Source organism: Oncorhynchus gorbuscha, linkage group LG12 (genome assembly GCF_021184085.1).
Source record: "Oncorhynchus gorbuscha isolate QuinsamMale2020 ecotype Even-year linkage group LG12, OgorEven_v1.0, whole genome shotgun sequence".
NCBI lineage: Eukaryota > Metazoa > Chordata > Actinopteri > Salmoniformes > Salmonidae > Oncorhynchus > Oncorhynchus gorbuscha.
The window spans coordinates 38,552,422-38,696,204 of NC_060184.1; the positions used below are offsets into that span (position 1 = coordinate 38,552,422).

Here is a 143,783-nt window from a genome sequence, read left to right on the forward strand (position 1 = left end):
ATCAACACTTTTTTGACACACTATGATGCACTTGAACATTTGCAGTCTCGCTCCTAATGCACACACTTAGATCTATCTACAGCACTGTGATCACATCTCACATGTTGTGTGGAGCACCACTGCGTGAGCATCTCAATTGAATGTGTGAGAGAAGGCTAGTCAATGCACGTGCACACACACTTTCTGATGGGCGATAACCACAGCGTGACTTCCTCTCTGAAGTCATGGGCAGCACATTTCCTTGCTGACACGCGACACACACACATTACATTCATTACACTATCACTCCCTCTCTCTCTCGCATACAACACACAGCCTAGATTCATTTGAATAATGGACTGTAAACATACACATTAGGCACCGTCATGGACAGCCACAGGCATTTCTAACAGGGGTTCCACACACACACATATATACAGCAAGGTCCATAAACACACAATAATATTTATTTCACAAGAAAATGGGTTGCAGGGGGAATGTTCCGGTTTGCCATATTTGATCAATATTCCTGGTTGCTAGAGTGGATGTTTCTCCCGGTCAACGTGGAGCTCCTCTCAACACCTCAGGAGGGTCATTTTGTGCCACATTAGATGATATAGCTACACTCCATTCAGAGCAGTTTCATCATTCTCCTTCGTCCTACCTTATATTATAGTGTCATATGGAAGGAATGGATATACAGTGGGGCAAAAAGTATTTAGTCAGCCACCAATTGTGCAAGTTCTCCCACTTAAAAAGATGAGAGAGGCCTGTAATTTTCATCATAGGTACACTTCAACTATGACAGACAAAATGAGAAAAAAATCCAGAAAATCACATTGTAGGATTTTTAATGAATTTATTTGCAAATTATGGTGGAAAATAAGTATTTGGTCACCGACAAACAAGCAAGATGTTTGGCTCTCACAGACCTGTAACTTCTTTTTTAAGAGGCTCCTCTGTTCCCCACTTGTTACCTGTATTAATGGCACCTGTTTCCACTTGTTATCAGTATAAAAGACACCTGTCCACAACCTCAAACAGTCACACTCCAAACTCCACTATGGCCAAGACCAAAGAGCTGTCAAAGGACACCAGAAACAAAATTGTAGACCTGCACCAGGCTGGGAAGACTGAATCTGCAATGGGTAAGCAGCTTGGTTTGAAGAAATCAACTGTGGGAGCAATTATTAGGAAATGGAAGACATACAAGACCACTGATAATCTCCCTCGATCTGGGGCTCCACGCAAGATCTCACCCCGTGGGGTCAAAATGATCACAAGAACGGTGAGCAAAATCCCCGAACCACACGGGGGGGACCTAGTGAATGACCTGCAGAGAGCTGGGACTAAAGTAACAAAGCCTGCCATCAGTAACACACTACGCCGCCAGGGACTCAAATCCTGCAGTGCCAGACGTGTTCCCCTGCTTAAGCCAGTACATGTCCAGGCCCATCTGAAGTTTGATAGAGAGCATTTGGATAATCCAGAAAAAGATTGGGAGAATGTCATATGGTCAGATGAAACCAAAATATAACTTTTTGGTAAAATCTCAACTCGTCGTGTTTGGAGGACAAAGAATGCTGAGTTGCATCCAAAGAACACCATACCTACTGTGAAGCATGGGGGTGGAAACATCATGCTTTGGGGCTGTTTTTCTGCAAAAGGACCAGGACGACTGATCCGTGTAAAGGAAAGAATGAATGGGGCCATGTATCGTGAGATTTTTGAGTGAAAACCTCCTTCCATCAGCAAGGGCATTGAAGATGGAAACGTGGCTGGGTCTTTCAGCATGACAATGATCCCAAACCCACCGCCCGGGCAACGAAGGAGTTGCTTCGTAAGAAGCATTTCAAGGTCCTGGAGTGGCCTAGCCAGTCTCCAGATCTCAACCCCATAGAAAATCTTGGAGGGAATTGAAAGTCCGTGTTGCCCAGCAACAGCCCCAAAACATCACTGCTCTAGAGGAGATCTGCATGGAGGAATGGGCCAAAATACCAGCAACAGTGTATGAAAACATTGTGAAGACTTACAGAAAACGTTTGACCTCTGTCATTGCCAACAAAGGGTATATAACAAAGTATTGAGATAAACTTTTGTTTTTGAACAAATACTTATTTTCCACCATAATTTGCAAATAAATTAATTAAAAATCCTACAATGTGATTTTCTGGATTTTTTAAAACTAATTTTGTCTGTCATAGTTGAAGTGTACCTATGATGAAAATTACAGGCCTCTCTCATCTTTTTAAGTGGAAGAACTTGCACAATTGGTGGCTGACTAAATACTTTTTTGCCCCACTGTAATAGACAATGTATGCATATAATAGACAATTATATGGATTGTCCCAGAAGTAGATGTATCATCCTTCAATTGTACATACATAATTTGCTGTTTGGCATTCTATATTCATCATCATCATCGTCGTTGTCATCGTGATCATCAGCATCATTGTCATCTCCATCATCATTATCGTCATCTAATATTTCTTAAATGCGCTGATGATGTTGATATACTTGCTCAGTAAGGTCATTAGCTAACAAAACCACTAAAAAAGTATAGTTACCTCCCATTCTCCTCCTTCCCCCTCAGTCACACACCTCCTTCCCCACTCCCCCAAACATTTCCCGTGTCATCACCAACCACATGCAACAGGACCCAAAAGGGGGGAGAGAGATACTCCCCGCGGCAATGCCGTCATCATGAGCCACCAGCCCTTACTATATGCATTAATTCAGTACGCTCCTCCTCTCAGAGGAATTGTCTTGTCATTATAATCCGAATTTGCGTTGGCTCAATACAGTGTCAAGTTACTTTTCAATGAGTTCCCCAAAATCCGACTTTGTCATCCACACAAGTAGCACACGCACACAGTTCAAACAACGTTATAGCTGTGCGCAGTCAAAAGATAACCATCCCAGCTAACTTGGTTAGAACTAAGTATATAATTTATTAGGTGGCTCTGAAAAGAGCCTTTGGGTGTGTGGAGTGAAAATGCGAATGGCGGTGAGTGTGGTGGCGTGTACGACTGTGTGCGTATTGCTAGAACAGCAGAGGGACCATCTCTCAGACTCTCAAGGGAGAAAGAGGTCATTGCCCTCATCCGTGAGATGCACGCAAATCCATACAGTACTGCCCAGGGACACAGTGCTTTATGGCGGATTGTGGCATACGCCTGTCACAGAGAAATGCAAGCTAGCCCGTGTGGAACTGACCATTTACTTATGCCAATTCAAATGCACGCAGTACTTAGCACACTATCAAGACTTAAGATGTATATTCTGTTCCATATCTGTGAGCACTCCCAGGCCCACCTGTTTTAATATTTATAAATTAAGACATGTGCTCTTTTACTGGAGTTGCTTGAAGTTTTGTATTCAAGGATTTAACTGTTCTGCCTGTGATTATTATTATTTGACCATGCTGGTCATTTATGAACATTTGAACATCTTGGCCATTCTCTGTTATAATCTCCACCCGGCACAGCCAGAAGAGGACTGGCCACCCCTAAGAGCCTGGTTCCTGTCTAGGTTTCTTCCTAGGTTTTGGCCTTTCTAGGGAGTTTTTCCTAGCCACCGTGCTTCTACACCTGCATTGCTTGCTGTTTGGGGATTTAGGCTGAGTTTCTGTACAGCACTTTGAGATATCAGCTGATGTACGAAGGGCTATATAAATAAATAAATAAATAAATACATTTGAAAAAAATCTATTTGATGAAGAGCACCTATCCAATTTCCGATATGTAAATATGTCTATAGTTTTTCTTAAGAATATTGTACATTTCTGATGATTATTTTAAGGGTGTTTCTCAGCAGTTGGTTATTTGTTGCAGTGTTTGTATCCATTACTCTTGATGATCCACTGCGTCATGCAGGCTTCTCTGTTCAATCCCAGTGCTGCCACACCGGCTTCTACAACTCAGCTGTTCACCGAGACCATGAATAGTAGAATCCGGTGTGGTAGAACTGGTTTGGTTGTAAATGTTATATTTAGTGATAACTCACATTTGTTTACAGGTTATGTCGTACTAGGCCTTTCTTCAGTAGACTATAAGGTACATTTTCATGTAAATAGTTCATGCGTACACGTTTGTGTGTATTTTCCAGGAGCTCGATTGTCTTGAGAGATCAGGGAAAACATTTCCAGTTTCCTCTATATTGACTTAAAATGGGTTTCTGGTTTTTCATTTCTCCTCTGGAAAAAAAAATCAGCTGTTAATATTAAATAAATACTAACTACATTATTTCAATGGCCATTTATCAAGTTTACTTTTGCTGTAAAATAATATTGCATAATCACCGTCCGGCGTAAAAACCATGGATATTTAAAACTAAAAACAGTTAAGTGAGAATAGAAAGGGCATTCACATGAGCACCACAATGCCTATTCCACCCATGCTCTACCAAGGTTTTCCAGTACACAGCTTTGACCTACTACAGTAGCTATGTTGGTATTGTTCTTCAAAGTATGTGTAGGCAGATTGTTTAGGATTCAAACTTTCTCGAACAGCCTAATTCTATAAGGGCACAAGGCAAGACCCAGATGCAGATAGTTTGAGTCTTGATATTTATTAAACAATCCAAAAGGGGTCGGCAAGAGAATGGTCGTGGACAGGCAAAAGGTCAAAACCAGTTCAGAGTCCAGGAGGTACAGAGTGGCAGGCAGGTTCAAGGTCAGGAAGGCAGGTATGGAGTCCAGAAAACAGGCAAGGGTCAAAAACCAGGAGGACTAGCAAAAGAGAATAGAAGCAGGCGTACGGGGAAAACCGCTGGTTGACTTGAAAATAATACAAGACACCTGGGATAATAAGCGACACCTGGGGGGGTGGAGACAATCACAAGACAGGTGAAACCAATCAGGGTGTGACAAATTCATACTTTTCAGAGGGATAATGGACTTTACAGTGTCCTGCTATTCAAATGTTATATATATATATATATATATATATATATATATATATATAGATAGATAGATAGATAGATAGATAGATAGATAGATAGATAGATAGATAGATAGATAGATAGATAGATAGATAGATAGATAGATAGATAGATAGATTGATTGATTGATTGATTGATTGATTGTACAAAACATTAAGGACACCTGCTCTTTCCATGACATAGACTGACTGAGTTAAACCAGGTGAAAGCTATGATCCCTTATTGATGTCACTTGTTAAATTCACTTCAATCAGTGCAGATGAAGGGGAGGAGACAGGGCAAAGAAGGATATGTTAGCCATGAAACAACAGACATGGAGAGGGCAAGAGGGTATATTTAAGAGCCTTTGAACGGGGTATGGTTGTAGGTGCCAGGCACACTGGTTTTTAAATTTTTAATTTTACCTTTATTTAAGCAGGCAAGTCAGTTAATAACACATTCTTATTTTCAATGACGGCCTGGGAACAGTGGGTTAACTGCCTGTTCAGGGGCAGAACGACAGATTCGTACCTTGTCAGCTCGGGGGTTTGAACTCACAACCTTCCGGTTACTAGTCCAACGCTCTAACCTGCCGCCCCCGGTTTGTGTCAAGAACTGCAATGCTGGTGGGTTTTTCACGTTAAACAGTTTCCAGTGTGTACCAAGAATGGTCCACCACCCAAAGGATATCCAGTCAACTTGACACTGTGGGAAGCATTGGCGTCAACACAGGCCAGCATCCCTGTGGAACGCTTTCAACACCTTGTTACTTAATATTAAGGTGGTGTCCTTAACGTAATTTGGCAGTATGTATTTTTTAGATATTAGGTCTACTGTAAATGTGTATTATTGTTGCGTCAAAATCTTTATTGCAAAAAAATAAATACAAGTACAAACATTACTTTAAGCTACACATTATTTTGACAGAGGTAATGAACTGTCCATTGATCCGCACAGCAATTGATCAAACAGGACCATGTTTGAAACACAAAAGGTTCTGAGTTGAATTCAATATCACACGGGGAAGCTAACAGTTCCAGCAATCAGTAATGCAGACATGCTCTATCTGAGCGACTGTGTGCAACACACCACCACCCGTTATGTTTGGCACCTACTGACGTGCTAAACTAAAGGCTGCAGTAAATACAGGCATGCACCACATTACTACAAGACAAAACAGCTCAGGCCTGATGTTCTCGTAAGTAGAAAAACAAAGCTTGCTTTCATTTAATAATAAAAAAGCTTGAGAAGGTAGCGTAATGGCATTATGTCTTACTGTGGTGCGTGAAGAATCCAATACTTTACCTTGTATGTGCAACAAATCACATTATCGTGGAAGCACCTCCTCCAAGAGTATAAACAAGGCTGTTTGAAAAGTATTTGAATCCTAAGCAACCTAACTACACACAGTGTGAAGTACCATACCAACATAGCTTCTGTAGTCGGTCAAAGCTGTGTGATGGAAACATTGGTAGAGCATGGGTGGAATAGGCATTGTGGTGCTCATGTGAATGTTCATTTTTGGGGGGCTTCAGACCAATGCTTATTCTTGCATGAAACACTTTTATTTTATTTTATACATATATATAAATAAATATCTGTCTACTGAGTGAAGAGCCACATGCATCACTGCTTTCTTGTCATCTCTGGTCTCTAGACATCTCATCGCCACAGAGAGGGCCCATGGAGGACATCCTGGGTGGGCATGGGATGAGGTTAGGATGACCCTTGCCATTACATGATAGTGGCGCATGAGGGACACGACATCACAGTAGGCTAGCTCGGCCTACTCATTGTCCATAACAAGTGCTCTGTAGGATCGACACACTGCACATGGCTGATCAAAGGTGTCGTTCAAATCACTTGTCATTGCTGCTTATTGTGTGGTTGCTGTTGTCTTTTTGTATTATTGTTGTTGAGTTTATTTCTTCACTTGACACTCTTCTCCTGGGTCCCACTAGCCTGTTGGTTCCAGGATGATGACGTCACAGTGTGTTGTTGTTGGTTAAACTAGTGGAGGCATCGGAGTTGTAGTGGGTCAGAGTAAGTCCTCTCCTCCCTCCCCGCGCGGCAAAACATGCCCGTTGAAACACAAACACACTCCCACAAACCCATTCTCTCGCAGATAATATACCTGATTGTATCTAGGTTAAAAACATGACGCAAGTGCAAACCATGGGAATAGACAAACACAAAAACACACAACACAATAAAAGACAGAACATACACACTCACGTTAGCCACATCTCACATGGTGACTACGAACTGTAAATTAGAGTCTAAATAGTTACAACGTCATGATATTGAATACAAATCACAAGTGCTATCCTCACGCAAATACATTGGGTCAACACTAGCACAGGGGCGATTGGTACATTGGGCAATTGTTTCTACATTCAGCATCACTCTGTCAATGGAAATATAGCATTCTTTCTAACACGGTATGTACATATATTTCAGGTTGCTGTGGAAATAATCAGAATTCATATGAACGTTACAGATTTGAAAGCGTAGCTTGTACAAAAAAAAGTGGTCTCTTGGCACAACTTACCCTGGGTATGGGCTACGTTGAGCCGCGGGACAGGGTAAGTTATGCCACCTACAAATGTCTGTAGTCGATTAAATATTACCACTACCCTTAAAACCATGTCTATCTTTATTTCCCAAACACAATTCAACACAATCACATTCACTTTTTTTTGTCTTTTAATCATTTTCATGGTAGACTCAGCAAAACAACGTTGCCACGAGCAACACCGCAGATATTGCGACAAGTGAGATGCATGACTTTGTCTCTCACACAGGTCACACACAGTATCGGCGCATGTGCACAGGTTCACTTTACGCTGTTCACAGCGTGGTAGCCAAGGCACCAAAACAGCAGAGAAGTTGGGCCTCACGCTTCAACACTCTTAGTTGTTGCGAAAGTTGACCCACTATGCTGTTTACTTTCTGTACGTACGTCATATCGCGGAGTCTACCTTCAAGCATCTTTTAACACAGGCTTAACACCTAACAAACACTTTGTACTTTTTTTTAACACTGTCAACATAGGCCAGGCCCTGTTGTTACCACATATCCCAGAGATAATGCCTTGCATTACACCTGGGAAGAAAACATTTGCATGGCTCGATTGGCTCAACTTACCAAATGGCCATTTGCTCAAGGCAAACATTTTTACTATCAGCCCACACAGCAACAAGGATAAACATATTAGGACCTCATACAGAGACCCCAACTGATGCATAGAACCATCTTAAAATTATCTACTTTGTTTTAGATGCAAGCATCATGAAACCACTAACAAACACCTTGGTGAACTTGTTACCACTTCCTCCATGTGGTTTCTTCCTTCACAAGGTCCATGAAATGATGACCTCTTCCTAAATATTTGTCAACTATCCATTCTGCTCAACTTACCCCACTCTCCCCCACAGTATCTAATGTCAAACATTGGCAGTATATGCTATTGTTGTACTTATGTGCTCAAGAATCTTCTCTCCAGTTCAATACAATAGACCAGTGAATTGTCTCCTTATTTAAAACTAATGACAATGCTCAAAGCTAGAGTTGTTGTGGGGTCATGTTGACAGGCGGTGCTGTGTGTCCTTTGTTGTGCGGGTGGTGTGGGGTGTATTTGTGTCAGTGTATCTCCATTGTGGCGTGTGTAATCCACATGCTCCCTAATCCACGAGCAGGTGGCCAGACTGGTCAGGTGGCCTTGACTGATGAAAGCTATAGTGTTCTGGTAGAGTGTTAAAACACTTAGAATCATTGATGCGAGCTGAGAGATGGTCTACAGGTCATCATTGTGACCAGTTAGGTTTGGAATGAGATGTCCCTTTGTGGACTCAGGGTGAGATGGTCCCAGTTGTCCAGTACAGAGTGGGATGCTATGTAAGGTTGATTGGACCATATCTAGTGGATGGGGGGCATTACAGTACTGAGGTGGATGAGCCTCCAATTCCCTGCGCTGTCTGATTCAGTCTTACAGTAGTTAGCTAGGACGCCAGGAGACTGGTGGTAGCTGACAGCTGGGGTGGCCACCTGACCACTAACCTTCACTCTGGAGAATGATTAAAACAGAGTTTTTGGCCATTAGAAACTGATCTAAATGGCATCTGTGGTCCTTCTGTAGCTCAGTTGGTAGAGCATGGCGTTTGTAACGCCAGGGTAGTGGGTTCGATTCCCGGGACCACCCATACGTAGAATGTATGCACACATGACTGTAAGTCGCTTTGGATAAAAGTGTCTGCTAAATGGCATATTATTTCATATTTGTTATTTATTATATTATTACACAGTAACGGAAAACTATAATTATCAACAGTAAAATACTCTGAAACATTTTACTGCGGCATACTGTAAATGATGGTGCGTTGTGGAAAATTGTTGTGGGCGGGGAAAAATGAACCGATCTACAAGACTTCAAAGAGGACCAGCCCACATTGTGATACAGAATGAAATGATGTGTAATGAACCTATTAACCATAATAAAGCACAATTGACTCCCGAGTTGTGCAGTGGTCTAAGACACTGCATCTCAGTGCTAGAGGCGTCACTACAGGCCCTGGTTCCATCCCGGGCTGTATCACAACCGGCTGTGATCGCGAGTCCCATAGGGTGGCACCCAATTGGCCCAGCGTCGTCCGGGTTAGGGGAGGGTTTAGCCGGGGTTGCATTTATATCGACAATATGGCCATAGTCTATAACCAGAATGAATGTTGACTGAATCATTTGTTTTCTGCTATTTAATGAAAGATAGGACTCGTTCCTATAGAAGAAGCCTATTTCAATTCTTAATTTCTTAACTAACTCATCAACATGCTTTATGAAAGATAGCTTTTCGTCAAGCCCGATGCCCAGATATTTATAGGCGGGGACACGATCAATGAGGGCACCATCCATAGCATGTATGCATAAATCATCAGATTCATATTTATGTGATTTGGAAAATAACATGTACTTGGTTTTACCTGCAGTATTAAGTACAAATTCAAGTTCAACAAAGGCTTTCTGCTGGGCAATAAAGGCAGATTGAAGCTCTGACAGAGCCTGGTCAGCTGTGGGACAATAGCATATACCAAAGTGTCATCTGCATAGAGGTAAAAGTATATATTTTTGTACAGATAAATCAATATTGTTCATGTAAATATTGAAAAAAAATGACCAAGAATCGATCCCTGTGGGACACCCATTGTTATGTCCAGAAAACCCGATTTAACACCATCAGTAAATGCACACTGTGTTCTGTCCTTTAAATAATTGTCTAACCAGCTACACGCAACCTGGTCCAGGCAAAATGATGAAAGCCTCTTCATAAGAAATTAGTGATCCACAGTGTCGAATGCTTTAGACAGGTCAAAAAAAAGGTCCGGACTGTGTTTCTTCTTATCCAAACAATTAAGAACATAATTTAAAACCAAAGAAGTAGCCAAAATGGTGCTATGACATGCTCTGAAACCTGACTGCTGTTATGTATTAAAGGATTCTGTTAAGGCCTCTAGAAGTACAAGTGATTTAAAACACCAAATATTCATTAATATGCTCTACTGTGGAAATACTTTACTTAGCAGCCAACCTGCTTGCACCAATCCCTTGTAATTACGGTAAAATACTGTGAAATACAAACCCCTCTCCTACATTAATTTAATTCAGATTATGGTAGCGTTTACTTTTTTTAAAAGAGTATAATACAGTCAGTTTTACGGTATTGTACTTTTTGTCATTACACAGTACTTGCCTTGATACAGTATTTATATTACACTAGGTATACTGTAATATGAAATACAAAATTTCACTTGCCACTGAGGCAGTAAGTTACTGTACAATTCTTTGCAACCCTTTTACAGTGTACCCATAATGATACAAACACTAGTCAGAGTCAAGGGCCTCCTGACTTCTGTCTTCTCTCTGTCTCTTAGTACTCATTGTAGTTGTGTGAACAAAGAAACTGCTGTGTGAACAAATAAACTGTTTGCGACTCGCTCAATTATTCCATCTCTTGCTGTCTCTTTCTCTCTGATTTGCGTCCCAAATGGCAACCTCTTCCTGATATAGTGAGCTACTTTTAACCAGGGCCCTAAAGAGAATATGATGCCATTTGAGACACAGCCCACTCTCAACTGAGTCAGGTGACATCCTGTTGTATTATAAGTGACATCGTCACACTCAAACACCTGACCGGTGGGCCAAAGAGGTTCCATCACATGTCCCAGTCACCATAGAGAGATGTTCCACCCTTCTAGGGACATTGTGCCTGACAACACACCACCAGTCTACCAGCCATTTCAAATTCCATTCCAAATGCTTTTAGCCTCACAAAAAGCTTATGAAGGCTTGCAAATTTTGCCATTAGATGCATGTAATCTGTTATTAATGCATCTCCATGTTGCTCTTAAGGAGATTTGAGATTTTTTTTTAATACTAATGGTGCGTTGGTATAAATACTGGGGTGTTTTGTTGGCTGGCTGTACTGCAGTCTGTCTGTATAATCCCCGTTGAAAGGTCTCCAAGCTAAATGGACGCTGCATTTGAAAATATAACTAGGCATTAACATGCAGAAAGCCCTGATACTCAAATGTCTTTAAACATTTATTTATTTTTTATTTTTACATATGTCAGAATATTAAAAACCTGTTAATCAGCTTTCAGCTTTGTGAGGTTTTTTCTCTCTGGAATAAAGAAGACAATGTTGATATATTTGGCTGACTTTAGTAACCCCATCAATATGGTTAAAAAAGCCATGCAAACCTAATTCTAAACAACTAAATCTAATTCAAACAACTAAAAAGTCAATTCAATTTACAGTCATAGTTATCTACACTTACACACTATTTACTTATATAAAGTTAATTGTTATTGGGGAGATTTATGTACAGATTACCATAAAGTTTTCTAAGAATTGAGAGAAAGGCATGCCATTCTTGAGTATATTTTATTATATTTCCAATAAAATCTATTCACTAAGGTTATAATATTCCTTCTCTCATGTAAAAAGTGTCACCAAAACCACCACACACAAACACAAAGGTTTATTGAAAAAACAAGCATCAGTTTGACATAAAAGATTGTTTTCATTTGTTATACCTACTTACTTACTAACATAAGTATGACATGTGAATGGTCTGTCTGTCTGTCTGTCTGTCTGTCTGTCTGTCTGTCTGTCTGTCTGTCTGTCTGTCTGTCTGTCTGTCTGTCTGTCTGTCTGTCTGTCTGTCTGTCTGTCTGTCTGTCTGTCTGTCTGTCTGTCTGTCTGTCTGTCTGTCTGTCTGTCTGTCTGTTTCCGCTACAAGACCATGGTGCTTGCCTACGGAGCTGTGAGGGGAACGGCACCTCAGTACCTCCAGGCTCTGATCAGGCCCTACACCCAAACAAGGGCACTGCGTTCATCCACCTCTGGCCTGCTCGCCTCCCTACCACTGAGGAAGTACAGTTCCCGCTCAGCCCAGTCAAAACTGTTCACTGCTCTGGCCCCCTAATGGTGGAACAAACTCCCTCACGACGCCAGGACAGCGGAGTCAATCACCACCTTCCGGAGACACCTGAAACCCCACCTCTTTAAGGAATACCTAGGATAGGATAAGTAATCCTTCTCACCCCCCCTTTAAGATTTAGATGCACTATTGTAAAGTGACTGTTCTACTGGATGTCATAAGGTGAATGCACCAATTTGTAAGTCGCTCTGGATAAGAGCGTCTGCTAAATGACTTACATGTAATGTAAATGTCACACATGCATCCTTGGACAACCCCTGAGTATGGTTGGCTCTAGGTTGCCTGTAATAGCACCAACAGAAGGTACACTGCTATCATTTTGAACTACACTGAGGAAGTGCATTTTGGAACTCTCTGACCCTTACAGAATATGCAGCAATATTCCATTTACAGCACCAAGCCACAGTCAAGGGGAGAAAACGTGACTGGGGAACTCCCCTGTAGTGCCAATCAAACCAAACTATGAGTGGGTTTTGTGTGTATAGCCTATCCTACCTGTTGGTTGAACTTTGTTATGGGGCCATGGAATTGTAGTTTCAGTCATGTCACACTCAAATATGACAATTGATCAGTCTCTTATACTACAGATAATGTATAGTAAGTACCTTGTTATGTCACACATATTATATTTCATCAATGAATGTGTAATGTAAAAGGCATTTCCTTCACCATAAATTACAACCAACCATTCATTTTTCACTGTTTTGTGCAGTCGCTGTTTTTCTACTAATGTTCCCTATTTTGCACTTTGTCTTATTAAAGCATCACGTCACATTCTGTCACATTAAAATAGGCATTGAATCGCATAAGTGTCTGTCTGTCTGTCTGTCTGTCTGTCTGTCTGTCTGTCTGTCTGTCTGTCTGTCTGTCTGTCTGTCTGTCTGTCTGTCTGTCTGTCTGTCTGTCTGTCTGTCTGTCTGTCTGTCTGTCTCTGTGTCTGTGTCTGTGTCTGTGTGTGTGTGTGTGTGTGTGTGTGTGTGTGTGTGTGTGTGTGTGTGTGTGTGTGTGTGTGTGTGTGTGTGTGTGTGTGTGTGTGTGTGTGTGTGTGTGTGTGTGTGTGTGTGTGTGTGTGTGTGTGTGTGTGTGTCATGGTTATTAACCATTTACCATATTCCCCAACCGTCAAATAGTACGTCCCATATACAACACAGAGACACCATTGTTTCATGAAGTCAAATTAGATTCCATGTTTGTTGATGTAGATGAATGATGTATGTTGATGTGATGCTGTCACTGCCTGTATCCCTGGGAATGTAGGACAACATAAACAATAGTCTTTAGTTTAGTTCTCACAAACAACAAGGCTGTTCATGTATTTTTTAAAGAGGTTCTATTCTATATAAAACAACACTTGTATGCATGTTTTAACAGTGATATTGTAGACACCTGCGTTTGCTGCATGAATGGGAACTGGTAGATTTTCTAATTAAAAAGGATGTTATAATATTATGGTTTATGGGGGGGGGGGCTATACAACCTAAATACTGATGATATCATTGATTGATTTAATATTGATAGCTCATATGGGAGAAAACTAGGCTACTACTTTTCCCAATTCCGATATCAGCTGTCAGAATATTCCTAAACCACAGTAGTCTTTTTCACTGCATGGATGAATATCACTGCAGCAGAAAATCGAAAAATATAACACCTTTGAGATTTTTTTTCTCACATTTTTATTGTCAAACCATGAAAAGATGCTCAAATTCACAAAACCCATAAAAGTGTTGACAAAGCTTCCTAACATAGCCTATTTTATTTTATTGCAATGCTTGTAAAATTCCCTGGACGCGCGGCTAAGTGCCTGTCTGCCTGATGTCGCTGAGGGGAAGCCCTATTTTGCTTCTCGAGGGTCGTTAGTCCAGCCAAGAGAGTTGGGCCTCGTTTCCCAGTTGAGGTGTGATTTAAGCATTACGATGATGGTACCAGTTGCAGCGTTATTTACGAGTGTTTCCCAAACAAGCACGAAGAGAGAAGTTAGCTAAGTGCGTCGTTGGTTAGACCATGTGTTGCTACTGACAGCATCTGTCACTCCCTGATCTGTTTCACCTGTCCTTGTGATTGTCTCCACCACCTCCAGGTGTCGCTTATTATCCCCGGTGTATTTATCCCTGTGTTTCCTGTCTCTCTGTGCCAGTTCGTCTTGTCCGTTCAAGTCAACCAGCGTGGTTTTCCCCGTGCGCCTTCTTTTTCCTATTCTCGCCTCTTGCTAATCCTCCCAGTTTTGACCCTTGCCTATTTCTGGACTCTGTACCTGCCTACCTGACCAAACCTCGAGCCAGCCCGCCACACTGTGGTGGCTACTTTGAAGAAACCCAAATATACAATATATATTTTGATTTAACACTTTTTGGTTACTACAGGATTCCATGTGTTAATTAATAGTTTTGATGTCTTCACTATTATTCAACAATGTGAAAATATAGGAAAAACCAAGGAATGAGGTGTCAACTTTTGACTGGTACTGTATGTTTAAATCATATTGTGTTTTATTTTGTCACTAGGCTACTGTCTGTCATTTTTGCTTCAGTATGTTCCCATGAAATAAGGACAGATATACTCCTCACCCTCCCACCACCCCTCAGACGATCCCACAGGGGAAGAAACCAGATGTGGAGGTCTTGGGCTGGCGACGTTGGGAGGCCGTTTATGGTAGAGAAAATGACATCAAATGATCTGGCAACTGCTCTGAAGGACATTCCTGCAGTCAGCATGCCAATTACATGCTCCCTCAAAATGTAAGACATCTGAGGCATTGTGAGACACAACTGCATTTTAGTGGCCTTTTATTGCCCCCAGCACAAGGTGTACCTGTGTAATGATCATGCTGTTTAATCAGCTTCTTGATATGCCACACCTGTCAGGTGGATGGATTATCTTGGCCAAGGAAAAATGCTCAGTAACAGTAATGTAAAAAAATGGGTGGACCAAATTTGAAAAATATTTTTGTGTATGAAATTTCCTGTGATTTTTTTTATTTTAGCTCCTGACACAGGACCAACACTTTACATGTTGAGTTTATATTTTTGTTCAGTGTAACATGTTACGTTTGGTATGGTTACTTAATGCAAAAACTAAAGGAGGATGGGTTGGCGTATAACGTGAACGTCGAGCAACCCAAAAACTGCGAGTTCGAATCTCATCGCTAATTAGCAACATATCAACTACTTAGCATGTTAGCTGACCCTAACCTTATCCCTTTAACCTCACTAGCTAACCTTAGTCACCATGCTTTAATGCATAACATATTTTACGTTTCGCAAATATGTAAAATATAATACAAATTGTAATTTGTAACATATCATACAAAATGGGTGATGGACATTCACAAATTAATACATACCATATGAAACGTATGATATATTATTATGATATCATACTAAATGGAGTGTCTCGGATTTACATAGCCTCCAGAATAATATAAAATGCTCCAAGACCAGGTTGCCCCCACTTCATCTACACTGATTGAAGTGGCTGTAATAAGGGATCATAGTGTCACACCCTGATCTGGTTCACCTGTCCTTGTGATTGTCTCCACCCCCTCCAGGCGTCGCTTATTATCCCAGTGTATATATCCTTGTGGTTTGTGTCTCTCTGTGACAGTTCGTCTTGTTTGCCAAGTCAACCAGTGGTTTTCCTTGCGCCTATTTCTTTCCCCAGTCGCTGTTTGTTTCTAGTCCTCCTGGTTTCGATCCTTGCGTGTCCTGACTCTAAACCCGCCTGCCTGACCACTCTACCTGTTCTGTATACCAGACTGCCTATCCCCTTGTACTGTTTTTGGACTCAGATCTGGTTTCTGACCCCTGCCTGGCCTGACCTTGAGACTGCCTAGTGTCTGGTACTGTTTGGTCTCTGACCTGGTTTATGAACTCTTGCCTGACCTGCATTTTGCCTACTCCCTTTGTTATAATAAATATCGGAATTCTACCATCTGCCTCCTGTGTCTACACTTGGGTCTAGCCTTGTTCCTTATGCATAGCTTTCATCCGGATTCACCTGGTCAGTCTGTCACGGAAAGAGCAGGTGTTCCTAAAGTTTTGTACACTTATAGCCTATTTATCTTTAATGTAGTCATCTCGGTTTTAATCTGAAGCATCGTTTTAACTTACATTTATTTGTAACAATTGCAAATCGCAACTTTGTATTTGTAGTCAACTTCGTTCTGATGTTATCTGCGGTCAGAGACATACCTAGCCTAAACATCTTGATTCTATGTTTAGCAGACATCATTGTGAATAAAGTGACGCGGAAGGGCGAAACATCTAACAATGCAATTTGGCTGTGGATCTCTCAGGTGTGCGCAAGTTTTTAAGATCAACGTGAGTGAAAAGGCTCTGGGGAAACAGATCGGCTACTGAAGCTGCATTGTAATATGGTTCTAAAAATTGTATTAACGGTACGAAGGCTCCGGGAAACGAGGGCCAGGTCCTCACTCCGCAGCAGGGGTCAAGGCAGGGTTTTAAAACTGAGTGCGAGGCTCTTTATTGCCATCCACAAATGCGATGAGGGGATTAATGAAGCGTCTGCCGGACCCATATGTACATTCATGCCGCGTGGAGCTTAATTAAAACCGAAAGCCTAGGAATGGCATGTTGCCGGAATTATAGGTCCCTCGTCCTGGGCTCCTGGCCTGGTCAAAGGAAGTGACTTGCTAGCTTAGCTACACGCTTTTAAAACATCAAATAAATCCGATGTCATTTCTGAGATGTATTGTTTCATTGTTGACATATGTTTTTTAATATTTTTCGGATATAGTAGGCCTAGCCAAATTGATTGCTGCAAAAACATGTGGTGTAGTAACGTGACAAAAAAAAGATGGGTCATTCATTAGAATAGTTCTACAATAATTTGAATTATGAATTATAGCATTGACAATTAGTTTGATCTTTTTTCATTATAATCAAAGCTGTTAATTCTGCTGTCTACTAATCTTGCCAGTAGTCTCACCAAAGTAAGACATTCAGTTGAAATTCTAATTTACCGCACGATGCATTTTTTTCAAATCGTTTGGATAGCCTACATTTCCTGATGATTGACTCAGAAATAGGTGTTAGCCTAACATTTAATAATCTCAGCAGCACCGGACAATATGAATCATTTTGGGATATTTCTCAAATGACCAATTTCCACATACACAATCCACCTGACACCCTGACGCCTTTTACAATGCTAAACTAGTATGGAATTTTCTAGACGCTGTGCAGACAATTTGATCAACAGACTTGGGCCATTGATTAGGCCTACTGCTATTGATTGATGTTGACTGCATTGTCTCTCCTGCTTTCAACAAGTAGCTAATTGGCTTCAACAAATCATGACAGCACAAGCATCCCAATTCTGAAGAATTTCCTAGCTCTTTTTCCAATAATTGGGCAAAAGATCAGAATTGGGCTACCTGTGTAAACGCACAAGCACATATGTCCTGGATGTGCAGCACATCTGATGTTTTAGATTGAATTGAAATGCATTTAAATACGTTTTTCCCGTTTGATAGGAATATACTAATTTTGTAAAATTATACAATATATTGATCTATCATAGCGTGTTCATGCAGAAATAATGCTGTAAAATCGATTCCTTTGTTGGTTTTGTCTTTTTACTGACCAATGCATGCTATGATTATAGACTAATTTGTTTTTTCTTCTGTCGATTTGTGGATTTAGACCAATAACACATTGGTCCCCGTTGTAGTCCTACATTGAGATTTTATAGTTATCCACAAAAATCGTGTAAAAAAGGTGAATTTCCCTTTTCTAAAAAAAATATATATATATATATATATATATAATTGCAGCAGAAAATATGTTCTCATATTTCTCTCAGATATCTTGTTTTTTCTCAAGCCGCTAACGCCACCAATTAGGCCTTTCTAACCTCGTGGAAACGAGAATTGCCCCTGTCGATTGGTGCTAATTCAAGTTCAAACTGACAACAAAACAGTTCAAACCAGCAACAGCATAGAGTGACATTGACATGGGTCATACAACTCCAGAATGTATGGTTTATACTGAGTTTGTTTTCTCCTTCCTTCTGAAAGACCTTAGCCAAGCGGACACTTTCCTTTCGTTTTTATAACCAATAACAAAATGCCCGTCTGAGTTTGATTTTAACAGGACGTGTTTTATATGAAATGTAGGCCTAGAAGCCTGAAGTGTTTTTATACTGCATATTATGATTATTTCTATATCTGGTGAATGTAATAGTTACAATTCTGACAAACACATAAGGCCTATTTTCAGATGAGATTTTTTTTGCTGACATCCAAAGGCGGGATTTTTGCAAAGCTTTTAAAAACGTAGTCCTTTTTTTAGCAGACAATTTAGTGGGACTGTGAATGTTGGTTAGTGATTAGGGGCTTCTTGGAAAGCCGCTTCATGTGAACTGGACAGTGGTTAGCTGCCCTCTGAACCAAACAAGGCCCGTCAGTGAAATGTTGGATCATCCTCCCGGAAAACGGGATTAGCATAGCTTTCCCATACTGCACATTCCTGCTACTGACACTTTAAATTGTGTGTGTGTGTGTGTCTGTGTGCTCCGACAATTTGCTTGGTTTGATTTCAAATAACATTGTTGAAATATGCATCATGTTTTATGTAATATGCATAATTTTCACTGAAACTCGAATGTTGCGTTGACAGAAAAAGTAACAACATCGAGGCTTAAAAAATGTACATGTTTTATGAAGTTAAACAGGCGACACGGGATCAGTTCAAACGTTCTTTATTTGTGTGCTTGGCAGTTTGGCATAACAACTTTGAGCTGTATTTGGTCATTGATGGACACTGATGTTTCAGGCAACGTTGCTGTTCATTGACTCCGCCACTCACACTGTTTGAGAACTCCCTATTTCAACTAATATTTCATCATAATAACTTATCATTTGAAACACTTGGACATTTTTTTTAATCCATTCACAGCTGGGTGATCGCAGATAGGAAACTTGAGAATTGCATACAAGGATGAGAATTGCATACAAGGAAACACAGTCTCAAAAAGCTAACAATGATAGAGAAGATGAAAAACACGTAGTGGGACATTTATGAGCACACGAATACTGGTTGATTGTCTCTTGGAACTAGTGTCTTATAAGCATTTTTTATAAATTAAATAGTGCATCCAGGTTCGCCTCAAAGGCGCGCGCACAGAGATGTGCGGGTACACACACCCACGCACGCACGCACAATGCTTTGATCAAAGGGCCCCTTTAGCTTGCCAACCAAGAGGAGAGGGTCGGGGAGTCGTAAGAAGCTTATGGAAAGCTGACCAATTCCACGCGCTTAACCGAGGTTTGGAACTTCTCTTGATCATTTTCTTCTTGGGTAACAATTTTGTTCCATGTCCTTGATCAAAGTTAAACAGAGTTCACTCTGAATTTTCAATAAATTAACCCAACAGGTGTGACGCAGTCAGACAGACAGACAGACAGAGCGGCAGCTCCCCTCCTCTCCCACTGCTGCTGCTGGGGTAATAGTTTGACAGACACTAAGGCCCAGTCGTTGGAAAACGTTCCCTTTCGGCGACTCATTCACTGCCAACCTGGGCCCACCGGATTGACTGGCCTTTATTTCACCACATTGTGAAAATATAATGTAATTCACTCATTCTTCTCACAACACCTGAAATTTCCACGACGACTGGTCTTTGTAATCCAAACAATCCGCGTTGAAGTTGAGTTTCCAGGCCGCGGCCTGGTCTTTGTAATCCAGGCAGTCTGTGGGACCGCTGAAGCCCAGTCCCGCTGCCCCATAACCCTGCGTGGCGAGGGAAGAAGCCGGGCTCAGGTGGCTGGATACCCCGTTGCTGCCCATGGGGCTCATTGTGGAGCCCGCGGTGGAGAGCTGGTGGTGCATAGGCGCCAAGTAAGACCCGCAGTCCATCCCGCTGAAATACGATGAGGATCCGGTGTAGCCCTGGCTGTATCCGGACGCCTGGGTGTAGGTCATCGGGTACGACCGTTGCATACAAGAGGAGGAGGAGGTAGAGAGTGGGTCAGAGAGAGGAGAGATGGAGGCCGGGCTCCAGATGGACACGGGTGCACTGCTGCTGCTCACGGCCGGGATTGAGGTGCTGGGGGGCGGTGTGAACTGTCCGCTGGCACCGCTCTCTGAGCTGGCTTCTCTGATGGGGGAACTTTTCTTCTTGACCGGTCTGGTCTTGCTCTGCGCGCCGCTCTGTGACTGCTGTGCCTGCTGGCGACACTTCGCCCTTCGGTTTTTAAACCATACCTGAAAGAAGGATAAATATGAAAATAAAGCAATGTGTTATAGCGTTTCCTTCATGTTTTATTGCAATACAGTCATCTATACAGTGGATGCAAAAGAAATCACTGGTAGGACTATTCACTGGGAGATGAACACTCCATCAAAGGAATAGAGTGGAGAAGACACTCACTCTCTGAAGTGGCGTCTGGGTACTTGACTTCTCAAGCCCAAATTAATGAGCTGTGTGAGTGGCCTTCTCTCAGAATCTGGATGGACGCATGTTTTTACGCAAAGGCCCAGGAACTTACCTGAACACGAGACTCAGGTAGGTTGATCTTCAGGGCCACCTCCTCGCGCATGAAGATGTCTGGGTAGCGCGTCTTGGCGAACAAGTTCTCCAGAATGTCCAGCTGAGCACGGGTAAAGGTTGTCCTCTCGCGCCTCTGTTTACGAGGGGTGGCTGTGTGAGGAAGAGTAAACATTCATTATAAGACTACAAATACAAACATGTTATGGCTTTAGATGAAATTTCAGACCCAATTTGCATAAGTTTTACAATAGTTTTACATGACTATTGTTAGTTTAGGAGCATTTACACCCACAAAGACCATCAGAAAATTAGTTATGATCCCCTGATAGTTTAGATCATTCACTATAGGTCTAAGCAAAATTATAATGTTTATAAAGCCAGTCGAAATTATTGATTTAAGGCCAATGATTTTTTTAAATCTAATTATACATTGGTTTATTTTATTTAGCCTGTTTTAGCGTATCGATCATCATTTCGAAATAGACAAGACATTTCACAAAGACAAGCTATGCAATAAGCCATTTTACGTTATTTTACTATTTAATGGTTATTTGTAAGATATGTGAAGTATTCCATGTCCTCACCTGGATAGCCGACAGACGGATGGAGTAGGTCCATCCCGGAGGCAGACAAACTCAGGCCGTTGACTGTATAAGGTGGCTGCTTCAGATAAGACATCATTCTAGCCTCCGATCGAAGGGCAAAATTGGAGAGAATTTTGAAAACAGAAAGTTCTAGAAAAATACCCTTTTCGTTGAGTCCTCAAGTGTTGGATTCTTCTCAATTATTCTGTCCAATACCTGAACAGAGCACGACAGGAAAGAGAGAAGGTTGTTTTGGTTAGACGATAAGTCCTTGGTTTTTCGCTGGAGTCGTTACACACTCTTTACACAACGAGGTGAATTTAAAAAATGAGCGTCGCCCTGTACGCCCAGCGCTCTTAAAGCAGACCGGAGACCCCCAGCTGTCCTTGTGGACTGAGGATGCTCTGTCTGTCTGACAAACGTACTACCCTACTCTCTCTCTCTCTCTCTCTCTCTTTCTCTCTCTCTCACACACACACACACACACACACACACACACACACACACACACACACACACACACACACACACACGCACGCACGCACGCACGCACGCACGCACGCACGCACGCACGCACACACACACACACACACACACACACACACACACACACACACACACACACACACACACACACACACACACACACACACACACACACACACACACACACACACACACACACACACACACACACACACACACACACACACCACTACTACAACCCAAAACATCCAATAATTTCATCATGCCTTCTCGGAGAACAAAACATTCTCGTTAAAATGCGCACACACATTGGGCCAAACAAGGCAAGGCGCCTATTAGCATAGTACCCACATGTTAGCATCAGCCAATTGTCTCCAGAATAGACGGCATGATTGGGGGCCATTTGCAAAGACAAAGCCTGCTGTTGACCAGATAAATAATGCTGATAACAAAATAGCCTTTGGCGACAAACAAAAGAGATAATTCTGTACACCCAGAGCTCTCCATTTTCAGGCAATGAAACTAGCACGGCATCTTTAATTCTATCCATACGGCCTTTTGTCTGCTAAAACTGTTAAATCTCTTGTGGTGAAAATTAAAATGTGAACGGCAATTTAGCAAAATAACTAGAAACTTGGGGGAACTCTTCCATTATTGTAATTCCATCTGACATTATTGACACTCCCTGGGCGATTTCCACGTAATTAATAGCTCCCGATAATTAGATTTAGGTGGTGAGACTATGGAAGAGTGTTGATTAGCAAAAACTACTTCATCTTAATCTAAACATACACCGCAATTAAGAGCCGATCATATTTCTCTCATTCGGTGGAGTCTCCTTTTTAGAGAGCTATTTCTTTTGGCATTAAAACGGTTCTACACGAAATTACATTTTTCTCTACATAAACGCTACTAAATAGAATTCCATACCTAATGTACCCTACAATGTAAGGGTTAATACAGGAATCATTAGGTGAGTTTGTTTGTAATGAATAGGAACCTACCAACAATCTAGCCATTCCAGATAGGAAACAATGCCTTTGCCCGCTGCCCTCCTGAAGTGATGTGGATATATATATATCATAGTCCCTAACGGTGAAAAATATGTATACGTATTGATAGTACTCATAGAACAAGGCCTACATTTCATCTTGGTCTTAAGCACTTTCATTCAAAATTTCAAACAGGCCTACATTTAATTTTTGTTGTTGTAATTTAACAGAGGCTCTTAGCCAGAGCGTCTAAAGGAGCAATTAGGGTTAAGTGCCTTGCTCAAGGGCACATTGATAGATTTTCCACCTAGTCGGCTCGACGGAGCGGTTAATCCCTGAGATACCAGCTACCCCATTGGAATTCTATTTTGACGTTGGCCTATAAAAAACGACAAAATACAAAAATGCAAACACAAGATCACAGGGTGAAGTGCATTACAACGTAATAACTAAGGATACATTTAATGTTTGTTTATGAAACGAATAGGCAATAACAATGTGTGGCAAATCAAAATACTACAGTTATCAAAGATCGTGGAAATGTTCGTTGTAGGCCATGGGCTCCTTCCTACATTACAATCATTCTGCACCTATCTGTAGAATCGAAGTTACAACTTTGAGTTCCCTCCTCTCGTACACGTAGTCAACCCTAGGATACTTCATGTGTATATAACCTATATAACGGCCACCGGGCTCAATCTGTCACTTCTTTTACCCAGACCCCGTCTACAGGTTGCCCCACACCCGTTCAATAATAATTACCCTGTCCAATAATTAATTATTATTGCACACAAGTTTTTAAAGTTTTTTTTAATAAGAATTTAACGAGATAATCCGGACGGCACGCGCTGCCCTGATTAGGACGCTAACTGCGACTCCGCGCGCTCCGCATTCGGGCTGATTAATTTTCTGCGTCACGAAAATAAAACAAAGGCTGGCATTGTGTTTATTAAGCCAGCTGACTGTCAGACAACCTGCTCCAACCCTCACTCACTTTCCCAAACTGATACAGGTCGCATACTAACAATAATAATAACAATAATAATAAAGGCTAAGGTAGGCTATATAGCCTAATGAATAAAGGCTAAATCCTTAGGGCTATAGTCTATTGAAACAGTGAAAAAATGTGTTATCTTTATCATTCATTTCGAAAATTCTGTTCAGACAACTTTTTGTGATGTTTTAACTGCAAATTCAAGACCTTTCTACAGTTCACGTCCGTAGGCAGCAAACTATAAAACCAAGACAGAGTGCACATTATTCACAATCAACATCATATTTCCTCCTCTTGTTGAATATAGGGTTACAGAATGTGTTTGGCTCCGTCCACAGCCAATTATGCTAGTGGCTTTATAGCCTCCAGTGCAGCCGGCATGGCCAGAGAGGTGAGGGGTGGAAAACTGTTTTTTTTCTTCATTTTTTTTTTCAAACACGCCTTCCCAATTATCGCTCCATGCAAAGGTATTTCCATCACAAAGAGCAGTTGATGCTATTGAAAAGGAAATACACGATAGAGATGAGATGCTTGGAAATTACTAGCACTGTTAGCACAACGTTTGCCTTAATTAAAGAATGCAAGAGAGGAAAGGATTACAAAAAATACATAAACCAATGCAGTTCTGTGGATGGATGAAACTGTATAGAATGTTACTCTGGCAAGCAGAATATGAATCTTACACCGAGCAATACTGATCAAAATATTTCTAACCTATTATGCAGACTTGACACTTGCCTGGTATTAATGATTCATCCGTCTCTAAACTTTGAAGGAAATAGTATGAGAGATAGAAATGTAAGTTTAAACCAATTATATGACAACGTCGTGATGTTTTCGTGTTTTCAGAAAACGTGAGCGAGTGTTGCTAATTTTATCCAGGGGAAGATTAGCTAAATAACCTTGACAGCCAATGGAATAAAGCGAGGAAAATGATAGGGAGGTATGTTGAACCTTTCCACGCGACGTAGGCCTATTGAAATGCGAATGGGTTGATTAAATGTGTTTTGGATTTGTTGTGACTTTCGTCACCGCAGCCCATATCATATACGGGATTGTAGTTTATATCAATGCTATCAGTGTCATTAGATCACCTAGGTCTCCCGAAAAGAGCTCGCGTCCTAGATGAGCGATCAATTGACGTGTCCCCCCGGAGCACACCGCTGCGCTGTGATTCGTGGCAAAGGTGACCATGACGCGCGAAGAGCAATCAAACGATTAATTATGCCAATAAGTGTTTCACACACATAAACCATGTCTCCACGGTATATTAGAGTGAAGAGCACTACACGTGGTATCGTCTTCGGTCGTTCGTGCTTTAATCAGTTTAGTTGTTTTTGCTCCATTTTATTTAAACTCAGTTTTACAGGCTCAAATTACAGGCTAGCCGATATTTCACCACCACGAAATATCAAACATGTTTTAATTATTTTGTAAATAATGTTTGCAAAATCATTATGCCTAAACGAGAATAAATGTTTGTTGGTCGACTGTACTGATTTAGAAGTGGTGAAGTTCTAGCTAGGCCTCACCGTGAGGAAGGGGATTGGGAATATAAATTATTGGGGACCTGACTGTCACGGTTTGGTAAATGTAACCCTCTCAGAGAGATTTAAAAACTCTGGCACATGCAGCACCCCTCATCTCTCTCCCCCCCCTCTCTCTCTCTCAAACAACCCCCTTCTCACAAATCTACAGGCTACTCACATCATGCTGCTATTCCCTCAGAAATAATATCCTTCATCCTACTTTATTTTACTGAAAAAAATATCTAGATGTTTCAATTTTCAGCAGAACTATTACTATAGCATTACGTTTTTTTTGGGGGGGGGGCAAGGCTGACAAAATATATTTTTTTATGTCTTACTGTCATTTTGAGCTTTTTGAATTTCGAGAGAAAATAAATATTTTAGGATATTTCAAAATGCTTTTTCAAGAACGAATTCACCCAGCTTGTCTGTGAATACAACCGCTACTTTTTGTTTCCTTCACACACGCCTCCCCCTCCCTCCTCCCTCTCCCATTTCTGTCCTTGGGGACAGGTTGAGTTTTTGGGATTAGCGTCTGAATTTGATTACCCAGCAAGCTAATTGTTACCAGTGCTCTTTTCACTGTCTAGTTGTTATTGCATTGGTAGAAGCCTACTCACTAGTTTAGGTGCTAAATCTTCTGCAAAATAATAGCCGTGTCCTCGTAATTTCTCTCTCCTTTCTTTTTAAGCGCCTATACGGATTCTCTTCAAATGTTGCAATTTGATTGTGGTTTAAAAAAAGGAATCCCCGAAAGGTTCATATTAAAAAGCAATGTTCTTGTGCTTATTGCTTATGACCATCTGCTATAAGAATACATGGGCCAAAGGTCAGGCCCCCGAACCAAGCCAATTTTGCAAGAGTTTGGTCTGTAGAAACTAAAAAGGCCTCAAAATTGATGTTTTCAAACGCTTTCAAATTCAAGTGAAATTTGGAATGCTATTTAAATTAATATCAAATAGCCCACAGTGATAAGTCTTTCGACTTCATAATATTTTCAAGAGAACCCTAAATGATTAAATAAACAACTAATATCTCTAACATTTCGTTTCCCATGTCTCAGAAGCGTGAAGCCCTAATGCTCATGGCTCGTGCTGTCGCCTTTCATCTCGAGCTCTGATACATAATTCATCGGTAAATATCGCATAGCCCCGGGGAGCGCTCGCGCTAAACGGGGCTCTGATTGTAAAAGGTGAACGCGCTTGTTAACGTCAGTGACAATATGCCCTCCCTCTGACTCCCGGCCAATTGAAGGAGTCATGGTTTCTCCTGCTGCTAGGGAGACGAATTGGAGTCTTTAAGAATCGTGGGACCGGAATAGGCTCACAGTAAAGGTCCATACATGCACGATAGGGTCCCTTTTTAAATGTGTAGTCAACTGTGTGTAATGTATTACAACTATAATAATAATACTACTAATAATAATTGTAATAATAATAATAATAACAACAATAATCATAATCATAAGCAAATAATAAAGATAATTGAACTTATAATAATAATAATGTCATTACAGTGTCATTACCCATTACTAAAAATAGAGTGATCAAATTATTGTTGTTTTATAATGTTTTTTTTTAATACACTCAGTATATTGTATGCTAAATCCAAATCAATGATGTCATAGTTCAGTTCAATGGCATTCAGCTGTCCAACCCAAGGTCAGATCAATGTCTTGGCCCACTCACTCACTCACCCCCATCTGTCACACACACACACACACACACACACACACACACACACACACACACACACACACACACACACACACACACACACACACACACACACACACACACACACACACACACACACACACACACACACACACACACACACACACACACACACACACACACACACACACCATACATCTACAGCGTTATGAATTTTTTGATGAGCATGTTGGCGACATATAAGTATTGAAGATGGCATCAATGTTGAGCCATCATTAAAACTAGACAATACAGCAGGTGGTTACATTCAAAAGTAGCAGTTATGAAGCTAAGCCCGTTTCTGGTTGCCTCATTCTACCATTGTCCACTTCACTGCAACTCAGGTAACCTCAGGTGAGAATGTGTTCGTACCTGGTTCCTACCATTGAGACTCTTCTTACATTGTCAAATGACCTGGTAAAAGTAGAAAAGTCGTCCATCTTTCCCCTCCTTGTAGTCTTCAGTACCTAACTACAGGGGCCGAGTCATATGATTGACAGAAGTGCCCAAAGGACTCATTTAAACTACTATTATTAGGGGATCAGTTGGGGGATGGCAATATATGAGATCCTATAGCCACAACTCTCAATATACAGAAACCTACATATACTCATACAATAACTACAGTATGTACTGTACATATACAGGCATCTGAACAAAGGGCATATAGATAAACACGCATACACTGTAAAAAGTCATTTGAAGTAATTAGTTCTGCTAAAAAAAATGGTTTTGTTTAGAAACCTGTTGCCTAGCACCATTTGAGTAACTCAACTCATAGTATTTCAGTGTTCAATACCTAAAGTAATAAAGTGACATCACCATTATTTTATAAGTTGTAAATACTTAAATGTGTTTTGTGTTTTGGGAACTTTTTTACACTAAATTGCATTATGTTTATTGAACTATAATGGCTGAAGTTTCTTGAACATTGATATTTGTTGAAGAAAACATATCAATGTAGGGTCCCTTCAACTTACCTGTGTTACAATTATTCTTCAAGTCTAAGTAGTAAGTTGTTCTGATTAGTCATTTTCAGTGGTCGTGTCTTAATATTTAACATTGTTATACGTGTTTGCAGCCACCTTGTTGAGCACAGTGCTCATTCCTCTAAGCACAGGTATTCCCAAACTGGGGTACGCACGGGATATGCCGTCAGGAGTACACCAAAAAAAATGCGAATCACATTTAAAAACTACATATATTATTTTTTATTTTATTTTTTTGAAACAATTTCAAACAGTATTTTCTAACGGGGCTATACATTAGGTTTTCCCTCGCCAGAGCATCCTTGTTTCACAGCCAGAAATAAAATGAAACCATCTAGTGTTCAGTGAAATAACAACACAATGTCAAATACAGGTAGCCTAGTCAAATAATGAACATCCAATCACATTAACCGTTACTCTTTCGCGGGAATTCCACTAACAGTCCATAGCTGCTGTTCATTCTGTTTGCTCTAAAATGGATAAAGAAAGTAAGGCCCGCATCCATAGAGACACATACCAGCTCTACTGGTAGTACTGCTACTACTAGCAGTACTACACCTGCACATGTTGACGACACAAGTTGTTCTGCTTCCACAAGCACATCCAATGCTAGCATCAGTAATTCTACATTTGTTGTTAGCCCAGCTAGCATGGACACTGACAGTTGTGAATCTGATGCAGCTGAAGAGCTACTCCTCCCGAACAACAGACAGGGATGTTGGACCATCGAAGAGACGCAAATATGATGAGAACTACATTGATTTAGGGTTCACATATATTGGGAGTAGTGCCTTTCCTCAGCCACAGTGTGTTATATGTGCAAAAGTACTATCTTACAACTCAATGAAAGCTTCACTCTTGTGCAGATATTTAGAAACAAAACATGTCAATTTGAAAAATAAGCCACAAGAGTTTTTTGAGTGAGAATTAAGATGACGAATTAAGACGACTTTAGAGTAGTAAGACATGTATAAAAGCAACAGATACCATTAATAAGAAGGGGCTAGAAGCGTCTTATATGGTGAGCTACCGAGTGGCTAGGACAGGCAGCAAGCCCCGTACTATTGTGGAGGACTTAATTCCTCCTGCTGGCGTGGATATGGCTGGGACAATGCTGGGGGAAAGGACAAAGAAAGAAACAATACAGACAATCCCTTCATCAAACAACACTGTTTCATGACGCATCAGTGACATGGCAGGAGATGTTTTGAAACAGACGTGGCGGGCCTGGCACAGCTTCTGGTATATGTCTGTTACGTTTATGAGGGGTCAATTAAGGAAGACATCCTCTTCTGCAAACCACTGGAAACCAGGATAACAGGTGAGGATACATTTTTAAAGTACTGGACAGCTTTGTGACATCAAATTGACTTTGGTGGTCAAGATGTGTTGGTATCTGTACTGACGGCGCAAAAGCCATGACAGGGAGACATAGTGGAGTGGTAACGCGCGTTCAAGCAGTTGTTCCCGAAGGCCACTTGGGGACACTGCAGCATCCACCAAGAGGCTCTTGCTGCCAAAGGAATGCCTGAGAGCTTGAAAGACGTTTTGGACACTACAGTGAAAATGGTTAACTTTGTTAAAGCAAGGCCCCTGAACTCTCGTGTATTTTCTGCACTATGCAATGATATGGGCAGCGACCATGTACCTCTTTTACGCTATACAGGAAGTGCACTGGTTATCAAGGGGCAAAGTATTGACTCGTTTTTGTATTTGAGAGATGAGCTTAAAGTTTTCTTTACTGACCATAATTTTCACTTGTCTGACTGCTTTCATGATGACGAGTTTCTCACACAACTGGCCTATCTGGGTGAAGTTTTTTGTGCCCTGGTCCTATAAGTGCTCTTTGTCACTTCCCTCGAGCCGGGTTGTGACAAAAAACTCACACTCATTCTTGTGTTTAATAAATGTATCATATAGTGTGTGTGTGGCAGGCTTACAATGATGGCAAAAAACAACATTTGAGAGTGTGCTGACCCTGGTGCTAGAGGGGGTACACAGCCAGAAGTTGAATGTTTGAAGTGGTACGGGTCTATAAAAAGTTTTGGAACCACTGCTAGCAGTAACTAGAGGTAGAGCTGTAACCAGTCATCTTTGAGCACTGTGCTCACTCATCTAACAGCAACAGGAGGTAGAGCTGTAACCAGTCATCGTTGAGCACTGTGCTCACTTATCTAACAGCAACTAGAGGTAGAGCTGTAACCAGTCGTCGTTGAGCACTGTGCTCACTCATCTAACAGCAACTAGAGGTAGAGCTGTAACCAGTCATCGTTGAGCACTGTGCTCACTCATCTAGCAGCAACAGGAGGTAGAGCTGTAACCAGTCATCGTTGAGCACTGTGCTCACTCATCTAACAGCAACAGGAGGTAGAGCTGTAACCAGTCGTCGTTGAGCACTGTGCTCACTCATCTAACAGCAACTAGAGGTAGAGCTGTAACCAGTCATCGTTGAGCACTGTGCTCACTCATCTAGCAGCAACAGGAGGTAGAGCTGTAACCAGTCATCGTTGAGCACTGTGCTCACTCATCTAACAGCAACTAGAGGTAGAGCTGTAACCAGTCATCTTTGAGCACTGTGCTCACTCATCTAACAGCAACTAGAGGTAGAGCTGTAACCAGTCATCGTTGAGCACTGTGCTCACTCATCTAGCAGCAACAGGAGGTAGAGCTGTAACCAGTCATCGTTGAGCACTGTGCTCACTCATCTAACAGCAACTAGAGGTAGAGCTGTAACCAGTCATCGTTGAGCACTGTGCTCACTCATCTAACAGCAACTAGAGGTAGAGCTGTAACCAGTCATCATTGAGCACTGTGCTCACTCATCTAGCAGCAACAGGAGGTAGAGCTGTAACCAGTCATCGTTGAACACTGTGCTCACTCATCTAGCAGCAACAGGAGGTAGAGCTGTAACCAGTCATCGTTGAGCACTGTGCTCACTCATCTAGCAGCAACTAGAGGTAGAGCTGTAACCAGTCATCTTTGAGCACTATGCTCACTCATCTAACAGCAACTAGAGGTAGAGCTGTAACCAGTCATCTTTGAGCACTGTGCTCACTCATCTAACAGCAACTAGAGGTAGATCTGTAACCAGTCATCGTTGAGCACTGTGCTCACTCATCTAACAGCAACTAGAGGTAGAGCTGTAACCAGTCATCGTTGAGCACTGTGCTCACTCATCTAACAGCAACTAGAGGTAGAGCTGTAACCAGTCATCGTTGAGCACTGTGCTCACTCATCTAGCAGCAACTAGAGGTAGAGCTGAACACAATACAGGATGCTGCATTAGCCTCTGTCATTAAGAATGGTGCCCATGACCTTGTTGATGGTGAGAATGGCTTGTCTTGTTATTGAACATCAATTTGCCCGACGGCTTTGATATCGTGTTCCTCATGATCAGTTACAACTCATAGCATACCATACTGCTTGATACTATTTTAGAAATATACTTTTCTTTCTTCAAACATGCATACAACAGTGTAGAAGTATCATGAAATCAAAACATTTTGAAGTACATTTTAAGTATTCAAAACTTGTAAAAATCTAATAATTATGTATCAGCACAACACAGATGAATCAAATGTGTTTTACTCAAATATGTGTCTGACTACGACGTTATTGTTTGAAGTAAAGATGTGAAACATATTAGAATCAAGCAAAAATAACTTATTTAATACATGACAGATTTACTTTAAAATATTAAATTAACATAACTTCTAAAAACTAAATTACTTTAGATTAGCAGAACACAAAAAAATCAAGTTATATTTACTCAATAACCTAATGTTTGTTAACAATAGTCAGAAACATTAAGTGCTAAGAAATCTAATTTATACATGAGTTAGTATCACTATTAGGATTTGAGTTCTACCGACCTTTGGAGTAGCGGCTACTCAATTTCTTTAATGAGTTCCTTTTGAAAGTGCACATAACTGAGTGTCTGTGGGAGGTTGGAGTGCCTCGTCCCTGCTGGTACCTTGTTAACCTCCCCAACTAGCTCTCACAGTTTCACTTCAGATTTAGAAGTTCATCCCATGTTTTTCAAACGTCAAATTTCGAAATTGTGGCAAACGTCAAATTTCAAAATTGTGGCAGATGTCAAATTTCAAAGTGTTCAAGGTTAAATTTAGGCATTGACTCCGAAATCTAAAAGTTAGGCATTAACTCTGAATGGTTAAGTTAAGGGTTAATGCTTAAACAAAGGGTTATAGGCTTAAAACAAACATTCTAAAAAAGAAAATCAACTTTCTATTACTGGATTTGAACTTGCAACCTTTGAAATCAGGGGCTGATGATTACACCCGTGCTCCATCCCGTTCCACAATGCCCAAGCAAATCCAAAATCTACTTGAAGGTAACAATGCCTACTGTTGCCCCTAGTGGCCAGTTTCCACATCGTCTCCTGACATCCTCAGAAATGGATGGATGTCGAATACTGACTTGTATCACAGGGTGACCTGGCTGAACCTCCCAGGGCCTGTGGGTAGTGTTATGCCAACGAGAAGCCTCCAACCTGGACAGTACTTTTCAGGCTCTGGTCCCTCGAGGGCCCAGACCCCCATAGTGAGAGGTAGGGAGGGGGAGGGATGTAGGAGGGCCAAACAAAAACACACCCTGTGATCCAAACAGCAAACAGCCCACCTACTAATGCTCAGCATCTGGAGGCAATGACACACACACACACACACACACACACACACACACACACACACACACACACACACACACACACACACACACACACACACACACACACACACACACACACACACACACACACACACACACACACACACACACACACACACACACACACACACACACACACACACACACACACACACACACACACACACCTATTCACATTCTGATGTCACTGACCACCCACACAAACAAACACACACACAGGTTCACTAACGGATATACACACCTATGTACACACATGCCCATTCACACAAACACAGTACTCACATACAGTGTAACTACCAACAGGTTTTTATTGATTAAAACACTAACTTAGAGTTGCATATAGCTCAAGTGTCTGTGAAAATGATATGAGGTTATAGGGATTTAAAATAGTCTATGATGTGTTGACAGGTCATGGAAAAGTATTCCATTTTAGTTTCATTCTATTCAGAAATGGATCAGTGAAATCAATCTCAAACGGCTTGTGAGCGATCAGCTAAAGCATTGAATCCAAAGAAACAGATTTAGAATTTGGCTAATACAGTGTCCTTTGTGTATTTACTTAAGATAGAAAACAGAGGTAAAGAGAAAAAAAGACAAAACAAAAACAGACGAACAAAGTTGGAAAAAGAGCAGGGGAGCAAAACAAAGATGGAGAGGGTTGGAAGAGGAGGAGTGGAAAGTTAATCCAAGCTGAATCGTTGGGTCCGGCTTCAGGAGTGACACTGAAAACAGTTTTTCTTTCTTTTCTTTCTTTTCCGTCCAAATTTGCTCTCCCCTCTCCCTCTCTTTTCTCTTCCTCCTGTGCCTCTCACTATTTTTCAGCCTCCTTATCCTTTTTAATTAGAGGGGCTATTCTGCAGCATTGAAGGCCCTAATCCCCTACTGACCAACAATACAAAAAGGCAGCCTTTGAACAGCCGACCTGCATCCCCTGCACCCCCTGCCCCTGCACCCCCCACCACTCCAAACACTACCCAAGCACTCCAAGGCTCCCACCATTTGGAAAACCAGACATTGCCTCTTTTTCCAACTTTTTCCTACTTTTCGGACAAAGCGCAGAGGGTACCAAGTGAAAACTGAAAGTCTCTGAAAGATGTCAGAGTTCTGCCAAAACGCAAATGTCAGAACTTGGATAACGTTTGGATGAACACTGTTTCAAGAATTTTGACACTATTTTATTGAGTTTCTTCACTGTGAACATGTTTAGCTTTCTGTAACTACCAAGAGAGTACTTGAAAGTCTGCATTACTCTATTGCAGTGGTTCCCAAACCTTTTATAGTCCCGTACCCCTTCAAACTTTCAACCTCCAGCTGTGTACCCCCTCTAGCACCAGTGTCAGCGCACTCTCAAATGTTGTTTTTTGCCATCATTGTAAGCCTGCTACACACACACACACTATACGATACATTTGTTAAACATAAAAATGAGTTTTTTGTCACAACCCGGCCCGTGGGAAGTTAATCAATCATGTTGCTTTTTATTTAACAATCTTACATATAAAACCTTATTTGTTCATCGGAAATTGTGAATAACTCCCCACAGGTTAATGAGAAGGGTGTGCTTGAAAGGATCTACATAACTGCAATGTTGGGTTGTATTGGAGAGAGTCTCAGTCTTAAATTATTTTCCACACACAGTCTGAGCCTGTATTTAGTTTTCATGCTAGTGAGGGCCGAGAATCCACTCTCACATAGGTACGTGGTTGCAAAGGGCATCAGTGTCTTAACAGCGTGATTTGCCAAGGCAGGATACTCTGAGCGCAGCCCAATCCAGAAATCTGGCAGTAGCTTCTGATTAAATTCAATTTTCACAGAACCGCTTGTTGCAATTTCAATGAGGCTGTCTTGTTCAGATATCAATAAGTGGACTGGAGGCAGGGCATGAAAGGGATAACAAATCTAGTTCTTTGTGTCATCCATTTTGGGAAAGTATCTGCGTAATTGCGCACTCAACTCACTCAGGTGCTTCGCTATATCACATTTGACATTGTCCGTAAGCTTGAGTACATTTGCACACAAAAAAATCATACAACGACTGTGTGTTGGCCAGTTGTGTGATAAACTCGTCATCATGCAAGCGGTCAGACAATTGAAAATTCTGGTCAGTAAAGAAAACTTTAAGTTTGTCTCTCAATTTTAAAAAAGTGTAAACACTCTGCCCCTTGATAACCATTACACTTCTGTATGTTGTAAAAGCGTTACATGGTCGCTGCCCATATCATTGTATAGTGACGAAAATACACAAGAGTCCAGGGGCCTTGCATTAACAAAGTTAACCATTTTCACTGTCGTGCCCAAAGCGTCTATGAAGCTGTCAGGCATTCCCTTGGCAGCAAGAGCCTCTCGGTGGATGCTGCAGTGTACCCAAGTGGTGTCGGGAGCAACTGCTTGCACACGCGTTACCACTCCACTGTCTCCCTGTCATGGCTTTTGCGCCATCAGTACAGATACCAACACATCTTGACCACCAAAGTCCATTTGACGTCACAAAGCTGTCCATTACTTTAAAATTATCCTCTTCTGTTGTCCTGGTTTCCAGTGGTTTGCAGAAGAGGATGTCTTAATTGACCCCCCATAAACATAACGGACATGTACCAGGAGCTGTGCCAGGCCCGCCACGTCTGTTGACTCATCCAGCTGTAATGCATAGAATTCCCTGGCTTGTATGCAAAGCAGTAGTTGTTTCAAAACATCTCCTGCCATATCACTGATGCGTCGTGAAACAGTGTTGTTTGATGAAGGCATTGTCTGTATAGTTTCTTTCTTTGTCCTTTCCCCCAGCATTGTCCCAGCCATATCCACGCCAGCAGGAAGAATGAAGTCCTCCACAATAGTACGGGGCTTGCTGCCTGTCCTAGACATTCGGTAGCTCACCATATAAGGCGCTTCTAAACCCTTCTTATTAATGGTATCTGTTGCTTTTATACATGTCTTACTACTCGAAAGTCGTCTTAATTCGTCATCTTAATTCTCACTCAAAAAACTCCTGTGGCTTATTTTTCAAATTAACATGTTATGTTTCTAAATGTCTGCACAAGAGTGAAAGTTTCATCAAGTTGTGGGATAGTACCTTTGCATATATAACAGACCGTGGCTGAGGAAAGGCACTACTCCCAATATAAGTGAACCCTAAATCAATGTAGTTCTCATCATATTTTTGCCCCTTTGAGGGTCCAATGTCCCTGTCTGTTGTTCGGTGCTTTCCCGGGAAACGGAGCAGTAGCTCTTCGGCTGCAACAGATTCACAACTTTCAGTGTCAATGCTAGCTGGGCTAACAACAAATGTAGAATTACTGATGCTAGGATTGGATGTGCTTGTGGAAGCAGAACAACTTCTGTCGTCAACATGTGCAGGTGTAGAACTGCTGGTAGTAGCAGTATTACCCGTAGAGCTGGTATGTGTCTCTATGGACGCGGGCCTTCCTTTTTTAAAACCATTTATCAATTTTCAGGCAAACAGAATGAGCAGCAGCTACATTTGGCCACATACGTACAGTGCCTTGCGAAAGTATTTGGCCCCCTTGAACTTTGTGACCTTTTGCCACATTTCAGGCTTCAAACATAAAGATAATAAAACTGTATTTTTTTTGTGAATAATCAACAACAAGTGGGACACAATCATGAAGTGGAACGACATTTATTGGATATTTCAAACTTTATTAACAAATCAAAAACTGAAACATTGGGCGTGCAAAATTATTCAGCCCCTTTACTTTCAGTGCAGCAAACTCTCTCCAGAAGTTCAGTGAGGATCTCTGAATGATCCAATGTTGACCTAAATGACTAATGATGATAAATACAATCCACCTGTGTGTAATCAAGTCTCCGTATAAATGCACCTGCACTGTGATAGTCTCAGAGGTCTGTTAAAAGCGCAGAGAGCATCATGAAGAACAAGGAACACACCAGGCAGGTCCGAGATACTGTTGTGAAGAAGTTTAAAGCCGGATTTGGATACAAAAAGATTTCCCAAGCTTTAAACATCCCATGGAGCACTGTGCAAGCGATAATATTAAAATGGAAGGAGTATCAGACCACTGCAAATCTACCAAGACCTGGCCGTCCCTCTAAACTTTCAGCTCATATAAGGAGAAGACTGATCAGAGATGCAGCCAAGAGGCCAATGATCACTCTGGACGAACTGCAGAGATCTACAACTGAGGTGGGAGACTCTGTCCATAGGACAACTGTCAGGACCCGGTTACGAACCCGGGTCTCCGGAGTGAGAAACAGTCACTTAACCAACTGAGCCACGAATAGTTGGCAGAACCCAGAAGATGAGGCAGACACAGCAGTACTTGAGACGGTGTATTCAATGAAGTAAAAAGTGAAGTTCTTCAGGAAAACATGTAACTCCACAACCTCAAAAGGAATTCCACAAGAACAAAGGTAATCCTCCAAGACAAAAAAGGTAAATCCACAAGGTGGAAGGTATAGCACAAAAAGCCAAAAAAAAATACTCAAAAACAAACAAACAAGAACAAAAAACAGAATTCCACAAGAGAGTCCACAGGGATCAACAAGAGTTCACAGAGAACTAGGGCTGGGTGCTAACATACAAACACAGAGCAAAGAACTGAGGAAAACAAAGGGTTTAAATACAATCAGGGGAAACGAGGCACAGGTGCAAATAATAATGGGGATCAAGGGAAAACAAAAAGGTCAAAAGGCACAATGGGGGCATCTAGTGACCAAAAACCGGAACAACCCTGGCCAAATCCTGACAACAACAATCAGTCATATATTGCACAAATCTGGCCTTTATGGAAGAGTGGCAAGAAGAAAGCCATTTCTTAAAGATATCCATAAAAAGTGTCGTTTAAAGTTTGCCACAAGGCACCTGGGAGACACACCAAACATGTGGAAGAAGGTGCTCTGGTCAGATGAAACCAAAGTTGAACTTTTTGGCAACAATGCAAAACGTTATGTTTGGCATAAAAGCAACACAGCTCATCACCCTGAACACAGCATCCCCACTGTCAAACATGGTGGTGGCAGCATCATGGTTTGGGCCTGCTTTTCTTCAGCAGGGACAGGGAAGATGGTTCAAATTGATGGGAAGATGGATGGAGCCAAATACAGGACCATTCTGGAAGAAAACCTGATGGAGTCTGCAAAAGACCTGAGACTGGGACGGAGATTTGTCTTCCAACAAGACAATGATCCAAAACATAAAGCAAAATCTACAATGGAATGGTTCAAACATAAACATATCCAGGTGTTAGAATGGCCAAGTCAAAGTCCAGACCTGAATCCAATAGAGAATCTGTGGAAAGAACTGAAAACTGCTGTTCACAAATGCTCTCCATCCAACCTCACTGAGCTCGAGCTGTTTTGCAAGGAGTAATGGGAAAAAATGTCAGTCTCTCGATGTGCAAAACTGATAGAGACATACCCCTCCAGAACGAAGCGACTTTACAGCTGTAATCACAGCAAAAGGTGGCTTACAAAGTATTAACTTAAGGGGGCTGAATAATTTTGCACGCCCAATTTTTAAGTTTTTGATTTGTTAAAAAGTTTGAAATATCCAATAAATGTCGTTCCACTTCATGATTGTGTCCCACTTGTTGTTGATTCTTCACTTACCTCGGGAGCCGACAAAAAATACAGTTTTATATCTTTATGTTTGAAGCCTGAAATGTGGCAAAAGGTCGCAAAGTTCAATAGAATACTTTAGCCAGGGCAAGGCACTGTATCGTTAGCGGAATTCCCGTGAGAGAGTAACAGTTAATGTGATTGGATGTTAATTATTTGACTCGACTACCTGTATTTGACATTGTGTTGTTATTTCGATGAACACTAGATGGTTTAATTAGCTGTGCCCCATTCTCGAGCCCGGCCGGGTAAGACCCGAGTTCATGTGTTGGGTTGGAGAGAGAACACAATCATTTTTGGCAGTGAAACAAGGCTACTCAGGCAAGAAAGAAAAAAAACTCACCCAAATGTATAGCACCATTGGAAAATAAAAATGGACTGTTTGAAAATTTGAAGGAAAAAAAAAAGTGAACAAAAGAAAAATGAGGACCCCAGTTTGGGAAAACCTGCTATACAGGGAACAGTAGTCTGAAAACAATCAAAAATCACCTGTGTTTACAGCAAAGACACGGGGCTAGAAAAAGAAAGGATGTAAACAAAGGAGCTAACCAACTGCATATTCATGCAGAGGGACAGAAAGAAGGAGGAACTGTGAATAGACAACTGCATATTCATGCAGAGGGACAGAAAGAAGGAGGAACTGTGAATAGACAACTGCATATTGATGCAGAGGGACAGAAAGAAGGAGGAACTGTGAATAGACAACTGCATATTCATGCAGAGGGACAGAAAGAAGGAGGAACTGTGAATAGACAACTGCATATTCATGCAGAGGGACAGAAAGAAGGAGGAACTGCAGAGGGACAGAAAAGAAGGAGGAACTGGAATAGACAACTGCATATTCATGCAGAGGGACAGAAAGAAGGAGGAACTGTGAATAGACAACTGCATATTCATGCAGAGGGACAGAAAGAAGGAGGAACTGTGAATAGACAACTGCATATTCATGCAGAGGGACAGAAAGAAGGAGGAACTGTGAATAGATGTAAAAGAAAAACGGACTCAGCAGGCCTTTTGTTGTTTTAATAGGAAAATAGAAAAGGGTTAGATGGCAAGCGATGTAGAGAAATGCTATAGGGTTAAAAAAAATATGGAAATTCTCCCAGTCCAACTCAGGCCTCATTTACATACCATTAACATATTTTATTGGTATCCCAGAAGCCTATTAATGTTGACCCTTGTTGTTAAATGCCTAGTTAGTAGATAATAATGTCCTGTCATTACTTTTTAATGAATGCCAGATTGAGAAAAGGGGTAGGTTAAAAGTCTCCCTACTACACTACTGATAACACGCCTATTAATCCGTATCATAAACTTCTGTTATTAGGCAATCATGACCTCATTTATTCACAATGCTTTCAATAAATAGCCTGGCTTCCTGCTATTTTATCTTAATGCGGAACTGACAATTGCTTGCCCAAAATTTCATATAGATTATTATTCTTACATTTGACAATTTAGTCATTTTAGCAGACTTTCTTATCCAGAGCGACTTACAATGGTGGGTGCATACATTTTCGTACTTAACTCTTTTGTTCTTTACAGTAATTAGAACCAAAAAAGTGCTAATTTTGGATAGAAGCCTCAAGAAGATATTCTGTAAACATTTTACACCCATGCTACAATAAATATACCAAAATCCATGACATAACCAAGTCTTTGTGTAATATTTGATGGTCTATGTTCAATAAGGTTTAACTAATAGGCAGCCAATGTTTGTTTTAATTTGGATAAGAATGTTCAGAATAGGGGTCATTTGTATTCTATCATGCTCAATAACATTGTATACACACACACTTCTGCTAATGGCAAGTAGTTTGAGTAAAATAGTTAGATTAATTGCCAGACTTGCCAGTATAGACTTGCCAGTATGACTACCCTGAATATTACCTTGGATATGAATGATTCAGAAACAACAGTGTCAACCACAGCAACTGTTTGCTCCTCGTTGGTATACTGACTCTGCTGACTCCACACCACCCTGTACAGTCAGCAAGACCCAAACCAGTCCATCCGAACAAAGTCTAGGCACACTGTTAATCACATGCCCAATATTTCCATAGCAAGCAATTACCATCCAGCTTTTATGTGCGAAATGGGCCGTGGCAGAGAACGAGAGAGTTATGAACGACAACGAGAGAGGAAGAGTGAAACGGACGAAGAGAAACAGATGGAGAATAAAAGAGTAATTAAGATGTTGGGTGAGAGGCGAGAGAGGAGGACAGAGACAGGCAGCTAAGTCTGTCGCTGTGTGATTTGAGGCATGCGAACACACTTAGTCCTTCATTGTGAGATAATGCACTTGGCCCGGTTCTCCTGGTTCTACGAGCTGCCCGGGCCGGAACTGACCCACCAAAGGTCAGAGGTCACCATGTGCGGTTTGCCTCGTGTGTTTGTACGGTGTGAGCTGTCCCATTCTCTGCAAAGCAAACTTGGTACAGTTGAGTTGCCATGGTTTTGCATAGGTTTGTATGTAGAATGAGTGGGAGTGAAGTGAGTGTTGAAAACTGATTAAGAATTCCATCCAAAACAGTGAACAAACCAGACCCATAACTAATAAGAATTAGATGGACCGGTGGGCAAGAAAATGGACTGTCGGTTCTGAGAAGCCAGGGCTTGCTTACTTGTAAAGGCCTAGTAGACATCCCCAAACACACACACACACACACACACAAATACAGACTTATACACACACGCACACACCACTCCTACGGCCTATCACTCTCTTCTCCCGCCATCTTTTGAGGAGCAGTAATCTGTGAACCTTGAATCATAAGCCTGGGTAAAGCTATGTAATACGGGTAATTCGATGAAATAGTATTTTCCCGGTGAGAGGCAAAATCCTGTTGACTATTCAGGAATTGAATCGTCCAACAGTAATGCCATTAGGCCAGTGCCACGGATTTCTCCGAAAATGCTGTTTAATTGCCAGTAGTGGACCATTGTCTGGTGACGGGTAAACACTGGCTTGGGGGGGTTCCGTAAGGAAGCGTGTGAAAAAGATGTCCCCCTTGGCTCCAGCCAATCGGCATCGAGGAAATAGATGAAGCCGGAGCCTCCAAAGTGGCAGAGGCACTAGCTTAACTAAAGTCTTCAAGAGAAAGAATAAACTCTTCTCTTTTAATACAGGATTTGTTCAACAATGCGATTCAGGGGGTGTCTATTCAGAGTATGGATTTTTTTGGGGGGGGACTGGCGGGGTCTTTAAGGATCAAGCCGTGTTGCTCACGTTTGTTAGCGAGAGAATCGAAGGATCACGGCATGTTGCTCACGTTCGTTGAGCGGTTTCTGTGTGTTTTTCTACAATATTATTCCTCTGTATCTCCCAACTGTTAGTCCCACTTATTTCCACCTTTTTAAAAGCACCTTGCGTAAACCCATCACTTCATAAAATACCATAAGTAGGCTACCATAAACTGTCTTGCACTGTGCTGAAATATCGATCTTTCAGTGAAGCCAAAGAATTCCTATAGCTCACCGATCAATAATTCAAGCCCACTCAAAAATGCCCCCTGAACCTCGAGCACCCCTAGCCTGCTGCTCCCCACCCCTCCATTGGTCCTGTCCAGGAGGACATTGATAGGATGTGAGAGGTGTGGTGGCCATTGCTGCCCTCCATTGTGAGCTGGTGCCTGCAGTACGAGCAGAGCTGCCAGACCAGACACTGATGCGGGTTGACACTGCATCCAGGAGGCGAGGAGACTCTTTTCTTTTGCTCTTTTTCTCGCCCCCTAAAAAGTTTTTTTTAAAGGCCTTTTAGTAGACAGGCCCCTCCCTTTTCTCATTCGCCGATTCCAGCCCTGAACTGGTCCTTGGTCTTACCCTCCTATCCTTGCCTCTCTCCCTCCTCTCCTCAGAACTGGAACCAAGATGGATATGGAATCCCTAAAGACATTCCCTCTCTTTTCTCTCCCTCTCAATCTCTTTCTTTCCTTTCCTCATTTCAAATCAAATTCAAGTCGTTAGACAAAGAAGCATTTGCGCAAATGAAGCACAAGGCAATGAGAAGAATAAGAAGGCAATAAGACCCTGTAACATATTGAGCCCACTAGCTGCTCCTGAGGCTGACACCCTGCCACATAGTGAGCCCTATTCACCACACCTCAGGCTATGACCACACTCAATATTTAATCTGAGTACCAATCCCTGATCCATTCATAATCCTGAGTCTATTCACCTTATAATACCTATTGTTTACAGGGAGTTGCAGGGAGATGCAACAGACTGTCATGTCATTTATTTATCCTAGTGAGAAAGGGAAACTTTCAAAGTGGGAAAGTGAGGACTGTTTATGTCCTCAGACTATGATGTTTTCTGATGACTTCATACTGTACGTATCAGTGACTATATAACTATTTTTGATGTGTCACCTATGCATGTCTCTCCTTGGCGTTATTGTCACACCTAAAGTGGCACGAAAGAGGAGAGTGACCTGGGAAAACTGAGTGGTGGTCTACACTCTCAGCCCACGTCAGGAAGTACTTGAGCCTAAAGGTTGTTCGTGGGATAAGAACAAGAGGACTCATGCGTGGGTGTGGGAGGAGTATTATTGGAACGTAATGAATCGATTCATCTCCCTCTCCGATCGCCACAGGAGCACACGGACTACCAATCCCCTTTAATGGAACAGCTAATGACGAGCTCCATTAGTTTAATGTCTGCTTTTATCGGCCTCCTCTTTAGATGACTGCAGCGTTTCATGTCTGACTCATATCTCACTTTAGCAACCCAGAGGAAATTGTGAAGGGATTAATTTTGTGATGGACCCCCTGCTCCATCCCTCCCCCATCACCCCGTCCTCCCTCCGTCTTCATCCGCCTCTCTCTCTCCCAGCTCCCAGCCAGAGACCCAGGAGGAATAGTCTCTTTGTCGCCCTGCCGCTTTCAGAGTTGAAGAACAAGAGAAGTTTAATCCTCATTGTCCAGGAGACTGGGGGGGGTTCACCGGCTGTAAAATGATCCAACTGGCCCTGGCTAATTCTCTCCTCAACCCCCAACCCCCCAGGTCTGAACCCCCCCCCCTCCCCCAGGCCCAGCTCTATACTCCAGCCCAAGCATCAACCCAAGCACCAGCCCCAGTCCTAGCCCTAGTCCCATCATACCACCAAATCGCTCAGATGCACACTCACGTGGAGAGCGAGACCTACACATTGAGAATAGGCCTCTAACAGAAATAGGCCTCGCACACAGTCACACAGACACGCGGCACACCCTATTACGTGGGTGTGACGAGGATATGAACGGTTTATCGGTGTATTTTTTCAGTGATTTAAGGTAATCACCTGAGCTAATTCTAAGGCCAACACACCAGGGGTATTTATCCTTAGACCCCACTCTGCATACCAAATGGCACGTATTTCCTACATACGGCACCACTTTTGAACAGAGCCCTGTATATATAGGGAATAGGGTGCCATATGGGACATATCCCATATCTCCCAGGCGAAGTGTGTCTTGTTTACCTGACGGATCTTATGTATCCTCTTTTTGAGATATTCATCTCCCCCCCCCAAGGGAGCCCCGTTTATCTTACAACTAGTTCTACTCCCCTAGGCTGAACGCAACCTGCCAACATCCTGGCACAAAGAAGCGTGTTATGGGGCTTGGATGTGAGTGTTTGTGAGTAGAGAGAGGGTATTATGCTGCGATAAATCCGGGTTAAGGTCAGTGGGTTGGAGCACAGATTATGGCATGTTTACTGAGTGTATCAACACATCTCTTCTGTTGCCTCTGCAGACTGGGAACAGTAGAGTACCAGTTTGGGATAAAGTATAGATCACATATGGATAACGTATAGATAACATATGGATAACGTATAGATAACATATGGATAACGTCTAGATAACATATGGATAACGTCTAGATAACATATGGATAACGTATAGATAACATATGGATCAGAAGATAATGGAGGGGTGAGACAAAGGGAGAAAGAAGACTTCATCTGACTTACTGACATTCAGATCCCTGACAATGAAAACAATCACCATGGTTCTTCCAACTTCCTCATTATAAATAGTACTCCATGTCTGCCTGTTTTCTCACCCCCTCTCTCTCTCGTCGTCTACCTTTTGCTGATTTTCTCACCCATTTTTTCAATCTCTCGATTTCTATCCCCTCCCCTCCCCTCTCTTTCTCTTTCCATCCCTCTTTCTCTCTTTCTTTCTTCCTCTCTCCTCCTTCCTGAGTGACAGCTCAATGGCCGTTTCTCCCAGGCTTATCTGTCCTCAGCAGATGGTTGACTTGGATCACTGTTCATACACCACGATCTGGAGTGCTGATAAAGACTAGCTGGTATAGAGGGAGTTCAACCCTCTCTCTCTCTCTCTCTCTGCCCCTCTCTTTCTCTGTCTTTCAGCATTCCATCTCTCTCACCCATACCTTCCCTTCCTTTTTCAATCTCACCCTTCTTTCCCCTTCCCACTCACCTCCCTTACTCTCTTTCTCTCCCACCTCATCTTTCCATGTTCCTTCTCTCCCTCCATACTTTCTCTCCCCATTATCCCTCCATCCATCCCTCCACCTCTGTGCGTGCGTGGAGTCTGGTGCTGAGTGATTGTCTCTCCTCCCTGCTGTGTTGGCGCCCGTCTAAAGAGCCCCAGGACTGTCTCTCCGTGAGGGGCCCCTACGCTGCCAGGGCTGCCCACTGCACTCCTCTCCTCCAACCTTCTCTTTTTCATCTCCATTATCACCCTTTCTGTCCTCTCCTTTACTTCTCTCTCCTCTACCTTTTTTCTATCTCTGTATATGACACCAATCGCCCTTCCTCTCCTCACCTCTCATTCCCCTCTTTGTCATCCCCATATCATGCCAATCCCTTTCGCTCCTCTTCAATACTCGGTGATATCGCTTCATCCAATCCCTCTCCTTCCTCCTCTCAGTCAAAGCTTGACTCCACACAAGCTTTGTCAAAAGGTCCCACTGTATATCTCTCTCTGTTTCCAGCCGTTGCAGCGTCTTCTTCCCCTGCCTAGTGTTCCTCATTCATGACCGTGGAACACCAGGAAGGAGATGAAGACTGCGACGGATGCTTTGTGTTTCAGAGAATGGGATGTGTTGAGGATATCCTGCAGTCCGTTTAGAGTAAATACGCTGATAAACACAGTCAGTAGTCCTAACCTTACGGAGCCAATCAGTAGTTGAAACTATAACAAAAGAGGATCCCCACTTCTGTTTTGGTAAAAAAAAAAACTGAGGGATGGGGTTGGACAAATGTAACCACTCTCGAATTCATAGACAATGCCACTGATGGACGGACTGACCATCCATGATATCAAAATTATCATTTTAACGAACTATTGTTTAGAAACAAAGGAGTAAAAAAAAACATATATTATGGGTTCTGATGGGGTAGGACAATTGAGCTAAGCTCATGTTATATTCTTCAAGAATCAATGGGCACATACCATTCATTTAAAAGTTTTTTTTTAAATGATGTAGCAATCGCAGATTGACGCTTTAATCATTTGATGTGTGTATCACACCTCTTGCAGAATGGGAAGAAGAATGACTGTCCTTTCGTCTACAGCAGCACTTGGGCATGAAAGGGGCGGTTGGAGGACTGGGGGCGATATAGGAGAACACAGCACCTTGTCGGGCAAGAGAGCAGCAGACAGGAAAGTTGGCTAAAGCTGAAGGGGACTGGCAACCAGGCAAAGACAACACAACTGGCTCATCAGTAACTAATGCAGCATCAGAAGAAAATATAAAACAGCAGGAAACAGGAAAGATACAGTAGATTCCAGCCAACGTGCCTCCGAATTAGCCAGCTCCAATGCCTCTGTGTTATATGTTGTTTATAAAGCTAGTTGTAGAAACATTCTAGTTTCTTTAACATTTCAAGTTTCTAAAAAGAACTCATTTTCATAATAATGTATTCCATCCACTGCAGTCTAAAAAGTAAATCCAAAAACCCATTCTAACATTCCTACATTGGATTGCTGTTACATGTGCGGTGAAATCCTTCCCCAGACAGTGAGTTTCTGGTAGTCTGACAGCTCTCTCCACTCCAGGCGCTGAGAGGCCATTTTAATCTGAACGCTGGAATCTGGCAGCCGCTCCCAAGCACCTGCGTCCGTCCAGTCAGTCTGACCCGCTTTTGTTCGGGTCCGACCCCCTAACTTTTCCCCCTTAATTAACCCAACAGAAACTAATTAAACCCGGCTCTCCTGGACCAGGCGCCAAACAAAGGGAGAGAAGGAAGGAGGGATGGGAGCGGAGTGGAGGGAGAGGGGTGCGAGCCAAACAGACAGTCAGGAGTGGAGAAACAGTAACAGTGGTCCCCATTAAGGCCCTTGTACCCTGGGCCCTGGCCCCTGAGACAGACTGGAGGAGGGAGGGGGAGGGAGGAAAAGAAGGAGAGAGAGAGAGCGACAGAGAGAGAGAGGAGTGAGAGAAAAGGAGAGGAGAGAGAGAGGGAAAGAGAGAGATAGCAATAATGTATTGTTTTCTGGGGAAAGGTGCAGGCTATTACATGATTGGCCCTCGACTGAAATGAGTAATAGAGGGAGAGTAAGGGAGAGTGAGGGGAGAAAAAGTGAGAGAAGGGGAGTGGAAGAGAGGGAGTGACAGAGAGATTGGTTCAGAGTTTGGGAGGAGACATTTTGTTTCCATTGGGGGAGGAGAGGGGAAGAGAGTAAAGAAGAGGGAGGAGAGGAGTTAATGCACTTGGCAGTGGCTGGCGTCTCTAGGCGGAGGAGGCAGGCTCTCTCTGGAGGCTTTGTGTGAAACTCATTGTTTTTTTAGTTACTGTGTTCTGAACACACAGTTGCTCAAGGAGTGGTGTGCGGAGAGGCTAATTTTGGCCAGCCCATTTAGCATGCAGCCGTGCACAATTGGCCTCTTTAGAGCAGATGATTGTTTTATTTGAAAGGGGGAGGCATACTGCATTCAATCCACCAATCTAACCTCTACACTATACGGTCAGAACATCATGCAGCTTTTACTAGAGAGGAAGAGACGGAATGAGCGAGAGAGACAGGACGACATAGTGGGAAAGATGGAGGAGTGACAGGCAAATAGATAGAGACTGTGGTTAGTTGTTCTATCTGTGGCCCTGCTCTTTTAGCCCAATCCCAGTCTGCTAAGTGATAGAGAAGGTAATTAAGGGCAGGCTGTTGAAGTAGATAGGCCTGGAAAGGAGATTTAAAGAGGGGAACTGATTGTGCATGTCTGATTCCAGCTCTTCAGAGAGTTCTCAGCCCTGAGGCTTATAGCTTTCAAAGGGTGGGTTCTCTCTGTCTCCCTCTCTCTCCCTTGCTTTCTGTTTTCTGGTCCAAATCAAACACACTTTATTCATACTCATTACAGTACAAGCATGACACACACACGACCGCATGCACGTGCACACACACACCCTGAAACGTGAGGGTTGGCAAGATAGGAAATATGACCGCGAGCCACAGAGACACTTATAGTCCTCTTTAAAGCAATGGCCTCTTGTAATGAAATCAATTTACAGGGGCAAATATAAATCAAGTGTTGTTGAGAGAAAGATAAGGGGGGGGGGCATTCTTCAGACCGCATCTCCTAGTGACACATCACAGCTTCATCATGTCAACACTTTGAAACAAGTCCATCAGCTCCACAATTTCAGATCTAATCAGTGTTTACCTTCATCAATGGTTGATGGGAGATCTCTTCAACTATGATGAGAAATGTGCTGAGTCTCACAATGAGCAGCAAGGAGAGTTTGTGGTATCACGGCTGTCCGTTGTGCCTGGGGATATGGACATATGCGTTGGTCATCATAGTGCCGTCCATCATCTATCCCCACACACTGAGAGAAACTCTGAGCCTGAGAGCGCTTCAGATAGGACTTGACAAAGTTATAGGGCAACACTGCCACCTGTCTTTAAGAGAGCATTACACAACCCAGTTAGTGCATGCCTGTGTGTGTGTGTGTGTGTGTGTGTGTGTGTGTGTGTGTGTGTGTGTGTGTGTGTGTGTGTGTGTGTGTGTGTGTGTGTGTGTGTGTGTGTGTGTGTGTGTGTGTGTGTGTGCGTGCGTGCGTGCGTGCGTGCGTGCGTGCGTGCGTGCGTGCGTGCGTGCGTGTGTGTGCGTGTGTGTGTGCGCGTGTCAGAGTCGGGATCAACTCTATCTAATTTCCAGTCAATTCTGGAGTTTAATTGCTTTCATGTGGAGAATTCCATGTCCAATTCACCTGACAGGAGTTCAACTGAATTGGGGAGGAACTCTGGGGAGACAGAGTGCGTGTGTGTGTATTTACATCATAATCTGGTGAACCCTTATCCAGCCTCTCCAGTGCATCTAATCTCCTCCACCTGCTCAAACACCCAAACAGTCCTGCCCCCCCCCCCCCCCCCCTCAACTGCACCCCAAACACACACACCCGTCTGGGTGGAGTCTCGCCTCCCAGCTTCCTCCTTATCACCCTCAACGGGGAGAGCTCCACCTCCCTCTTATGCCCAGTTGGGCACTGCCACCCCCTCACCGTGCTCCAGCTGGAGTGTGTACCCCCTGCCCTGTAACCTCCAGCATCGCTGCCCCCCACCCCCTACTCTTTACTACCTACCCTCTGTGCCCCGTCTGCTGCCTAGCATTGCCAAGGGCTTCCCCAGTATAGTATTAGGGGTCAGGCAGTGTGTGCATGCATATACAATCACTATCTGTCCATGTCTCCGTGAAAATAATATTGCAAGCAGTTGTTATACTGGTTGACGTATTTGCAGAGATATGTTTTTTTTTTTTTTTTTTTACCTTTATCAAATCCATGACGTCCCATTGAGGTAAAAATACGTATTTTTCAAGGGAGATCTGGCCAATGAGACCAGTCTCTCCATTACACACACACTTTACATTACTTCATCAATAGCACTGCATAATACTTTGCGAGAAACTAGACAATCGCACCATATTTCAACGCACATAACAGTAGCACCCTCTGCTGGCAAGAGAGTATATGGGCTCTGGAAGTAGGCCTGCCTACGTTCATGAACTTGACTTGAATAAAATACCTCGAAATTATTGGTTATTTATCTGGTCACTATTTCATTTGTTATTTTGTCATTTATTTGGAATAGCCAGTCCCCCTAAGAACTTACAAAGCTTTGCAGAGGTTTGAGTTGTATATTTCTGACGAAAACAGTGGGCTCCAGTTATTCCAGATGCCAATGCATTGATGTAAAATAATGTGCGATCTTTGCTGATGCTTGAGAGAGCCGTGAAAACCTCACATTGATTTTGATCGAAGATTATCTATTAAATTGAGAAGATAGTCAGGTAACCGCCCTAACAACGGAAATACATGTCCTCAAAGATGGAAGGCAAGCGGGAGTAGGCGAGATCAGGTCTACCATTGTAGCCAATGAGAGGGCGGATAATCGTGTGAACAACAGGCACAATTCGTTTTTCTCAAAGTTGCCGGAATGCAACGTGCATCCACTTATGTTTGTACATTTGTAACAGCCTAAACATAAGCATCACGTAATTCGACACTATAATAGGCCTCCATACAAAAAACACTTGGTCTGCTTCTCTCACCCGCCCAGACTTTGGGCGGAATCCTCTCGCTTCACCTCTTCCTCTCCGTTATGAATTGGTCAAGGCAATCGTCCGGACGTCCCAACTATGACATTACCTTCTTCTTCGATGGGGTTTAACGGCGTTTGGCATCCAATGTTAACGGTGCATTACCGCCACTTATGTTAGTACATTTGTAACGGGGTATTGAATAAGAAACAACAAAAACATTGTGGGGGAAAGGACATCATGCAAAATGAAACACTTCAACTAACAAAACCCATCCCACTTCTTCAATCACAGTCCATTACACAATACATCCCTACACAGGCTCAGGGTCCACTAAGATTATTTCTTGCATGGCCTGAAATCTGACAATGATTCCAACACTTCTTCTTCGCTTGTTCTGTACAGTTTACGACCATTGCAATAAATAATACAAAGTCCACCTTTTTAACATGTAGCATTTCACTATCCCTCAGTTGATGAGAAACCTTCACTGGTCGTGGTGGCTCTACTACCATTGTTTCTTCCCCACCACTCATTCCTTCCAATTACATTTACATTTACATTTACATTTAAGTCATTTAGCAGACGCTCTTATCCAGAGCGACTTACAAATTGGTGCATTCACCTTATGACATCCAGTAGAACAGTTACTTTACAATAGTGCATCTAAATCTTAAAGGGGGGGGGTGAGAAGGATTACTTATCCTATCCTAGGTATTCCTTGAAGAGGTGGGGTTTCAGGTATCTCCGGAAGGTGGTGATTGACTCCGCTGTCCTGGCGTCGTGAGGGAGTTTGTTCCACCATTGGGGGGCCAGAGCAGCGAACAGTTTTGACTGGGCTGAGCGGGAACTGTACTTCCTCAGTGGTAGGGAGGCGAGCAGGCCAGAGGTGGGTGAACGCAGTGCCCTTGTTTGGGTGTAGGGCCTGATCAGAGCCTGGAGGTACTGAGGTGCCGTTCCCCTCACCGCCCCCAGACAGGAGACAAGATGGACACCCCTTACTCTCATTCTCCTTCACCCGAACAGGTCACTAACAGATCTGGCATATGATTCCCTTCCCTTCTGCACACACATGACCAAATATTTTACATTTATGACACTGAAGGGGCTTGTGCACAAAAGCTCTTAAAGCATATCTGATGAATTCTAACTTTATATCAAAATGGGCGACTTCATCAAAGAACAGTAGCATGGACAAAGTTCATTTATTTTTTCCATTCACCATACAGGTCAGTCGAGGTGCACCAACCACTCAATCAATGTCTTCAGTTATATCCTCTGCCTTTATTTCTTGCGCCACCCAATAAATAACCCATTTGACAGGCACCCTGCTATGAAAATCCACACGGGAAACATTTATACTCCGATATCTTTTTAAGTCTTATAACACTCTTCTTCTGCTCCGTAGACACACACAAAAACATCATTAAATCACTTTTTGTGACTCTCACCGACTCCACACTGTAATGCGGTCTGTGTGTAGCTGGTGTAGAGGAGTCAGGCGCAGGACAACAGATATGAGTAAATAAACATACTTTTACTCAAAATATACAAATGCGATACAATAAAGAGAGCCCACATTAACGGACCGTACTACATACAAACAATTACTCACAAACAGACATGGGGGAACAGAGGGTTAAATAATGAACAAGTAATTCGGAAATTGAAACCAGGTGTGTCAGACAAAGACAAAACAAATGGAATGTGAAATGTGGATCGCGATGGCTAGAAGGCTGGTGACGTCGAACGCCGCCCGAACAAGGAGAGGGACCGGCTTCGGCGGAAGTCGTAGTAACACACACTTTCTTCCAACTCATTCCAGACTTTCCTCGAGACCTTAAATGGATTTCCCAAGTAGCATTGATCCGAAATAATCACTCCGACTAAAAATGAGTCTAGTGGTTTCCTGTTTTCCGCCACAGCTTTGCTTCTCTTGTTTCCCTTTTTATTCGCCACTGTAACCCACGTATTCTCACTTTCTGTACTATTAGCTTCAAATCAAATCCAATTCTATTTGTCACATGCACCGAATACAACAGGTGTAGACTATACAGTGAATTGCTTACTTACAAGCCCTTAACCAACAATGCAGTTTATTTAGTTACATTTAGTTTTAAATGTAATGTAAAAAAGTGTTAAAAAAATAGATAAGTAAAAATACAAATGAAAAATAATTAAAAAGCAGCAGTAAAATAACAGTAGCGAGGCTATATACAGGCGAGACCTGTACAGAGTCAATGTGCTGGGGCACAGGTTAGTCGAGGTAAATTCAGTAATATGTACATGTAGGTAGAGTTAAAGTGACTATGTCGGCTGCCCGGAGAACAGGGCTCCGGGCAGCCGAGCGGAACTGGAGGAAAACTCGCCTCCCTGCGGACCTGGCATCCTTTCACTCCCTCCTCTCTACATTTTCCTCCTCTGTCTCTGCTGCTAAAGCCACTTTCTACCACGCTAAATTACAAGCATCTGCCTCTAACCCTAGGAAGCTCTTTGCCACCTTCTCCTCCCTCCTGAATCCTCCTCCCCTCCCCCTCCTCCCTCTCTGCAGACGACTTCGTCAACCATTTTGAAAAGAAGGTTGACGACATCCGATCCTCGTTTGCTAAGTCAAACGACACCGCTGGTTCTGCTCACACTGCCCTACCCTGTGCTCTGACCTCTTTCTCCCCTCTCTCTCCAGATGAAATCTCGCGTCTTGTGATGGCCGGCCGCCCAACAACCTGCCCGCTTGACCCTATCCCCTCCCCTCTTCTCCAGACCATTTCCGGAGACCTTCTCCCTTACCTCACCTCGCTCATCAACTCATCACTGACCGCTGGCTACGGCCCTTCCGTCTTCAAGAGAGCGAGAGTTGCACCCCTTCTGAAAAAACCTACACTCGATCCCTCCGATGTCAACAATTACAGACCAGTATCCCTTCTTTCTTTTCTCTCCAAAACTCTTGAACGTGCCGTCCTTGGCCAGCTCTCCCGCTATCTCTCTCTGAATGACCTTCTTGATCCAAATCAGTCAGGTTTCAAGACTAGTCATCCAACTGAGACTGCTCTCCTCTGTATCACGGAGGCGCTCCGCACTGCTAAAGCTAACTCTCTCTCCTCTGCTCTCATCCTTCTAGATCTATCGGCTGCCTTCGATACTGTGAACCATCAGATCCTCCTCTCCACCCTCTCCGAGTTGGGCATCTCCGACGCGATCGGCCCACGCTTGGGATTGCGTCCTACCTGACAGGTCGCTCCTACCAGGTGGCGTGGCGAGAATCTGTCTCCTCACCACGCGCTCTCACCACTGGTGTCCCCCAGGGCTCTGTTCTAGGCCCTCTCCTATTCTCGCTATACACCAAGTCACTTGGCTCTGTCATAACCTCACATGGTCTCTCCTATCATTGCTATGCAGACGACACACAACTAATCTTCTCCTTTCCCCCTTCTGACGACCAGGTGGCGAATCGCATCTCTGCATGTCTGGCAGACATATCAGTGTGGATGACGGAAGGACTGCCTGTTCCATGATCTCGCCATCACGGTTGACAACTCCATTGTGTCCTCCTCCCAGAGCGCTAAGAACCTTGGTGTGATCCTGGACAACACCCTGTCGTTCTCAACCAACATCAAGGCGGTGGCCCGTTCCTGTAGGTTCATGCTCTACAACATCCGCAGAGTACGACCCTGCCTCACGCAGGAAGCGGCGCAGGTCCTAATCCAGGCACTTGTCATCTCCCGTCTGGATTACTGCAACTCGCTGTTGGCTGGGCTCCCTGCCTGTGCCATTAAACCCCTTCAACTCATCCAGAACGCCGCAGCCCGTCTGGTGTTCAACCTTCCCAAGTTCTCTCACGTCACCCCGCTCCTCCGTTCTCTCCACTGGCTTCCAGTTGAAGCTCGCATCCGCTCTGCGCCTGCGATTTGATTCGCTGTTTCCCTGAATACGGGTCACAGACCATGGTGCTTGCCTACGGAGCTGTGAGGGGAACGGCACCTCAGTACCTCCAGGCTCTGATCAGGCCCTACACCCAAACAAGGGCACTGCGTTCATCCACCTCTGGCCTGCTCGCCTCCCTACCACTGAGGAAGTACAGCTCCCGCTCAGCCCAGTCAAAACTGTTCGCTGCTCTGGCCCCCCAATGATGGAACAAACTCCCTCACGACGCCAGGACAGCGGAGTCAATCACCACCTTCCGGAGACACCTGAAACCCCACCTCTTTAAGGAATACCTTGGATAGGATAAGTATTCCCCCCCCTTTAAGATTTAGATGCACTATTGTAAAGTGACTGTTCCACTGGATGACATAAGGTGAATGCATTAATTTGTAAGTCGCTCTGGATAAGAGCGTCTGCTAAATGACTTAAATGTAAATGTAAATAATAACCAGATAGTAGCAGCAGTGTAAAAGAGGGGGTGGGGGGGACAAATGCAAATAGTCTGGGTAGACATTTGATTAGCTCTTCAGGAGTCTTATGGCTTGGGGGTAGAAGCTGTTAAAAACCTTTACGTCCTAGACATGACACTCAGGTACCGCTTGCCGTGTGGTAGCAGAGAGAACAGTCTATGACAAGGGTGGCTGGAGTCTTTGACAATTTTTAGGGCCTTCTGACACCACCTAGTATAGAGGTCCTGGATAGCAGGAAGCTTTGCTCCAGTGATGTACTGGGCCATACGCACTACACTTTTGCCATACCAGGCAGTGATGCAACCGGTCAAGGATGCTCTCGATGGTGCAGCTGTAGAACTTTTTGAGGATCTGAGGACACATGCCAAATATTTTCAGACTTTCTAGCAGTTTCAAACAAAACCTCAGTTTCAACCATCTTCTACCTGAGGCAGCACTGTCTTCTGACGTTACCCCATTAAAGTTGACATTTAATGGTTACGGTTAGAGTTACGTTCAGGGTTTAGGGCATGAACGTCCCAGGGATTCCAGATAGCACTAACAGTCATGATTCCCATGACTGTCGTAAAGTACCACCCTCTTTCAGCTGCAATGGCATTTGCTGCGACAGTACTTTCCGGCAGCGGTGAAACCGAGGAGAAAGCAACGATAGGCGTCGGAAGTAAAACAGAAATTGTTTCTGAAACCCTCGGATTTGCACAATTATCGCATAAGGGAAGTGAGCTTCGTTTATGAACCCTTTCATCTTGTAGATTAAACTTTATTTAGCGTTTTTTTAAACGTGTATCGCCCCCTTGATGAAGTGGGATGGCTGCAGTGCCGACTGGGCCTAGCAGCGCATTGCCAGCATCCCCGGCTGAAATTATTCTCTTCCCCGGGGATGGGAGTTTCGAACCTGGGCAAGGGGAGCAGTCTGGCTGCGGTCGGGAGGGCTCTGTAGCCTCTGGGGCAAGACAGGAGCAGCAGGTCAGCGAGGACAAACGGTCAAGTAAGAAAAAACAGAAAAACATGCTATCCCATGCTAACCCGGCTGCGCTACACCTCAAAACGCAAGCCCTGCAAGAACAGAAAATTAACGGCTTGGTCTGTCCTTCGGAAAATCGACCCAAAAATCTGAGAACGTCCACGGAGTACTGTGACAACAGCAGTTTTGGAGACGACCCGAGCGACAAAAACAATAGCGACCATTGCTGCCAACATGAGGACCACAGTCCGTGTTCGAAAGGCAGCCACCCTCACTTGAACAACAATAGCATGAACGGTATGCTGACTATCATAAGAACTGAGGCTATCCAAAGCCACCCTGTAACGGGAGACGGCCCCTGTGGTAACGTTAGGAAATGGGAATGCGACCCCACGGAAGCCCCTCGTCCACCGAGCCAGCAGTCCCCAGACTGCGAAGGCCCCGGTGAGCCCCGGGCTGGAGTAGAGAGTGAACCCGACGCCCCCAACCAGCCGCCGGTGTCAGAATTAGCGAGGCTGGATCTTAACTGTTCGCCTTGCCGAGGAGAGGAAGAGAGCCAGGGGATTCATTATGTCCGATACGAATCCGAGCTACAGATGCCAGGAATCATGAGGTTGATCACTAAGGACTTATCTGAGCCCTATTCCATTTATACCTATAGGTACTTCATCCACAACTGGCCGCAGCTCTGCTTTCTGGTGAGTATGACATAGTAATTGATTGGATTTATACAGCACTTTTGTAGCAACTGAGGTACTCAAAGCGCATTATGTAGTAAGGGGGAAACTCATCTCATCCACCACCAATGTGCAGCAACCACCTGGGTAATGCACTGTGACCCCTTTTGTGTGCGAACGCTCACCATACATCAGCTATCAGATGGAGAGGTGATAAATTGCAATTAGGAATGCGGCCAGGTTGGGAATTTAAACATGACACAGGGTTTAAGAGCCCTACTCTTAAGATAAGTGCCATGGGAATTCTTATTACCACAGAGAGTCACGACACCTGTTTAACGTCCCAACAGAAAGACCGCACCCTTTGCAGGGCAATGTCCCCTTCACTGCCCGGCGGGCATTGGGATCTCCTTAGACCAGAGGGAAGAGTGCCCCATGCTGGTCCTCCAACACCACTTCCAACAGCATCTTGTCTCCCATCCAGGGACCAACCCTGCTTAGCTTTAGAGGCAAGCCAGCAGTGGTATGCAGGGTGGTATGCTGCTGACATGACATTATTTATAGCCCTCAAACTCAACTCTGGACCGCTGCATTGTTTTCATTGTTCCCTTCTAATCAGGCACTGATTTAGCCCTGCGACACCAGGTGTGTGCAAATCATGATCAGGTTGAATAGAAAACCAGCAGGCTCCGGACCTCGTAGGGTAAGAGTTGAATTCACCTGATCTATAGTAAAACACCTTTATGACTTGACTTAGGTGTGATTGGGCAACATTAGCTAAATAAACAGACCAGTAGTGTCCCATAGCACAGTTCTGATGTAGGCCTATTGTTACTGCGTCTGCTTCTATTGTGTTATTATCCTGTCGGTCTGTAATATAAACCTACTCATTCGACATTCCTAAAGTTCCAGGTAAGTTGTAGGCTTCTCTTTAGTCCTTCTGTAGCTCAGTTGGTAGAGCATGGCGCTTGTAACGCCAGGGTAGTGGGTTCGATTCCCGGGACCACCCATGCGTAGAATGTATGCACACATGACTGTAAGTCGCTTTGGATAAAAGCGTCTGCTAAATGGCATATATTATTATATTATTTAGGTGGATCCAGACAAGTGTCATATAGGCTAACTGAGAAGAGTAGCCCTTCCACCCTCTTTCCTCCTTGTTGTTTTTATCTGTTATCTGTCAGTGAAACTTGAGTTTGTTTTTAGGTTGGACTAAAAGGGCCGGTGGGTTAGGCCTAGGGTTGGTTCGGGTGTGACTTCTAGTGTAAACGTGCACTATATTTAATCACCTCAAGGTGTGTCACACAGCTACAGTTGAACATGATGTGGCATGTATACACACACACACACACACACACACACACACACACACACACACACACACACACACACACACACACACACACACACATCCCATTTGACAGCCATGGGACTCCTTATAAATAGTGTTGGAGCCTCCGATGCTTTCTGACTGTGAAACACTGGTTTCATGTCTCTTTCAAGTCATTCACTTTTTCTCGTCTTGTTTAATGTGTTTTAATTTGGTGTTTTGAGGTGAACTCTTGGCTAATTCGAAAGCATTTTAGGTCGACAAATTCAGAAATGTGTTCTTGATCTGTCTCCCTCTCCATAGAGGAATTAGCCATTGTCATCGTTGTGACCATGCTCGTTTATATTCAGCATGATTTCTCAGTCTACTGCCGTCAGTGAACTCTAGGAAGGAGGAAGTGCCATGTGCCGTCTAATCAAACCTAGAGGTCAGAGTAGATGTGTTCTGGATGCTTATAGGCCAGAAGCATAGGTTTTGTTGGGTCAAAAGGAAGCTTTAAAAACTTTAGGTTAGACACAGCACAAACTTGTTTGTTAATTTCCAGGCCATGGTGGAGCAGGAGTGCGTGGGGGGCATTGTGTGCAAGCTGGACATGCACAAGAAGATGTTTCGTCGTGGCTACATCGCCATGCTGGCTGTGGACTCCAAATACCGGAGGAAAAGCATTGGTGAGAACAGGGGCACTCTTTGTCGTTTTCACATGATGACCTATCACATCATAACAGTCAACTTCGCAATAATATTTGTATTTATCTCAGTGCTTTACCAATTCAATTCTCTCTCTGCAAACTTCTACATGTGCATTCCCACTGAAGTAATTGTCTGTTTTTTCAGGTACTAACCTAGTGAAGAAGGCCATCTATGCCATGGTAGAGGGGGACTGTGATGAGGTAAGAAGATTGGTACAGGCTGTCTGACGGTGATGTGCCAAGGGCCCTGTTGTCCATCTGGGTCCTTCACTCAGTTAGTGGCCCTGACTGCATTGGTACTGATGGATTAAAGGCACAAACTTGGATTCAAACCACCACGAAGTGGTCACCTGTCACTTTTTTCGTGAACAGCTGAGGGATTGCGGAGTTTATCGAAGCTTATTAGGCATTTATAAGTTCTTCTTCAATAATCATTGACTATAGCTATGCATTCATTTTAAAGTCCAAAAATGTATTTAGAAATACTAGATTACCCATTTAACCTGATATTGTATATCCAGACCAGATGGGATGCAAGTATAGGGGGAAAAAATGCTCAACAGCTCTAGTGAATACAATGTATAGAATAAAAAAATAACTTGTGCATCTTATACAATTCTGACCAGCTCTATTTCCTTCTCTCCTCTCTCTCTCAGGTGGTTCTTGAGACTGAGATCACTAACAAGTCAGCTCTGAAGCTGTATGAGAACCTGGGTTTTGTCCGAGACAAGCGGCTCTTCAGATATTATCTGAATGGTGTGGACGCGCTGAGGCTCAAACTCTGGCTCCGCTAGAGAGAGGAGGATGACAGGTGCTGCCCTCTTACTGAACCAACTCCACAGTCTCAGTCACACACATGCACCCTTATGCACATGCACGCATATTCACATACATATGCATACACATAGGCAAACGCACACTACCCCCATCAGACATACACCCCTCCTTTTTTGATCCTCGACATCTTGGATAATGGCTCTTTGGTCAAGGCTGCACTGAAAGGACAGACAAATCCCACCAAATGTTTTTATGAAGAGACCCCTGCTGCCTTAGCTGTATGACCCTGTGAGAGGGGGGGAGGGATGTGTAATGTGGTCTGGTGACCTTTAGCCTCTAAACTTTGAACCCCCCAACGGAGCAGTGTGTGAGGCATGAGGTCAAGTCAGTACCCACAAAACCCCGGAGGGCAACTCATCACGTTGAGTCATCCACCAGAATGCAGGCAAGAAGAATTGGAGAAAAAAAAGAATAAACGGAGGGTGAAAATAAGGAAGTGGGGGGGCAGACTCAAGAAATATTTGTCATGGTTTTTTTTTGCGTTTCTTTTTTAATCTCATGAGTCAACAGGGGGTTGGAAAAGCTATAGTGTGTGTGTTTGTTTTGCCTAGTGGATTTGGAAAAGTGAGTGTTCAGGCTATTTCTTGTATGCACGTGTAAGGGATGTGGTTGGTGTGACTGGGTGTGAGTGTTTGTGAAGTTGTGTAGTGCTTGATGGGAATCCTGAGTTATGCGTGTTGGTGTGCGTTTCTCCCCCCCGTCTGTGTTTTTGCTGCCCCCTACGGTGTGAGATGATCACGCCGATTGCTTTGCTCGCTGTTCACTTTTCACCCCCAGACAAAGAGCTGGAGCCTGTAAAGATATGCATGCATTCATTTTAACAAAAGTGGCGGGATGAGTGTGTGTTAACACTGAGCGTTGCCCAGTTCCAAACAGAACCATAGTCCTAACTCCTAGGCACGTGTAGATCTGAAAGGACTGGACTGGTGTAAGCAGTATGGTGCCAATTCCTCCTGGCTTATCAGAGGGCAAGGTGGGGCTATAACCATTTTAATCATTCCTATTCAATCATTTTAGACATATATGAAGTGCTTAGTGGAGGAGGGGCTATTTAGAGATTGGGCCTTTTTGCAGATCAAAGCAAATTTTCACCAATTGCACTTCCAGCCACTGGAACACTGCTGAATAACCTTTAGAAGGAGATAATTCGGTTTTAATTCAAAATAGTTATTGAGAAAGGAGTCATTGTAGGTTTGGGAGGGGAAACTATTCCATTATTGCAGTTTGTTCATTCAGATTCCTCCTAACTTGTAGACTCGTTCCCAAGTACCACTCTGTCTTTCAATTTATCTTCGTCACAGTTGTCTGTCTGAATGAACCCCATCCAGAGCACTCGAGTCCTGTTTCAGCATGGCAAAGTGTCAGGCTGGAATAGTAATATTAAAAATGCTGGACCCCTGCTGGCTTCGCTGTGTGTTTTGAGTATGCTCATCTTTGGTTCACCTCTGGTAAAAGAGGGCAGAAGTATTGTTATCAGTTTTCCTATCAGCAATTTGCTTTCTGAGTTTGTTTAGATTCCTTACTATACGCTCTTACACTCGCTCACTTTCCGTTTGTGTCCGAGTCTTGTGTGCACTTCCCAGGGACCCTACTCTTATGCAGATCACTCCCCAGTAACATTTTAGATCTCCACTGTCCTCCTGGGAATGACTAACGCACCAGGTGTTTTCTATCCACTCGAATTATGGCGAAGAAAATATGCATTTGTGGCTGCTTTAAAAAATAGAAAAAAATACATCTATACATTTTTTCTTCCCAGAGTAAATGAACAACGGTCAGATGCACTTTGTTTGGCTATTGCTGCAGTGAGCAAGTGTGTGTGTGTGTGTGTGTGTGTGTGTGTGTGTGTGTGTGTGTGTGTGTGTGTGTGTGTGTGTGTGTGTGTGTGTGTGTGTGTGTGTGTGTGTGTGTGTGTGTGTGTGTGTGTGTGTGTGTGTGTGAAAGAGGTACGCGTGTTTTGACAGATTGGTATGGAATCGGATCTGTTCAGACTCCCACTTCGCCCATTCCCATTTAAGTCCTCTACAGTATAGTGAAGACATGGATCCCGGGAGCTATAGTACTGAGCAGCAGTAAGAACTGAAGAGCTGAATCATGTCCTACCAGAGACACTACTGTTCTGTACCGCTGAGCCGTGATTGCTGTCACAAAGGCCAAGAGGGAGCAGCTATCTAGTATCTACCCATGATGTGTTCTATGGTATACATTGACATACACAAGTCATTTTGGGCCAGGTTTACTCAGTGTTTCCATCTGCTATTTTACATCTGGTATAAAAACATGCCAACAGTTAGGAACAGTTACCTGAGGTCTTTGTTCGAAATAGGCCGGTCTGCTATTCAACTGGCTACGATTGCAGAATGGGAAGTAGGAGCAGATGTAAACTGACGGACTAACCACCCACACATCAGCTTGTGTGTGTAAAGTGTGTGTGTTAACAAATACGGATCAGATTTTTTTTTTTTTTCATTTTTCATTGCAGATTTATATACGAGTGTTGGTTCTTCTATTGATTTGACATTTGAGAGCAACTTTTTGTGAATTGTGTTTTTTGAGGGATTGATTGAGTGGGTTTTCTGTTTCTTTTTCTCTGCTCATTTATTTAGACCGATCCAGCGGTGTATATTGAACAGCGATGATGTTATTAGAGATCCAGAAGCACAGATGGGGAGGTTAAATGTTCCCGAGCCAAACTGCTTCAAACTGTTCCCATGGCACTCTGCTCCATTCACTGGGAAGACTTCCATTAGGCTCCCTGTGTAGAATCTAGACTCTTTCTGACATTGCTCTAATCCTGTTTTATTCTAGAGGTGTGAGGCTCTCTCCTGTCCTATTTTCAAATGAAATAGGTCTTTTTAATTTGGTCTGACCCTCGCTCCTCATTTTCATGGATCGGGTCTTTTATTTCCCCCTTACTTTTTTAACATTGTTAACCCCTGGCAGTGCCAGTAGGAATCGTGAGCATTCTAGCATTCCATGATAGACCAGACCGCTCCACTTTGACCATCAACACCAGAGGTCTGTTCAGGAGGGTGCCCTTTTTACAGAAAGCTCATATATAAATGTTTTGTCTAGAACCAATCTGATTCTCGGTCTTGTAGAATTGGGAATTGTGTCGGCTCTATTCACTACATTTCTAGCTGCAATGTTCTGAATGTTGCACCTCATTGAATGAACTCCAGTTGAAGGGCTTCCTCAGCAGTCTGTCATTGGTCATTTCTATAGTCCTTCATTTAATGTATATCTAAAGCTCTGGTCTGTTTCGAACAAAGGATTGGTCTAAAGAAGAAACATCCGCTTCCAGACTAGCTGATAACTTCCAATCCCTTATGGCTTCATATGAAATCAATAAATGGTTTTCACTCCAGAGAAATCAAGTTGATTTCACAAAGGCCCCTTAACCTGTCCTGGAGGACCAGCGTCCCACCGGTTGCCAAGCTACCCTTCATCCCAGTGCTCTCCCACTCCTCTCCCATCTCATTGGATGAGAGTTGTCATGTTTTTTTTATTGGATGTTCCACTGTTTATATCCGCAGCAACTGGCCTGTTGATAAGATGGGCCACGTAGGACTGGAGTTGAGCTGCTTCTCTTGCTAGAATTTCCCTTTAGGCACACCCATCTAGGATCAGCTTACCCTTTCCAAATCCTAACCTTCACCATTCGGGACGGGGGATGCAAACTGACCTTAGCTCAGTGGGTATATTCTAGGCACCCCCACACACTGTGCCCCTGCAGGACCAGCTAAAGGGGGGCAACGTTTGTTGTTTTGGGGTGACCAGCCCAGCCCCCTCCGATCTGTAAGATGTGCTAAGGGAAGTTTTTTTGCATTTGAGTTCTGTTCCGTCTTCCCCTGTCACCTTTTTTTTTTTCTGAAAGTGTCCGACGATATCTTTTTATTTAATGTGGAAAAAGAAAACAAATAAATTATTTGATTTTTTTAATGCTGTAAGGTGGATTGTCATGGTTGACTTTTGGTTCTCTGGTGGTTCTCTTTCTTCCGTAGCATGCAAACAGAACATTTGAAACGTTGTAAAACAATGCAATGTTTTATGTATCATTTCATGATGAGGCATTTTTGTCTTCCAACTGAATTTTCAGCGTTAGTGTTTAGCAATAGAAACAAAATAAGGAGCCCTTCCCAAACAGAGCTTTATTGGTAAATACTTCACATTTGATATCTATAGAAAGAAAGACAAATGTTGACGTAATTTTACAGAACCCATATGATACAGTATTATTGCATATTCACAGGCTTATCTCAAGCAACCTACCAGGAGACGGTCACACAAAATGACACATTTCACAGACTTGAAATGAGTGACTACGATAAATAACAATGCAAGATTACTTAAATACATTGAATTTGATTTTTGAAAACACCTTTATGATATTTAGTGCTTAAAGGCAGACAGTTTAGATCAACCACAGAACTAAATAAAGAGATGAATTTAGATCCCAGTGGCATCAACGCTGTAGGAGAAAGCGTAAGGGGGGCTTGATAGGCTCAGCATCCTCGAGTTTTGGCTTTCACCTGACTTTTTTTACCATCATGAATCTTGTTCTTGAGGCAGCTTTACAGAGTAGTCACTAGCTGGCACATACACAAAGTCCTAAAAATCAGTTTTTTTTTAACCTAACCTTAACCACACTGCTAACCCTAATGCCTAACCTTAAATCTAAAGCTACATTTGGTTTTCATACATTTTTACAATAGCCAATTTTGACTTTGAAGCTGGCCCATCTAGCGGAAATGGCTCCGTTCCACCTCAAGGGCAAGATTCATGACAACCGTCAACCTGCTCTCCTTTCAGGTACCAGTGCAAATGAAGAACATTCTATTGCTACACTGTTTGGAGAAACAGTACAGTACAGGACCGAAGCTGAGTGAAAAAGACAAGTGGTCTCCCTCTAAAAATCTGTCAGCGTGTCTGTAATGACTCCAAATGACTTGGGCTTTCTGGAGAGTAATGGACTATTACATGGGAAATGATATAGAGATGATTAATTAAGTATTAGCCTTGTATATATGGTTATGAAAATGGTTGCTTGCCATGCACAGGAGGAAAAATCTAACATTGTCAGGAGGAGCAACAATAGGAAAAATATCAGGATACTGTACACACACACACAGTAGATACACAGAGCTGGTTCCTGCTGCATGCTTTCAAAGTAGCATGATGACATGCCTTTGGCCTTCAACAATTGACAAGGTTGAATCCAAGAACCGCTGTCAGTATTTTCAATACATATTTACTTAACGCAACTGATGCCGAGAGCTTATGCTTTTTCTTCTTCCAGTGTCTATGATGTGCTATGAACAATATAGTATGTGGCAATATTACTCCAGTAAGTGGATCTCTATAGTCTGAAGTGGCATCCTTCCTGAAATGGCTTCCTAAGATGTAGGAAAGGAGAGGAAGCCACTTTAGACTATTGAAATGTAACCCTGCTAAGCTTTATAAACTGAGAGCCTATTGTATGTGATGTAGGTGTCCCCTCTAGTGTTTTAATTAGAGCCAGTCATTAAAATAAAAAAAGTGGCATCAACACACTGACATCCCTTCATGCAGTGTGTGTTTGAAAGGATCTCAAACTGGTTTGTGATCAACATATTGTGGATCATACAAGAATGTCAATAGCCTGGAGTCTCTTAAAATGTTCTATAATTTTCCCTCTGTGCACCTGTAACTACGTAGGTGTGCAAACATTCTACCATATTTTACATTTCAAAAACCCACCCGTCTGTCAGTAGTACGCCAACTTCTCCCATTGTCTCATAGCCAGGCGGCCCATAGTGATTGGCGATGTGGTAGTCATGGAGATGTGATGCACAGGGTTGTGGGAGGGATCAGAACTCGTCCTCGGAGCTGTCAGCCAATAGCATGGCTTGGTCCTGCCCGTTGCTGCTTGGCTCCCTGGGTTGCTGGAGATGAAACGGACAGATGGCAAAACCCAAAAGTCAGGACATTCATTGCATGGAGGTAAAGGTTGTATACAGCTCAATAAGTCCATAGTCTCTTCCTCTCCATCTCCTTTCCTCATCTGCACTGATGTGAAATAAACTCCAATCAGTGCAGATGAAGGTGAGGAGATGAGGTAAGGAAGCCACTTTAGACTGTTAATGCCAATTTCTGCCGTAAGCTGATTTGTGGATCCTTATTTAATAGTATAGCGCTAGTGTATTCTTATTAACCTCGGTGTGTCTGACCTTCCTCCTGCGCTGGTGTTTGAAGCTGTTCCTCTTACGATGGATCATCCTGATGCTGTAGAGGGCCCCAACGATAAGCAGGGCCCCTGCGATGCCAATGCCCACCGGGGCCAACATCCCAGACACATACCCTGCCTGGAGGGAGAGGGAACATGGTTGGGGCATGGGTGAAAGAGGGGCCACACACACAGGAGAGACAGACTAGACAAAGAGTAGTGTCCTAGAGACAAACTCTTTCAGTAGATGTTTTACATGTTTTTTTGACTAAACTAAATAGCCAAATGGCCTGAAGGACCACAATTTCTAGCCTTTATTTTATAGTGGAGGACAGTATGGTTCCATCAGGGGAATTTAGCTGAATGCGGTGCAACTCCATTAAGAGTCAAGGTTGCTACATCCATGTCAGAGGAACATAGCAGGGGTGAAATGTACTGTACTGTAGGGGCAACTCCATACGATATGATATGTGGCTCTGTTCATGCCAGAGGAATTGAGCAGGAATTAATGAGCACATGATTATTGCGTTTTGGTTTTCGTGTGTTGCACTTGCATTCAGAGGCATCTATGAATCACATGAGGAGGCATAGTATTGATGTCAAATAGAAGAACCAAGGACACGGATGGTTCCTGATGTGAAATTCTCTCTGGTGTTTACAGAACAACTAGTGCTCTGAGATTAGGATATCGGGATTCAAGGAAGTTGTGAGATTAGGATATCAGAACCTGTTTAGACAAAGCACTTGTAACAGTTGAGCAAAGGATTGCAATATATGGGAAAATGAATGGCTTCATTATTGCTGTTATGAGTGAATGATGCATGAAATGCTAAGGCATAAATGTATGAAGCAGACTATTCTTATTTTCAGTGTACAGTATGTACTATAGTTCTGTGCTGTACTTGTCTATAAATGTTATGTATTATGTTGTTTTGTGTGGACCCCAGGAAGAGTAGCTGCTCCTTTAGCATTAGCTAATAGTGATCCTAATTTTAAAAATACCATTAGGGGGCAGTCTTACCTTTTCTCTGATCAGTTCCACCCATCTACGCACTGAAAAAGGAGAGTGGCTTTGAAGCACATTGAATCCACACAAGGGATTTTTACCCACCATTTCAATTATACTTACACAATGGATTTGTACCCACTATTTCAATTACACTTCTTTCCTAATTGAAAATATTTACCTCATATTTGATCGACCACAAAGAGCCAAAGTCAGTTTTACATGTGTATGAATGCATGTGTGTGATTTTTGAGTATCCTCTCACTCAGGCCCTGGTTGCGCTGAACCCAGACAGGGGGTGGGGGGATGAGGCTGTAGGGAGGTCGGGTGGGGGCTGGGATGGGGGTCTCATTCAGGTCCTCTTCACTGTCCTCTTCCTCTGACTCCTCTGTGTTCTCATCCTCCTTCTCATCCTCCTCTGGCTCCTCTACAGGAAGGAAGGAAAACAACCATTGCAACTTCCTGTAAATTTGAACTTTCATCCTTACACTGTGAAAACAATGTGTACATTTGTATATTATGTGTGTGTATTATTGTGACTCCTACCTTCAGACTCCAGTTCCTCCAGACCTGATTTGGCTGCAGGCAGTTTGGTTGTCTTGGTGACCATTGTCATGGTAATCTGCTGGGAGGTGGTGCTTATAGGATTGGTTTCGGATGTTGGCGGGGTTTCCTCTAGGTTCTGTATGGTCTCACCGCCATCTAAATATAACCATCACAGTGGGATTATTATAGTAGATATAGTGAAGTCTAACATCAACACCTATCCTTTTTGTAAAAATAAAACATGTAAAAGAAGAGACGTGATCATGTTTCAATGTAATGAAATTGTGAAATTATTTTTATATTCAAATACAGTCTATTTTTGGGCTTAATTGTGGTCAATTTGCTGTGTCAAATTATTATTCTTTTCTGGCCATTCACTCTAATAAAAATCGTCCCGCGGCTGAATCTAGTGGCCTACCCCTGCTTTAGACACTATTCTAGAAACTTCTAGATCTGAACAGATCGGGTGACTGTAAGCAATTTGGTGAAAATATGAAGCGGACGAATGGAAGTGTGTGGAAGAATGAAGTCTCACCTGTGTCAGACTGGTGTACTAGCTGTTCTGCCTCTGAAGGCGGCGGGTCTATGGGTGAACCAGAGGGGCTGATGGGCTCGGAGATCTCGGCCCCGGATGTCTGCCATGGCGACGTCCAATCTGGTAGCACTGGGGACGGAACACGGGACGGCCCTGTGTCATCTGTATCCGCAGTGACCGTCTGGTCGAGATCCGCCTCTGACAGCAGCATCCCCGTGGTAACCATGGCGACAGACGGCCGTGAGTTGTCAGGCGAGAGAGTGGCCGCTGCTACCCCCGCCCCTTCGGGTGTGACATCAAAGGGCTCGAAGATGAGAGGGAGGTCCTCCGAGGACATCGTGCCCTCTGTGGCCGCGTCCTGCAAGGGAGGGGCACTGGCATCCATGGCTGTTAGTAAAATACACATACACCAAAAGATGTTGGGTCAGGACTCACTGATTGTCCATAGGCAATTATTACTGGTTTAGTGACTGCAAGAGATCAGCTTGTGGCTAGAAACATTGTGGAATGTGTCCTGGTGATAGTAGATCAGTTTCAGGCCCACAACACTGATTCCAGTTCTCAGCTACATTCTAACTGCTCTGACAAATAAAATACAAAATGCATAAATCACATATCATATCCATGGATGGAATCCACCATATGGTGTTCAAGTATCCATGATCAGTGCAGCTTTCTGGGACAGGTTATTCTTACACAGTAACTTTTGATTTACTCACCTACTTTCTATGGAGCTGATGAAGGTTCAATCTAAATGTTTCTTTCTGCATCTCTTTCCGGCATGCACAGTGCATTCGGATTGTATTCAGACCCCATGACTTTTTCCACATTCTGTTACGTTAGCCTTGTTCTAAAATTGATTTTCTTTTCATTAAAAAAATAATCACACACACAATACCCCATAATGACAAAGCAAAAGCTGCTTAAACATAAAACTGACATCACATTTACATAAGTATTCAGATCCTATACTCAGTACTTTGTTGAGGTACCTTTGGCAGGGATGACAGCCTCGAGTCTTCTTGGGTGTGACGCTACAAGCTTGGCACACCTGTATTTGGTTTCCAGATCCTCTCATGCTCTGTCAGGTTGGATGGGGAGCGTCGCTGCACAGCTATTTTCAGGTCTCTAGAGATGTTAGATCGTGTTCAAGTCCGAGCTCTGGCTGGGCCACTCAAGACTTGTCCCGAAGCCACTCCTGCGTTGTCTTGGCTGTTTGCTTAGGGTCGTTGTCCTGTTGGAAGGTGAACCTTCGTCCAAGTCTGAGGTCCTGAGCGCTCTGGAGCAGGTTTTCACCAAGGATCTCTTTGTACTTTGCCCTGTTCATCGTTCCCTCGATCTGGACTAGTCTCCCAGTCCCTGCCGCTGAAAAACATCCCCATATAATGATTCTGCCACCACAATGCTTCACCATAAGGATGGTGCCAGGTTTCCTCCAGACGTAATGCTTAGCATTCAGGCCAAAGAGTTCAATCTTGGTTTCATCAGACCAGAGAATCTTGTTTCTCATGGTCTGAGAGTCCTTTAGGTGCCTTTTGGCAAACTCCACACGTGCTGTCATGTGCCTTAACTAAGGAGTGTCTTCCGTCTGGCCTCATCTACTTTAAAGGCCTGATTGATGGCGTGCTGCAGAGATGGTTGTCCTTCTGGAACTTCTCCCATCTCCATAGAGGAATTCTGGAGCTCTGTCAGAGTGACCATCGGGTTCTTGGTTACCTCCCTGACCAAGGCCCTTCTCCTTGGCTGGGCAGCCAGCTCTGGGAAGAGTCTTGGTGGTTCTAAACTTCTTCCATTTTAGAGTGATGGATGCCATTGTGTTCTTGGGGACCTTCAATACTGCAGAAATGTTTTTGTACTCTTTCCCAGATCTGTGCCTTGACACAATCCTGTCTCGGAGCCTTATGGACAATTCCTTCGACCTCATGTCTTGGTTTTTGCTCTGACATGCACTGTCAACTGTGGGACCTTATATAGACAGGTGTGTGCCTTTCCAAATCATGTCTAATCAATTGAATTGACCACAGGTGGACTCCAATCAAGTTGTAGAAACATCTCAAGGATGATCAATGGAAATTGGATGCACCTGAGCTCAATTTCGAGTCTCATAGCAAAGGGTCTGAATACTTATGAAAATAAGATACATTTGCAAACATTTGTTAAAACCTGTTTTCGCTTTGTCATTGTGGGGTATTGTATATAGATTTTTTTATTTGATCCATTCTAGAATAAGGCTATAACGTAACAAAATGTGGAAAAGGGGAGGGGTCTGAAATATTTCCAAATGCACTGTACATATTGGCTCAGGCAGACTCCTCTAATCCACTAGTCTACTGCATCACACAGTAATAACCTGCCTGGCTGACCCTGCCTAGGTATTTACTGTTCCGCTCAGAGAGAAGGAGGGATGGAAGGGATAGAGCAAGAGGGTGAGAGAGGAGCACAAAGAGGGAAGGAATTTATATGGATGTTGTGTGAGGAAGAGAGAGAGAGATGGAGGCTGAGTGAATCCCCCAGAGACTTGTATTACAGTCCCTGTCACTGCTGTCTGCTGACAGTCATGTGGGTTTATTTCCACAGTCAGAAATAGAAAATAATTAGACTGCTTCCCTGGGTCCCTGCCTGCTATGGTTCAAAGTGAAGCGTGGAAAACCAAGGGGACGCCTCTCCCGTGTCAATATGATCATCAAAGGAGATCTCTGCTGCTAGACGTGTCACTTTCATTTCCCCTTCTCTTTTGAATGAAACCTCATGAAACCTGGCGAAACGCAAAGAGGCAGAAAAATAAGGTTCTCTGCCACTGAACCCATGTAATGGATTTCTATGGTGTGACACAATAACAGCCCGAGCAGCACCTTATTACCTTGTTGTGAGGCAGAGCAAGTCTGTTTGTGTGGGAATGTGCAAAAACTCAACAGAGAATATCAAGTGCAACTGTAGAGTAGATTAACTCCAGGTGGCCCCCAGTGGCTCTTTAAAATATCCAGTATGTACTAATTGGAACATAGCATACTGCATACTCACCCTCATTTCGCTGCAGTGGTTCAGTCCAGAGGCTGTCAGGGTCATCCTGTCTGGAAGATCCTGTCAGGGCCGGTCCAAGGTCGGCCAGGGAGGGGTTTGAGAGAGCAGGCGCTGTCTCTCCATCTTGGTGCCACAGAGTGGCAGGGCCAGTGGCCTCTAGACCACTAGGGGGCAGCAATGAAGCTTCTCCTCTGGATCCCCATACTGACGGAGGGATGGATGTCAAAGGTGAGTGTTTAAGGATGCTTTGGGAAGATAAGGAGCTTGGTCTGGTCGTCTCTGTCTCCTGGCCCAGAAGAGGAGCTCCGACGTCGGTCAAGCTCTGTCTGACTTCCCCCTCCTCTCCTCCATGGAGGTCTGGTCTCTCTTCTAGGATGATGTCTCTCCTCTCCCCAGCTGGGCGCGTCCCTGACTGGCTGTCTGGCTCTGGGGCTCTGGCTGATGCGGAGGCATTATGTAAAGCAGCTCTAGATGTATTCACAGCCTCTGTCATCCCGTGCTTCTCTCCTATGGAAGCTAACATTGCCCCAGTGGTGGTAATAGGTACATTCTCCATGGTTTTCTCTTCGGGCCCTACTCTCATCGCTTTGTCTGTGTAGAGTTCTGGAGCTTCTTCAGGCTGTCTGTGAGTCTCCTTCCCCTCAAACAAGCTCTCAGAGGCAGCCCCCGTCTTAGCCTCCCTCCCCTGGCTCTCAGCCCCAGCCACTCCTCGTCCATGACTGTCCCTGTTTCCTACCTGCGTCACTGGCTCTATCCCCCCTAGTTCGCTTCCGTCCACATCTGGGCCAGTGCCTCCCCCTGCTCCTACATTCTCTGATAGGTCAGTCCAGCTGCCAGTCCTGTGTTCTGCCATCCCATAGGACAGTCTGCCAGGATCAGAGGGTCCAGATTGAACACTTGTTGATATGACACTGACGGGTGTTGCTGGTGTTAAACAGGGCTCTCCCTCCATTGGCTCTCCAGCTTGTCCATCACAGCCACTGTCCTGTGTGGAGGGTGCGTAGTCGTGGAGGGGCGGGACTGGGGTGCTGTAGACACAGAGACAAACCCCTGCCAGAAGGAGGTGATGGAGGGTCACAGAGAAGAGCATCTCTCCCATCTCTCACCACAAAGTAAACATGGAGAAGGAGAGCGGGGTCGCAGTGGCTAGAAGGGAGGGGTCATGCGGCAGGGGCAGGTCACACCCAAATGGTATGGAGATTCAGCTTAGGAAAGAGAAGGGGTGAAAAACAAAGGGATATATTCAGCTCCTGAAAAATGCAATGACTTAGAACTGCTGTGAATATGTGGCACAGTGGCGCAGCGCTATAAGGCACTGCATCTCACTGCTAGAGGCGTCACTACAGACCCTGGTTCGATTTCAGGCTGTTTCACAACCGGCCGTGATTGGGAGTCCCATAGGGTGGCACACAATTGGCTCAGCATCGTCCGGGTTTGGCCGGGGTAGGCCGTCATTGTAAATAATCATTTGTTCTTAACTTACTTGCCTAGTTAAATAAAGGTTCAATTAAACTGGAGCATGTAGATATTGAAGCCAGATAAGGTGTTTGAATTACGACTGTGAGGCACACTGCACTTATAGGAATAGAGAATTTGTTTGAGAATTTCACCACTCATTTATTGCTGAAGCCTAACCTAAAGGTAATTGAGGCTGAGAATTATATGAGCTTTTCTGTCAGCCTTTCCTTTGATGCTGCAGACTGGCAGTTTCTTAAACAGCTTTGTGGAACATTTGGACTATCTCTCTACCCCTTGCTGTTTTCTATCCCTCTCTCTGGCTATTGTGCTTCTAGTCCATTCCATTCCACACACACACACACACACACACACACACACACACACACACACACACACACACACACACACACACACACACACACACACACACACACACACACACACACACACACACACACACACACACACACACACACACACACACACACACACACACACACACACACACACACACACACACACACACACATTCAGTACAGCCTGACACAGCAAACCCTTGCACTTTTAAAATGACTATTAATAGCAGGTTTTCTCTCCAGAACGACTCAGTCTTGTTCAGTTGGACTCTGTTCGAATACAGCAGGTTAATATGTTTAGATAGATAGGCCTAACCCTCACATAACAGTTTCAGTGAGTGCATTTTCATATCAAATGTACCATACAAATAGATACTGTTTGTTTATCGCTCTGGCGCTCTTTTCACAAGTATGTGGTGAATGTTCAATACTCTTAGGTTCAAAACTCCAAAGTAGTAACACTCATAACTGTTTACTGTGCATTAATTTTGTTAGGAGACATCATTCACCACATAACCATTGATTCAAAATATGTTTACTTTGAAATACCATGATCACCAACACACAGCATAATGATATCTTCAGTTGCTTTAACAACCAGTTAATGAAATAGTAGAAAATGCAAGATATATTTTTCAAATGTAATATGCTACAGTACTGTACAGTTAGATTAACCCCGACCTGGGCTCGAACCAGGGACCCTCTGCACACATCTACAACAGCCATTTCGCTAGCCATTTTACATCGGTTACACTGACATAGATCTGGATGGATGTCATTGCATGCCTCATCCATGACCTGAATTAGGGTGGTAAAACTCATGGGGATGGCAATCATTCATCTTCCAGCTGTATTGTAATCATGCATTGCATTTTACCGTATTGTATTGCACTTACAGTGTCTTCAGAAAGAAAATCCCAGCAGCGTTGCAGTTCTTGACACAAACAGGTGCGCCTGGCACCTACTACCATACCCCGTTCAAAGGCACTTAAGTCTTGCCCATTCACCCTCTGAATGGCACACACACACAATCCATGTCTCTATTGTCTCACGGCTTACATTTTTTTTTTGAACCCGTCTCCTCTCCTTCCTTACACTGATTGAAGTGGATTTAACAAGTGACATAATAATAACGGTACATAGCTCTCACCTGGATTCACCTGGTCAGTCTAAGTACTGGAATTGCAGGTGTTCCTAATGTACATTTTCATTATGAAGTTCTCAAAATCTGTTGTAGACAAACCAGTTCAAAATATATAGGTTTAGCAAGTGGTTAAGTGATCATCAATGTAGTAACATGTATTTTAACAAATGAGAAGACAGTCATATGAAAAGTAATGTGAGTATTGCATTTTGAAAAGCAATTGCTTTATATGGCCATGTGTTACAATGTTTACAATACAATACAATGTGTATTTCTAGATGGAAACCCGATCAAAATGTGCTTGGAGGTTTAAACAACTATCTTTTTGGTTACATGTTTTGAGTGTGCAAAGGGTGTTTACTTTAAAAAAATATAAAATACATTTTGGTTACTAGTCTTCACTATTATTCTACGTTGCAGAAAATAGTAAAAAATAAAGAAAAACCCTTGAATGAGTAGGGGTGTCCATACTTTTGACTGGTACCATACTTGGGAAAATTGCACCAAAGCCTTTGGGGGGGGGGGGGACTGTAATACCATTACAATAACAGAAAGAACACGTTCAAATGTGAAGTAATGAAGAGAAGAGGACACCGCACTAAAACGTTTAAATGGTACCATACTTTGATGATCTACAAGGAACATTTTTCTAGATTGTAGTTCCCATTGGGTTGCCTGGGAAACACCCTGCTTACCTCAGCCTCCCTGTATTGCTGCGTGTGTCAGACAGGTATCCCACAGACATCAACATCAAATCCTGACACACACACACACACACACACACACACACACACACACACACACACACACACACACACACACACACACACACACACACACACACACACACACACACACAAACACAGACACACACCTAACTCTTACCAAACACCACCGACCCTCTGCTGTGTTGCGCACAAAGCTGTCCATCGCTTATCAATGGTAATTAATGCAATCAACAAGAGTCAAGAGAGCAGCCTGCTGCTTGACACCCAGAATACATGTTTTGAGCCAATTATGAGGATTTTAATAGACCTCCGGTAAACAAACATCATCATCCTGATCCACGCCACTGCGGCGCAGGCAAAATCAGCTTTAGCGTACACATCCCATGCCGAGATTTTAGTAGTCTTCTCGTGCATTCAAATCCGCGTATTCATATGTACGTTTGAGACTATGCAACATAGGCTACAGTAGCGAGAGTGCTTCTCATCCTATCAACTGTTCTAGCAATAATGCAGATCATTTTTATATTTCAAATAGATCAATAAATACAAATATGTTAGGTAAGATGAAAAGTCTAAGGACAGGTTAGGATGCACGTAGTATAATAATGCATGGTCCTTACCTGCCAGAGTCAAAGAAGGAAATGATGTTTACCTCATTGCAAAGGGCGGTATGCCCCCTACCCAGGCTTTCCTTTAAACAAAGGGTTGTATATTACAACAGCTTCAATATCATATCAATAAACTGCCAATATCGATCCGGAAGCAAGCTGGAGGAATAGCCTAGTCTTTACTATTGTACTGATCAGCATCAACCAATGTATGCTTCGGAGTGCGTGTGCGTGTGCGTGTGCGTGTGCATGCGCGCGACTGTGGTGCTGAACTGGCAGTGTCTCAATCATGATCTGTGATTGAGTGCGTGGAGTGATATGATTTATGAAGAACGTTCAGTACTATTTCACGTTTAGTGCGTTGAATAACAGGTAATTGTTTTAGTGGTGGATTTTTTTTCTCTCCAAATTCTATTTGTAGAAACTCAAATGTAGTTTTTGTTCGAGGTGACGCTAAATGGACAGCTCTTTGGAACCTGTGTTGTGCGTCTCTTAGAACGTTAATACATTCATAAATGTGATAAATGTGAAATTTGAACAATAGCCAAATGTAAGGAAATTACCTAATAAAAAATTGTGTCAGACAAACTATCTCTCTACTCAAGGCATAACTTCATGGCAAATTTAAAAAACACAGAACGTCTCTCTTTTCATCCTTTCATTTCTAGATACTTTGGGCAGTATAGGGATAGGCTATGCCGTTAATTTCAAGTTCTTTATAGACAGTTCATATTGTCAGTGCATATATGGGCTGTACAATTGCCTTTTATACATGTTTGGATGTGACTATAGATTTTGTAAAATGTATTTCAAATGTTTGTTTGATTTCATTTAAAACATAAAAGTATCATCCCATAAATTAATTTACAGAGGGCCAACTATTTTTAAGCAGGCGAGTTCCACGGACGTCATTCCTCAAACTGAAAGGATACAGCCGAACCCAACAGGAATTCATGTCATTGCATTTGCATGTCGTATATTTAGTAAATTCTCCATATTGGAAACGATTAAATACATATAAACGTTAAAATGCCCTTGTTTGAAGGGTTGGGGAGTGGAGGGGAGAAAACTGCAGTAGTCATTGATTTAGGAGCAGCCTACACAAAGTGAGTATTTAGTTAGCTAGCTATGTTGTTAGCTAGCATAGCTAACTTTGGCTAGCCGACTACGTTATCTACTGTTAGCAACATTGGCCACTTGCAGTTATAACGGCTAAGTAATGAACATCAATCCAAGGTTTCATGGATTTAAGTAAATATAGACCGAGTGTCCACTGTTTAGACCACGTTATTTGGCCAGCCTAAATGTGTTAGTAATATGCTGTTGCTGAAAAAGGGCTAGCAATGATGTTTAACGTTAGCAAGCTATCTGGCGAACAGCAGCAGTCTGGCGCCTGGGGCAGGTCATATGAGAAACAGATGAGACCCTCAATGACAACTCTGCTTCTGTACTGTATATTGACACACACTAAGGACTTTTGTCAATGAATGTGGACTCAATGAGTATTGACACTGTCTGACAAGTGCCAATGATTTCACCCACCAAACTAAATGGTTTTGTATGATGATGCAGATGTGGCTTTGCTGGAGAGACTGGGCCCAGGTTCATAATTCCCAGCGAGATCCAGAAGCCTGGACAACAACAGGTGAGTTAGTTACTGAGCGAATGACTAGTGCTATTTAACTTATTGACAGACCCTGTTAAAATGGACAGCCTCGCCTATAACCATTACTGACGGTGTGTGTCTTCTGTCAGTCTATCAAAGTAGTTCAGTACAACATCAACACAGAGGAGCTCTACTCCAACCTCAAGGAGTTCATCCACATGCTCTACTTCAGGTGAGGCTCTTTTTATGAAGTAGTGTGTTCAATGACTGACACATTAATAGAGAGAATCTGAAAGTAACCATGGGGAAGAAGCCATTTTGGAGATGAATCCCAGGTCATAATAACATGGATGATTGAGTGACTGTGTAGTCTAGAATAAATGTCTGTGTCTACTCCCCTCCTGCCCCGCACAGGCATCTGCTGGTCAACCCTCGTGACCGGAGAGTGGTGATCATCGAGTCAATCCTCTGCCCCTCTCACTTCAGAGAAACTCTCACCAAGGTCTTCTTCAAACAGTTTGAGGTACTGTCTGAGACCACTGATCTACAGTTGCAGTCAGAAGTTTACATACACTTAGGTTGGAGTCATTAAAACTAGTTTTTCAACCACTCCACAAATGTCTTGTTAAAACTATAGTTTTGGCAAGTCGGTTAGGACATCTGTTGTGTGCATGACACAAGTAATTTTTCCAACAATTGTTTACAGACAGATTATTTCACTTATAATTCACTGTATCACAATTCCAGTGGGTCAGAAGTTTACATACACTAAGTTGACTGTGCCTTTGAACAGCTTGGAAAATCCCAGAAAATTATGTCATTGCTTTAGAAGCTTCTGATAGGCTAATTGACATAATTTGAGTCAATTGGAGGTTTACCTGTGGCTTTATTTCAAGGCCTACCTTCAAACTCAGTGCCTCTTTGCTTGACATCGTGGGAAAATCAAAAGAAATCAGCCAAGACTTCCATGGGAAAAATTGTAGACCTCCACAAGTCTGGTTCATCCTTGGGAGCAATTTCCAAACGTCTTAAGATACCGCTTTCATCTGTACAATCAATAGTACACAAGTATAAACTAGAGGTCGACTGATTAGGATTTTTATTTTTTTAAATGGCCAATTAATCGCTATCTGCTTTTTTTTGGTCCTCCAATAATCGGTATCAGAGTTGAAAAATCATAATCAGTTGAGCTCTAGTCGAGATATGCATATATATATTTGTTATAATGACAATTACAACAATAATGAATGAACATTTATTTGTACTTAATATAATACATCAATAAAATCTATTTTGTCTCAAATAAATAATGAAACCTGTTCAATTTGGTTTAAATAATGCAAAAACAAAGTGTTGGAGAAAAAGTAAAAGTTCAATATGTGTCATGTAAAAAAGCTAACGTTTAAGTTCCTTGCTCAGAACATGAGAACATATGAAAGCCGATGGTTCCTTTCAACACAAGTCTTCAATATTCCCAGGTAAGAAGGTTTAGGTTGTAGTTATTATAGGACTGTTTCTCTCTATACCATTTGTATTTCATATACCTTTCACTATTGGATGTTCTAATAGGTACTTTAGTATTGCCAGCCTAATCTCGGGAGTTGATAGTCTTGAAGTCATAAACAGCACAATGCTTGAAGCACAGCGAAGAGCTGCTGGCAAATGCAGGAAAGTGCTGTTTGAATGAATGCTTATAAGCCTGCTGGTGCCTTCCACTGCTCAGTCAGACTGCTCTATCAAATCATAGACTTAACTATAATATAATAACACACAGAAATACGAGCCTTAGGTCATTTAATATGGTCAAATCCGGAAACTATCATTTGGAAAACAAAACATTTATTCTTTCAGTGAAATACGGAACCGTTCTGTATTTTATCTAACGGGTGGCATCCATAAGTCTAAATATTGCTGTTACATTGCACAACCTTCAATGTTATGTCATAATTATGTGAAATTCTGGCAAATTAATTATGGTCTTTGTTAGGAAGAAATGATCTTCACACAATTCGTAATGAGCCAGGCGGCCCAAACTGCTGCATATACCCTGACTCTGCTTGCACAGAACGCAAGAGAAGTGACACAATTTCCCTAGTTAAAATAAATTAATGTTAGCAGGCAATATTGACTAAATATGCAGTTTAAAAAATATATTAACTTGTATATTGATTTTAAGAAAGGCATTGATGTTCATGGTTAGGTACACATTGGTGCAACGACAGTGCTTTTCTTCACGAATGCGCTTGTTAAATCATCCGTTTGGCGGAGTAGGCTGTGATTAAATTAACAAGCACCACATCGATTATATGCAACGCAGGACAAGCTAGATAAAACTAGTAATATCATCAACCATGTGTAGTTAACTAGTGATTATGTTAAGATTGATTGTTTTTTTATAAAGTAAGTTTAATGCTAGCTAGCACCTTACCTTGGCTCCTTGCTGCATTCGCATAACAGGTAGTCAGCCTGCCACGCAGTCTCCTCGTGGAGTGCAATGTAATCGGCCATAATCCGTGTCCAAAAATGACGATTACCGATTGTTATGAAAACTTGAAATCGGCCCTAATTAATCAGCCACTCCGATTAATTGGTCGACCTCTAGTATAAACACCATGGGACCACGCAGCCATCATACCGCTCAGGAAGGAGAAGTGTTCTGTCTCCTAGAGCTGAACGTACTTTGGTGCGAAAAGTGTAAATCAATCCCAGAACAACAGCAAAGGACCTTGTGAAGATGCTGGAGGAAACTGATACAAAAGTATCTATATCCACAGCAAAACGAGTCCTATAGCGACATAACCTGAAAGGCCGCTCCGCAAGGAAGAAGCCACTGCTCCAAAACCACCATAAAAAAAGTCAGATTATGGTTTGCAACTGCACATGGGGACAAAGATAGTAATTTTTGGAGAAATGTCCTCTGGTCTGATAAAACAAAAATAGAACTGTTTGGCCGTAATGACCATCCTTATGTTTGGAGGAAAAAGGGAGAGGCTTGCAAGCCGAAGAACACCATCCCAACCGTGACACATGGGGGTGGCAGCATCATGTTGTGGGGGTGCTTTGCTGCAGGAGGGACTGGTGCACTTCACAAAATAGATGGCATCATGAGGCAGGACAATTGTGTGGATATATTGAAGTAACATCTCAAGACATCAGTCAGGAAGTTAAAGCTTGGTCTTCCAAATGGACAATGACCCCAAGCATACTTCCAAAGTTGTGGCAAAATGGCTTAAGGACAACAAAGTCAAGGTATTGGGAGTGGCCATCACAAAGCCCAGACCTCAATCCTATAGAATATATGTGGGCAGAACTGAAAAGGCGTGTGCGAGCAAGGAGGCCAACAAACCTGACTCAGTTACACCAGCTCTGTCAGGAGGAATGGGCCAAAATTCACCCAACTTATTGTGGGAAGCTTGTGGAAGGCTACCTGAAATGTTTGTCCCAAGTTAAACAATTTAAAGGCAATGCTACTAAATACTAATTGAGTGTATGTAAACTTCTGACCCAATGTGAATGTGATGAACGAAATAAAAGCTGAAATAAATCATTCTCTCCACTATTATTCTGACATTTCACATTCTTAAAATAAAGTGGGGATCCTAACTGACCTAAGACAGGTAATTTTTACTAGGATTAAATATCAGGAATTGTGAAAGACTGAGTTTAGATGTATTTGGCTAAGGTGTATGTAAACGTCCGACTTCAACTGTATATGTCTAGAACCACTTTGCCGGAGGCAGGTGATTGCTGATGTAATGAACCTGGTACAAAAACCCGAATCCACCCTGACTAGATGGGTGTAAGCAAAATGGTGAATGCAATGCTCCCCTAAGCCAATTGGGAAGCTAGATGGAGCCATCTCCATATTGCCCACTCCTAACAGTAGGTGGAAGACAAAAGGGGCAAGGATTTTATATTTTCAGATCAGGCGAGGATGTTTTGGATTTGTCTTACCCATAATGCATCTGTGTTTCCAAGGTGCCCTCGGTGCTGTTTGCCCCCAGCCACCTTATGGCCATAATGTCTCTGGGCATCAACTCAGGCCTGGTGATGGACTGTGGGTACACGGAGACACTGGTGCTGCCTGTGTATGAGTGCATCCCCATCCTGCCAGCCTGGGAAGCTTTGCCTTTGGGTGGAAAGGCCATTCATAAGTAAGTAGTGTGGTTGTGTTTTAAAAATAGAAATACAATTGGATGGTGTAATCATGTGAAGTATGTTCGCGTATGTGTTACTTTGCTTGCCTCATACTGAACTTCAGGGAAACAACCTGTTGTTCACCTCCTTGAGAACTGTGTGTTTCAAGCCGTAGTTTCTTGTTTTTCCCGGCCTTGACAGAAGGAAGTGTATCAAGGTGTGTGCTTTCTGAGGTACTTGTCCCCCTTTTGTTCTAAGTGGCTGTGTGTTTTCTACCCTTCAGGGAGTTGGATGGGCTCCTGGTGGAACAGTGTACAGTAGACTCAGACTCCAGTACTGGACAGAGTCTGCCTACAGTCATTGGTAAGACCCCCACATCAGAAACCTACTTGTCAATAACACCAGCAACTTACGTCACAACTGAAGCAGTGCTTTGTCATTGTATAAACTGTGTTAGTTTGCTACCACCGTGGATTCTCTTGTTTTCTGTGGCTATATCATGCGTTGTCTATAGCTGTTGTTGACAATCTTGTTAATTCATTTTTCAAAATGAGTTTCATAGTGATGCTGGTGTGCCGTTGTTATAAGAAAGGAATGAAAGTTATAATCTCTCTCTGGGTGAATCAATCATGCAACACTTTGTATTCAGAAGTCCTTGTTATGGCGTGATGTAAAAGGAAAGCGATACCCGCTCCCTCTCTCTTTTGAATTATGTATATACACATGGCCTTCTTTCTCTCCTTCTGTACTGCATCCTCGGGGTTCTGTTCTGTTCTGAGAGTGAATCATCATGAAGAGCAGCAGTAGCTCTCTAGCTAGCTGATGCAGGGCTAGGCAGTTCGGATAGGCATCAATAATTAAAACAGGCATAGCATAAACCGCCTCTCTCTCTGCACTACTGAACCACACCACTGCAGAACCACGGCACGACTGAATGGAGTATTACAGTCAAATTAATAATGTAGACTATGCATTGGTTCGACTGTTATGAATGCATACATTAAACTGAAGCAAACATATCTGGAGCAGGTAAAAGGTATATATCAAATTGGGACTTAGTGAACTGCACTCACTTTCTCCATAATTCCGGAGTGCACCTCCGTAGTCGATTGTGGTTTCCTCTTTGTCTCAGATGCAACCCCCCCCATGGCGTGCCCCGTTCGACTCCAATGAGACTCAGTCGTTTAGTGCAGAAGCGTTGACGTGAAATGAAGGCTTAAGTGGGTCACAGAAAAATAAGTCACTTTCTTTTCATCCTGTCTTTCTTTCCCAGGCGCCATCCCAGAGGAGGTTGTAGAGGATATCAAGGGTATGTTCAAAAGAGACTGAAACCACTTTTCATTTATTTATTGCCTTCATGCAGACAAAACAGACAGTGCTGGGACTCGATTCCTGTTTGGCAGTTAAATGGAATGGATTTTTGCTACATTCATGTATGTTTGTGGTGTTTAGTATATTCACATTGACCCTCTCATGCTGTTTGTGTTGTCTTGTTGTCCAGTCAGGACCTGTTTCATCAGTGACCTACAGAGAGGCCTGAAGATCCAGGAGGCCAAGTTTAACCTGGGCGGCACGGCTGAGGTCAGTGACCTTTGACCCCCCTCAAAAACTGGCCAGTCAGTCATGTCTGTGTTTGGATTGTGTCCGGTATTTCAAAGAGTAGTTATTGCTGTGTTCTTCCAATAAATGCCCTTTCATTAAAGTTGGTGTGATGAGTATTATCGTGAGTATTATAGTCCAGTGCATTTGAGACCCTAACATCCATGTTCTTCCCCTTGTAGCGTCCAACACCACCCCCTGATGTTGATTATCCATTGGATGGGGAGAAGATTCTGCATATTAAGGGACCAATCAGGTATCTGTTTGTCCTCCTGGTCCCTCCACCCCCCTGAATAGCTGTTATGCTTTATGAACACTAGCAATGTGGAAAACTATGGATAATATCCTCAAATATGGAACATATCCTCAACTGAATACAAGTAATGATACAATTACAAGACACGGCAAATGGGTTGTCCATTTCATTCATGTCCAGTACACTTCCAAACCTAGATATCTGGTTCTGTGTCTCCTCTTTAATATCTGGGTCACCTTCTATTATTGAATTTGGGCTGTCTCTGCAAGGTCATTCATCATGAGTGTCTTGTCTGCTCTTCTCAACGGCGGCTAATGAGACGCTGCGATTTCCCCTTGGAGGTCCCAAAACTGTTTATTGAATTGAAATGAGGGTTGTCTTTTTTTTTTTGCAAATACTTTATTGCAGAGACTCTTTGAGTGACAGGATGGTTCTGTTTTTGTAAGGAATTGTAATACAATTCAGATGTATTGCAGGGACTCTGTGATGGAGATGCTGTTCGAGCAGGATAACGAGGAGAAGAGTGTGGCCTCTCTGGTGCTTGACGCTCTGGTCAAGGTAACATTTGCATTGGTTTGTTTCTGTTCGAACAGCAAAGAGATGAGATGCTGCCGAAATATGTGGGTACTGAATTCATAAGTTGCAACACTGTCTTCATCAGTAATTACTAGACAATGTTGCGTCGGTCACAACGGCCTTTCATCAGACATCTGCGTCTTCTCATTAAAATCAGCCGTTCTATAATTCCTTCCTTCCTTATTTTCCATTTTGTGATGACGAACGCTTCCCCCTGAAACGTACGAGAGACTTACTTTAACCATGTTACCATAGCAACACTCCCAGACTCTGGTTCGCCGAGGTGAAATCGGCTTGGTTCCTTTTGAGAGGAGCCTGATCAGACCAACGACAGACCATTAATCTCAATAGGCAGTGCAGCTTCCAGTACTCCTGCTGCTGGCCCAGTGCTTGTGCTGCACTCACACTGTAAGCACAGTACCATAAGCACTCGTTGGTCTCAGTGGACTAGTTTGACAGGCAGTCGCAGGAAGCTAGTTAACAGTCCACTCCACTTCTCTGCAGTTTACAATGTCAATGAGGTTTCTCTCCTGAGAGACCAGCACTTCTGTCCCGCTCAGTAGTAACAGGGCGGCAGGGAAGTCGGCAACCTGAACCTCGTTTATCATGCTCATGTCCAGCTCAGCCTATGTCAGCATTTATACATTTGCGTGACCATTTTCCTCTCTAATTTCAGTACATACGTACATTGCGGTCATACTGCATGGATGCTGATCTACTTCTACCTGGCTAGTCAGAGTCTTGTTCCTCTCTAGGTTTCTTCCCACCCAGGCCCTAAAGAGTTTTCCTTGCCACTGCTTCCTCTGCTTGGCACAGTTTGCTGTGAAGCACTTAGCAAGTACAACTGATTTAGTTGCGCGGAAATGAACTAAATTTGAATGATTTGATTCATTGATACATTTCTGATCATGTTTTTTTTTTTAAATATAATCTTATTAAATCTCCATTTCTGTCCCATCGACAATAATAACATGCTTGGGAGTTTAATTTTGCTGTTAATTTTGTGAACAGGACATTTGAGAAAATATGACTGATTTGATACATTTGTAAACCACATGCGTTTCCATCTGAATAAACCCCTTAGTGTCCCATCGACACTCGTAAGGCTCTGTCTGAGAACCTGGTGATCATTGGGGGCACGGCCATGCTGCCTGGCTTCCTGCACCGGCTCCTGGCTGAGATACGCCTCCTGGTGGAGAAACCCAAGTACCGCGACGCCCTGGCCACCAAGAGCTTCAGGCTGCACAGTCCTCCAGCCAAACCCAACTGCACCGCATGGCTTGGAGGTGAGACACAGATTAATCTGATAACCAGCCTTGTCACACTGTAGAGCTGTATGGATCCCATGTGTGTAGGAATACAATAATAGCTAAGCTGTGAGGTGATTGATACTACAGCTAATGGCCATGGGTTAGAGATCAACCTGCCCCCCCCCCCCCCCCCAGACTGATTAGATCTAAACCAGCTGTGAATAACCCTGTGTCTCCTGCTTTACTCTCCCTGTTTAGGAGCAATCTTTGGAGCACTGCAGGACATCCTGGGTAGCCGCTCCGTGTCCCGTGACTACTACAACCAGACAGGCCGTATCCCTGACTGGTGCTGTCTCAGCTCCCCACCTCCAGAATCAGTATATGATGCAGGGAAGACCCCACCACCGCTCATGAAGAGAGCCTTCTCCACTGAGAAATAAAGCGCCATATCAGACAGTGTCTACTTCTAGTCTGCATCAGCTATCTATGTCATCCTATACCCTAAATAGTGCACTACTTTGGGCCCTGGTCCTGGGGAAAAAGGTGCCATTTCGGACGTAGTCCACACTAGACACAACAAACTCATCCCAGACAAAAAAAAGTTTGACCTACCAGATGTTATAGGTACGTCTCAATAGTCTGTCGTGGCTTCCTCTCATGCTCCAGAGTGGCGCAGCGGTCTAAGGCACTGCATCTCAGTGCTAGAGGCGTCAATACAGACCCTGGATCGATTCCAGGCTGCATCACAACCGTCTGTAATTGGGAGTCGCATAGGGCCGGGGCAAGCCGTCATTGTAAATAAGAATTTGTTCTTAACTGACTTTCCTAGTTAAATAAAGGTTGAAATAAAAAATAAATAAAATGCTCTTCCCCTCATCTGTACTGAACAGAATTGGTGGTGGTGAGAGCAGTATGGAAAAATCCTTCGACAAAGGAGACAAGGCCATGAAGTCACGGTAGACTATGGAGATGCACCCAGCATCTCAACCCCCAGACGGCTGTGATTATGGGGGTTGTAGTTTTAGTTCTGTCAGTCTTTATGTGCCTGTTCTTGTTCTGTAAGACTCCTCCTGACCTATGCCACATTGCCATCCAGACTCTGCTCACTTTTTTTCTAAACTACAGCTCACTGATACAGTAGTCAGCATTTTATATGAGAGAATTGTGCTATGGCCATGGATTCCGGGGTCAGGTAGATCACTTCCTGGACCAGATCCTTGTAAACAAGGCGGTCTTGATTTGTGGCCATGTGTTTGACCTCCCCTTGAAGCAGAAGTGTTGGTTTGACTCTCCCGAACTGATGCGTTTCATGTTAAAACATGCCGTTGAGCTGCATTTGAAAACTGTCGGGAAGAAAATGTACTGTAGGTGAACCAGATAAATTGCAGTTCAGTATTCAAATGTTGCTTTGTCAAGTTGCTCTTTATGTCGTCATTGTGAATGCTACCCCAGGCATTGTTGTTCAGCAAATATGAAGTGTTTTATTAGCCATGTATTTATTGTTTCTTCTTTGCCATGTAAAACATTGCAATATCAGTTTCAATCTCCCAAGAGCTCATATCTGTAATGCATCAACTCAAATAGCGTTAAATAAACATTCCTGGAACGTTCCCACTGTTGCTCGTATCCTTTTCCTTAGTGTTGTCTTTCCTGTCTTGTCTGTTTATGTCGCTCTGCCCCCTCAGTCTTTCATGAGGCTTCTTTCTCACTCTCCAGAGCCTCCAAGTGATGTTTCACACTGATATTCCCACAGCTTGCTTCACTGTTGAAATGCATACTGGAGAACATGAATAATGTTCACTCTTTAAGGATGTGAGGAGACAGCAGTCAGAGGTATTGTTTGAAGTTAGATTAGGGTTATTTCCTAGCCTCTTCCAAAGTGATGAACACCAGGCCAAGGAAATCATCATGAAGTGCCGGGTACTGCTAAATACTGTGTGACAGCAGTGAGTCTGGCAAGCAAACACCAAGTGACTTTGACTCTTTTTTTCTGTCAAAGACTGACTGATAGACATTTTAAGGTCTTCATCGTTTCGGGTTGATTTGTTGCGCTGTAAAACAATGGGGCCATAATGCACCAAGTCACTGCCACCATTGTGCGGGTGGGTGTCTATTCATTATTTCACGAGTTCATTTAAAAAAAACCTAGCACCTGCAAGTCATTGGATGTGCTTACACTATGTTTGAAACACGACTGATCTATTTCTGGCATGAAAAAAGGACGGCACCGTCATAGCGTATGATTGTGTGCAATACATGCAATGTGACTGTTATTGATTGCGAGGTTCTCTATCCTCCTGCATTCATATCAGCTTACACAGACACGTACACACACAGTTTTGAGTTCCACAATGACATGCAATCATATAGCTGAGATCCCTATGGTGTCCATGTGCCTGTGTTTGACTGTATCATTAAATCAACTCTGAATGTACCTGTCTGATCAGGTATGGTCATTATAGTTGATTATAGATCCCATATGGGCATTGGGATCCATATACTGTCTGGGGAAAATGACCCCAAAACACCAAATTGTCCAGGTTTTGGGTACAACATGTATCGCCCACAAGGAGGCGCCATAGTGAAACCAAAGTGTGTGTGTGTGTGTCTGTCTGAGGTTGTGGTTGTTTGCCCTCAGAGGTCACATAAACCATAAACTGTTTAGGTGGTTGCTACTGTGTCTGTCTGGGAACTGATGTGGCGTCATTACTCAAAAGATTGGCAGAGTCTAGGGAATTCTGCTGCACCTCAGACTCCGAATCCAATCACCAGTTTGACTTAATCTGCCGATATACACACATGCACATGCACACACCAATAGTGCACGCACACACACACACGTCTCTCTCTCTCTCTTTCGCCAGAGCTATCTCTGTGGGGGTCTCCCCTATGGCCCTACAGGGCCACCTATACTATACGTTAGTGACAGTGAACCCAACAGGACTTCCCTGACCCAGACCCCTCAAGGGTCACACTCCTGTTCGCCTGTTCTCTTGAGCTTCCGCTCCATGTTAGGAGAAATCTGACTAAGCACTTTTTGGCAAACTATTCTCGAGTTCAAGTTCAAGTTTGTTTATTCGTTATATACACATGATAGACACTGAGTATACCAAACATTAGGAACACCTTCCTAATAGTGATGTCCTTTGGGTGGTGGACCATTCTTGATACTTACAGGAAACTGTTGAACTTGAAAACCCCAGCAGTGTTGCAGGTCTTGACACAAACCGGGCAGCCTGGCACCTACTACCATACCCCGTTCAAAGGTACTTAAATATTTTGTCTTGCCCGTTCACCCTTTAAATGTGTCCCAGGAAAAAGATTGTGCACAATTCCCCGGCACATATCCGTCTTAATTTGTTGAGTGCCTTCCTACTCTCTCTCTCTCTCTTTAATGTCTCTGTCCACATCTGGGTATATGGAGATGAGTATCCCAGGGAGACACTCATATAGAACAATCCCACCTAGGGTTGCAAAACTTTACCAAAATTCCCTGCTTTTCCAGAAATCCTGGTTCCGGGTTTCCTGCTTATTCCCTCCTGATTCCAGGTTTCCTGCTTATTCCCTCCTGATTCCAGATTTCCTGCTTATTCCCTCCTGATTCCAGGTTTCCTGCTTATTCCCTCCTGATTCCAGGTGTCCTGCTTATTCCCTCCTGATTCCAGGTTTCCTGCTTATTCCCTCCTGATTCCAGGTTTCCTGCTTATTCCCTCCTGATTCCAGGTGTCCTGCTTATTCACTCCTGATTCCAGGTTTCCTGCTTATTCCCTCCTGATTCCAGGTTTCCTGCTTATTCCCTCCTGATTCCAGGTTTCCTGCTTATTCCCTCCTGATTCCAGATTTCCTGCTTATTCCCTCCTGATTTTCCTGCTTATTCCCTCCTGATTCCAGGTTTCCTGCTTATTCCCTCCTGATTCCAGGTTTCCTGCTTATTCCCTCCTGATTCCAGGTTTCCTGCTTATTCCCTCCTGATTCCAGGTGTCCTGCTTATTCACTCCTGATTCCAGGTTTCCTGCTTATTCCCTCCTGATTCCAGGTTTCCTGCTTATTCCCTCCTGATTCCAGATTTCCTGCTTATTCCCTCCTGATTCCAGGTTTCCTGCTTATTCCCTCCTGATTCCAGGTGTCCTGCTTATTCCCTCCTGATTCCAGGTTTCCTGCTTATTCCCTCCTGATTCCAGGTTTCCTGCTTATTCCCTCCTGATTCCAGGTGTCCTGCTTATTCACTCCTGATTCCAGGTTTCCTGCTTATTCCCTCCTGATTCCAGGTTTCCTGCTTATTCACTCCTGATTCCAGGTTTCCTGCTTATTACCTCCTGATTCCATGTTTCCTGCTTATTCCCTCCTGATTCCAGGTTTCCTGCTTATTCCCTCCTGATTCCAGGTTTCCTGCTTATTCCCTCCTGATTCCAGGTGTCCTGCTTATTCCCTCCTGATTCCAGGTTTCCTGCTTATTCCCTCCTGATTCCAGGTTTCCTGCTTATTCCCTCCTGATTCCAGGTGTCCTGCTTATTCACTCCTGATTCCAGGTTTCCTGCTTATTCCCTCCTGATTCCAGGTTTCCTGCTTATTCCCTCCTGATTCCAGGTGTCCTGCTTATTCCCTCCTGATTCCAGGTTTCCTGCTTATTCACTCCTGATTCCATGTTTCCTGCTTATTCCCTCCTGATTCCAGGTTTCCTGCTTATTCCCTCCTGATTCAATGTTTCCTGCTTATTCACTCCTGATTCCAGGTTTCCTGCTTATTCCCTCCTGATTCCAGATTTCCTGCTTATTCCCTCCTGATTCCAGGTTTCCTGCTTATTCACTCCTGATTCCAGGTTTCCTGCTTATTCCCTCCTGATTCCAGGTTTCCTGCTTATTCCCTCCTGATTCCAGGTTTCCTGCTTATTCATTCCTGATTCCAGGTTTCCTGCTTATTCCCTCCTGATTCCAGGCATCCAACTGGGATTTTGGGGAAAACCAGGGAGTTTATTAAAAGTTCCCAGACTTTTCCAACGCTAGTCCCACCTGCTGTTGCTCTATCCTGGGAAACTCCATCAAGCCTGGTCTCCATTTCCCCAGTTTCCCTCCTCTGAGACTGGGGAATCACAAGTCACTCAGGCTGGGTAGGGAGTGGGACTTGGGCGTCAACTCAGTTCCCAGGGACAGAAAGTCACAGCTGTTAACTTTGACCCCTGCTATAGGGCCCTCCCTGAGTAAAAAGCTGACCGACTGACTGCTATACTGTTCTTTCATTCATATTGTGGATTTCTCCCAATTCAATGAATTATAGGGCTGTGGTGAAAGAGTCAAACCATTGAGTCAAACCATTGTATACAGTATACATCACTCAAAAGGATAACAGTGTCTACCACTCTTGTATACACACCAAACACCCCAGAGTATGTGATAAGTGAGATGTGTAAAATGGAGGGATCATCTATCCTGGTTATCTCTCGTCATTCAAAACAAAACTACCTATTTATCTGGTTGTCTATCACTCTGGTTTTTACAGCAGAAATGTATGATGATTCCACAAGTCCACTACATGTTACTGCCCACTGGGCAAAAACCGGTTGAATCAATGTTGTTTCCACATCATTTCAAGCAAAAATGTCATTGTGATGACATTGAATCAATGTGGAAAACTGATCAACGTAAGGGAATTTATTCTTTTTTTCACCCAACTTTGAACCAAAATCCAATGTGATGGTGAATTTGTTTGTTGATTTCACATTGAACTCACATTAGTTCACAACTCAAACGAATGTAAGCAAAAAATAGACTGAACTGACGTCTGTGCCCAGTAGTTTATAGTCATCATCATCGGGTGTGAGAGTTGTTCTTTGAACTAATAACAGAGCTGTACCATTATCATGGACTGAGATGGAAGGTCATCTTTCCCTCTAGGTGTGAGTAGCATGGCCTATGAGTTGCACATGCACAGTGAATAGTGTATGTACACTGGCCCCTCAGAGTGTGGTCCCTGTCTGGTCTTACCCCAGACATGATGAGGTTATCATGGCACCACTCCAAATATGAGCAGAATGTCTGAAAGGGATCCTCCTCCTTCATTCCTGCAGTCGTGTAAACGCACCATCACCATCACACGTCTAGACAGATAAGGTGTGTTTGTGTCTACTGGCAGACGATGGTTCTAATCTACTCACCTTTACCCACTGTAAAGACTCGCCGCTGCAATGGGTCAGAAGCACCAACTCACTCTAACTTGGGTGGTAAAAATGAGCTCTGAGAATACTGCGTAGATTGGAAGTCGATGACGTGCTTTCCTTCTGTATGAAGTGTTTTGAGCACTTGAAAGAGCAACATATCTGGTTCATTATCGTACTTCATTCATTATCTCGGAAAATAAATGGATGATGAGAATTTGTAGAGGCTGAAGGTAAACAATCAGACTTAAGTGCGAGGGAGGACTGGCATGCTGTCATATCTCTCTTGCACGTGTCTCAACAATGAACTATCATGTTCATTCCTTCATAAAAAATCACTAAGTATCATACCCTATCACTTATAATTACACATCTGCTGTATTAATTCTTCTTCACGCAAAGGGATTCGGAGTGAATGAGTAATTTCCAAGAGTGTGCAAAGCTGACATCAAGGCAAAGGGTGGATTTTTTTGAATAATCTAATATTTATAAATATATATAATACGTTTTGATTTGTTTAACACTTTTTTGGTTACTACATGACTAAAAGGGTAATTGCATAGTTTTGATGTCTTCACTATTGCTCTACAATGTAGAAAATAGTTGTTGTTTTTTCTAAAAGAAAAACCTGTAATGAGTAGGTGTGTCCAAACTTTTGACTGGTACTGTAAGTGGGGAGAAAGTGTTCGTGTGAGAGAGGGAGAGGGGGGGGGGGTCTGGGGCAAGACATAACATTATGGGACACTGAAACGCTTTGATAAGCACTTTAGTAAAAGTAACCTAATTGAATTTCACTAATCACCTTCAGATTAGGCTATGTCCAAGCGCTGCATTATAGTATTTTACAAAAAATCAGTCCTACTCTGACTGCTCTTCACGGACAGCGATAGTCATCCAAGGTTCGCTCAATCTGTTCTCAATCGCGTCATTTCTACAGTGGTCGATAATACGCGCATCTCTTTACCTTGACTCAAGACTGTCAATGCCGATACGCGCATCTCTTTACCTTGACTCAAGACTGTCAGTGCTGACAGCTACTCAGATTCAGTGAAATTGTTTTGTAAAAATTTGTCTGCAAAAAAATGAACGCTTTTTCCTTCAAGATGCACGTTTTCGTCGGCGTCTCGCAGATTTTGACAACTCTTATGTTCCACTTGGCACCTACTCAGGTAAAGTAGTATGGCTGTTTTATAGCCTGTCACCATCAAGGGACAATAGCGAACATGTGTTGTGTAAATGGTCAATACATTTTGTCATGTTGTGGTGATATCATTCGGCTTTAGTTCTTGATAGACAATGGTTCAGCCTCCTTGAAAACCTCTGTACTCAGAAACAAATAATGATAGGCTATATATATATATATTCCTATTAGTTTTCATATATGGCAAGTAACACCTTAATAATGTTGTACTTTATTGTATGCAATGTTCCAAACTGGACTCTCTGTAAAAGGTGAGTTCATAACTGCTTCACATGTCTGCATCTCCAATTTCTTCTCTGGCCCCAAAATGTGACTCCCATTACAACTTCACGTGAAAAAGTAATTAGAGTCACATTTAGAGCTATTCTTTTCTAGTACTGTAACTCACTTTTTGTCACCACGCCTCACTTTTACAACATTAGGGAGATAGTAAAATAGAATTAATCCTCTCCTAGCGTATATTGACCCCTTAATACTGAAGTGGCATCAAGGTAAATAATGGATCATTCTCAGGGTATTACAGTAGTTAGTCTACAAACGCACTAGCAACACATTCAACAGACACTGAGTGGTTACTACCTGCATTGGGCTGTTGAGGTTTTCTGGGAAATGTAGTTTCAAGTTTATACCGACGTTATAGTTTATACAGGGATACTTTGTGCTGTTTATCGTGACAGCGTGTTGCTAATTAGTCATGCGAGCAGATATTTACAGCAGCAGAAGTCACAGAAACAGACATCCATCTGCAGCTGCTGGCTAGCCCACCTGGGACGGAGCAGATATTTACAGCAGCAGAAGTCACAGAAACAGACATCCATCTGCAGCTGCTGGCTAGCCCACCGGGGACGGAGCAGATATGTCAACAACAACAAAAAGATGGATGATATTTACATTTCTGAACGCTACAGTCTGAAAGCGAGAACAGCTCACAATTTGGTGCAATATCTTTGTGGACAGGGCGCACCAAATAATGCAGTTAATGATGAGTTAATGTTGCAGCTGGGAATGTAAGACACAATGAGTGTGTTGGGGATCGATAGTGAAAGCAAATCATGATATTGTCGGTGGAGGAAGCTGGGATCAGAGGAGAGATAGAGACCCGTCGATCACACGGTGGAATAGGAGGACGTCCTAAGTAAAAATACAAAAAATGTGTTCTTTATTACATGTAAAGTATAACTCTCATCCACAATGAAAGCACTATGGTGTTGCAGGCAGGGAGAAATGGAGGGACATGGGTTGGTCCTCAGGGACATAACAGTAAGAGTCTCATTACGCAGGTGCTTCCTTTTCCTGTAGCAACGCCTGACCCTTATTGAGACTGGGGATGTATCTCAACAATCAAAAGTGGCATCCTCTCCTCCTCTCCTTGTGGAACAGCAGGACTGGTGATACTTTCAGCTGACCAGTGTTTTCAGATCAGTACAGATAAACGAGAACAGATGTTGAACCCACATTATTGCGATGCACTCAGCAGGGTGTGCAGTGTCATTGTCACACTACTGCTCAAGCGAGGAACTGTACCACTGTAGCCTCCATGTATGTGAAGTGTATACGATGGTCCAAAATAGGGGAGGGTTGTCAATATTTTTGGTTTTGTTTGGGGAGGGTTGTCAATGTTTTTGTTTTTGTTTGGGGAGGGTTGTGTGTTTTTTTTTATTGGGCACGGGAGGGTAGTGCGTTTTTCCCCTGGTTTAACATTTTCTATTTTGCAGGTTTTACTATATAATTTCTTCCATCCTAGCCTAAGTTCCTCATGTGCTTACATGCACCGCCCCAATATCACGGTGTTTTGGTACTTACCTTATGCACAACGCTTTTCTGCCTCAAACTTTTACTATACCACATGTCAATATAGTCTACCAGTCTAACTGTTTATCCTGGCCTCTATCCACCATTCATAGTGACAATAGTGGTAGGTGGAGGCCAGGTGCATCATTGCTCATGAAAGAACAGTGAAGACATGAGACACGCAGCTCAAAAAGGTAGCCCACTGATCTTGTTTAGGGACAATACAATTATCCTAGCAGCCTACAACCCCACAATGCAATGAATAATTGCATTATTGTTTTCAAGTGAGCACACAATTCTACTCTAGGCTGCAGTGAAAATGTATTTAGAAAACAATTGCAATAGCCCTGTGATTTGAATGTTTCATTCCATTTGGATCGGTGGGTGGGTCTACTCTCAACAGTTTATATGATCTAGAAAGGCACAGTAGCTGGCCAGCCTGGCTGTATTTAAAAAAACTTCTGATACTGAGATATGCTGTCTGTTGCAGATCATCATTCTCCCAAGTCGTCCTATAATAACGTTGCCACATATGCTTCTGACAGGCCCAGTTATTCAGGAAAGCTTCAAGCCCCCTCTGCCTCCTCTCCAATCCGAGCAGCTATACCTCAAGCACCTAGAACCTAACACTTCATTATAGCCTAACTATTTATCATTTCACTTTTTAAACACAACCAGTCACAATGTTTTATTCTGCTTAGGCTACATCAAATGTATCCTGTAGACATGCGCACATTCATTCAAAACATAATTCCAGCATCCTCAGAAGGGCTTGACATCCAGTTTTAATGCGAGTAAAGTCGTACCATATAAAATAATCATGACAGCTGTGATGGAAACAGGAGGTTTCGGTACAATAATATGAATGCCAACCGATCATTTGATCGCTAGACATGGTGGGATCTTTTTGCGTCGATAAAAGCTATTATGCGAGAAATGGAGGTTGGAGAACGCCTTTATGTGAACATATCGATATCACAACTAGAGGTTGTCGATTCATTGGAATGGACGATTTTTGGGCGCCGATTTCCGATGTATATATATATATATATATATATATATATATATATATATATATATATATATATATATATATATATATATATATATACCTTTTATTTAACTAGGCAAGTCAGTTAAGAACACATTCTTATTTTCAATGACGGCCTATGAACTGTGGGTTAACTGCCTTGTTCAGGGGCAGAACAACAGATTTTCACCTTGTCAGCTCAGGGGTTGCAATCTTGCAACCGCACAGTTAACTAGTCCAACGCTCTAACCATTGCACTCCACGAGTAGCCTGCTTGTTACGCGAATGTAGTAGAAGCCAAGGTAAATTGCTAGCTAGCATTAAACTTATCTTATAAAAAACAATCATAATCACTAGTTATAACTACTGATCCAGTTTAGCAGGCAATATTAACCAGGTGAAATTGTGTCATTTATCTTGCGTACATTGCTCAGGGTTTGGGCTGCCTGGCTCATTGCGAACTAATTTGCCAGAATGTTACGTAATTATGACATACATTGAAGGTTGTGCAATGTAACAATAATATTTAGACTTAGGGATGCCACCCGTTAGATAAAATACCGAACGGTTCCGTATTTCACTGAAATAATAAACGTTTTGTTTTCGAAATGATAGTTTCCGGATTCGATCATATTAATGACCAAAGGCTCATATTTCTGTGTGTTATTATGTTATAATTAAGTCTGATTTGATAGAGCAGTCGGACTGAGCAGCAACAGGCCCGTAATCATTAATTCAAACAGCACTTTCGTGTGTTTTGCCAGCAGCTCTTCGCAAGCACAGCGCTGTTTATGACTTCAAGTCTATCAGCCTAATGGCTGGTGTAACCAATGTGAAATGGCTAGCTAGTTAGCTGGGTGTGCGCTAATACTGTTTCAAAAGTCACGCGCTTTTAGATTTGGAGTCGTTATTCCCTTTGCGCTGCAAGGGCCGCGGCTTTTGTGGAGCGATGGGTAACGATGCTTCGAGTGTGGCTGTTGTCTATGTGTTTCTGGTTCGAGCCCAGGTAGGGGCGAGGAGAGAGACGGAAGCTATACTGTTACACTGGCAATACTATAGTGCCTGTCAGAACATCCAATAGTCAAAGGTATATGAAATACAAATGGTATAGAAAAAAATAGTCCTATAAATACTATATTAACTACAACCTAAAACCTCTTACATTGGAACATTGAAGTCTCATGTTAAAAGGAACCACCAACTTTCATATGTTCTCATGTTCTGAGCAAGGAACTTAAACGGTAGCTTTTTTACATGGCACATATTACTTTCTGCTCCAACACTTTGTTTTTGCATTATTTAAACCAAATTGAACATGTTTCATTATTTGAGGCTAAATTGATTTTATTGATGTTTTACATTAAGTTCAAATACGTGTTAATTCAGTATTGTTGTAATTGTCATTATTACAAATAAAAATACATGTAAAAAATAGTCTGATGAATCGTGCAAGGTGAAAGTGCAAGGTGATGCAATGCTTGATGCTCCTTTCAATAAATATTGAGGGTCTTATTCTGGTGACCAGATGATCAAGGCATGGATGCTATTTGACAAATAAAAATAATATCACACCTTTGTCCATAATAATCTGATCATGTAGTAAACGAAACCTGCACTGTATCTGCAAGCTGTTGGCTAGAGCACACGTGCCAATACCAGAGTGGGCACATTTGCTATACATATGCAACATTTTTAGTGACAAAACCATCAGTAGGCCTTGAGTTGAAAATTAGATGGAAACCCATTGAAACTTGTATTTTTTATTTGGTGCATGGAAATGTAACCTTAAAAGTATTGTTTTTTTGTACACTACGTATTTACACACAGACTTTTATCCGCAACAAGTCAATTTGATGGAAACACAACTCTGAGGGGAAAATGTGCATCGTGTTTTTATGCAGATTTTAGAATGTTTGCATGAAAATCTGTTGCAATTTTAATGGAAACCTTGCTATAGACATCCTAAAGCAGAGGTGTCAAACCTATTTTTCATGTGGGTCACATTTGGTCGATGTCCGGAGGGCTGCACTGAAAATTGGTTATATTTCCTTGCAGTCAAAATGTGCAAAATTATTTAGTCTATCCGGTGTTTTTTCCATTTTAGATTATCCCTGACTGTCTAGTGATTAATAGCGAGCTGGACTGTCAAGAATAAAAGTCCATTATTTATTTATTTATTTAACCATTATTTAACCAGGTAGGCAAGTTGAGAACATGTTCTCATTTACAATTGCGACCTGGCCAAGATAAAGCAAAGCAGTTCGACACATACAACGACACAGAGTTACACATGGAGTAAAACAAACATACAGTCAATAATACAGTATAAACAAGTCTATATACGATGTGAGCAAATGAGGTGAGATAAGGGAGGTAAAGGCAAAAAAGGCTATGGTGGCAAAGTAAATACAATATAGCAAGTAAAACACTGGAATGGTAGATTTGCAAAGTACAAATAAAAATAATGGGGTGCAAAGGAGCAAAATTAATTAATTAATTAAATACAGTAGGGAAAGAGGTAGTTGTTTGGGCTAAATTATAGGTGGGACATGTACAGGTGCAGTAATCTGTGAGCTGCTCTGACAGCTAGTGCTTATAGCTAGTGAGGGAGATAAGTGTTTCCAGTTTCAGAGATTTTTGTAGTTCGTTCCAGTCATTGGCAGCAGAGAACTGGAAGGAGAGGCGGCCAAAGAAAGAATTGGTTTTGGGGGTGACTAGAGAGATATACCAGCAGGAGCGTGTGCTACAGGTTGGAGATGCTATGGTGACCAGCGAGCTGAGATAAGGGGGGACTTTACCTAGCAGGGTCTTGTAGATTACATGGAGCCAGTGGGTTTGGCGACGAGTATGAAGCGAGGGCCAGCCAACGAGAGCGTACAGGTCGCAATGGTGGGTAGTATATGGGGCTTTGGTGACAATAATATAATAATAATAATAATAATAATATATGCCATTTAGCAGACGCTTTTATCCAAAGCGACTTACAGTCATGTGTGCATACATTCTACGTATGGGTGGTCCCGGGGATCGAACCCACTACCTTGGCGTTACAAGCGCCATGCTCTACCAACTGAGCTACAGAAGGACCACAAACATATTGCACTGTGATAGACTGCATCCAATTTGTTGAGTAGGGTATTGGAGGCTATTTTGTAAATGACATCGCCAAAGTCGAGGATTAGTAGGATGGTCAGTTTTACAAGGGTATGTTTGGCAGCATGAGTGAAGGATGCTTTGTTATTATCATTTCTACACAGTTTCGATTTGCTTTTAGTCATTTTAAAGTATATTGGGTTCACCCCCCCCCTCCCCCAAAAAATAGTTTTTGTTTCAGTTGTATTTTATTTTATAGTCTTTTTTTTTAATACTCAAGCTACCCACCGGCTGATCAATCAATCCAATTTATTTATAAAGCCCTTCTTACATCAGCTGATGTCACAAAGTGCTGTACAGAAACCCAGCTAAAACCCCAAACATCAAGCAATGCAGGTGTAGAAGCAGGGTGGCTAGGAAAAACTCCCTAGAAAGGCCAAAACCTAGGAATAAACCTAGAGAGGAACCAGGCTCTGAGGGGTGGCCAGTCCTCTTCTGGCTGTGCCGGGTGGGGATTATAACAGAACATGTCCAAGATGTTCAAATGTTCATAGATGACCAGCATGGTCAAATAATAATAATCACAGTGGTTGCCGATCATTCAGAGTATCTCTACCAGTCCTGCTGTCTCTAGAGAGTTGAAAACAGCAGATCTGGGACAGGTAGCACGTCCAGTGAACAGGTCAGGGTTCCATAGGCAGAACAGTTGAAACTGGAGCAGCAGCACGGCCAGGTGGACTGGGGACAGCAAGGAGTCATCATGCCAGGTAGTCCTGAGGCATGGTCCTAGGGCTCCTAGGGTCCTAGGGCTCAGGTCCTCCGAGAGAGAAAGAAAGAAAGAAAGAAAGAAAGAAAGAGAGAGAGAGAATTAGAGAGAGCATACTTAAATTCACACAGGACACCAGATAAGACAGGAGAAATACTCCAGATATAACAGACTGGCCCTAGTCTCCGACACATAAACAGCTGCAGCATAAATACTGGAGGCTGAGACAGGAGGGGTCAGGAGACACTGTAAAGGCAACATGCAACAATTTCAAAGATTTTACAGTTCATAGAAGGAAATCAGTCAATTGAAATAAATTAATTTCACATGACTAGGCAGGGGCGCAGCCATGGGTGGGCAAAGGCCCACTCATTTGGGAGCCAGGTCCACCCACTGGTGGGCCAGGCCCAGCCAACCTGAATGAGTTTTTCCCCCACAAAAGGAATTTATTACAGACAGAAATACTCCTCAGCATCCTCCCTCCACAGACGATCCTGCAGGTGAAGAAGCTGGATGTGGAGGTTCTGGGCTGGCGTGGTTACACATACTCTGTGGTTGTGCAGCCGGTTGGATGTACTGCCAAATTCTATAAAAACCTTGTTAGAGGCTGCTTATGGTAGAGAAATGAACATGAAATTATCTGGAAACAGCTCTGTTGGACATTCCTGCAGTCAGCATGCCAATTGCATACTCCCTCAAAACTTGAGACATCTGTGGCATTATGTTGTGTGACAAAACTGCACACTTTAGAGTGGCCTTTTACTGTCCCCAGCATAAGGTGCACCTGTCTAAGGATCATGCTGTTTATTCAGCTTCTTGATATGCCACACCTGTCAGGTGGATGGATTATCTTGGTAAAGGAGACATGCTCACTAACAGGGATGTAAGCACATTTGTGCAAAACATTTGAGAGAAATAATATGTTTGTGTGTATGGAACATTTCTGGGATCTTTTATTTCAGCTCTTGAAAAATGGGACCCACACTTTACATGTTGCATTTAAATTTTTGTTCAGTATATGTATGACACATATAAAATCAAGAATGAAATCAATCCAAACTGTGCAGCAGCCATTTGATGAATGGGAAGAGGGAGGGATGTATTTTCTGTTTGTCGAGATTGACAAAGTCTACTTATTGTAGTGTTGAAAACGCAAAATGTGATATTGAAGAGCCCAAAGTCAGTATGCTCTGTTCATTGGTTGTGTGGTGCATTGGCACAGAAACCATTTGGTGTAAAATGTGTAGCATATATTTTATACAATTGTAAATATGGCATCGAAATGTTAAAAATCTGATTTCCCCCTAACTAATCATCATCTGCATCCGGCTCTGATCGCATTGTCACGAAACAGGCAGGGAGAGTGAGCTCGTTAGTGGTGGTTGGCAAACCCTTAAACTTCTGGCCCGTAGCCCTTACGTGGCATCGACTGTGCCACAAAAGCATGCTGAAGTGGCAAAGTCGAAATCCACGTTTATAAACACAGGGTCACTACAGTTATGGTTATTTGTGGTCGTAAAAATGATTCTGAGTTCATTCTATGCTGCTGAGAGCAGTTCTCCCTCTCTGTCACACTTAGCGACCGTTCTCTCTGCACTGTGTTTTGGGAAACGCATGTTACATCACTCGTAAACCGGGGACTTTCCACTCTTCTACCTAAATCACTACAAAACCTGAACACCGCCTCCGTCTCACTTCAGGGGGTTGTGTGTGATAAAATAACCCGCTGAAACCCGTAGAGAGAAACTAACTCTTAGTGTCAACAGGATACATGTAATGGAGGTCAGTTAAAAAGGAGCTAATGGTGAGATTTATTAGAGCCATTGAAACCAGCCCAGATGGGACCACTGGATCCAGAGATACAAACTGACATTTATAAAATACAACTTATGAGGGAGAGAGAGAGAGAGAGAGAGATGAGATGAGAAAAGAGCGAGAGAGAAAGGACAGGAAGAAATCGACTGAGGAGGAGGAGAGAGAGGGAAAGAGAGACCACGTGAGGTCAAGGATGGCTAGCAGACTACTGTGAGAACTCCAAAACTGTCTCTCTCCCATTGTCTCTGTGAGCTGCCTGTTCACTGTCTGGGCTTGTATTTGTGTTTGTTTGTGTTCATAGTTCCTGACCAGAGACATGTCTCTCACTGTGTCCAAACAAAGACTTACAGTAGAGACATCCTGGGATGCCTTTTTGTACTTGTGCTTTAGTGGTCAGTGGGAAGAGACTAATGGTCATGTATCGTTGGCTATGGTTGGTTATGCGGCGTCACTATGGCGACAGTGATGGATGGCTGCAGTTTTGCCACATCACCGCTCCTTGTTGCTGCTCAGCAGCACTGTGACATCGAGGAAAACGTGTCTCCTATAGACAGACATTCTCATCGCATGGCCAAAGGTCTGTTGAAACCATGGCTTCCTTCCATCAACCCGGCTGACGCAAAGCAACGTGAGCTTGTGTCAGCAAGACTATCCTTTCCATGGCTTCAAGTTCACAAAACAGCTTGATGATTAACATAATGTATCAGTTTATTAAAACAGCATGGGGCATCATTCTGCATTGGAACTTTGGGTTTATCCAAACCATGGCTTCACCGGAACTGTCAACTCTCATTGGAACTCAAAAAACCCCAGAGTGGGTGAAATCAGTAAGTGAAAATAAGGAGAGAAAATCTTTGGTCCTGAGGAGAAAGATCTCTCTCTCTCTCTCTCTCTCTCTCTCTCACTTACTGGAGATGATCCTGCAATCCTACAGTATCCCACTGCCCTGCTTTAGTCTGGATATAAGTCTATGTTCTGGAGTCTGAGGCCCTGTAAGATTACTATGTCTGCCCCCTCTGCCTTGGTTGAGCTGAAAATAGGCTGTAACAGAACTCTTGCTTGCTCACAGCTGTAGCATTCTCTTTCTACCACAAGAGTACGCTCATCAGCTGCCCAATAAATATGTTCAGAGTCGAAGTTTCTGTGACTGACTGAGTGGGCGTCAACTGTCGCTATGTATTGGCTATGTTGTTCACAGTGATGTCTACCTGTGATCATTTCCTTCTATCGGAAATATAACATATCATTTTTCCCCCTTCTTTTTATTCCAGACTTCTCACTCCCCAGTGGAACCACACTCTAGAGGTAAGTGCCTCTCTTGTTCCTTAAGTTAAGTAATTGTCTTTTTAATATTTCATAGAGACAGTGAAGACATTGGTCCGCTGTCAATCAACCTGGGTCTGAGTGATAGTTCATTGGTCAACTCTTGTTGCAGTGATGCTGTTCCGGGAGGTTTTGGGGCGGAGTTTGTGTCATTCGATGGAGCGATTGGTGGAGGTGGAGCAGGAGTACCCTGGAGGGGTGGAATATATTTTTAGCCCTGCCTGCGTGCCCCTGTGGCGATGCGCTGGTTGCTGTGGAGACGAGAACCTGGAGTGTCACCCCACCCTCACACGTAACGTCACCATGCAGGTGGGGGTCACTTTGTGTCAGGAGGCCACATATTGCCTTGGGCTACCCTCTTCCAACCTTAAAGAGATATATGTTCCGGTAAAACACCCAATGTCAGTCCACATCTTTGAGCGCATGGACACCTCAATGCATGTGTTTGTGTTTTCCTCTGTGTGTTTGTGTGTGTGTCAGTTGATGAGGATAACTCCGACTGAGAGGACAGGACAGTATGTGGAGCTGACGTTTATGGAGCATCAGACCTGTGAGTGCAGGTAATAAAGCCTAATGTCATCTGGCATGTAATGCTATCTAAGTAATTCAAAATATGAACAGCCCTTCCACCCAGGCACATTCACTTAAAAACTGGGTTGTAATTCCCTGGGAACGAAACAGAAGCAATCAGGCCAAAACGGGAAGGGACTACCCTGACCGTATTGAATAAGAAATGCTTGTTTTCATTTTCCGTTGCCAAATGTTTTGCTATGGCGCGCACTGATGAATATGAATGACCCTGATGAGACTCATAACACCGGTCCTCTTGTTTTTAGACACAGGAAGATGCATTTGAATGAGAGGTGAGTAAATGAATGATTGCTTCTATGGTCACAGGTCTGATATTGGGTAGCACTTTATTTTACAGTACAGTAATAGTGAAATGGTAATCACATAGCAACTACCTTGGAATGACGTGTTTGCTTCTGTAGATTTGTTAACTCAAGCCCCACTCCTTTCCCTCCTTTTCAGCAGTCCCAGAGTCAGGATCCATCCCAGGAGGAGGAAGCACAGGAAAAGATCCAAAGACTGCGGCAAGTAAGTGTCACTAGACTGCCCTCAGCTGGTGATGGGAAGTCTTACACACACACACACACACACACACACACACACACACACACACACACACACACACACACACACACACACACACACACACACACACACACACACACACACACACACACACACACACACACACACACACACACACACACACACACACACACACACACACACACCAGAGAGAGACAGGGAGAAAGAAGAGAGAGAGGACAGAGAGAGAAACTTAATTGCCTACCCATGATACTGACACTCACACCGCGGTGGTGGGTTCGAGGGTGGGAGCTGAACTACGCAGCGACCCAGACCTCCTACTGTCGAAGACAACACACACTCCCATTCATATACATGTATATATATTTTGTTGTTGTTGTAATGCACATCATCTGTAATGTACATCTTGTATTGAGAGAGAGAGAGAGAGAGAGAGAGAGAGAGAGAGAGAGAGAGAGAGAGAGAGAGAGAGAGAGAGAGAGAGAGAGAGAGAGAGAGAGAGAGAGAGAGAGAGAGAGAGAGAGAGAGAGTGAGAAAAGAGGAATAGAGAAGAGGAACAGAGAAGTGCTTTTGACAGTGTGAGCATAGCATCAGATGATGGAGCATTTACTCTGCCTGTTTCTTTGCAGGTGTCAGCACCCACACAGTTAGTAGGATACTTGGATCCCCGTCCTTCCAGTCCGCTGTCCAATCACCACTCAGCTGTGGAATGAAGACAGCATAGGGCGAACCACACACCTACTTGTTTACCCCCCAGATACACAAATGCCTAAACTCATTGTCCATGAAAATACACTAACCCCAAACTGCAATTTATACCAGAGTAATAACAACTATAGTTTTCTGATACTGGATACCCAATATCAGCCTTGAGAATACTTTTACGCGGATGATTTCCCACTGTAATAGCAGATACAGTAGCTCCACCTCATGGACATAGAGGAGATGGACAGAGGGGTGGCAGGACAGGAGATAACCAATCGCCAAGGGACAAAGGGACTAAGCCGCACCTTACAGGCAGTGTTCTTGAAAAGCAGTAGGCCAATAAATGGATTTAGCTTCAATCGAGTATGGAACAACAACGAAGAAGGCTGAAACAGATGCAGAATGGGTGTGGACTGAACTCGGGAGAGAACAGACACCTTCCCAATATACCTCTCCCCATGATGATCGCATTGCAGTAGAGAATGGTCTGAACTGAAGTGTATGATCAAAGGGAGGGATGGACATACTGTAGGTTATATCAAGACCTGTAATGTTTATATCTCTTAACTTTCATCAGACAGAGAAGAATAACACATCCACATGGATTCCACTGTATTATATATGAAAATGAAATATATTCAAATGTAAATAAGTTTATAGCGATCACTGTATCAGAAACGGCATCTGGGAATTACATTTGGAGTTGTTCATGTTAGAATTACATCTTTGTCTTGGGAGTGTGCTGTGTTCATTTACTGAGTGTCATGATGTGTCTGACTGACTCTCTTGAAAAGGAGTAAATATAAGATTTTCCTCAGGTGGGTCGTTTCGATTGTGTGTGTGTGTCCTGATGCCACTCCTTGACAACTAGTATGTCATGTAACAGCACACTATGGTCTCACATCACGGATTCCCCATACAGGCGAAATTCCAGGTTGCCACTCGTTACCACAAACATAAAGTCAAAATGAGCTATATCGTGAAAATTCATGAAAACAAAAATGTGCTTTATGGTCAGGGTTAGTCCTAAGGTTAGGGTTAGGCATAAGGTTAGCAGTGCGGTTGGGTTTATGGTTACATTTCTAACAAATTGTAGAAATGGGCGGGGTTTTTGCCTTTGTATCTGTGGTAACTAGTGACGGCCGAAATGCCGGTACTGTGCAACCTAAGATGTTTATAACTAAACCAAGATAGACCACAGCCTGTCGTTTCAAACGGAAACAAATTAGACATAGTGAGAAGAACAAGCAAGGATGTGGCCAGAGCCGAGCACAAGCTAGTGAGATGATATTGGCTCGTTCTAGAACATATCGGCATATTTCCGTTAGGGCACGCCTCCTTTGTAAATTCTCCTCTGCACTCCTTTTAAGCAACACAATTTGTATTATAAACGTTTTTTTTTAATAAAGGCTAAATAAAGTCTACTAAACGTAGTCCACTCTGTTCATAACAGATTTTAGTTTTGAAAACAGAAAACTGTATTGGGATCAAATGTTTCATCGATGAGAACATTTGCGGAAGGTCGGCCAAAATCCATCTCGTTCCATCTTCTCCCACTGCCAGCCAGAGGGCTTCCTCTCACTACCGTATTTAGAAAGGCCAAGCGGATGCTTCACATTTATACATCCGGTGAAATATATGTGTCATTGTTCTATCTATGGTACAACTCCCATAGTTCACTGTTGAACACAATTTCGTCAGATGGCATACTGGTGAAATATAGTAGTGGGTGGGCTAGACAGCACAAAACAAATGCTTAGAACACGACTATACAGCCACAAACTTCCAAATATGGATAGGTGAGGTACACAGACTTTAGACGAGAAGATCGTGTCCCATCCGGTTTCTCACTGCCGGGAGAACATTGTTGATCCTTCGGAACATTAGCTACTCACTCACTCCCTTGTGGTGTTGCTGCACCGTCTTGATCAAGATTGCATCGCATCACATCGGATTCTCCTGGAATTCCTCGCTGCATGTGCGCTAGCTGGCAGGAGTGTACCAGAAGCTTAGCCCCGTGTATATGTGTACTACCTTGCCGACTAACGTTACACACTCACACCAGACCGACAGACTGTGGCGGAGAGACTGCGAGCGGACGATAGACCACAAGTTAGGATTGAGCAAGGACACGAAGTTGGGTACATTTGTATTGTTTCAATCATGTCTATGCATTGTTCTGTATTGTAATCGTTGCTAGCTAATACGTCCAAAGGAAAGATGTAACTAGATACGTTGCATTCAGACATGTTAACGTAGTTGGTATAGCTAGCTAGTGGTCTGTGACAATCAAGTAGCCAACGTTAGTTAGCTAATTTCAAAATCCAGAAATTGGAGTAGCTAGCAGTTATGCTAAAACTGCAGCTAGCTACTGAACTATAGTCCTAGCAGGAGGGACAAAGAAACGGCTAGATTCTAACAGAATGGAAAGCGTATTGCACCCCTAGAACAGTATTGCACCCCTACAACACGGAAGGAGTTGCAATAGATATGTAGTAACGAAACATATAATAATGCAGATTTTTTTTATTTGGGGGGGTGTGCATCCCAGGTTTCCTATCCATTCTACTACACTGATGTGGGTGTAGTAGTCTGAGTGACTGACAAGACCATTGAAAAGAAACAAGATGAGTAGTACCAAGAGGAAAGCAGAAGGGCAATCTAGGACCAGGAAGTCTGGAAGCTCCAGAACAGACTCGGAGAGAGACTCTGGCTTCTCAGGTTAGTCCCTCACTGAGTCCCTTCGTTCGGATGTCTTTACTACCATCTTCATCATCTTTAGCTTTGAAGGGTACTTTCTACTATACTTCCCTTTGTTGATTCCCAACTGTCTTCCCCCACCACATCATTGAAGTTGTCTTTATTTTTCTTGTCCCGAAAACACTGAATCGATCTTCTCCTTCCCTCCACAGATGCCAGCACCATAGACCTGACAGATTCTGAGGACTCATCTCACACTGTGTCCAAGAGAGAGGCCCAGCACCCTCCGTCCGGGTCGGGGTCTCATCCCTCACAGCTAGCTGTGTTGGGGGGGTCCTACTCCAACATGTCCCCCATGATCATGAAAAATGTCCTCCTAAAACAGGTATGTTAGAAATGTCCCACTAAACCATCAGTGAAGTTTTAGCTATTCATGATTTCTTGGCGTGTCTGATTTTATTTGTATTACTTTGATGGTTAATTATTATTATTTTTATTTTTATTTTTTTCAAATCATTTCCTGGGTGTAAGAACATTCTGTCTTTGCATTTTCCACCTTCTTTTATCCTAATCATGGGATTATTCATCTATGTATTGGGACTGGTTTCTATGTAGCCTTCTATAATATCTATAGTATTGTTCATGGGCTAGTCTGTATTGTGATTGACTGTGTCCTCTGTCTTGAACCTTTTGGTACTCTCTTATAGTATTGTTCATGAACTAATCTTTCTGTTTTGTGTCTGTGTTCTCTCTCTCTCTCCAGCCTGGGGACAACCCTCCCTCTCAGAAGCCATGGGGGTTCAGCCCAGCTGTGGAGATGGTCCAGCAGCCTCAGGTGGTCTTCGTCCAGCCCGTTGTCTCCCCTGTGGTCTCCCACGGCACCATATCCAACCCTAAGGAGGCCACTTCCAAACGCCGGCGCCCCAAGAAGAATCTTCCCATCCTTAGGTCCTACCCGAAGATCGCCCCTCACCCTGGAGACAGTTCGAGTTCCTCCGGGGGAGTAAGCTCTTGTTATTTCCCCGCTTCATCCCCCTCTGCCTCTAGCCACCGGGAACACCATCACAACCACAGAAACAAACAGCAGAGGCACCAGTCTAGAAGTTCTAGCTGTGGTTCTTCTGGTTCCAGCACCCCCAGTCTCCCTCCTCCCTCTAGCTCCCTGTCCCCCTTTCCCCAGCATAGGCTCACCCCCTCCCTCACAGACTCCAGTGCTTGCAGCAGTCCTGCAAGATCCTCTCTCGCCGTCAGTAGATCAGAGTTCTCCCCAGCCCCGTCCCCTGCCTTAACCGTAACACCTTCAGACACCCTCACCTCTGAGGTCCCTGAGAAAACCAAGACCCTCTCCCTCCCACAACCCACCGTCACCACAACCAACGACAACAGCTGCCACGATGACAGCAACCACGACGACAATAGCGATGACCATGACATAAAGCACAAGCGTTTCTGCAACACGTACAACATCCTATCCAAGTCTGGATTGCTGGAGATCACCCTGAGTACCAAGGACCTGATTCGTCAGAACCGCAGGACCCAGGTAGACCTGGACCGGCTCAAGGAGCACACCAACCTCTTCCTGCAGGCCCTGCAGACCGGAGATACCAGCATCTGGAGCAAGCTGCAGACCAGCCTCCAGGAAGAGCAGGAAGAGAAGGGCAGTGGGCAGCAGAGCAGCTTAAAGGCAGATACAGATTAGATCTGAACTGAGTAAAAGCAGGGTTTCATCTGTTAGACTGGGCAGAGACTGAGTTGAAGTGGGGGAGGCTGAGGCAGCTAGACTGGCATTACTATGCCCACAATTATCACACAGACATATAATCTGACCTACATACTAGCAGTAGTCTCTACTAGCAGTATATATATATATATCTTACCCCAGGCCCGGCGGTTGGATAGGAGGCTCCTGTACATTATGAAATCGCTCTATTCTCCATAAACTGCACTACTGTGACTCTAGTGCACTACTTTGATTCTAGTGAGTCTACACACCCTTTGCACAGCCTTAAAATTAAATCAAATTTTTTCCCTACCGATCTATTCCACATTTTCATATTGAAAGAAAATGTATAGAACATTTTCCAAATGAATAAGAAAAAAACAAAGATGTCTTGACTGTGTATGTCTTCACATCCCAGAGTTAATACCTGGTGGAAGCACCTTTGGCAGCCATTACAGCTGGGAATAATTTTGAATTAAGTTTCCTCCAACTTTACAAAACAGAGGGCAATATATATCCATTGTTTTTGTCAAAATACTCTACATTTGGTTGGGAATCATTGATGGACACCAATATTCAAGCATTGTCTCTGGTTTTCAAGCCAATTTAAACAGGAAGGAGACTGGACCATTCAGGAAAATGCAACACCTCTTGGAAAGCCATTCTGGGGGGCAGTGCTAGCTGTGTGCAACTAGAGATTCTGGGTTTGAGTCCAGGCTCTGTCCCAGCCGGCTATGACCGGGAGACCCATGGGGCGGCGCACAATTGGCCCAGCATCGTCCGGGTTAGGGGACGTTTTGGCTAGCAGGGGTTTCCTTGTCCCATCTGGCACTAGCGACTCCTGCGCCTGGCCCGCACACTGACACGGTAGCCAGTTGTATGGGGTTTCCTCAGACACATTGGTGCAACTGGCTTCCGGGTTAAGTGGGCATTGTGTCAAGAAGCAGTGTGGCTTGGTTAGGTTGTCTTTCGGATGACGCACGGCTCTCGACCTTCGCCTCTCCCAACTCCGTACGGGAGTTGCAGCGATGAGACAAGACTGTAACTACCAATTGAATACCACAAAATTGGGGAGAAAAAGAGATTAGGAAGAAGACATTCTTCGACATTAACATTTGTTTAATTGTCCAGCGGAAAAAATAAAACTCCCAAGCGTAAGTTTTCAGAAGACTGCAGCGGGTTTTTACCTGAGCTTTGCTCCTTTAATATTTATTTTGATCCTGACAAACTCCCTAGTCCCTGTCGGTGACAAGCATACCCATAACATGATGCTGCCAAAAAGTGTATTTTTATATTTATTTGCTGTGTTGTCTTGCAGTCTTGTTCAACGTCCTTGTTGCAAACAGAATGGATGATTTGAAGTGGATTTTTAATACAGGCTTCCTTCTTTTCAATTTGTCATACAGGCCAGTAATGTGGAGTGAATGCAAATGTTTTTGATCTTCTGTATTTTCAAGTATTGTGGTGGCAACATCATGTTATGGATGTGCTTGTCATGCTGGGTATCTCTGAGATAAGCCATATGGGGCTGTTTTACTGAAAGCTGTAAGTGTCCACCAACTGACAATTTAACCAGTTATAGGTATGACTTGAAATGGGGCATGCTGAGTTATATAGGCCTATTTTGAGGAAAGCTTGCGTGGTATGGCTAGCGAGAGTGCTAGAATGGGTACCTGAACTGAACCCAACAAACAAACAACAATTAAAATGTATGGTCTAAATTTAAAATGAAGATCTTTATTGATATGCTTTACAAGAGCCAGTAGGTTTCCACTGTAAAATGTCGAAGAAGAATGGAAAGCAGGCAACACAGAATACTTTTTTCCTCTTTGTGAATTCATGGACCTCTGGACAAGGAAAGACGGTGCTTTACCTAAAGACTCCTTCAGGATTCCAGTGAGGATTCTGTTCATCAAAGACTGACGTGAGATCATTTTCAAGGCCTTATCAAAAAGCTTAACTTTATTTAAAACCTTGTATTGTATTTTCATGGGAAGTTACTCCCAAGTAAGACTAAGTTGGCACAATTTATCATGAGGTTTAATTTATTTTTAAACCTGCGATTGTGTTTTTGTAATAGACCAAGCATCATATCTCCCTGTCCTATGTTACTTTCATGGCCTTATTTAGACAATTGATTATGTGGTGTTCAATTATTTTATTTTATTTTTCAAATAAGGAGTTCTCCATAAGAAGACAGACTGTCAGACGTACAGTAGCCCTTAGTGAGATATCTTGTTATTTTGACCTGCAAAGCATCGGAGTGCCTTGAAGTTGTTACAAGTGCAAAGAAGGTGATATAATTTGTGCTTTACTGCCTAAAATGAAAATAACAGTACATGTTATCTTCAGTGTAAGTAGTAATAGGCCGCGGGGAAGCCATTTTAAAACTTGAGCTTCCTGAATTTCTCATCTATAAGAACTGCATAAAACCTGTATGTGCTTGTTACTACAGTTCAAATAGGTTAAAAAAAAAACTAAAAGTTTGTCTTATATTTAAATGTTGGCAGCTGTTTTTCTATCATTGTTAACCTGCCTCCTCATCGCAAGGACATAAATTAAATGTAATTATATTAATATTATAAGCTCAATGTTTCAATAGTTCAGCCGTAGTAGCTTGTGATTGATAACAAAATGAGAAAATAACGCTTAACAGATTCTGTACCGCTGTTTTGTATTACTATTTTTTTTATTTAAATGATAAACTATGTAAAAGCTGCAGAAAAATAAATTGATCATGATGTTGACTTCCTAAAAGACGTTTTTCTTTTTTGCAGCTATGCAAATCAGGATCGTTTAATTGAATGATGGTTAGTAAATGCAGTATCTGTGTTTGTGTTGCTCAAGTGAACTTTTTTTTGTTCATTTTTTAGAAGATACATTGCTTGCTTAATAAACGCTATTTCCAAGAACGTGGTCTCTGTCTGTGGTGATGAAACACGATAATATCTAAGTCAATATAATTGAGCAGAGAAGATGGATGAGATCACACACACTGCTGACTCCTTTATATGTTATATTGCAACAACATAAGTAACTCATGATCGAGGAAACCACGTGAACAGACCATTGACAGTAAAATAAAACACAGTGACAGATGATTGGAATCTGTGTGGGTAGCTAGACAGGTAGGATGACTGACAATAGTGAAGGTGAACAGGCGGTCAGGTCACGGGTCAGGTGACTGAAAGGAATGGAGGAGACTGAGGCAGGAATTCCTTTAACCAGAAAGTGGTATATTTACTGGGTAGTTTGTCTGTGCTGTATAACAAAGGAAACAGAATAACATGTATCCAATCAAATTCATAATCACAAAAGTCAAATAATAACAATCATTCTCATTAACATAATTAGTTAATTCAGCAATTCAGACCAATAGGAATGATGATTGAGTCATTTAGGATCATAACCATTTATTCATAATCATGAGAATGATAATGCAAATAAATCGAACCAGTTATCAATTATTCAATCAGTAATCTCAATTAGTTTGATATCAGGATTTATCAATTCGGCAAATAATAATTACGTTTCAAATTTCATCCTTCCAGGTTTGTCTTCATATGTACATGTAATTTCGTTACATACGTCAATGGCATAATTGGCCTGTGATGATCTGTAGGGCCGTGATCATTGTCCATTATTGTAAATAAGATTTTGTTCTTAACTGACTTGCCAAATTAAATAAAGGTTTAAAAAAAAAATAAACAGTAGGTTTGAAGCGTGCGCTCCAAGCAGTGCTCCGCAGCCATTTCCACCTGACCCAATTAAAGCGCACTGGGCCAGCAAGTGGCCATGAACTAAAGGACGATTCCACCAACTCCATGGACCTTTTTTACACTAACAATCCAGAGAGAGGATCGGATGTGTTTTACCAGAGATTTGTGATAACTAACCCAAGAAAACCACAGCCTGTCGTTTCCAATGGGAACAAATGAGCGGTAATGGGCAGAACAAGCCAGGAGGGGGCCCAGAGCAAAGCACGAGGTAGCAAGATCCTATTGGCGTGTTCTGGCATGCATATTTGAATATTTCCGTTAGAGAACGCCTACTCTGTGAAGTGGGCGTGTCGGCCAAAATAATTTTCACTCAATCTTCTCCCACTGCCGGCCTCTGGGTTTCCTCTCATCACCATATGTGGTAGTGAGTAGAACCCCCAACTGGATTATTCACACTTACATATCCGGTGAAATATCTGGCTCATTGTTCTATCTGTGGTTTTACTCACTTGTACACTGTCAACACTACAAGCATGGCACAAGAGGGGAAAGTCCATACTTACATACGAAGGCTGAACTTCTTTCAAAAAGTAATTTACATTTATTTTAGAGCTGACCCAGACAGTAGAAAACTGTAAAAACAGTAAAAACTGTATTCTGCCTTTGTTGAGATAAAAGTAAAGATGGAGAGTAGTCTCTTCCTCTCTGTTTTTATACATTTAACTAATCAGTGTGGCATCGGAAAGACTGCATACAAAGACACATACTGTATGATCAGTTAATAAATACACATCAAATTCATTGCTTTGACAAGACTGACATAGACTTCAGAGACGGAACTAAAATTTCGCTACACTATCCTACCTCTATCACCTTTACCTGCAGCTGAGTATCTCGCCGGGTGTGGTGGCATGTGCCTGTAATCCAAGTCACTGGGAGGCTGAGGTTGGTGGATCAAGTGAGCTGAGGAGAGCTGAGGAGCTCTGGGCTGCAGCACACTATGTTGAACGGGTGTCCACGCTAACTTCGGTATCGATATGGTGTTCCTGGGGGAGGGGTGAACCGGCCCAGGTCGGAAACGAAGCAGGCCAAATCCCCCGTGCTGTCCAGTAGTGGGATAATACCTGTGAGTAGATGCTGCAGATTCATGTCGTTGTATTTGTTTTAAAAAATAAGCAATTTGCGGTGGAAGCTGCATCACACAAAAAAGTAAAAAAGAAAGCAGACGAACAAATTTAACAGGCACTTTTCTCCTGAACATTTTGAATTATACTGACTTCTACTGGCGAAGGGAGTGATAGTACAGTATTTAGAACAGCTCTTCGAAAAGCAGCCTTTTTATTTGATTTTTTATGTTTTTTTATTCAAAATACAGATCAACAATTAATTCTTACATCATACAAAACAGAATGCAGGTATTAAGAAAATACTAAAACAAACTATAAATATTTTTTTAATTAAACATAAACATTTCTAGTGCAATTGGTAATTGGTAAAAAAAAATCTTATTGTAATGATGTTGTAAAATGTTATTCCAGTTATAATTTCACTAGGGTTAATGTTTTATAAAATAGTTCAATTCAATATAAAAAAGTGTAATTTTGGTATAGAATTATGGAATTTTTGTTTTTGTATAAAGTATTTGGCAACAATATTTTTTTTAAATCACAATAATTTCAATGGTCTTGTTATAATTGCAATAGTAACATATTATATCTTTCATGTCAAAAACATGGGTAGTGTTCATAATGGTAAATAAGTATTTTGCAAGGTTTTCACAAAATTCGGACACAAATTTACATTCAAAGAACAAGTGAGACAGATTCTCACTTTCTTTTTCACAAAACAACGCAGATATCATCAATAGCCACACATTTGGATATCATAGAATTACATGGATATATCTTATGTCAAATTTTAATGTGCACTTCCTTAACTTTGTTTGGTATACAATATTTGTAAGGCCTTAACCAGGAATAAGCATGTTCCATAAAAATGTTCCTCTCGGTGTAAGTTGGTTGTGTGAATGAAGAATTTGTCTTATATATTTATTACAACAAGATTTCTCAAGTAAGCCCACGCCTTCCAATCCCAGTTCTGGATCAACTTTGTGATCATTACCAAAGCTAAGATGAGTTTTCTTTAGTGTAGTTAGACCACTGGGAACGGCTTTGATCACAGAAATAAACTCTCTGAAAGGGATTGGAAACTCTTTTAATGTTATAAATTGTTCATATGTGAGAATATTACCCTTGTTGTTGAAAACATCAAGAACAAAGTCAATATTCCTCTCATGCCTACTGGAGTAGAACAATGATTACTCCTTATAGTTATGTCTGAATTATTCCACAAAAGAGCTTTATGTGGGGAAAAAATTGTGCAGGAAACATATTTTCCTGGCCATTAAAGCTTGTTGGTGAAACCTAGCCAATTTAGCGGGTAATCTTTCAAGAATATAATTACATTTCAGTAAAAACTGAAGACCTCCCAACTTATGAAACACATTATTTGGAATGAAATACCATATTGAATCAGTACTGATCAAACATCTATTCAACCAGTTGATCTTGAAAGTGTTATTTATGTCAACAAAATCCAACACTTCCAGACCGCCTTCAGCCCTTTTATTACAAAGGACTGACTTTTTAAGAAAGGTCTTGTTGATCTCTTTACAAGTAGCAGGATTTACACATAACGATAATGAGGGGTACACAAAACAAGACAGTCCCTCTGCCTTGGACAAAAGTACTCTCCCAAGTGTAAGAAAGATCTCTTTGTAGCCAATTATTAAATATAGTTTTGGTTGTCTTAATTTTAGGAGAGAATTTCAAATGTTGTCTGATTAAGTGGTTTTTTGACAGATGTATTCTTAAATATTTAACACAGTCCTTTACAGGAATATTTTCTATTTCTTTATCATCAGAGTCAAATAAACATTTGATTTCACATTTAGAAACATTCAGTTTTAAACCTGATGCAATAGAAAATGCAGTTACAGCATTAAGGGCGACCTGGTCTTTGTCTCTTAAGAAAAGAGTAGTATGATCAGCCAGTTGGGAAATGTAGATTTCTTTGTTAAAAATGGTTAAGCCATACAAATGTGCTTTATTCTGAATATCTAGAAATAGAAGTTCCGCAACCAAAATTAATAAAATGGTGAAATTGGGCATCCCTGTCATACACTTCTGTTGATACTGAATATTTTGGAAGTATTAAGGTTTAGTAACACAGAACTATTTATATCTTTGGAAAACATGCAAATTACTTTGATAACATTTTCACCGAATCCAAAAAGTTTGAGATCTAAAGAGAAATGTATGTTTGATTATGTCAAAGGCTTTACAGAAGTCCAAAAATAAGACAACCATATCTGAATAATCTATAAGGTCCAAGACTAAACAAATGTTAGAGCTTATGTGACGGCCCTTCATAAATCCTGTTTGAGTCTCATTTATAATGGTGTCTATTCCTTGCTTTAATCGTTTGGCATAAACCAGAGCAATCCATTTGTAATCAATATTTAATAAAGTAATTGGTCTCCAATTGTCAATGAGAGAAGGGTCTTTATCGGGCTTCGGAATCAATGAAATAAGGTCCTGTTTCATAGTGGAGACCATTTCCCCACTTTTAATGCAATCTTGAAACATTAAAAATCAGGTCTTCCAGTATCTCCCAAAACTGTGTATAGAATTCAACTGACAGGCCATCAGGGCCAGGTGATTTCAACTGACAGGCCATCAGGGCCAGGTGATTTCAACTGACAGGCCATCAGGGCCAGGTGATTTCAACTGACAGGCCATCAGGGCCAGGTGATTTCAACTGACAGGCCATCAGGGCCAGGTGATTTCCCTTTTTTCATTGAATTCAGAGCCTCTAATTTCTCCCATTGACACAGGTGAATCGCAAACGGAGTGGAAATCATCCTCAATTACAGGGACATAATTCTGAATGTGGCAAATGTAGCTTTCACAACCATCTTCCTGAAATTGAGAGCTGTAAAGGTTTTCATAAAAGGAATTGACAAATGATGATATTGTAATGGGATCTTTGCATAAAACATTGTTCGTTTTAAGTGCAGTTACAGATGTTATTTTGTAGTTTCTCTTTTCAAGTGGAAGAAAGTAACTCGTGTTTCTTTCTCCCTCTTCAATCCATTTTGCTCTTGACCTTACAAAGGCACCCTTTGCTAGGTGTGTAAAGCTGTTCTAATACTAGTTGTAAAGACTTGAATAGAGACTCCTCTTCTTCAGATAGATTATCTTTCTTTAGAAAACTGTCATGCTTGCTCATCATCTCTTTTTCTCTAAGGTTCTTTAAGTGCATCAGCTCTTCGCCCGTTTAATGGCTACCATTGACTTTATATTTGAAAAATTCCCATCTACTTCCATGACCCAAGTCATATCTTGCAAAAAATATCTTTAGCTAACGATTTGATGTTTTCAATGAGAGTAGTATCTTTAAGAAGTGTGTTTTTTAATTTCCAATATCCTTTGAATTTTTTAAGTAGCTTGTAAACTCAGGGAAATCAAGTGATGATCAGAAAAGGGAGCCAACGGATGATCTACATCTATAACAAATTGTAACAAAAAGGGGGAAAATAGGAATAAATCTATTCTAGATTTACGTAACATAGTTTTGTTGGCCAGGTAGAACCCTTTGCACCCGGATTGAAATAACGCCAGGCATCCTCAAAACATATATCATTGCATAATGTAGTGATAATATTGCTATTTTGAGGGCTTTGACTCGTTCTAGGAGGAAAAGGATCAGGAGATGCATCGGGTGTTTCATTAAAATCCCCTGAATTAATTAGAAAAGCCTCTGCTCGAAAATCAGGCTTCTTTTTTATTTTTATTTTTTAATAACAAATCAAACATAAAGCACATGAGGGAACACAAGCATACATAGATTACAAACAATAGACAATCGAACTAGGGGGTACAATATCACATTACAATTACACAAGGACCTTAAGGGACATGCATATACTTACAATTCTAACAGATTTTTTGTTAGTAGAGCATTTAACTGTCTTAAAATACAGTTCAATTTCATTTTGTAGGGTACAAAAATGTGGTTTTCTGTTTATAAATTTACATTTGTGTATATAAATTTGGCCAAAAGAATAATGAAATTAATTACATAAAAATGATTCCACTTATTTCTATTGTATGTAAAGAATCCAAACAGTACATCTCTCCACAATAGTGTAAAATATCATAAATGTGTTCAATTACAAACCTACTGATGTCTTGCCACAGTTTTCTTACATGCATACAATGCCAAAAAATATGCAAAACTGTTTCTGGGTGGTCATTACAAAAGGAGCAATTTGAGTTGATGTTTTCCTTAAACTTCTTCATATAGTGGTTGGCAGGATAATATTTATGAATAATTTTAAAGGCAACTTCCTTAATTTTGTTAACAAGTAGGTATGTGTATGGCAACATCCAAACTTTTTTTCCAACAGATATTATCAATAAATCCATTCCAATAAGGCATGACATAAGGTATACAACATACAACATCCTGCTGAAACAAGGATCGTATCGCTCTGTTTAATAAGATGGTTAAAATTTAGTACGCCTCTTGACTTCTGATCCTTTGTAATGGTTATGCCTAAATATGTAAGTTCTTCTTTTACTGGAATACCATAATATGAAGGTGTCACACAATCTTTGACAGCCATGAATTCACATTTCTTAATGTTAAGGTATAGACCAGATGCTTTGGAAAAGGATTGCATCACATTGATCGATATGGGAATTTGGTTAGCGTCTTTCAGAAAAAGTGTAGTATCGTCAGCCAGCTGTCTTATAATAATTTCTTTACCAGCTATGGAAATACCTTGTACAGGACTATTATTTAAAGAATTTGCAAGAAGTTGGGTGATTAATAAAAACAGGTACGGAGAGATAGGACAACCTTGCCTAATTCCTCTCTTTAACTCAAATCTAGATGAGGTGCCACATTTCAATTTGATAGAGCTGTTACCATTTGCATAGAGTCTTAATAGCCTTACTGAAAAAATCCCCAAAGCCAAGTCTCTCAAGGGAGTGGAAGAGAAACTGATGCTCTACTGTGTCAAATGCTTTATAAAAATCTAAAAATAATATGAAGCTATCCTCAGTTATTAGGTCTGAGTAGTCAAGTACGTCTAATACTAGTCTGACATTGTTAGAAATATGTCTGTTCCTCATGAAGCCAGACTGTGTTTCATCAATGACTGCATCCAGGACTTCTTTAATTATTTTTGCAAGTAGTGAGGCTAATATCTTATAGTCATTATTAAGAAGACAAATTGGACGGCAGTTATCGATGAGCAGCACTTCTTTTATAGGTTTAGGTATCAGTGTTATTAACCCCTGACTCATTGTAGGATGGAGAACATTGTTTTTAATACTCTCTAAAAAAGACTTCAAATAGGAAGGGAGCTACTTGTTCAGAAAATAATTTGTAAAATTCTGATGTAATTCCATCAACACCTGGTGATTTATTGTTCTTTAGATGTTTGATAGACTCTATAATCTCTTCAACTTTGATGGGTTCATCACGCTGTTTAGATTCTATATCACTGATAGATTGAACATTATTCAGTGAGTTAAAAAACATATCTGTGGATTCCTGACAGTACGTAGAGCTATACAATTTTCTGTAAAAATTGCTGCAGTATTTAGCGATTCATTTTTGGTCATCTGTAATAACACCATCAATGTTTAACTTATGGATAGTGTTATTTTTAGTGTGAAATTTCTCAAGTCTAAAGATATAGGATAAATTATGTTCTCCCTCCTCAATCCATTTTTTCCTAGATCTAATAAAGGCTCCTTCTGCTTTTAATTTATATATATTATCCAGTTTATTTTGTAACTCAATTAGATCCATCTTCTCCTGCCCCAAGAGGTCGGCTGGGGACCTCTGAGAAAGGGAAGTTATCTTAATGATCACCTTTTCCTCCTCAGCTCTTCTGGTCTTAGCAAGATTACTACCATATTTTCTAAGATATTTGGACACCTCAAATTTAAAGAGCTCCCAGTTCTTGCAATACGATTTTTCTTCACAAGCGCTTTCCCAAAAGTGTGAGAGCAGATCTTTAACCTCAAATGTAACTATATCATTATTTAATAATGAGCTATTTAGCTTCCAGTAGGATGCTCTACCAAGGTTCGTATCAGGGGTAAATATTTTGATATCAATGTAAATAGCCCTATGGTCTGTGAGGGGAGTAGTACAAATATTTGTAGTAACACACTCACTATCAATACATTTGGATATAAGCCAAAAATCTATTCTGCATTGTCTGGAGCCTGTTTTGTTACTCCAAGTGAATGATCTTTTGGCCGGAAACCTCTCACTCCATATATCAGTAAGATCAAACTTTTCCATAAAAAGTATTAAACCCAAATTCTGATTGGTTGGCCTACCTGGGGGCCATCTATCAGTTGAATTATCTATTGTAATCTTAAAGTCACCTCCTATCAATAATAACAAATTGGGAAATTTAGATAACCAATGAAGTATATGTTTCTCTATAGATTCAAGCAACTCATCATTTTCATGTTTGGTGTTGTACCCGTAGAAGTTTACAGTAATAAGCGTAATGTCATTGTAACTGATCACAAGACAAATAAAGTGACCAAAGGGGTCACAGTCCGAGTGTAGAATATTACCACCAAAGGTATTTTTCATTGTAGTGACACCAGCAGAGCGTTCAGATCCATGGGAGAGCCAAATATCGTTGCCCCACTGTGACCTCCAGATGTTGGCATCAGCCAAAATTGAGTGAGACTCTTGAAAAAAGCAAAAATCTGTTAGAAATTGTTTAGCAAATAAAAATAAGTCCTTGCGCTTCACACTGTTTCGTAACACCCTAGCATTAAGAGATAATATAGACAAAGACAAAACAAAGATTATATAAAAGTATAAACTGTAGTAGGATGAGTCAAAGACGTAGGAGCAGTGAATGTAAACGATAAGGAACCGAGATCTGCACCATTTAAGTAAATTTAAAGTGAAAATAGTTTATTCCATAACCTTTGAGCTAGACGTTATCTGGCTTTGAAATTCAACTCAACTGGAAATTATGTTCAAGACCAAACCAAAGCAGGCTTCTCTAAACGGGAAGGGGAGGCAAGACGACAAGGTTTTTGAGGTTTGGCAACGCGAGACTACAGCTGACCACACAGCAACCAGCGGATATCAACTGCCGTTTCCAAAACTGAAATGCGGAAGTACCAGTTTTGTCTCTCAGGAAGTCCCGTAGAATTGGATTGGCTGGTACGTTTATTTGATGTACAAATAAGAAAACAAGGTAAAATGTTTAAATGAATCTTTAGTAATGAATGTTTTGTCTTAGTGTTTTGATTATAGTGTAGATGTGCGACGTAGATTGACTGTTGAGAAGCTTTGTTTTGGCATAAGAAGCTAGCAAGCTATTGACTGCAATGTTAACAAACTCACCGGCCAACTAGCTAACGTTAAAATAGCCACAGTTTTCGGTTCAGTTTTAAAATATTTTTTTAGCTGCAATGGGAATGAAAAAATATCGTACTGTATGAAGATAGTCAGAAACTGCTTAGCCAATAGAAATCACGGTTGTAGGCGATGATTGCCAGCTGCTCATGCGCAGTTTACGTCATCGTGTCTAACGGTCGTCTCGTGCCGAATTTCCAAGTGCAGGCGGTCAAATTGAAGGCACACCTTCGATATAGTGTTTTTTTTTTTACGAAATGGAAAACTTGTCAGTTTGTCACTTTCAGGAAGGTGGAGTAATCACATGTTCAAATTCTTAAAACATTGTCTCGAATATAGGTTGTTCCTGTAGATTTTGAGAAAATTACCAACTAAGGAATTATTTTTTACTTCTCACATTGATTTCTTAACTCTCCAAACCCCGGCCTGGTCTGTTTGGTCTGTTTCGCAAGCGTTCCCGGAAGTCTCGCGATGGTGCGACTCTGTGTTTAGAAACTCTGGATTTAGTTTTTACGGTTGTGTTACTTACTGTTCAATCTATCATAACTGGTAACATAGCTATATTCTGTTTGGAGAAACAGTAGCTGCTGTGCTGGTGGTAGCTTGCTATGCAGCCAACCAACCAACATTATAAATGTTGCATTAGCTAAACATTGAGGCTGTGCTAGTTAGCCAGCTAACTAGTTAGCCTTCACAGATTATGCAAAGTTTGTTGTGATTCCTAGTGAGTTGACGGACTAACAGCTCAGTTAACTAATAGACGCACGCACTTTTGTTGCGATGTTGGTTGCTAACTTCAACAAGTCATTCAACCAAATAGGTTTATATAATCTATTTAGGTTTATGACGACTTCATGAATGGAAACTGATGAAACCGAGATGATAATTCTCACCCCAACCCTAAAAGGACATCTCACTTAAAAGCTAATTTTGGGGGTAAGTAATGGACAGTAAAGTACAATACGTTTTTGTAAGAATGAAAATTCCTCCCCAGTTTAATGCATAGTTTGATTTATCCCAACAGATCTCTCAAGGTGTAATCCATGCTGTCAGATGAGCTTGACTCCAAACCTGAGGTAACAACACACTATTCACCTGCCAACATGAATGCATGGATGTATTTATTTGGAGTCTTCCATTTGCACTAATAGATCCACCCGTAGCTACATAACAGCTTGATAGATTCTCTCTTCCTCACTTCCCCCTCTACTTCTGCAGCTGCTGGTTCAGTTTGTCCAGAACGCATCCATACCTCTGGGGCAGGGTCTGGAGGACTCGGAGCCCAAACACATCTGCCTTCCCCTGCTGGCTCCCGCAGACAGCTCCCTGTGCACACGGCTGGGTCTGACAGGTCGGACAGATAGCATGAGACAGCTATCGAAGAGAATGACTGGAAATCCTCATAGACCATAAAAAGACCTTGTGTTTTTCATATTATATATTCCCACTTAGACTAAATCTCTCTATGAACCTGCTCTGTCATTGGTCCTCAGGCAACTAACCACTCCACTAATGTAATCTGTTACTTTATTCCTCAGAGGGTGGTCTCAGCCATGTGTCAGCAAGGTCTCCATCCCGTTCAGAGTTTGGGGGTGCAGAGCGGAGCCCCATGGTGGTGCACCACCACCCCCGCAGCCCTCACATGCCCCCCAGCCCCCCTCCCGTCCTCCATGACCTGCAACGGTCAGAGAGCACCTCCTATGTCCTTCTGAACCTCGCCAAAGGTATGGAGACGCAGGCCCCAGGCATAAAAAAACAACACTTCTATCACCATATTTCTAAATAGACAGCTACCTTTTCTTCCAGGGCATGCCTGCATGTGGTGCTGTAAAGTGAACATGAGATGTTGATACTCTTTGAAGAGGTAGGGTTTCAGACATTTTCTGGTATGGGCATAGACTCTGCTGTCCTAGCATCATGGGGAAGCTGGTTCCACCATTGGGATGCCAGGACAGAAAATAGCTTTGACTGGTCCAAGTGGGAGCTGACCTAAGTACTTGAACAAATTTCACTTTTGGTGTATTAAAGTAGTCAAATGTAGTATTTGGTCCCATATTCCTAATGCAATTATTACATCAGGCTTGCGATTCTACACACTTGTTGGATGCATTTACAGCTTCTTTTGGTTGTGTTTCAGATTATGTTTTGTCCAATAGGAAGTGACTGGTGAATAATGTATAGTGTCATTTTGGAGTCACTTTTATTATAGAACATGTTTGTGAACACTTCTACATAAATGTTGATGCTACTATGATTATGGGATAATCATAATGAATGATGTAGCCTAGAGGTTGAGAGTGTTGGGCCCGTAACCAACCAGTCTCTGGTTTAAATCTGTAAATCTTTTTCACTCATCATTATCTACTCGCATAGAAAGAGAATTACTCCAGTCATCATTCACCATTCAGTTCCTATTTTTTCAAGTTTAAACGTTTGTACGCCAAGTATGCCAAGTGCACAGGATACAACCGGTGTAAAACAGTACAGTGAAATTCTTCCCTCGATAGCTGTTTCCCAACAATGCAGTGTTAGTAGTAATAATATAATCAAGTGAAAAAAAACACCAGAAGTGCGATATAGGTTGAAGAAACAAGAGAATACAAGTATATACAGGTCAGTGTTAGTACGTTATTCAATGTTCAGGGATACTGGAGTAGTTGAGGTTGGTTTATACATAAAATGTGACAGGGTAGTAGGATATATACAGTTGAAGTCAGAAGTTAACACACACCTTAGTTAAATGGGGCGGCAGGGTAGCCTAGTGGTTAGAGCGTTGGACTAGTAACCTGAAGGTTGCAAGTTCAAACCCCCGAGCTGACAACGTACACTGTTCCTAGGCCGTCATTGAAAATAAGAATTTGTTCTTAACTGACTTGCCTGCTTAAATAAAGGTTTAAAAAAATAAAAAGCATTTAAACTCAGTTTTTCACAATTCCTGACATTTAATCAGAGTAAATATTCCCTGTCTTAGATCAGTTAGGATCACCACTTTATTTTGAGGATGTGAAATGTCAGAATAATAGTAGAGAAGGATATGGTGGTATGGTGTTCTTCAGTTTGCAAGCCTCCCCCTTTTCCCTCCAAACATAATGATGGTCATTATGGCCAAACAGTTCTATTTTTGTTTCATCAGACCAGAGGACATTTCTCCAAAAAAGTATGATGTTTGTCCCCATGTGCAGTTACAAACTGTAGTCTGGCCTTTTTATGGCGGTTTGCTGAGTGGCCTTTCAGGTTATGTTGATATAGGACTCGTTTTACTGTGGATATAGATACTTTTGTACCAGCATCTTCACAAGGTCCTTCATCTGTATTGTTTGTACAGATGAACGTGGTACCTTCAGGTGTTTGGAAATTGCTCCCAAGGATGAACCAGACTTTTGGAGGTCTCAATTATTTTTCTGAGGTCTTGGCTGATTTCTTGAGATTTTTCCATGATTTCAAGCAACGAGGCACGGCGTTTGAAGGTAGGCCTTGAAATACATCCACAGGTTCACCTCCAATTGACTCAAATTATGTCAATTAGCCTATCAGAAGCTTCTTAGGCCATGACATTTTCTGGAATTTTCCAAGCTGTATAAAGGCACAGTCAACTTAGTGTATGTAAACTTCTGGCCCACTGGAATTGTGATACAGTAAATTATAAGTGAAATAATCTCTCTGTCTAAACAATTGTTGGAAAAATAGCTTTTGTCATGAACAAAGTAGATGTCCTAACCGACTTGCCAAAACTATAGTTTTTGTGGAGTGGTTGAAAAACAAGTTTTAATGGCTCCAACCTAAGTGTATGTAAATTTCCGACTTCAACTGTACATGTGAACAGGGCTGAAAAGTGACTGGAAGCTGGAATATTTAAACACTTATGGTAATATATACATGTAAAGAAGAGTAATAGTGACCAGTATTTAGATAACCCAAAACTAACTGCAAATGCATCCGAGCTTGTAGAGTCACAAGCTTGATGTAGTCATTGTGTGTTAGGAATATGGGACAAATGCTAAACTTTTGATTACATTACATGGCCAAAAGTGTGTGAACATCATCGAACATCTCATTCCAAAATCATGGCCATTATTATGGAGTTGGTCCCCCCCTTTGCTTCCATAAAAGCCTCCATTCTTCTGGGAAGGTTTTCCACTAGATGTTGGAACTTTGCTGCGGGGACCTGCTTCCATTCAGCCACGAGCATTAGTGAGGTCGGTCACTGATGTTGTGCGATTAGTTCTGGCTCGCAGTCGGAGTTCCAATTCATCCCTAATATGGTTAGCTAGGCGAGGCAGCATTTGCTCCCTGAGCTTGTCTACAAAAACCAACGAGTCCATTCAGATTAAACAGCCTACTTGATGGTTGCTCAGTGTAGCCTACAGTCTGCTCGTTCTCATTTAGCTAACTTTGAATTCCTTAATCTTAATTCCATTTTGCATTGCATCTCTCACTTTACTTTCTGCACATGGATCCTCTTTGGCTGTAGTGGTGCTTTGATAGGCTGACAAACACCTAGCTATACACATGAAGGCTACCGGTATGTGTTATGTTTTTATAGGGCACACGTCATAAAAACTACATTCAGTTTTATTAAATTAAGAATTTCAAATGTCATGGTATATAACAATGTCACATGGATATTTTAAATTAATTTAGACAATGGCTTTCATTGTTAAAATAGGCCTATACTACAACAACAACAACAACAGTATTCACACAAGTAATCGAATACTAACGTCCGTTTGGGTATTAGAATAACCGTGGCCATCCCTAGTTTTGAAATGCAGTATTTAACTGTTATCTGTACTGTGGTGTGACAAAGCAGCTTTGAACTGTCATGCAAATGCACTGACAAGTGTTTATTATCTCATCTCTGGATGCTCTGTCTTTGCCATGCTCTGTCTCTGTCTGGCAAATGATCACAATTATTCTCTTATGACCTTGTTTTGTTTACTTTGTAGGACTGAGATAACATGACAAGGACACTTCATCATGCCCTGACAAACTCTCTCTCCCCTCCACCCTCCTTTTTCTGTTCGCCCTCCATCCCTCCCCTCCCTCCCTATTCTCCCAGGTCTAGCAGCCTCCTCTGAGCCCCTAATCTTCTCAGCAGATGGTGCAGAGGAAGAGGAAGAAGAGGTGATCTCGTCCGGGGATTGTGGCGTGGATGGCACTGCCCCCCTGGTACCTGAGGGTACAGGAGCTGGCGCACGACAGCCTCATCGCAGCCACGCGGGCACAGCTGGCTAAAGATGCCAAGGCTAGCCAGGACGCTAGGGCTGGGAATGGCACCAACAGTAATGTCACTTCTTCTTTTTTTGAAGGGTTGTTATGGTGGTGGGTTGACTTTAATGATGGTTTACTGTAGGGCTGTCCCTGACAAAAAAAAAAATCTTGCTCAGTCAAGAGTTGTCCTGTTCTTTCGACCATTCGATTGGTTGAATCAAATCAAATCAAATCAAATCAAATTTATTTATATAGCCCTTCGTACATCAGCTGATATCTCAAAGTGCTGTACAGAAACCCAGCCTAAAACCCCAAACAGCAAACAATGCAGGTGTAAAAGCACGGTGGCTAGGAAAAACTCCCTAGAAAGGCCAAAACCTAGGAAGAAACCTAGAGAGGAACCGGGCTATGTGGGGTGGCCAGTCCTCTTCTGGCTGTGCCGGGTAGAGATTATAACAGAACATGACCAAGATGTTCAAATGTTCATAAATGACCAGCATGGTCAAATAATAATAAGGCAGAACAGTTGAAACTGGAGCAGCAGCACAGTCAGATGGACTGGGGACAGCAAGGAGCCATCATGTCAGGTAGTCCTGGGGCACGGTCCTAGGGCTCAGGTCCTCCGAGAGAGAGAAAGAAAGAGAGAATTAGAGAGAGCATATGTGGGGTGGCCAGTCCTCTTCTGGCTGTGCCAGGTGGAGATTATAACAGAACGTGGCCAAGATGTTCAAATGTTCATAAATGACCAGCATGGTTGAATAATAGTAAGGCAGAACAGTTGAAACTGGAGCAGGAGCATGGCCAGGTGGACTGGGGACAGCAAGGAGTCCTCATGTCAGGTAGTCCTGGGACATGGTCCTAGGGCCCAGGCCAGTTGAAACTGGAGCAGCAGCATGGCCAGGTGGACTGGGGACAGCAAGGAGTCATCATGTCAGGTAGTCCTGGGGCATGGTTCTAGGGCTCAGGTCCTCCGAGAGAGAGAAAGAAAGAGAGAAGGAGAGAAATGTTGAAATGTTTAAACTTATTTTTCCATATATAGACACACACCCTATTTGAATAAAACCAACTACATATATGTCTGATTCAATAATTAAGACGCACAAATGACCCAAGAAAGAGCCCGATGGTCACACTGTGTTAAAAAAATGACAGTGAGTGCCTGTGTGACTGGCGCACATTGTCTCGCTCTCCTCCCTACTGCATCGAAAAGGCACCACAGCACAGCAAGTGTTTATTCCTGTCCTTGCTGAAGCTGCAACATAGTTACAGACATTTAGGGTCTTACTTGTTTCTGACTGAAAAGCATCTCCTATTCCCTCAACCCTTGCTCTCTTTACATGAAACATGTAAGAATGGCATGCATGTGACTAATAGGGCCTAACCAATATCCTATCGTAATCACATCAATAAATTGGTTATAACAAACTCTGAACACGGTAATGTCGACAGCAGAATGGAAACGGAAGATGTGAAAATAAACTCAATGGGTGATTGTTTACTGGTTGCGCAGGGAGGGAAGGGGAAGTCAGATCTGTGGAAGACATTTGAATTAGTTGTGGAAACTACTGGAGATCCAGAAAAAGGAAGGTATAGGAGCAGGCATTGTGAGTGTGGCAAAAAGATGCTGTAAGATTACAATATCATTTTCTTCTGACCATTTGGAACAGTGTAAACGGCATTTGGTAAATAAGTGGACCAGAGAGTCTGTTCTAATGAAAAACAAGATATTTAAAGCCTTTGCTACAGCAGACGAAAAACAGTTGCATGCCTTTGTGAATTGCAGTTTATTTATTGTTTAGGCTAATTATTCAAAGCTCCCTTTGTTATTTAACTTTAAAACTAAAATGCTCGATTGCATTTCAAAGCATGAATGTCCCATATGCTGTGTGATGGCATGAATTAATAAATTATTGGTTGATACAGTAGCCCAATAATTAAAATATGCAGTAGGCCTAAGTTAGGTTATTAAGCCTAAATAGGACATGTTCTTAGGCCTACAGCTCGATGGTGGTTATACAAGGCTACTATACTAAGCCTGCTAATGATAACGACATTACTTATTATAATGATGATCATAATAATAATTGTAATAATAAGAAGAAGGAGATCTAGAAAAAGGAGGGTATAGGAGTGAGATCTGCTTGTATATTGTGTGTGACAAACAGGTGCTGTTAGATTACAATATTACTTTTCTGGTTTGGAACAGTATAAACAACACTAAGTAGTAAATAATGTCATTTTTTTTATTTTACTTTTTCTTTTCCCCAATTTCATGATATCCAATTGGTATTTTTTTTTTACAGTCTTGTCCCATTGCTGCTTCTCCCGTTGGACTCGGGAGAGGTGAAGGTCGAGAGTCATGCGTCCTCTGGAACATGACCCCGCCAAGTCGCACTGCTTCTTGACACACTGCCCGCTAAACTCGGAAGCCAGCCGCACCAATGTGTCGGAGGAAACGCCATACAGCTGGCGACCGAAGTCAGCATGCATACGCCTGGCTGCCACAATGAGTCACTAGAGCGTGATGGGACAAGCACATCCCAGCCGGCCAAACCCTCCCCTAACCCGGACGACGCTGGACCAATTATGCGCCGCCTCATGGATCTCCCGGTCTCAGCCGGCTATGACACGGCCCAGGATCTAACCCTGATCTGTAGTGACGCCTCTAGCACTGCAATACAGTGCTTTAGACCGCTGCGCCACTCGGGAGGCCCCATACCAGTCTGTTCTGACGAAAAAATGTGGCTTGGTGCTCAGTAGGTTATTAAAGAATCACTCGGAGGCAACTGAAGCAAGAACTTTCTTATTTCTGTAGATATACAGTACCAATCAAAAGTTTGGACACACCTACTCATTCCAGGATTTTTCTTAATTTTTACTTTTTTCTACATGGTAAAATAACAGTGAAGACATTAACACATATGGAATCATGCAGTAACCAAAAAAGTGTTAAACAAATCTAAACATGTTTTATATTTGAGATTCTTCAAAATAGCCACCCTTTAACTTGATAACAGCTTTGCACACTCTTGGCACACTCTTTGCACACTCTTGGCATTCCAGGTAGTCACCTGGAATGCATTTCAATTAAGAGGTGTGCCTTGTTATTTTGTGGAATGTCTTTCCTTCTTAATGCATTTGAGCCAATAGTTGTGTTGTGACTAGGTAGGGGTGGAATACAGAAGATAGTGCTATTTGGTAAAAGAAGTCCATATTATGGCAAGAACAGCTCAAATAAGCAAATAAGCTCAATAAGAAATGACATGTCAGTCAATCCGGAAAATTTCTTGAACTTTAAAAGTTACTTCAAGTGCAGTCTCAAAAACATCAAGCGCTATGATGTAAGTGGCTCTCATGAGGACCGCCACAGGAAAGGAAGACCCAGAGTTACCTCTGCTGCAGAGGATAAGTTCAATAGAGTTACCACCTCAGAAATTGCAGCCCAAATTAATGCTTCACATAGTTAAATTAACAGACATCTCAACATCAACTGTTCAGAGGAGACTGCGTGAATCAGGCCTTCCTGGTTAAATTGCTACAAAGAAGCCACTACTAAAGGACCCTAATAAGAAGATACTTGCTTGGGCCAAGAAACATAAGCAATGGATATTAGACCAGGTGAAATCTGTCCTTTTGGTCCGAGTCCAAATGTAGATATTTAGTTCCAACTGCCGTGTCTTTGTGAGACGCAGAAGTAGGTGAACAAATGATCTCCGCATGTGTGGTTCTCACTGTGAAGCATGGAGATTTACATTTACATTTAAGTCATTTAGCAGACGCTCTTATCCAGAGCGACTTACATGTGGGGGTGCTTTGCTGGTGACACTGTCAGTGATTTATTTAGAATTCAAGGCACACTTAATCAGCATGGCTACCACAACATTCTGCAGCAATACGCCATCCCATCTGGTTTGCGCTTAGTGGTACGATAATTTATTTTTCAACAGGACAATGACCCAACACACATCCCCGCTGTGTAAGGGCTATTTGACCAAGAAGGAGAGTGATGGAATGCTGCATCAGATGAGTTGGCCTCCACAGTCACCTGACCTCAAACCATTTGAGACTGTTTGGGATGAGTTGGACCACAGAGTGAAGGAAAAGCTGCCAACAAGGGCTCAGAATATGTGGGAACTCCTTCAAAACTGTTGGAAAAGCATTCCAGGTGAAGTTGGTTGAAAGAATGCCAAGATTGGACAAAGCTGTCATCCAGGCAAAGGGTGGCTACTTTGAAGAATCTAAAATGCAGTTGAAGTCGGAAGTTTACATACACCTTAACCAAATACATTTAAACTCAGTTTTTCACAATTCCTGACATTTAATCCCAGTACAAATTCCCTGTTTTATGTCAGTTAAGATCACCACTTTTTATTTTAAAGATGTGAAATGTCAGAATAATAGTAGAGAGAATGATTTATTTCAGCTTTTATTTATTTTATCACATTCCCAGGGGTTCAGAAGTTTTCATGCACTCAATTAGTATTTTGTTGCATTGCCTTTAAATTGTTTAACTTGGCTCAAACATTTCAGGTAGCCTTCCACAAGCTTCCCACAATAAGTTGGGTGAATTTTGGCCCATTCCTCCTGACAGCTGGTGTAACTGAGTCAGGTTTGTGGGCCTTCTTGCTCACACACACTTTTTCAGTTCTGCCCACAGATTTTCTATAGGATTGAGGTCAGGGCTTTGTGATTGCACTCCAATAGCTTGACTTTGTTGTCCTTAAGCCACTTTGCCACAACTTTAGAAGTATGCTTGGGGTTATCTTCCATTTGGAAGACCCATTTGCAACCAAGCTTTAACTGACTGACTGATGTATTGAGAAGTTGCTTCAATATATCCACATAATTTTCCAACCCCATGATGCCATCTATTTTGTGAAGTGCACCAGTCCCTCCTGCAGCAAAGCATCCCCACAACATGATGCTGCCATCTCCGTGCTTCACGGTTGGGATGGTGTTCTTCGGCTTGCAAGCCTCCCCTTTTTTCTCCAAAGGTAACGATGGTCATTATGGCCAAACATTTCTATTTTTGTTTCATCAGACCAGAGGACATTTCTCCAAAAATGGCGATCTTTGTCCCCATGTGCAGTTGCGAACGTAGTCTGGCTTTTTATGGCGGTTCTGGAGCAGTGGCTTCTTCCTTGCTGAGCGGCCTTTCAGGTTATGTCGATATAGGACTCGTTTTACTGTGGATATAGATGCTGGAGGAAACAGGTACAAGGTCCTTTGCTGTTGTTCTGGGATTGATTTGCACTTTTTGCAACAAAGTAGGTTCATCTCTAGGAGTCAGAACACATCTCCTTCCAGAGAGGTATGATGGCTACGTGGTCCCATGGTGTTTATACTTGCATACTATTGTTTGTACAGATGAATGTGGTACCTTCATGCATTTGGAAATGGCTCCCAAGGATGAGCCAGACTTGTGGAGGTCTACAATTTTTTTCAAGAAATTTGTTTTGTTTTAAAACTTGTTTTAATGACTCCAACCTAAGTGTATGTAAACTTCCAACTTCAACTGTATATTTTGATTTGTTTAACGCTTTGTTTTGGTTACTACGTGATTCCATATGTTATTTCATAGTTTTGATGTCTTCACTATTATTCTACAATGTAGAAAATGTGTACAAAATAAAGAATTCTCACGGGACTAGTATTACTAGAGAAAGTTGGTTACGTAATTATTACCCCATAATGTTTGTTATTCCAGAGGATGACTCAGATGGGATTATATTTTATCCAAACTGCCCCCTGTTATTCTTTTTCCCCAATAAATTGACAGTTATGATTAAGCCTGGAGGTTTTTTTCTTGGCGTGAAAATAGTTCAACACCTCCAGGCGATAACAGGATACACTGATAACTCCAGCTTGGTTCACAAGTTTCTAAACCGTACCAAACCAGCTTTGGCATAGTGTCTCCATAGTATTTGAATTGAGAAAATGAGATCATAATCAATAGGATATTTTAGCGATCTGCAGTAGACGTCCTAAATGTCCCCCAGCCATCATATGTGAGCTAAACAGTGTACTTGCACTTGAGATGCTTTTTAAGGCTATGGATGTGAAAGTGAACTACAAACGTTTAGGTCAGTTACATTAAATATCCGCAATATTTTTTTACTGATGCATTTGGCAATATTCAATTCATATTTCATAAGCACAAAACAGATGAACAACAGCATTCACTGTAAACATTGATACATGGAGGCCCTTCATATATAGGCTATGTGCAGCACTTCGTTCAATTTATCAAATCACTTATTGTTTCTTCTCAAACCTTGTGCAACCCCTGTCAAACAGATATTTCTCTCAAATCACAGAGATGGCGATTCGCACGGGACTAGTATTATCGCCAAAAAACAGTAGGTTTTTCTGGCTAGAATTGTTACTCTCTTGCAATGTACAAATTACTAACATGGCAGATTGGTACAGGACTAAAATGAAAGATGTGGTGTTTTGCGCTGGTACACATAATTACATTCCCCTCCCCAGTAAAACTAATCCAGTCCGAATAGGGTTTAAGGACAGGGCCGTTTCTGCTGCTGCTGCCTCTGCCGCATTGTTCTTAATCCCAATATGCTGGTTAATTGAGCTATTATGCACATTGCAACATGGGGTAAGGCGCCAATTCTACAGTGCACTGAAGTTTGTTTCAGAACCGCGGACAGCGACCATATCCAACGAGGGAGAAGGCACATTTGTTGTAAAATTATATTAGAGTGCACCATTATTTTTTTACATACAATAACCATATACAATTTCAGCATCACATATTTTAGAGCGATAGACTGTGCCATCCCTGTGGTCTCTGCAATTGCTTAGTCCACGAGACAGGCGTGAATCAGATAGTTGTCTTGTGCACCATGGGAAAAAATAAAGTTGTGACTGCTCGACTAAAGAAACCTCGGTTGACCAACAGCCTGTTAACCAAAAAATCGACCTGTCGACTAAATGGGGTCAGCCCTTATTTACTGTCACCAACTAACCACTGAAGAGCAAGTGTTATCGCTGATAGCTGATACTTTAGCTGATACTGGGTATTTGGTACGTATTAGGATCCCCATTAGCCGCTGCAAAAGCAGAAGCTACTCTTCATGTGTACTATAATGCAAAGGAAGACATCAGTATATGGTATCGCATCCCATTTCTGCTTTTGTTGTCTAGGTGACCACCTGCCCAGCTTCCTATCGGAGGGGGCGAAGAGAGAACAGCCGGCGAGGCCCAATCGTACACTGTCGTCTAAACAGATCCTCCGCTGCTCCTTTGAGGGCTGCTACAGAACCTTCACCTGGCCTGCTCACCTCAAATACCACCTCAAAACACACAGGTATATACACACACACCATATTCTCCATATTCTCAAATATCACCTCAAATGTTCATATATGTGCGTGTGTGTGTGTCAGGAACGACCGCACGTTCCGGTGTGGGGCAGAGGGCTGTGGGAAGAGTTTCTACGTGCTGCAGCGTCTGCAGGTCCACATGAGAACTCACAATGGTGACAAGCCCTTCATCTGCAAAGAGAAAAACTGTGGCAAGAAGTTCACCACCGCAGGAAACCTCAAGAACCACAAACGCACACACACAGGTGGGGACAGTCAGAAACACACACACCACACACACGCAGAGGTACACAGCGCTAGAGCTCAAGTGCACATATGCAGGAAGGACATCTCTTTTCGTCTGCTCTGTATCCAGTAGTAGGGCATAGAAGTAAACTGTATTATGTGTATTCAGTGCTGTGGGAGGACATGGGATAAGTGTATTTGTGTGGGAGAGAGTGGTATAATGCTTGGTCTGAGAAAAAAAGTGTAATCATTGTATTTGTATTTATTATGGATCCCCACGCTTCTTGGGGTCCAGCAAAATGAAAGGCAGTTTATACGATTTTAAAAACATTACAATACATTCACAGATTTCACAACACACTGTGTGCCCTCAGGTCCCTGCTACACCACTACCACATATGTACAATACTAAATCCATGTGTATGTATAGTGCGTATGTTATCGTGTGTGTGTATGCATGTGTCTGTGCCTATGTTTGTGTTGCTTCACAGTCCCCACTGTGTTTTTTCTGTTTTTTAAATCTAATTGTACTGCTTGCACCAGTTACTTGATGTGGAATAGAGTTCCATGTAGTCATGGCTCTATGTAGTACTGTGCGCCTCCATAGTCTGTTCTGGACTTGGGGACTGTGAAGAGACGTCTGGTTGGGTATGCATGGGTCTCTGAGCTGTGTGCCAGTAGTTTAGACAGACAGCTCAGTGCATTCAACATGTCAATACCTCTCATAAATACAAGTAGTGATGAAGTCAATCTCTCCTCCACTTTGAGCCAGGAGAGATTAACATGCATATTATTAATATTAGCTCTCTGTGTACATCCAAGGGCCAGCCGTACTGCCCTATTCTGAGTCAATTGCTATTTTCCTAAGTCCTTTTTTGTTGCACCTGACCAAACGACTGAACAGTAGTCAAGGTGCAACAAAACTAGGGCCTGTAGGACTTGCCGTATTGATAGTTTTGTTAAGAATGCAGAGCATCACTTTATTATGGACAGACTTCTCCCCATCTTAGCTACTACTGTATCAATATGTCATGACAGTTTACAATCTAGGGTTACTCCAAGCAGTTGTCATCTCAACTTGCTCAATTTCCATGTAGATTTAGGGTGTAGTGAATGTTTTTTCCCTAATACAATGCTTTTAGTTTTAGAAATATTTAGGGATAACTTATTCCTTTGCACCCACTCTGAAACTAACTGCAGCTCTTTCTTAAGTGTTGCAGTCATTTCAGTTGCTGTAGTAGCTGACGTGTATAGTGTTGAGTTGCTATGTATGAGGATAACTCAAAGTCCGTGGCATGTCGTTAGTAAAAAAAAAAAAAAAGTTTTTTTTTAAACCAAGGGGCCTAAACAGCTACCCTGGGGAATTCATGATTTTACCTGGATTATGTTTGAGCAACTTCTATTAAAGAACACCCTCTGTGTTCTGTTAGACTAGTAACTCTTTATCCACATTATAGCAGGGGGGTGTAAAGCCATAACACAATTTTTTACAGCAGCAGACTATGATCGATAATGTCAAAAGCTGCACTCAAGTCTAACAAGACAGCCCCCACAGTAATTTTATCATCAATTTCTCTCAGCCAATCATTAGTTATTTTGTAAGTACTGTGCTTGTTGAGTGTCCTTCCCTATACGTGTGCTGAAAGTCTGTTGTCAATTTGTTTACTGTGAAATACAATGCTATCTGGTCAAATATAATTTTTTTCCAGAAGTTTACTAAGGGTTGGTAACAGGGTGATTCGTTGGCTATTTGAGCCAGTAAATGGGGCTCTACTACTATTGGGTAGTGGAAGAACTTTCGCTTCCCTCCAGGCCTGACTGAGGGCACACACTTTCTAGTAGGCTTAAACTGAAGATGTGGCAATATCGTCTGCTATTATCCTCAGTAATTTTATATCCAGATTGTCAGACCACGGTGGCTTTTCATTGTTGATAGACAACATTTAAAAAATTCCCCTCTTCCACACTGACTTTACGGAATTCAAAGTACAATTCTTGTTTTTCATAATTTGGTCCGATATACATGGATGTGTAGTGTCAGCATTTGTTGCTGTCATGTCATCCCTAAGTTTTCTTATCTTGCCAATTAAAAAAATCATTAAGGTAGTTTGCAATGTCAGTGGGGTTTGTGAGCCAGCTGATTCAATGAATGATGGAGCCGAGTTGGCTTTTTTCCCCAAAATTTAATTTAACGTGCCCCAAAGCTTTTTACTATGATTCTTTATATACTTGATATTTGTTTCAAAGCTTTTTACTATCATTCTTTATATAATTGATCTTTGATTCATATTATATTTTATTTGTATTTTTGTTTAGTTACATGATTTCTTAATTTGCAGTACGTTTGCCAGTTGGGCTGCCAGACTTATTTGCCATACCTTTTGCCTCATCCCTCTCAACCATACAATTTTTCAATTCCTCATCAATCCAAGGCGATTTAACAGTTGTTACAGTCATTTTCTTAATGGGTGCGTGCTTATCAGTGATTGGAATAAGCAATTTCATGTGTCAAGTGCAGCTACTGGTTGCTCCTCATTACACACCACAGACCAGCAAATATTCTCTACATCATCAACATATGAATCACTACAAAACTTTTTGTATGACCTCTTATACACTATATTAGGCCCAGCCTTTGGAACTTTGGTATTCCTAGATATGGCTATTATATTGTGATCACTACATCCTATGGATTTGGATACTGCTTTAAAGCAAATTTCTGCAGCATTAGTTATCAAGCATTTCACACATATTATCCAGATACCGACTGTTAGCACTTAGTGGTCTATAGCAGCTTCCCACAATAATGGGCTTTAGGTGAGGCAGATGAACCTGTAACCATATTACTTCAACATTATTTAACATTAGATCGTTTCTAAGCTTTACAGGAATGTGATTCCTGTACTGCAAAATCGCCCCTTTTCGGGAGATGTCATAACCATGTATTGCTACCACTGTACCATCAAAGGTATTATCTAAGTGAGTTTCAGAGATAGTCAGAATATGAATGTCGTCTGTTAACAAGCAAGTTATTGACTGATTGCTTCTCAGGCTACATATGTTAATATGGGATATTTTTTTAGCACATTTCTGGGTTGCTTGATTGTCTTTAATTCTTTACTGGAAACTTATCAGAAGTAGACTTACTCATGTTATTTACATTGGAGCTGATAGTGCAGGGTGAGCTGCACAAAGTGGTCTTCCTGCTAGGGCACACCACCTCAGTGCTAACAGTGTGTGTCTACAGGTGAGAAGCCTTAAAACTGTATGTGCCTTCAAGCGTGTGTGTGTGTGTGGGAAACATGTGATCATTCATAGGTGTGTGTGTTGTCTGCAGGGGAGAAGCCCTTCTTGTGTGAAGCAGATGGTTGTGGTCGGTCCTTCGCTGAGTACTCCAGTCTACGCAAACACATGCTCGTACACTCAGGTGAGAACACCACGCCAGTTTCAGCTTTTCAGTCTATATATAGTGAAATTACAACAGTTAGCTTCGTTTATCTATGTCAACTGAATATGTGGAAATCAAGTTCCTACTGTCTACAAACACAACTTTAGCTTCAGTGTGTGTCACTGGTTGTCTCTCATGACACCCTATTCCCTATATAGTGACTCCTTTTGACCAGAGTCTTATGGCCTTATGTGCAAAGGTAGTGCACTGAATAGAGTTCCATTTAAGATGCAACCACTGATATGTGTTATCGTGTTCCAGGAGAAAAGCCCCACCAGTGTGGGATCTGTGGGAAGACGTTCTCTCAGAGCGGTAGCAGAAATGTTCACATGAGGAAGAGACATGGAGAGGAGGCTCAGGGGAACGAGGGCAGAGAAACGGGTAACACACACACACACAAACTAGGCTAGTGGTCTCCGAGCCTGGTTACGAGCGTTCTTTCTTCCAGTTCCAACCCAGCACAAACGCACCTAATTCAGCCGCAGCCTTGTGTGTGTGTGTGTGTGTGTGTGTGTGTGTGTGTGTGTGTGTGTGTGTGTGTGTGTGTGTGTGTGTGTGTGTGTGTGTGTGTGGAACCAGCCCGTTGTTTTCCATCTGGAAAGTTCAATATGGCACACAAACATACCTGTAATGTACAGTATGTCCCCTGTGTGTTATTGACAGGTGAGGCTTTGACACACAGCAGTTTACTGGAGGCCGACGGGTCGCCCGTCGACACCATGGTCACCATGACTACAGGGGTTGATCCAATTAACGTCCACCATGCCATGCTGCGAGCCCAAGGTAGACACACTCTCACACCTTGTCATACAACCCGTCACAAATGCAAAACCCAGATACTCTCCAACAGTTAGCGACGCTGTTATATTCTTGTCCAAAAACCATGGGAACAGCCTATGACCATGTTAGTTATTTAATGCCTTCCATCCTCCTCTTCCTTTCCTCCTCCTTTCTAGGCTCGGCAGACTCTGTGGTTGTTCTCTCTCAACCCCATGACCTGGTCACCATGACAACAGCAAGCCACACATACCCAGAGGATGTGGTGGCCCTATTGTAGTCAAGTCTGTTGGGCAAATCTCAGGCATTTGAGGCAAAGCTCTCTGTACATAGATGCATCCTTCACTTTTAGCCCTGTAGATATCTGTAATTAGCTACTAAGGGTTTTATTTTGAGAAAGACAGTATGAAATGTTCTAGAACTTGTACAAATATGTTTTCTGTAGTTTATAAATACAAATAACTATCAGGTGACTTCCAAAGAAATAAGACAGATATACAAATCGTGAGTTTTATTAAAAGAAAGTACATGTAGATACCTGGATTTGTCATTGTGAAACATACTAAATCAACTGTGTAAGCTCAACATGCAGTGTTTGGTAAAACAATATTAAGGCTGTTGCTTTTAGCTTAATTCACAAATGAATCAAGTCTATAGCTGACGTAAGACTATTTGAAAAGGACATTAAATGTGCTCCACAGCAATGTGCTCCGTCCTCCATCATTAGTAGAAAGGAAACGTTGAAATCAGTTCCAAACTCCCAAGCTGCTATTGGAACTAAAGCACAGTAAGATTTGATGCACAGAGGGCTGCATGTAGAAAAATTTAACACACTTTTTTTGCAAAGCACACACTCATACCAGTTATATTTTTTTAATGAAAATAAAGATCACACCCAAGTGATATTAAACAGACGGTCAAAATATCCACCTTTTATACAGTAACACAACTAAGTGGCGTTTCAGTCAGCGACAGCCCCCAGTGCTTTAATAGAGATGTAAATAATATGAGACCATTGTGCTATAGCAACCAGTCACATGAAAACAATAGACCTACTGAACTATAGGACCAACCATTTAGGTGTTGGGTAACAAAAATAGTTGTAACAATTGTAATGTTATCTCAGAAATGTCAAATCTTGATAGTCAAATAGTAAGTCAAAGATGCAAGGCATATTTTTAAGACATTACAATTCACAATAAGGCAGGGTCAAAGGCTGTTTAAAACAACAATGGTTCCTCAGTCCATTTATTTTTGAGCACCATCTAATCCAGTGGTTTTCCCCTCCTGCCCACCCAGACCCGTGGCTCCTTGTCTATCTGTGGATCTTTAGGTTCTGGAAGTGGTTGAACGTGGCACCTAAAGCCCAGCTTGTCTCCACGTTGTTGACTTTCTTAGTCAGCTAGGGAAGAGAGACAACCCACACCAAATCACTCAACATGTCTTTTTGTATTTATTCAAATGAATAAAACATTTGAACTGATCCTGTCTTTAAAAAGTGTTTTGCTTTACTGACTTGCCAAAAAGGACTATTGTGCATTACGGCTTTACTGTCTCACCTGCAGTACAGTGTTCTCCTTGAAGCCAAAGCCGTCTTTGAGCAGACAGGTGATGTAGGTCATGTCCATACACAGGAAGGGGCTGATTGGACGGTACTTAGACATCTTGTTACACACTGGAATAAGAAACAAAAATCAGTTTCCAGATCAGTGCAGTAAAGGAAAGAGGAGAGGAAGACACTTTCATCCAATGAGACTTCTCCAGTACACAGCGCAGTAAGTCTGATATGGGTATAATACATTGCCATGCACGGCATGTCTGAAGTGCACTGCGCAGAGAAGATAGTCTCTCACTAAATAGTAATGATAAATCCATTGCTATGCATATCATGATTCAGGCTTATCTGGTTCTCACCCTCTTTAGCTCTCTTCTTGAAGTCCCTGACCTCCAGCATCCCTCCTTGGGTCCTGTCTGAAAGAGAGGAGCGATTGGGGTCGTTAACCTTTCCATCAGACAGAAACACCTATCACACTATCATTCATAATGACAGCAGGGCTACACAGTACATCCCCATCATACTAACAATTGGGCCTGCAACCTTTCTCATCTCACTCACTGAGTCGACAACCAATGACACCACTGTAATAACTCCACATCTTTAACGCACCACTGAGTCCAGTGTTTCCCCTACAGTTTAAGTCGGACGTTTACATACACCTAAGCCAAATACATGTAAACTCAGTTTTTCACAATTCCTGACATTTAATCCCAGTAACAATTCCCTGTTTTATGTCAGTTATATCACCACTTTAATAATGTGAAAGGTCAGAATAATAGTAAAGAGAACGATTTATTTAGGCTTTTATTTCTTTCATCACATTCCCAGTGGGTCAGAAGTTTACATACACTCAATTAGTATTTGGTAGCATTGCCTTTAAATTGTTTAACTTGGGTCAAACATTTCAGGTAGCCTTCCACAAGCTTCCCACAATAAGTTTGAATTTTGGCCCATTCCTCCTGACAGAGTTGGTGTAACTGAGTCAGGTTTGTCGGCCTCCTTGCTAGCACACGCTTTTTCAGATCTGCCCACAAGTTTTCTATGGGATTGAGGTCAGGGCTTTGTGATGGCCGCTCCAATACCTTGACTTTGTTGTCCTTAAGCCATTTTGCCACAACTTTGGAAGTATGCTTGGGGTCATTGTCCATTTGGAAGACCAAGCTTTAACTTCCTGACTGATGTCTTGAGATGTTGCTTCAATATATCCACATAATTGTCCTCCTCATAATGCCATCTATGTTGTGAAGCGCACCAGTCCCTCCTGCAGCAAAGAATCCCCACAACATGATGCTGCCACCCCCGTGCATCACAGTTGGGATGGTGTTCTTCGGCTTGCATGCTTCCCCTTTTTACTCCAAAGATAACAATGGTCATTATGGCCAAACAGTTCTATTTTTGTTTCATCAGACCAGAGGACATTTATGCAAAAAGTACGATCTTTGCCCCCATGTGCAGTTGCAAACCGTAGTCTGGCTTTTGTTATGACGGTTTTGGAGCAGTGGCTTCTTCCTTGCTGAGCGGCCTTTCAGGTTATGTCAACAGGACAAATTTTACTGTGGATATAGACACTTTTGTACCTGTTTTCTCCAGCATCTTCACAAGGTCCTTTGCTGTTGTTCTGCGATTGAATTAAGTATGTTCATCTCTAGGAGAAAGAACGCGTCTCGTTCTGCGTGATCCCATGGTGTTTATACATGTGTATTATTGTTTGTACAGATGAATGTGGTACCTTCAGGCGTTTGGAAATTGTTCCCAAGGATGAATCAGACTTGTGGAGGTCTACAATTATTTTTCTGAGGTCTTGGCTGATTTCTTTTGATTTTCCCATGATGTCAAGCAAAGAGGTAATGTGTTTGAAGGTAGGCCTTGAAATACATCCACGAGTACACCTCCAATTGACTCGAAATATGTCAATTAGCCTATCAGAAGCTTCTAAAGCCATGACATAATTTTCGGGAATTTCCCAAGCTGTTTAAACGCACAGTCAACTTAGTGTACATAAACTTCTGACCCACTGGAATTGTGATACAGTGAATTATATGTGAAATAATCTGCCTGTAAACAATTGTTCGAAAAATGACTTGTGTCATGCACAAAGTAGATGTCCTAACCGACTTGCCAAACTATAGTTTGTTAACAAGAAATTTGTGGAGTGGTTGAAAAACGAGTTTTAATGACTACAACCTAAGTGTTTGTAAACTTCCGACTTCAACTGTAAATGCATTTAGTAGCAGCACGCCACTGCAAAATCGTTGCCACCAATGCAAAAAAATATATATTTGGGGATGGTAAAATATTGAAGTGTAAACTTAAACTACTAAAACCAGATATAGTATGTAGAAAATATAATGGCGCAATATATTTTCAAATATGATTTCAAACTGAAATTTGTCTCTCAGCCTCAGGACAAAACCTGTAGAATTGCAGGAAACTAGCTTTACAACTAAAATGTGCTCTGCCCAATGGAAAAATGTATAGAATTACAGGAAATATGCCCTAAAACCATGCATTGGCCCCTCCCACTACCATGAACCACCAACCCTCTAACTTTTCCACTGCTGCTGAAAGAAATCCCAGGGAAAACACTGGAGTCAATCACCTCAGCAATGAGTATTGTTTTCCCTGTTGAGAGGGAGGAGGTGAATAAATCTAATTCTAGCAGTGAGTAATTATACTAACTGTGTGTGTGTGTGTGTGTGTGTGTGTGTGTGTGTGTGTGTGTGTGTGTGTGTGTGTGTGTGTGTGTGTGTGTGTGTGTGTGTGTGTGTGTGTGTGTGTGTGTGTGTGTGTGTGTGTGTCCTCTCACTGAAAATTCCACTGCTTGGTTGAAGTATTGTGTGTAAGTCATAGTGTGTGCTTCCTCTCACCAATAAGGCCTGCATCCACGGCTCGGTCAAAGTAATAGGAGAAAGCGTAGAACACACTGGTGTCTTTCAACTCATAGGGCTGGTGAACTATTCCCTTTACCACCTTCAACACCTCCTGGTAACATAGCTTGTATCCCACATAACCTGGGACAGCGACAGAAACAGGATACTATTATGACACGTTTTCAATCAATCAATGAAATGCATGTGTATAGCACTTTTCACACACATTTGTAACAAACTGCTCCACAGCACCCAAGACCTAATACCCCAATGAGCAAACTCAGGTAAACCTTACCATCCTGCATAGAGGACACATTGATAGGTACCTCAGCATGCTATGTTTTGTGTTACCATCCAAAGAACTGTTCCAAGGTTGATCTACTATGGTACATATTTGACTGTACTTCTAGCAGATATAGTGAGTTGGCTGACTCACCATCAGGTATCCCACTGACTATGTAGGTGAGTCCTCCAAAGCTCCACTCCTCTCTGAACTTCTTAGGCAGGCAGGAGCTTTTGAACACTCTCCACTCTAACCCTGGAGTGTAAAGTAACAAAATAATATATGGGGGTCTATGAATAACATGGCAAAGTAAACATTTTATACATGTTCTGAAACCTATATTGTCTAAATGGAGATAACATGCTGATGATGATATGTAAAATATGTAATCCCTGTACCGTCTGCCCCCAGTGCTCCTAGGGCTGCCAGTCTAGCTGCCATCAGTCCATTACCCAGGTAGCTGTCAATTCAATCAATCAATCAATCAATCAATCTTACTTGGAAAACAGTTTTACAAATACCTACCTTACGGATTTGTTACGAAGAAATATTACTGTTTATACTTGCTGCATCAGTGGATATAGATTGTATACCTGTGAGTGTAGAGTTCATATGTCGAGTTGAACATGTCAATTCTGGCAATGTAGTCATCAGGAGAACTTCCAATGGTTTTCTGCACAGGAAAAATCAATCAATAAATGTTATTACCATTCCAATAAAAACTGTTAACACAATATAGAAACACAATATTGAAAATGAATCAACTTGTACAAATGGACACTAACCTTGGATTTAGGAAGAAAAGTGATTTGAGTCGATCCTCCCCCCAGATCCAGTATCCCCACTGTCTTCCTGGTCTCAGCATACAGGTGACCTAAAATAACATGCTTCACATTTGAACCAACTTTATTGACAAGTTCCCTCTGAAGACGGTGGGAGTTAGCTGTCTGATTTATGTGTATATACAAGTAACTGCCAAAATAAATGAAACACCACCATAAAGCGTCTTAATAGTGTGTTGGGCCCCCACGAGCCAGAACAGCTTCAATGCACCTTGTCATAGTTTCTACAAGTGTCCGAAACTCTATCGGAGGGATGCAACACCATTCTTCCACGAGAAATTCCATTATTTAGTGTTTTGTTTGTGATGGAAAACCTCTCAGGTGCCGCTCCAGAATCTCCCATAAGTGTTCAATTGGGTTGAGAACTGGTGTCTGATAATGCCATGGCATATTGTTTACTCGTGCCCTTTGGATGGGGGCATTGTCATCCTATGGTGGCATAACCATGGTAGCAAAAATAATGGCCTGCCCAGAATTTTTATACATTACCCTAAGCATGATGAGATGATAATTGCTTAATTAACTCAGGAACCACACCTGTGTGAAAGCACTTGTTTTCAATATACATACGTTGTTTCCCTCTTTTACTGTGTTTCCATTATTTTGGCAGTTACCTGTTTATAGCTGACCCTACAACCTGATAATATAATAGCCTAAACAAAATTGTTTGAAAAGTGACAATAATGCATTACAATATGTACTATGACAAAAAGTTACAAGCTTCACCTGTCAAAAAGTTCACAGTAACCCACGCCAAGATTCCTACAAGAACAAAAAAGTATAATTCAAGTGAGGGTAATACTGATCTGACAGTGCAGTTTAGTGCAGTTAACTCATCCCTTGTTTGACATGCATAAGCATTAGTTTGACATTAGTTTGTGTAAGAGGGCTATCATTTGAGACAAAATGCTGACAAATCAATTACACCACACAAGGTTTGGTAAACCACTAAATCCATTCACCCCATAATTACACCTTTTTGAGGTGTAACCAAGACAGACTAACAACAACAACCCTCTTTTTCTACAGCGTCATCATAACAGATCGGGGTTAAGAAAGTGTACAGCAAGCTGTCAAAGGAGAACAGTGACTGATGCCACCAAGACGCGAGCACTGCTGAAGCCTGCCTCTGGTGTGCTGATGAATAGCTCTGACTGGAGGTTGACTACGGGTTATGGGTAGACGAGACTTTACCTTCATTTGTACCATTCATTATGCTGACGCTATCGTCTGGGACGAAGAAGGGAGATTCATCAAAAACATCCTGCACCTGTGGGGTGCAGTGGGAAGACAGTGAGATGACAGTAAAAAGGGTGAATGCGGTGTCAACACCTATGGCAGTAGCATACCTGATTTAGTAGTGCTCCAGCCACTATTAGATCTAGGAGTGCCCTAGCTCCCACCCCTACCTGTTCCAGTAGAGCCTGGGCTTTCTCTGAGGGCAGCAGCCTGAGTCCTGCTGTAGCTTTCAAGACCAGCGGGGTTCTCCTCCATTCCAGCCGGGGGACGGTTTTCTTAGCCACTTTCAGAAGCTGCCTCACTGTGTACCCACCCTGGAGAGAATGTGGTGGTGGAGATGATGATTATGATGTGCATTTTAGGGACTCAAGCCATTTGAAGTGTTTTTGAAATATTTGAATACCACTTGCTGCATCGACAATTACAACCACTGCTGTCTCACCATTTCAGGCATGTCTGCATATGCTGACAGACCAGGCTTGATGGAATGGAACATCTCATTAT

At 42.3% G+C, this 143,783-nt stretch overlaps 8 protein-coding genes across 14 annotated transcripts in view; 5 read left to right on the forward strand and 3 right to left on the reverse strand.

The window, feature by feature from the left end:
• Nucleotides 1-19,099: 19,099 nt before the first annotated feature.
• Nucleotides 19,100-21,871, reverse strand: LOC123991687 (homeobox protein OTX2-like). The gene is made up of 3 exons (XM_046293335.1): nucleotides 21,491-21,871; nucleotides 20,905-21,056; nucleotides 19,100-20,620 (listed from the first exon to the last, which is right to left on the reverse strand). The coding sequence occupies exons 1-3, from the start codon at nucleotides 21,585-21,587 to the stop codon at nucleotides 20,003-20,005; spliced, it is 867 nt and encodes a 288-aa protein (XP_046149291.1). The 5' UTR covers nucleotides 21,588-21,871; the 3' UTR covers nucleotides 19,100-20,002.
• Nucleotides 21,872-54,971: 33,100 nt separating this feature from the next.
• Nucleotides 54,972-62,800, forward strand: LOC123990979 (N-alpha-acetyltransferase 30-like). Of its 2 annotated transcripts, XM_046292051.1 has the most exons (5): nucleotides 54,972-56,018; nucleotides 57,872-57,995; nucleotides 58,162-58,217; nucleotides 58,673-58,827; nucleotides 61,460-62,800. In XM_046292051.1, the coding sequence occupies exons 1-4, from the start codon at nucleotides 55,164-55,166 to the stop codon at nucleotides 58,808-58,810; spliced, it is 1,173 nt and encodes a 390-aa protein (XP_046148007.1). In that variant the 5' UTR covers nucleotides 54,972-55,163; the 3' UTR covers nucleotides 58,811-58,827; nucleotides 61,460-62,800. The 2 variants fall into 2 exon arrangements, with proteins under 2 accessions (XP_046148007.1, XP_046148006.1); XM_046292050.1 differs by having other exon boundaries at nucleotides 58,673-62,800.
• A 184-nt stretch (nucleotides 62,801-62,984) lies between these two features.
• Nucleotides 62,985-74,722, reverse strand: LOC123990978 (armadillo-like helical domain-containing protein 4). Of its 5 annotated transcripts, none has more exons than XM_046292046.1 (8): nucleotides 74,505-74,722; nucleotides 70,167-71,371; nucleotides 67,146-67,532; nucleotides 66,611-66,766; nucleotides 66,330-66,491; nucleotides 66,080-66,111; nucleotides 65,048-65,197; nucleotides 62,985-64,777 (listed from the first exon to the last, which is right to left on the reverse strand). In XM_046292046.1, exons 2-8 carry the CDS (start codon nucleotides 71,263-71,265, stop codon nucleotides 64,703-64,705), a joined length of 2,061 nt encoding a protein of 686 aa, XP_046148002.1. In that variant the 5' UTR covers nucleotides 71,266-71,371; nucleotides 74,505-74,722; the 3' UTR covers nucleotides 62,985-64,702. The 5 variants fall into 5 exon arrangements, with proteins under 5 accessions (XP_046148002.1, XP_046148003.1, XP_046148001.1 ...); XM_046292047.1 differs by having other exon boundaries at nucleotides 65,063-65,197; nucleotides 74,473-74,722; XM_046292045.1 differs by having other exon boundaries at nucleotides 74,473-74,722.
• A 639-nt stretch (nucleotides 74,723-75,361) lies between these two features.
• Nucleotides 75,362-85,494, forward strand: LOC123990981 (actin-related protein 10-like). Its single transcript, XM_046292052.1, has 12 exons — nucleotides 75,362-75,566; nucleotides 76,033-76,105; nucleotides 76,216-76,298; nucleotides 76,481-76,589; nucleotides 80,045-80,220; nucleotides 80,487-80,566; nucleotides 81,477-81,512; nucleotides 81,705-81,784; nucleotides 81,985-82,058; nucleotides 82,535-82,616; nucleotides 83,719-83,920; nucleotides 84,143-85,494. Exons 1-12 carry the CDS (start codon nucleotides 75,490-75,492, stop codon nucleotides 84,322-84,324), a joined length of 1,254 nt encoding a protein of 417 aa, XP_046148008.1. The 5' UTR covers nucleotides 75,362-75,489; the 3' UTR covers nucleotides 84,325-85,494.
• A 5,285-nt stretch (nucleotides 85,495-90,779) lies between these two features.
• On the forward strand, nucleotides 90,780-104,299 carry LOC123991688 (vascular endothelial growth factor A-like). The gene is made up of 7 exons (XM_046293336.1): nucleotides 90,780-91,204; nucleotides 101,003-101,036; nucleotides 101,167-101,363; nucleotides 101,535-101,614; nucleotides 101,891-101,917; nucleotides 102,087-102,152; nucleotides 102,800-104,299. The coding sequence occupies exons 1-7, from the start codon at nucleotides 91,118-91,120 to the stop codon at nucleotides 102,819-102,821; spliced, it is 513 nt and encodes a 170-aa protein (XP_046149292.1). The 5' UTR covers nucleotides 90,780-91,117; the 3' UTR covers nucleotides 102,822-104,299.
• Nucleotides 104,300-104,530: 231 nt separating this feature from the next.
• On the forward strand, nucleotides 104,531-110,207 carry LOC123990982 (CLOCK-interacting pacemaker-like). 2 transcript variants are annotated; one of them, XM_046292053.1, is made up of 4 exons: nucleotides 104,531-105,016; nucleotides 105,427-105,596; nucleotides 105,788-105,960; nucleotides 106,339-110,207. In XM_046292053.1, the coding sequence occupies exons 2-4, from the start codon at nucleotides 105,503-105,505 to the stop codon at nucleotides 107,272-107,274; spliced, it is 1,203 nt and encodes a 400-aa protein (XP_046148009.1). In that variant the 5' UTR covers nucleotides 104,531-105,016; nucleotides 105,427-105,502; the 3' UTR covers nucleotides 107,275-110,207. The 2 variants fall into 2 exon arrangements, with proteins under 2 accessions (XP_046148009.1, XP_046148010.1); XM_046292054.1 differs by having other exon boundaries at nucleotides 104,531-105,011.
• Nucleotides 110,208-119,354: 9,147 nt separating this feature from the next.
• Nucleotides 119,355-137,970, forward strand: LOC123990983 (zinc finger protein 410-like). Its single transcript, XM_046292055.1, is given in 12 exon segments — nucleotides 119,355-120,422; nucleotides 120,511-120,562; nucleotides 120,705-120,837; nucleotides 121,025-121,210; nucleotides 124,546-124,649; nucleotides 124,651-124,768; nucleotides 131,859-132,021; nucleotides 132,101-132,282; nucleotides 135,600-135,689; nucleotides 135,972-136,091; nucleotides 136,374-136,493; nucleotides 136,667-137,970. Coding segments are annotated over 11 exon segments (1,350 nt in total). The 5' UTR covers nucleotides 119,355-120,422; nucleotides 120,511-120,529; the 3' UTR covers nucleotides 136,768-137,970.
• The window catches only part of LOC123990984 (ectonucleoside triphosphate diphosphohydrolase 5-like), a 7,086-nt gene continuing 1,054 nt past the window's right edge, over nucleotides 137,752-143,783 (reverse strand). The window contains exons 2-13 of the mRNA XM_046292057.1: nucleotides 143,722-143,783; nucleotides 143,450-143,593; nucleotides 143,235-143,310; nucleotides 142,767-142,802; nucleotides 141,984-142,072; nucleotides 141,792-141,871; nucleotides 141,597-141,658; nucleotides 141,352-141,453; nucleotides 140,913-141,056; nucleotides 138,402-138,458; nucleotides 138,047-138,162; nucleotides 137,752-137,889 (exon numbers count right to left, since the gene is read on the reverse strand). The exon at nucleotides 143,722-143,783 is cut by the window's right edge and continues 18 nt beyond it. Coding sequence (XP_046148013.1) covers nucleotides 137,803-137,889; nucleotides 138,047-138,162; nucleotides 138,402-138,458; nucleotides 140,913-141,056; nucleotides 141,352-141,453; nucleotides 141,597-141,658; nucleotides 141,792-141,871; nucleotides 141,984-142,072; nucleotides 142,767-142,802; nucleotides 143,235-143,310; nucleotides 143,450-143,593; nucleotides 143,722-143,783 — 1,055 coding nt within the window. The 3' untranslated portion in view covers nucleotides 137,752-137,802. The remainder of the gene's footprint in view (nucleotides 137,890-138,046; nucleotides 138,163-138,401; nucleotides 138,459-140,912; nucleotides 141,057-141,351; nucleotides 141,454-141,596; nucleotides 141,659-141,791; nucleotides 141,872-141,983; nucleotides 142,073-142,766; nucleotides 142,803-143,234; nucleotides 143,311-143,449; nucleotides 143,594-143,721) is intronic.

Bases quoted from the DNA above. Each gene is read 5' to 3' on its own strand.
- LOC123991687 (XM_046293335.1), bottom strand. From the start codon at position 21,587: ATGATGTCTTATCTGAAGCAGCCACCTTATACAGTCAACGGCCTGAGT. The intron at 21,057-21,490 runs GTGAGGACATGG...TTCCTCACACAG, and splicing joins TCCGTCTGTCGGCTATCCAG to CCACCCCTCGTAAACAGAGG. The intron at 20,621-20,904 runs GTAAGTTCCTGG...TCCTTCTTTCAG, and splicing joins TACCTGAGTCTCGTGTTCAG to GTATGGTTTAAAAACCGAAG.
- LOC123990979 (XM_046292050.1), top strand. From the start codon at position 55,164: ATGGCTGCAGTGCCGACTGGGCCTAGCAGCGCATTGCCAGCATCCCCG. The intron at 57,996-58,161 runs GTGAGAACAGGG...CTGTTTTTTCAG, and splicing joins ATACCGGAGGAAAAGCATTG to GTACTAACCTAGTGAAGAAG. The intron at 58,218-58,672 runs GTAAGAAGATTG...TCTCTCTCTCAG, and splicing joins TAGAGGGGGACTGTGATGAG to GTGGTTCTTGAGACTGAGAT.
- LOC123990978 (XM_046292046.1), bottom strand. From the start codon at position 71,265: ATGGGAGAGATGCTCTTCTCTGTGACCCTCCATCACCTCCTTCTGGCA. The intron at 66,767-67,145 runs GTGAGACTTCAT...GGTTATATTTAG, and splicing joins AGTACACCAGTCTGACACAG to ATGGCGGTGAGACCATACAG. The intron at 65,198-66,079 runs GTAAGACTGCCC...CTCTCCCTCCAG, and splicing joins TGGAACTGATCAGAGAAAAG to GCAGGGTATGTGTCTGGGAT.
- LOC123990981 (XM_046292052.1), top strand. From the start codon at position 75,490: ATGCCCTTGTTTGAAGGGTTGGGGAGTGGAGGGGAGAAAACTGCAGTA. The intron at 75,567-76,032 runs GTGAGTATTTAG...ATGATGATGCAG, and splicing joins TTAGGAGCAGCCTACACAAA to ATGTGGCTTTGCTGGAGAGA. The intron at 76,590-80,044 runs GTACTGTCTGAG...TGTGTTTCCAAG, and splicing joins TCTTCTTCAAACAGTTTGAG to GTGCCCTCGGTGCTGTTTGC.
- LOC123991688 (XM_046293336.1), top strand. From the start codon at position 91,118: ATGAACGCTTTTTCCTTCAAGATGCACGTTTTCGTCGGCGTCTCGCAG. The intron at 91,205-101,002 runs GTAAAGTAGTAT...TTTTTATTCCAG, and splicing joins TCCACTTGGCACCTACTCAG to ACTTCTCACTCCCCAGTGGA. The intron at 101,918-102,086 runs GTGAGTAAATGA...CCTCCTTTTCAG, and splicing joins AAGATGCATTTGAATGAGAG to CAGTCCCAGAGTCAGGATCC.
- LOC123990982 (XM_046292053.1), top strand. From the start codon at position 105,503: ATGAGTAGTACCAAGAGGAAAGCAGAAGGGCAATCTAGGACCAGGAAG. The intron at 105,597-105,787 runs GTTAGTCCCTCA...TTCCCTCCACAG, and splicing joins GAGAGACTCTGGCTTCTCAG to ATGCCAGCACCATAGACCTG. The intron at 105,961-106,338 runs GTATGTTAGAAA...CTCTCTCTCCAG, and splicing joins AAAATGTCCTCCTAAAACAG to CCTGGGGACAACCCTCCCTC.